The sequence below is a fragment of the Anas platyrhynchos genome, chromosome 7, assembly GCF_047663525.1.
Source record: "Anas platyrhynchos isolate ZD024472 breed Pekin duck chromosome 7, IASCAAS_PekinDuck_T2T, whole genome shotgun sequence".
NCBI classification, from domain to species: domain Eukaryota; kingdom Metazoa; phylum Chordata; class Aves; order Anseriformes; family Anatidae; genus Anas; species Anas platyrhynchos.
This window is the reverse complement of record NC_092593.1, coordinates 22257774-22362500: the sequence shown is the minus strand read 5'-3', so window position 1 is coordinate 22362500 and position 104727 is coordinate 22257774. Positions and strand designations below refer to the sequence as shown.

At 40.6% G+C, this 104727-nt stretch overlaps 1 protein-coding gene and 4 long non-coding RNA genes across 7 annotated transcripts; 4 read left to right on the top strand and 1 right to left on the bottom strand.

The window, feature by feature from the left end:
* Positions 1–3765: 3765 nt before the first annotated feature.
* Positions 3766–7387, top strand: LOC140002939 (uncharacterized). Its single transcript, XR_011810650.1, has 3 exons — positions 3766–4513; positions 4816–4964; positions 7278–7387. It is a non-coding gene; the product is annotated as an uncharacterized lncRNA (long non-coding RNA).
* A 6830-nt stretch (positions 7388–14217) lies between these two features.
* Positions 14218–15841, top strand: LOC140002937 (uncharacterized). Of its 2 annotated transcripts, XR_011810648.1 has the most exons (4): positions 14218–14431; positions 14526–14690; positions 14769–14825; positions 15601–15841. It is a non-coding gene; the product is annotated as an uncharacterized lncRNA (long non-coding RNA). The 2 variants fall into 2 exon arrangements; XR_011810647.1 differs by having other exon boundaries at positions 14218–14690.
* A 6522-nt stretch (positions 15842–22363) lies between these two features.
* Positions 22364–36506, bottom strand: LOC113844213 (uncharacterized). Its single transcript, XR_003498606.3, has 2 exons — positions 36290–36506; positions 22364–24957 (listed from the first exon to the last, which is right to left on the bottom strand). It is a non-coding gene; the product is annotated as an uncharacterized lncRNA (long non-coding RNA).
* Positions 25241–34311, top strand: LOC140002938 (uncharacterized). Its single transcript, XR_011810649.1, has 3 exons — positions 25241–25368; positions 28576–28631; positions 33921–34311. It is a non-coding gene; the product is annotated as an uncharacterized lncRNA (long non-coding RNA).
* Positions 35740–71565, top strand: SP3 (Sp3 transcription factor). 2 transcript variants are annotated; one of them, XM_038181777.2, is made up of 8 exons: positions 35740–36281; positions 36635–36759; positions 36962–37072; positions 48148–48238; positions 48344–49510; positions 60580–60772; positions 67596–67792; positions 69789–71565. In XM_038181777.2, exons 1-8 carry the CDS (start codon positions 36275–36277, stop codon positions 70103–70105), a joined length of 2208 nt encoding a protein of 735 aa, XP_038037705.1. In that variant the 5' UTR covers positions 35740–36274; the 3' UTR covers positions 70106–71565. The 2 variants fall into 2 exon arrangements, with proteins under 2 accessions (XP_038037705.1, XP_038037704.1); XM_038181776.2 differs by having other exon boundaries at positions 48148–49510.
* The last annotated feature ends 33162 nt before the right edge of the window (positions 71566–104727 follow it).

Genomic DNA, 104727 nt, shown 5'->3' with positions numbered 1-104727 from the left:
TGAAATTATTAAATTGTGGAGGCTGGAGCAGCGGTGCCTGATGTTGTGTGTTGTCCTCTCAGGTCAGGATTTCAGGCCAGTGGAGGGTGACACAGATAGTGTTGTGAGGGAAGAGGTCACGCTGTGCTGGCAGGTGTGTCATTCTGCTGAAATAAGGCTGCAGATATGAATACTTTTTTTTTTTTTTTTTCTTTCCCTTTTAACCATGAGGGAGAGCTAGTCTTTTTGGGTAACACAGGAGAGTAAGTTGTTGCCAAAAATAGAACCAAGTTTGTATTTTCAATGCAAGCAGTAGGATTGCCCTTGCTTGCAGTATGTTTAATGTATTTAAAATAGCCTGATTATTTTTGGAAGCGCCTGTGCCCGTGGTTTCAGCTACTGATTCCACGGGTCACGGCTGGTGGAGATGCGGGTGTTACCCATGGATTACTGGTGTGTCAGACCTCTTGCATCACTGTGATAAATTTGCTTGTTATAAACTTTGAAAAGGCAACGTCTCACTGGCTGGCCTCCCCTCCATATGAGATTTGGGGAGCGCTGCTCATGTCCTGTGCTGAGGCTTCCCTTGAGACACCGCTTTTGAGCTTCAGTGCTCGTCCTTGAAAGAGCAAAGCATGGGTCTTGTCATGGGTCATGGGTCAGTCAAAGCCAGGAGGCTTATTGTGGAAAAGTTGGCATCGTGCCTTTAATTGAACTGAGGAGAAAGAGGGAGGGCAGATGACTTCAATACATAGTTGTTGATTTTGTTTTAAAGAGCTTCTCCTTTTTCTTGGTGGCAGGAGGGGGGAGAGTATTTTAAGGCAGGGAAACTGGGACTTTGTGTGTTTTGCAGCCCTTGAAATTCTCTTTTGTATCGTTTCCCTGGTGCAGCTGGTGTTTGTTCTTGGCATTATTTTAATGTTGCATAATTGAGAAAAAAATAGGAGCACAAAATATTGTCTTAAAAGTCAAATCCAAAAGAAAGTAGAACCTGCCCGTTTCTCTTGGAAGTTGGCAAGGTGCTAGTCACAGAGAAAGGCTCGTGCTGGGCTACAGACACAGTGAAAGGTGAGAGAGAAGTAGAGTGTATGTGCTGGGAAAAGAGAAGTCACCTCTTTGCTGCGCTGGTACCAGCTAAACATGTTGTCTTGTCTATCTGAAATCCATTCTGGCTTTCAAAGTATTCCCATGCCCCCTAACTATTATATGTATAAATGAAGAAGTTGTTAAAAAGGACAGCACAATTAATGGATTCCTTTGTATTGTTGCTTCTCTGCATTGCATTAACAAGCCATATTTTTTGAATGTTTATACTTCACAATATGTCCCTGTTCTAAAAATACAAATAGTTAGAAATTGAAGTAAGTAGTACTAGATAGGCAGGTTTTTGAAGCTATTACAATATTCTGAAAATAGAATCTGAACTTAAAAACTTTGCAACATCTTCTTTAAAAATATATATACTATATATATGGTATATATTTCAGCTTTCTTTTTCTATTTCAGTGTTCTTTTTAACTACTGAAGCTAATAGATTATTCCAGAATAAAAGAAGTTTTATTAAAAGAAAGAAAAAAAAATCTGATAAGCTCTGTTACTCCCATCTCTGGTGACTTGTGGTAACTGCTGCATTAAATACATGCAGTCAGTGTTTCTCTTCAGTGGTTGTATACGCTTAAGAGGTACCACTCACATCTATCCTGTAGATAGATGTAACAAGTTTCAAATGCTCTGTTTTAAATAGAACTGTGATTTTAATTTAAGCCAAGCACATATCATTTATGCATTTCAGCCTGTGCAGGTGATTAGAGGTGCAATGTATCCATCTTGCTCACACTTTCTATTTAAAAATAAATATCTGCATGCTCTTACCAAAGTCTTGATGGCCCGTACAAGCTGAGGCAGAGGATGGTGAGCAGAAGGAGACATTGTATTCCCCCAAATGAAGGATAAGAAAGGATTTTAGGCACTGTTCTTCCAAAATATGGGAAGTAGGGGATTTTGCAGAGAAGGAGGAGTACCAACCCCTCCCATTCGCTTCTGTGGATTCACTTTGAAAGCACGTTCAAGTAACATTGCTGTAGACAACTCAGGGCTTTTTGTGATCTTCATTGACACCATCAATAACAATATTTAGGTTAACCACAACAGTGCTGCACTTGGATACTCCACTATGTGACATTTCAGGCTACTAAGAAGCATGGGGGTTTAACTTTTAATGACTACTTGTAGTCAAGGATACCTCTCATGTAGGATAAAATTTTCTGTCCTAATTGGCATTTCCCACAACAACACAAGGGGAGAAGGCTAGGGCTTTCTGTGGGATTCAAAATACTGAATATTATCACAATGTTGTTTCCACTGTATGCTACCTAAAGTAAAATAGCGGGCGTGCTCACACATGAACTCCTAACCACCTGGAAATTAGGTGTGTTTATCCTGCTAACTGAAAATTGAAGGAAATATCCTGGCAGGATAAGAGCCACTGGGATGTAGCTGGCCACCTCTTGGCTGTGCAGCTGAGCATCAGTGTGGTCAGAATATTCCTCAGAGAAATGAAGGAAATGTCTTCATAAACATAGGTGTTGGTGTCTTAAGTGTCTTGATAAACATGTTCGGGCTAGTGTGTGTGATAGGCTAAAACAAAGAAAAGGGTATTTATTTTCCATGGTTTCAGCTGTGCGCTTGCCACAAAAAGTTGGCGAGGGTTCAAAAATGCTTGGACGAAACGTTTGGGGTGGGGAGGGGAGAAGCAGTTGATGGGGTTAAAAAATAAATGTTAAAGGTATCACCTTTGCACTTGGAGTCCTTAAGTCACAAATTGCTGGAAGCTGGTGAAAAGCTGGTAAGCATATATTGTCTCTGGTTTTGCTCTCTGCTGTGGGGCGTTGGTTGGCCACCATCACAAACCAGGGTGCAGGATGGGATGGGACTGTGGTCTGACCTGCTGCAGCCATTCGTGTGTCCCCTGCAAAGCAACTTTTCTTCAAGGGCTGCCCGCAAACACCGGTGAAGAGCATGGCTTCTCTAATGTTCTTCCTGGTACTGCATTTTAATTAAAGCCTTTCTTAAAAAAATAAAAATAAAAATGGGGGGATTACTGGCTTAATGTCATGTTTATTTGGTTTGTCAATGACTTTGACCAGCTCCGTAGAGGTTGTAGCATGATCATAACTATTTTAAATTATTTACCTTTTCTGGAACATCGCTCTTACCTGCTGCAGGTTCCTACCCACATTCTTCCCTTCGTCACCCAGGTTCTCTCAGTTCTCTGCCCAGGGTCTGGCTGGTCAAGGAGTTTTCATGTCAGAGAACCTGCTTTGAAAATGTTGTATTATTTTCTTTCCTCCCCCTGGCTGAACAAGCCCCAGGTGAAGTGGCTGCACCGTAGCTGGGTAGCTCCTGGTGCTGGAGCAATGCTGCTGGTGGCTGCCACCTTGGAAAGCTGTCGGGAGCGTGCTCCTGCATGGTGAGCTGGCCAACAACCCTCGTCACGACACAGGTATCAGCCATGTGCCTTCTCATGCAGCCTCCTCTGCTCTTGTGGCTGCCAGCCTTCCTCAAACCGTCCTGGCAGAGCCTGGCCTCTCCTCGCCGTGTCAGCTGGCAGTGACACTGCGTGGCCCTTTTCACCAGGTGGATTGAACGCCGAGTGTCGCTCCTGCCAGCTGCAAGGTATGGCGGTAAAACTGCATTTTGAAGGAGCCAAGAATGCAAAAAAGTTGTCAGTTTAAAAAAAATTTGCTAAGTTTTAACATTTTTCTCCACTCATGAACTCAGCTCACAAAGGTTGGGGGGAGGATCATTAAAAGTTGGTAATTGTTTAAAATTAATAATCACTTGTTTTAATTTTTACTTTCCCAATACTAATTCCATATGTTTGATTATGCTAATCCTACCATTTCGCTTCAATTAAACCAGGAAAACCACTGGAGGCTTTGAAAAAAAAAAAAAAAAATCAAAGTAGTGGTATTCATCACAGTATCCCGGCAGAGTGGAAGAGCTGCGTGCTGGTTGGGCTTTGAAAGTTTTGAAGTCAATTCTGTGTTTCAAGGCTGACTTTGAAGCAGTTATTTCTTGGCTTCTATCTACAGGTAGTGCCAGTTCCCAATCTATGAGAACAGACACATATGGCAGCGTGTTGCATATTGTGAAATAGGTTACATGTGTGTACTTGCCGTCATAAACAGATGATTTGGTATGTGCCTGCTCATCAGAGCTCATTATAGCTCCGTGCATTTGCAGATTGCCTGTAGCATTTTATTTCCTACATGCAAAATGTATGTGTTCAGCACAGCTTTACAAGCCATACAGAAAATAAAATCTGCTGCTGCTCCACGAGCACGTGCGATGCAGAAGTTCCCAGAAGACATCCGACTGGGAACGCTGGGGCTGGCTTAGCAGAGGCACAGGCGTTTTCCTGCCCTCTGTGGCTCCAGTGCTGCTGCAGGAGGGGAAGGTCCTTGGCTTTGGGCCCCTGCGGGGCAGGAAATCTGCACAGCAGAAGGGATTCAGAAGGCTGAGATAGATATGGGTATGTCTGAGCGTGGATAAATAGCATGCCAAGGGCTATTTCCGCGGGGATGGTGTTGGAAGAAGTGCTGCTCTGCATTGACCAGGCTTTTATCCTCGGTGATCCAGACTCCAGCTCAGGTGGGGCCAAGTGCGATGTGCCCTGCCTCAGCTCTGTCAGACCTTCCTCCTCCTTTTCCTCCTCGTCTTCCTCCTCCTCCTTGCTGGCAGCAGCAGCAGCAGTTCCAATGTGATATCTAATCTCAGCCTGGACTTTGAAGTGCAGACTTAAATCACCTCCCTACTTGTATCTCTCATACCCAGGTAACTTGCTGTGTTTTGGTGAGCCCAATGGTCGTGGCAGCATGCAAGGAAGGTGAGAGGTTTGTGTGGGGGACTTGGGAGACCTGTTTGTAAGCACCTTCACTGCCTTCTGGCCACAGAGGAGCTGCACACCTGAGGTACAGCCCAAGGTAAGCATGGTGTGCCCCCAGGCTTGGTTCCTGCTCCTGAGTACAAAAAAAAAAAAAAAAAAAAAAAAAAGCAAGACTGCACAAAGGCATCCACAAATTTTGACTCATGGTAAACATGCAATAACTTCAAAGCCAATAATGTCTTCATTCAATAGTTAGGAAGGCTGTCGCCCATGTAAAAAGTTCCTAGGAGGGAGCCTGGGCACCACAAAGAAGGGCTCAGACAGGAATGCAGCAGCTCAGCGTGCGAATGGCTGAGCAGGAGTTTGCCTGTGCTTTGTGCTGGTTGTGGTAGGAACCCCCCACACCCTGTGCCGTGTGAGGGCAGGACCAGCTCCCAGCAGGGGCTCTGCTGCTGCTGAAGAGCCGTGTTCCACCTTGGGCAGCAAAAAACACAACGTTTGCTCTCCTTCAAAAATTGTCTGCAAACGCTTTTAGCTGCTGAAGAGTTAAACTTCTCTGAAATCTGAATTGTGTGTGAAGTACCTGAGTTTGGTTAGAAATCCTGCTTAAGTTTCAAAGCACAGCGTTATTGGAGGTAGCAGTAGTAGCATCAAACAGCCGTGATAAGATCAACAAATTACTATGTATAATTGTTTGTGCTGGGGTGTGTGCAAGGAGATAAATAGCTCATAAATTAAACACCAGTGCCTGAGGGTGAGTCATTCATGGATTCAGAGCTGTCCTAGCACTCTCTAGCAAAAAGTAATTTTCTCTTCGTTCAGTAATTATGCAATTGCAGATCTAAGATCAGCAATCAGTGCTAGGTGCGCTTGCAGAGTTGGAAGCATACTTCAGCTGGTGGAGCTCCCCATCCATTGAGTAACAGCGAAGTCTGCTGCTTGTCTCTGTAGTGGGGAATATTCTCACTGAGGTGCAATTCTTCACTAGGATAATGTAGACTTGCATAAAGCAAGACTGAAGACTTGCATAAAAAAGGGATTAGGTGTAGCCAAGGGTCAGTTTTTGCTGTCACAAATTGGCAGTGCTCTCAGCTTCAGTAGAGCAGTATTAGTTTATGCTAGCAGAAAATCTGGCCCAGGCTATTAAGAAAATCAGCAACCCCCCTGATAACAGCCGTAGGTCAGCCAGGCTCACGACTCTTTCCGAGCAGTGCCTGGCCCCTCGCTGGCTGTGCTGGGCTCCTGCACTCTCACACGGGGTGGCTGAGCCCCCTCCTGACTTATTCATGAGACCCTTGGTCTAATCAGGGCTTTTGCAAGGACAAAAAATAATAATGTAATCTGTTATTATAGCAACATCGTCTAGATCTGCTTTTGTTTACTAATGTTTTGCCAGTCACTGAATATTTTTTTGCTGAATTCAGATAGAGATCGCAGTGAGAAATCATATATTTTTTTGGAAAGGCAGTGTAAATCTCACTGCTGTTAAACAGCAGACACTACTGGCACAAGCTCCCAGACTGCAAGAGACAACTTGATGTAACCTGCAGCCTTGCAGCTGCAGGCTCTCGCAGGAGCTGCGCTGCGGCACCGAGACAGCTGCAAGCAGCGCTGCCCCCGGGCACAGCTTCTGCGGCCAGAGATTTGATGTGGTGGGGACGGCTTTCAGAAATGCAAGGATCTGGCAGTTTAGGCCATCTTTCTTCACAAGCTGCTGTGAAGTGTTTAAATTACAGAGCAGTTTAGATGAGAAATGTGCCCAAACCGCAGCATGGCCGGGGAAGCTGGACAGTTCCCCAGGCTGGTGAGCGGCTGTGGCTTGGTCCTGCTGCTGGCGCTTCCAGACATGTGCACAGCCCCACCACACCCTGTGAGCCTCTCTTTCTTTCTTTTTTACTTTTTTTTTCCCCCACACAAATGTGTAAAGTTTTAGGAGTTTCCTGTACAGACTGTTTGCATCCACTGACTCTAGGCTCCACGCTGATAAACTGGATGGTTGCAATATTCCAGTGATGCCGACAAGTACACCCTTTAGTAAGCAAGGATGAAGAGTCATTGAAAATAAACTTTGAATCATAGAATAATAGAACGGCTTGGGCTGGAAAGGACCTTACAGATCATTTAGTTTCACCTCCCTGACCCTGGGCAGGGATGCCACCCACTAAATCAGGTTGCCCGGGGCCCCATCCAACCTAACCTTGAACACTGCCGGGGATGGGGCATCCACATGGGGTTGGTCAGGTACGATTTGCCCTTGGTGGAGGTGTGCCGGCTGGCTGGCATCAGCTTAGTGTCTTGAATGTGCCCTAACATCGCAATGTGCAATTTTCTCTGTCATAGAATTGTAGAATGGTGTGGGTTAGAAGGGATTTTTAAAGACCATCTAATCCCTATTCACTTTTCATATTAGGGTGAAAAGTTTCTATGAAGATGTTTTACTTCCTGACAGCAACCTCGTGTCCAGTTCTGTCCTCGTGTCAACGATACCTTCTTCCTTGTGATGTCTCCATCCCTTCACCCGCAGCCTGGCTTTTGATGGCTTGCCTGAGTTTTCTGCAGTTCCTGCCATCCCTGCCCCTGGTCCCGGTGCTCAGGAGCTCATTCCCAGGTGAGGACTCTTCTCCTACCTTTTCATGTGGTGTTTCAGGCGGGCTGTCTGAGCTTCCCGCGGAGGTTCCTGCCTCAGCAGCCTGCTGGCTTGGGATGCAGGAAGTGCTCGAGGTCAGCTCTGGCAGATGCCATTCTGGGAACAGAAGAGAAATGTTTAATTTATATTTACTATTTAGGGGAAAAAAGCTGTGAGTGTGCTCTTTTATTCCAAAATAAAAATGCAGTAATGACTGGAGTGTTTAGCGCATTGGGGATGTCATTGTTTTCAATTATGTGCCATTCTGACGGGAGAGCACAGATTCTTAGGCTGAATGGAGATTTGTGCTGCAGCTATTTGTGCCTTTTAAAACATTTTCTTTACTACTTTAAGAGAAAACTGTAAAATGGCAATAATGACATATTATTACAAGTAAATTACACTGTAAAATAGCATTAATATTGCAGTTGAAACCTAGAATTTGAAATAAGATGGAAATATTCATTTGCACACAGCTTTTGTTCTTACCAAAAGCGATGTGGATTAGGAATGGGATTTACGCAGCGCTTGCAGGCGAGCTGATGGTCGGTCACCCGGCCGTGGCACCAAGTGCCTCTGGCAGGGCAGAGGGGCAGGAGAGGCAGCAAAACCCCTGGGCACACCGTGCTTGGGGCTGTGCTGCCTGCTGCCGTTGGGCTGGTGGAGGTGGGTTTGCGTGGTGGCACAGGACAGCCGCTGCTCCTCACCCTGCTAATGAAGAGAGGCTAACAGGAATTAAAAATCAATAAAACCAAAGTGAGTGCAGGACAGTTATCAGGGAACTTGCACTTAGGAAGAGCACCAAATAATTAATACTCCATTTCATAAAAATTGTCCCTGGCAGTGGAGAGGTCTGTTCTTTAAAGGTCACTTTTTTCCCTCCCTCCCCCACCCGTACATGGAGAGCTGTCAAACCCTTGAAGGGTCATTTCTGTACAGGGAGCTTGTGTGCTGGGAAGGTCTGCAGGAGATGTCCTTCAGAGGCATGTGTAGGAGGGCTGGGCATCTCAAACTGCTGTATTAGCACTATAGAACAAGGAATAAGAGAAAACGTGTTGTCATGATTTCAGTGTTTCTCCTTTAAGTAGATGACTCTGATAGTAGATCTCCGTTGCCAAAACCCTTTGCTTCCCTCTCTCGTGTGTTCTGCCACCAGTATTTGTTCACGTGTGTTAGCTGCCTTTCAAATACTTGGTGCTATTCTGCATGCAGGGAGAAATCCCAGGGATCCCGTCACCCTTCTGTCATGACTTCTGTTAATCAGCACAAAAAGAATAATAAGTGCAGAACTGATCATTCAGGCAACTTCTGCCCGACATTACATTTCTAGCACTTCTCATCTCTTACACGTTGAGTTATACACAGGTGCCACAAATTCTCTGTAAGTGGCACACAGCAGAAAGTCACCGATATTTCTGTGATCCTTCTTTGCCGTGGTGGAGTGTCTCCATTTTCTGTCTTTGCAGTAATTTTGGCGAATTAAGGATATTTATATTGTAAATGCTGGCCATCCTGATTAGTTAAACTGGGACCAAGGGAGCTGTTCTGGGTGAAAATCAGAATAAATTTACGTATCCTGATTATCTAAATATTTTTTTTTAAATCAATATTTACCAGTGCTCAAATGATGAGTGGGTATGTGGGAAATAGTGAAATACTGAAATGTTTACAACATATCCCTGCATATTTAAAGACTTAGGGATTTTTTTTTTTCATTGGCTGGGTTTATGAGCCTGCAATACCAACTGTGCATTTGTGCTTTCACTTCTTCTTAAATCCATGGAAACTTTTCAGAAAAGTTTTAACTACATCATGTCAGTGAACAAAGGGAAGGTTTATTTTGTATATACCCTCTTTACCTGAGGTCCATGGTTAGGTTCTGCATTAGAGCTTCTTGCTCTCATGTGCTCAGTTTGTGCTTTTGATCATACCACTCTTTGCACAAAGCCGAGAGAATTTCTGCTTCATAAAGAAGAAAATACAGACGCGTTTTGAAGTCTATAGAAATTTATGTTTGCTCTTATTTTTGAGGCAGGGGAACTTAGGGTTTAACATCTCTACAGTTCTTCCTAGTTCTCTGTGCAATCAAAGTTTCCAAGGAGGACTTAATGGGGAAGAGAAATCATTTGGTTGTGGTGGTGATGGTATACTTGATACGCTTTTCTTTAAAGGCTGTACATTGATAAAAATAGTAAGTAACCTAGTCTACTCACAACAGCTTCATCTTTAAGTTCATGCAAGTTTAGGGAGCTGTAAGTGACTAAAAGGATGAGTGGCTTAAGATTCACTGAGTGATACTGCAAATACAAGGACTGAAATACCAAAGGAGTAAAGGATATATAGACCTTTGCCCATTACATCAAGAAAATGAAAAAGTTAGGAAGGGGGAGGGGGGATTCCTGTGTTATATTTTTCAAGTCCTACTCCAAAAGGGGTAACCAGCCCATTAGTATAGGTGCCAGGAAGCTCGCTTTTGTGACATCTCACCAAACACACCTACTTTCACTGGACCACAGAAAGATCAATCCTGCCTGAAAACCACCCATTACCTAAGACACCTAATTTATATTAGAAGCTCTCTAAAAGGCACTGTCTGGCCCCCAACCTTCACTTCCAATGATAAAGAGGATGTTTTACACCGTGTGTGACACTTAATCAAAACCGATATTCTTTAACAAACCCTTAACCTCTAGCACACAGGAGTCATATGAGGCCAAGGGACAAGACACAGATCCAGCTCAGGGTGGCATATCCTTTGATTAAGATGATACAGATTTCCCATTTTTATCAGGGTTACGGATTCTGGATATATCCCTTTTTGATTTGTCAGCATTAAATTTCAGTAGAGGTTCAAGCCAAAGAGAGACCAAGACTAGTTCTGTCTTCAACTGCGTATTAGGAGATAATTTCTCAGAATCCTCTGCAGTAATGATCCTCAGATCTTCTGATCTTTCTGTAAGCAAGTTTTTTTCTGGGAACCTGGATTTAAACTATGGCACAAACCTTGCTTGCATCTGGGTCTTTTCTTAAGGAGGAGTATCTAAATACACTTATTCTGCGAGCCCTGAAATGGACCTTTCTTCCTTTCCTCAGGTCTTTTTCAAAGAGACAAACCTTCAAGTGAGTTCTTTCACCCTCCCTTGGATTTCTGGGGCAGGAGGTTTTACTTACAGAGTATACAGTACTTTAGACGAGCATTGCAAACTTCAGGGGGTTAGGCAGTTTTCACTACCTGCACTATATTGGATTCTCAGTGTAGTCTACTTTACTTCTGGGTGATTTTTTAAACCTTACTTTTTTAGGTAACCCCTTGTTCTAGGACTTGTATGTGTCTGCTTCAGGCAGGGGTAAGTCTCTTAAATTCCCTGATCCAGGGGAAAGTTTGTTGTTTTTTTTTTTCCCCTTTTCAGTCAAAGGTTTAAACTGAGGCTTTTGTATTTGGTTAGGAACACGGATCTATAGAAATAAGTGCTACTCAGTATTACTTCAAAATAACTTGCTGCTTGACCATTGGTGTGTGAAAAAGACCTAAAGAAGCCTGGGTTTCGGTTCTCAGTTGTATGTTTTTAAACAGTGAATTGGCACATCTGTTCCGCATGGCTCTGGTTGATGACAGAACTGGCTGATGCGGGCTCACTTCTTCCGAGTGAGTGATATCCTAATTCAGTGCCTGGAAATGGTTTTTATTCAGGTTGTTTTCATTTTTATGACAGTTACGAATACATTTATAAGAAAAGCTCTTTTTGTGAGAAACTGACTTTCTCCTGCAGAAGCAAGGAAGCCCCTCTCGCCTCACAGAGAAACCCAGATCATCTAGAAATTTCTCCAGGGAAAAAAAAAAAAAAAGGACAAGATTTCAGATGTCTTTAGGATATCGTAAAAGAGAGACAAGCAGGAAGCATCGGTTTTCAAAACTTTCAAGGCTTTTTCTAAAACAGGGGCAATGTATATAGGTTACTTTTAAGAGAGAACTTCAGTCTGAGAGAGAAACCTGTAATCATGTTAAATTATCTTTAAAGGCAACTTCTGTTTAGTAAATGCAAAGCCAACAAGCAAAAATCCGGAGGACTGGTTCTAGTTTATGGCATATCACATACATCAAAGGTCACCCTTTTATTCTCCTGTCCCCTGGTTTTTAAAAACTTCGTTAACGAGCAGAAGCATATTCAAGGAGAAAGACTAGGATCTCATCTGCTCTTTCCCAGCTTACCCATCTTGACTTCTTAATCAGAATATTAATTGGGCCTTGAAATCTTATTTTTTGCTAAATCTCTTCAGATTTAATCAGGGTGTTCTGCTGGAAGCAATCTTTCACTTAAGATTTCATAGAAATGTAGCTATAGAGAAGCCATGTCATTTCCTGCGTCAAATACATCAAAGTTTTGTTGTTTAAAACAACAACAGCAGCACAAATCACTTAAGTATGTCCTGTGCATCAGTTCTGGTCTCTGCTCTAAGGAAAGACAGTGCTGTATTTCTTCTTTCTGCTGGGGGGTGAATCAGATGTACAGCAATACAAATTAATAAATTACCAGGGGATGGGGGCAGAGTCCTCCTCCTGTGCCATGTGCTTGCTGGCAGCCGTGCAATGCGGAAGCTTTTTCAGGGATCCTGGCTACAACTGGCGCCTTCTGAGCTCACGTGTTGGGAAGGAGAGCCTCCCTGCATCGCCATCCCACAGCAAGACAGCTCTGCTGTCACCAGTAACTGGAGTGCTACTGCTAACAACAGCACTTCCCGGGTGCAAGTGCTTTATGGGAGAAAGGAACAGGTAGCTGGCAGGGAGCTTTTACTTGAAACGGAGAAAAGCAGAATTGGGCAACTCCATCGCAAAGCTGAGTGTGTCCAAAACAAGATACCAGCATGTGGGATTTTTCTTGTGATTGTTCAGCTTCCGCTAGGAGATCTATCTGTCCCTCTTGGATCAGCTTATGCTGACCCATAATTACCTAAATGTCATTTTTAAGTGTTTGAAACATCGAGTTTTTGTGATCTACCATATGAACAAAGTTCCTGTGTGAATAGCTTGCAGGAGGTGGTCCTGAACACAGCCTCCTTGCCCCAGTGGCTGCCAGGGCCAGGATTTAGGATTCACACTACTTTGCATTCCGCATTGTGCAGCAGCGAGACGCAAAGTCTGCCTTACCTGGAACTGGTGCATTTGGTAGGCTGTTCGTTATGTCCCGGCGAAGACTTTTGTTCTCTGACTACATGGGAGGGTAGTTAATGTTTCCAGATCTAAAGCTTGCTTTTGCAGAAATTTGGCTCCAGAGTTCACGGGAGAAACATGCCTCTAGGGGGCTGGAGGGCTGGATTAAAGTATTTAACAGCTCACTCAGGTTGATCTTACATATGGGGTCAGTTAAAAACAGTGCAGTCCCATGGCGAGGTGCCAGGTTTGTGTCTTATTTCAAACTGGTGCCTTTTAAAGAGGTTTATGAATGTTGGGATGGAGGGGTGGTTATTTCCTTTGTTTTCTTATTTTTTGGGCTTCATTTTAAACCCAAGATCTGGCCCCAATTGTAAGCACATTGCCATGTAAGGAGGGATGATGCCTTGCTTGGCATTGTCACACAGACCAAAAAAAAAAAAAAAAAAAAAAAAATCTCGGGTGACAAACAGGAGTGGGCAGCACTAGGGACACACAGCCAGGCTGCAGGGCTGGGGCCTGCTCTCCCCACACATATCCTTCCCTGCTGGCACCATCCCCACCCTGTTGAGATTACCATGCAGCTACCATCCCACACATCTATTCCCCAGGTATGGACCCTGGAGGTTGGAGCTCTGGGATGAGGGGTATTGCTGTGCTGCAGGCACCAGCGTTGTCCCAGCCGTCACCTTTTCTGTGCCTGGAAAATTGCTGGTACCAAGAAGCTGGAAATCAGCCCCTGCTTATTGGATATGGAGCTGCTGTAAGAATAGTTCTTTGCATTACCATCCCTTTTCTCTGCTCTTGCCCTCAGTAAGGCCTGGGAGAAGTGGCTTTGTATGGTTGGAAGCTCCCCTCATTGCCAGCCTTGCAAACTGCTATGTAGCTTCTTGCACATGGTCTGTGCTTTGTATGGCACAAATCAGGAAAGTAAAACACCACCTGTCTGCTCCAGCAATCACAATAGCATCCATCGAGCTTGGACTTGTGGTTGTGTTCACAAACATGAACACAAAAACAACTTTCATATTTGCCCAGAGAGCAAGCTGAAGCTCATTATAGCAGCTGCATGCTTTATGGGAGTTTTAAAGTGGTGAGTATGGAATACCTGTTAAAACCTTAACAATGTATAATTTGATCCAAGTTGGCTGTTTTCTGAAAACCATACTGCATTATCAGCTAGTTTCTGCCCTGTGATTAGGCTGTAATACAGAATGTTGAGAGTTTTGAGAAAATTCAGAGGTGAAAATACAAACCAGGTTGTCACTGACCAAAAAAAAAAAAAAAAAAAAAAAAAAAAAAAAAGTAACCTATTTTAAATGCTGGTGGCAGGCCAACGTCAGTACTCAGAAATGAAATCTTAAACCTGATGTTTGGACTACCAGCAGCTTGTCATGGCTGCTGCGGGTGCCCGGCCCACCACAGACTTTGCAGGTGCCTCTTTGGGCTGACACGACGCCAGTGCTGGCACGAGCCACGGTGCCTGGCACTCCTGACCTCACACACCTAAAGGGGAAAAACCTTCCTTCTGATGGAAATCCACACGAATGCCCTCACACTGTGGTAGGGATGCGGTTTCTCAGTGCTGACGGGCAGCGGCTGCCCAGGCCGTGAGCTTGCCCCTCAGCGCGACACCGCTGAGCATGGCTGCCTCAGGCCAGGCCCCACAGCCCCGCACACCTGCACGCCCTGAGGAGCTGGCTGCGAAGATCTCCGAATCCCCACCACGCACTTCCTTCCTCTTCCACCGCTAATTGGCACTTTTTACCCATTTTTGCATGTGGAGTGTGTTAGTACAGGATAGGGTTATTATCAAATTAATTAGGAGCTCCCTCCAATTATTCCTGCTGTGCCTGACGGGCTCTCCCCGCTCCCCCCGACAGGCTGAATGGCTGCTGTCAGCTCTCCGGTGCTAAACGAGTGAGCAGTGCCATCAGCTCCTTAGCGGAGGCTGCCTCGCCCGTCACCTCCCCTTGGTGCTGCCACTGCACCTCCCCAGGGCCCGCCGAGTCCTGGAGCCTGACAGGAGCCCTGGTATGGCCCGAAAAGTACGTGTGGCTTGGGGAGCTGCCTGGTTTTCTGAGGGTGTGCTCAGGGTGATGATTTTGGACCTTGTTGCCTTGCAGTGACACTGGCCCAGGCAAATGGCAGCTCCTGTGAGAGGAAGGGGATGGCAGCAGGAGGTGAGTGACCCCTCTCCTTCCACACATGTGAGGGTCTTCAGGGTGGTCCTGCACCCCGCCACAGCTGCTGGGGGCATGAGGCAGGAGGGGACAGCAGGGGACAAGTGGCTCAGAGGGGTTTATCCGGCATCAGCATCACCCGCAGTGAGAGAGAAGCTCGTGCCTTGTGTCAGGGACAGCCTGCTGAGGCTCTTGGAGGGGTACAGGGATTTACCCGCTGGATCTTGCACCACACAAACATGCAAAAACAGCCAGGCCTATCGCAGTGCAGAGATTTGCTTAATTGAGAAATGAGCATATAGCTGTGGGTCAGTGACTACACAGCTGATTGGCTGAGGCTATTTTATTTTGGACTAATTTACAGTTGTTAAATGGATTTGGAAAAGCCTTAATAGTGGTTATTAAACTATTGACTTAGTCTGACGTGTTTGGTGTAGTAATCCATGTTTGTGCTTCTTGCTCTGATGAGGCTGCTGGAGCTGGGAAAGGTGTTTGTGTGTTGGCAGCTCCAGCTGTGACTGTAGGGCTCGGTGTGCAGCCCTTGTCCTGCAAGCCTGGGTAGGACTTCAGCAAAATGTTTCAGATTTTATCTGGGTCAGAAGCTATGCTTTTCTTCCCCATTGTTACAAATTCATTATGTGCATCACCATCATCAGCTACTGAACCTAATTTAACTTCAAGAAACCCTCCCTTACAAAGTGAGTGGCTTTTTTGCACCTGTGCAGAAGCAGACTCGTTTTTAACTCATTTGTGCAATGAATAATTTCATGTGCAGGATTTGTCAAGTGCCCTTCTGGCCAGCAGTGCAGAAATGTTGTGTGTTTGCCGATACCATGGTGCAGGCTGTGCTGGCTATGGACCACGGAGCACATGTTTTACGACGCTTAGAAGAAATCCCTGTAACTGAATGAAACTAAATGTCTCCAGCTAGTCATATTTGCTGTCCACAGGTAATTTATAGACCAATTTGATTTGTTTGTTTTCTTTTGCAGTTAAAAAGGCAGTTACTTAAAAGACTTTTTTTGTGTGTGTGTGCTGTTTAACTTCTAAAATTTGCGTAGTGCTAAACATTGATACCTGAGTACCTGAAAAAATACTCAGTGGGCTGGCAGGTGTGTGTTTAGTGCCAGGATGAGCAAAGCTCTTGAACATTTCACAAAAGCCTTGTTTCTCCAAAATATAACTTTTTGACTAAACTTCAGTAGATGTTAACGAGGAAGGAGGAATGATAAGCAACCAGATTAAAAACAAAAATTTATTCTCTAGACTTTCACCCCCTTGACTCAGGCAATATTATTTTATGTCATTAGTTGTCCAGATAGTCAGAACCCCTTCCATGAGAGATGGGCCCTACATTTTGAGAGCAAAACATACAAACAAACAAACCACCGTGCAGAACCTCCCCCACTATTCCTGGTAGTTTTAAAAGAAAAAAAAAAAAAAAAAAAAAAAAGACAGCTTTAAAATATCATAAAAGGGCTGGGGAGGTCAGAGGCTCACGGGCTCCCTTTGTAGGTCACCTCTGAGGGCTGCTGCGCTGCAGCCGAGGGCTGTGATGCTTTTATTCCCAATCCTCTCGTCAGATCGCTGCTTTGGAAGCAGCCCTTCTGTGTGAATGACTTGCTGGACTGAAAGGGGATTTTTAGGTTGTAGAGGAGAGGAAAAAAGCCCTATTCAGTAACAATTACAGAAATGGCATTAAGTTCATTGTCAGGAGTGCTAGTTCCAAGTGTCCACATGCCATGTTTCCAGCTCTAGCAAATCCTGTCTGAAAACGGAAAACTCCCAGTTGTGGCCCACTTAAAGATGGGACTCCTCCACCGACCTGGGCTGCCTGTCATGCTTACTGGCATGCCAGCAATCATGTAATTGCAGTGCCAGCCACTGCACACAGGCCAGTCCAAAAGGCTCATTTTTCAGCAGTGTGCCCTAGGTTTTGTGCGTGCCTTAGCAATGCAAAACCATATAACAGCAGCAACAAAGCCTGCTTGTCCCGACACGCTCTGCAGAAGCAGGAATGCACCTGCCCCACCATGAAGAGGGCCATTCTGCTGTCCCAGGTGACTTGTGTCTTGGACAGATTCAGCATTTCTTAAGCGTAATGTTTCAGGTGTTCTCTGCTGGCCTCTGCTCACCACAGTGTCTGGCCTCACACCCTTTTCAGATGCTTTAGGCTTTCCTGGGCCTCATTCCTGAGTGTCTCTTTGTGTATAGCAATTCCCTGCGCAAGTCGGGCAATGTACACAAAGGCCCTCACACACCTTCCCTGCTCAGAGGTGATGGCCTCATCTCCATCGCTCAAGCACCCAGAGCAGATGCTTCTGGAAGCTCCCAGGGAGGATCTTTAGTGAGAAAAAACACTGAGGTCTGCTGTATTTTTCTGGCAACGTGCATCCAGGTAAGAGCAGCTTACCTACTGGAACATTAATGTTTCCTGGTCAGAAAAATGTAGGGGAATGGTGTTTGTTTTGAGTTAGCAGTGAATGTGCACATTTCCTCAGCCCGAGTCCCTTCTTCTCTTAGTCATATCCTGGTAGCTTGGATGAGAACTGAAACTGGATATTCGGAACAGTAACAGTAAAGCTTTGTTTTTATTTATTTTTCTAATGCATCTGGACGTTTTTTCTTTCTTTTGCTTTTCTGTCAATGGTTGTTAGTATTTCTACTTTAAAAGACTGTATTCTCACTTAAATTATACAACTATTGGTTTTCAGTCTTAATTTGAGAGATGTTTCTGTGTTTTATATTTAAATTGACTATATGTATATGAATACACTATAGAGTTTCTATATTTGAAAAAGCTATTAAATAGTAGAGAACAACATGACAGCTTTTTTTATCATGAAATGAAGAGCTCACGTGCAAATTTAGGTGCTCCATGTATCTCTGTGTAATATCACTGTATTCACCTCCAAGCACTCTGTGAAGTATCCTGTGTGAGGGCAGTGCTCTAGATAGTTTATGTAATGCTGTGGAAATTCAGTCCAAGAAATGAACCTTTGCATCTCTTGGAACAGCTGCAGAGGCTCAGGTCTACTCATCCAGCTCAGGGTGGACATGAGGCATTTGGATTAGATACAGATGGAGTAGGGATTTCATTAATGACAGAAGGAGAAGCAAACATTGAGCCATAACTGCCTGAATGCAAACGTATAATAACTGTGTACATATTTCTGACTTTAAACTATGAAAACCATAAATATGCTATCATGCAAGAGGTAAAGCATATGCAAACGTAATGATATCCCCCTACTTCCCCAGTAGAAAAGAATTTTCATAACTCATTCATAGTCCATTGAATAAACACTAAGATTCACTGCTGGCTGTTAATTATCCTCTACAAAGACCTGGTTATTGTGCTCAATCTTAGTAAAGGCGCAGTTGTTATTGTAGTGTACATAGAGAGAATGGTACCTAAGGGAGAGGGGAGGCAATATGCTTGTGCAGAATTTTAACAAGGGGAGCTGTGTTGCACAGAAGGGATTCATAGGGTGGGATTTTGATATAATGTGCTTCAGGAAATGAAGCTTTTTTGAAAGACAAAAACCTTGCCGCGACTCTCTGCATACATGATATCACTCAGTATTTGAAAGACACCAGACAGCAAAAAATTACTCGTTATTAACAGGAATTTCTAAGATGATTTTGAATGAAGGGGTAGAAGGGAGGAACTGGTCACTCCATAATCTTATCAAGGCAGGTGTATGCAAGAGGCCCATTCATCTCCCTGGGGTTTTTGAGGAGCACTTGGAGGCAACCAGTCAAAGGCTGCAACCCTCTTCCCCAACACCAGCACAGCAAGGCACAGGGACCTTACATGGGAGCTTTCCCTACAGGTCCCAGTACAATGGCACAGTAAGAGAGCACTGACTGGAATTGCCACCTGGACTGGGCACAATGCTGAGGCCACCAGGACTCATCAGACTTTGGAAGGGCTGGGAACAAAGGTGGCAAGTCCCAGGTAGCCACATACTTCTGTGCTGAACTGTTGGGAAGTGCTGCAGCTGGCATTTTGGCAGATCCAGGAGAGATCCACTGGAGGTGCTGTTTTGATGGGGTGAGTTCTTTCCCAGCTGTCTTCTGCTATCTGTCTGACAGGAGGAGGCTGAGCCATGTGATATTGGTGTTACTGAAGTTGTTGCTTTTGGTATGAAGTAGATCGGTGGCTCTAGGCTCTTGTGGGAGGACTAGTCTGGCAGAGAGGCAGCACAGCAGCTGAAAGAAGTCAGCTTCTGTCCCTATTGCTTTTCCTTATTGCTACTGTATGCCCCTCTTCTCCTTTGTTGTGCAGGGAGTGCAGATTGTGCTGTATCTGTGCTGCTTGTTCTAAATGTGCATGTCGAAAGAGAGAAAAAACATGTAGCTTTTGGTGGAAATACTGAGAATAAGAAAACAGAATAAACAAAGCTAAAAAAAGGAGAAGTAAAACTTCTATAAATATGAAGCGTAGCTAGGGATGAAGGGAACGGAACGAAGATGGTAAGGGAAGTGAAGCAAGAATTCTGGGGTGGGATGTAAGAAGCCACGAGACATCACGGCTCATTCCGGTCACTAGTAGCGTTCCCCAGGGCGTGGTACTGGGGCCGGTCCTTGTTAATGTCGTTATCGATGATCTGGATGAGGGGATCGAGTGCACCCTCAGTAAGTTCGCAGATGACACCAAGTTAGGTGCGTGTGTCGATTTGCTCGAGGGCAGGAAAGCTCTGCAGGAGGATCTGGATAGGCTGCACCGATGGGCTGAGGTCAACCGCATGAAGTTCAACAAGGCCAACTGCCAGGTCCTGCACCTGGGGCGCAATAACCCCAAGCAGAGCTACAGGCTGGGAGATGAGTGGTTGGAGAGCTGCCAGGCAGAGAAGGACCTGGGAGTGATGGTGGACAGTCGGCTGAATGTGAGCCAGCAGTGTGCTCAGGTGGCCAAGAAGGCCAACAGCATCCTGGCTTGTATAAGAAGCAGTGTGGCCAGCAGGGCTAGGGAAGTGATTGTCCCCCTGTACTCGGCTCTGGTGAGGCCGCACCTCGAGTACTGTGTTCAGTTTTGGGCCCCTCGCTACAAGAAGGACATCGAGGTGCTCGAGCGAGTCCAGAGAAGGGCGACGAAGCTGATGAGGGGCCTGGAGAACAAGTCCTACGAGGAGCGGCTGAGGGAGCTGGGCTTGTTCAGCCTGGAGAAAAGGAGGCTCAGGGGCGACCTTATTGCTCTCTACAGGTACCTTAAAGGAGGCTGTAGTGAGGTGAGGGTTGCTCTGTTCTCCCACATACCTGATGACAGGATGAGGGGGAACGGGTTAAAGTTGTGCCAGGGGAGTTTCAGGTTGGATATTAGGAAGAACTTCTTTACTGAGAGGGTTGTGAGGCATTGGAACGGGCTACCCAGGGAAGTGGTGGAGTCACCATCCCTGGAAGTCTTTAAAAGATGTTTAGATGTTGAACTTAGCGATATGTTTTAGTGGAGGACTTGTTAGTGTTAAGTCAGAGGTTGGTCTTGATGATCCTGAGGTCTCTTCCAACCTAGACAGTCCTGTGATTCTGTGATCACAGCTTGATCCACTAATGGGCTGGCTTCCTGAGACACTAGCTGGCAAAGACACAGCCCTCTTGAGCTGCCCTTCCCTGCACAACTACTTGAGTATGGCTGTGGTAGAGCAGGTGATTGATGGATTTCTGCGCTTGAACAAAATGGGGTGCTTTCTTCTGCAGTCTTTCATGGCTAACCTAAAATAGCAGTGTGATGGTTTTGGTTGGGATAGAGTTAGTTCTTTGTTGAAGCTTATATGATGTTATGCTTTAGATTTTTGATGAAAATAGTGGTGATACAAGTGATGTTTTTAGTTGTTGCAGAGCAGTGCTTACACAGAACGAGGACTTTTTTGCTTCTTGCCAGCAAGGGGGCTGGGGGTACACCAGGAGCTGGGAAGGGTCATGGCCAGGACAGGTGAGCCAGACTGGACCAAAGAGATACTCCATTTCATATGGCGTCATGCTTGGCACTAAAAGGTGGGGTAAAGGAGGAAGGGGGTGGGGGGTGCATTTGGAGTGATGGCACACATCTTCACAAGAAACCGTTAACGTGTGATGAGCCCTGTTTTCCTGCGAGTGGCTGAACACCTGCCTGCCAGTGGGAAGTGGTAAATGAATTCCTGGGTTTGCTTTTCCTGTGTGTGTGGCTTTTGCGTTACCTAGTAAACTGTCTTTGTCTCAACTCATGAGTTCTCACGCTTTTACCTTTCTAATTCTCTCCCCTATCCCACATGGGGAGAGTGAGTGAGCAGCAGGGTGGTGCTCAGCAGCCTGCCGGGGCTAAACCACAACAAGCAGGTAAGAAAGCAACACCAGAAGACCCTGTTCACTTGGGAGGTACTTGGATCCTGGACTTGTGTTGAAAGGGAAAGACCTACCTAGCCTTTCCCCCAAAATCCCAAACATGGTCTGTTGTAACAGTGGAATAGGTTAATTTTACCTTCTGCTCAATTGTTAGCACTACATTTAGCATTAAATCCTTGCTCACTTTTGAGAGAGAATGGTTTTCTTTGCATTCCTTGCAGTTGGTGAGACTAGTATTGGTTCAGGCTCAGAGGCTTCTAACTTAACGGCAGCTAGAAACAGTTCACTAGTAAAAGTCTAGACTTTTATTCACCCCTGGCTTAAAAGGAAAGTCTGTAAATATTTTTGGGATTTTAAGAGTGTTACTACAAGCTGCATACTATTCTAATAGTTGCTTGCAAAGTTCTTGTATATTTAGGAGCAATTTGTAAGTATCACATCTGCAAAACTTTTAATGTTTAATATTAAAATATCTTGAGAGGATTTTAAAGATTTTCTTCTCTGTTGTTTTTTGTGATTAGTCAGAAAATACTTTTCATGCTCCTTCTGCCTCTGATTTTCTTGACCCACAGCTGCTGTTCTCCGGTTTTAATAAATGCATAGTGCACCTCCAGGGAGCCTACTTGGAGCACAAGCGGAAAAATAACCGTTAGCAAAATTCCATGAGAGACGTGTTGTGCTCCATCTGTAAAGGGGAACAAAATGTAAACTAAGGTTATTCTTCAGCTCCTGCTGGGGAGTAAGACTTGCCTTGACTAGATTTGCCTTATTTGCCTTCTAGGAACAGTGTCAGTGTGGAAGAATGCTGGCTCTTCCCACTTCCTCAATTTTCTGATGGCATTTGTTAGCCTTATAGTGAAAGAATACTAAAATGAATACATAAAACTTGTAAAATGGGAATGATCAGCTGGCCAGCATTGAAAGGATAGATTTATATTAATGTCTCAGCATTGCAGTCATGGTAATGTTCAGGTGCTTGGGCAGAGCAATGAAATGGATTGAGGGTTGGGGCTGACCAGAGAAGAGGTGATAGCTTGCCTTCCCTCCTCCTCTCCATTTTTTCCTTCATGAGCACCTATTGCTGCAGAATCAGCCATGGGGAAAGTAGGCCAGAGACCAGATACAAGTGGAAAAGAAATGAAAGAGGGAGAGTTATCCCTCTTACTTTGACAGTACTGGGGTCTAAAACATCTATACGTTGTAAGTAATGAATAGTTTTTGTGTTTGTCTGTTTTTTGTTTGTTTGTTTGTTTTTGTTTTGTTTTTAAATTTGTGTGAAGTAAGCTAAGATGGCTTTTAGATGAAGAGCTGTCACAAAATGGCAGCCTACTTCCTGGAATGGGAAGGGGAGCTCACACTGTGCGTGTGTGTGTAAAACGTAGTGGGAGGGAGGACTTTAGCCTTCTCCTGTTCATCCTTAACACTTTCCTGGGAGCCTTTCCTGATGGAAGATATCACATAAGCCTTGAAAACTGTTTTCTTGTTGTGCTTCCCGGGTGAGGGAGCATGTGTGATGTCTGTGGCACGGCCTTGCAGTGGGGCCTGCTAGGAGCCAGATTAGGACAAGGCAGAACAGTGAGGGCCCAGAGACCCTTTATGGCTGTGTGTGGAGCCCTGATGGGAAGGGAAGGGGCAGGAGGAGAGCCAGCAGTGCTATTTTTTGCATCACAAAGAAATTAATACTGTGGGAAGCCATTTCTGTGACTGCCAGATATCACAGCAGCTGTAGCAGCAACTGGAAGAGTCTGGACAAGGGGATTTTATATTGTTGTTTTGGTCACTGTTAATATCTCCCTGTTATTTGTTAACAATGATTCTCTCAAGTGCCCCTTCCTTTAGGCAAATGGGCATGCAAGCAGCCCTGCCAGTGGTTGTGTGCGTGTGTGAGGATCTAGTTGTATCGTGTAAACCCACTCAGAGGAGAAAAGTGAGGGCATATATGGCCACCAAGTCAGGCTGTGGGGGAATTTTGATTTAATTGTGTGTCATATATGGTAACGGGTATCATTGTATTTTTCAGCTTTGCTTTTTCCAACAGTTTTAGATACCTCATGTGGGGAAAGTAGTATCTTTTAAAGAATGTGTTCTATATTTGGTACTCATTTAAGGCACAAATGTGTCTAAAGGAAAAAGGCTTTTCAAGTGGCATGCTGCTGGCTCAAAGGTTCCTCAACAAACTCTGCCGGGCTCTGCCTCTGAGCTGGGCTGCCCTCTCACCAGCCTGAGCCTTGAGGGATCAGTTTGGGAACTGCTTGACACTCTGCACGATATTCTTCAATGGCCTCTTTCTTCTCTGGAAGAAAGATACAGGGAAATGTCAGAGAGAATTAACAACTTGGATGGGCAAGGACTGAAAACTCTACGGCGATGACTGAGAGAGGAGCGCTGTCCCACAAGGAAACAATTATTAGTACTACACAGGTTGACTTAAAACAAAACACAACAACAAAAAAAATAAAATACAGCAAAACCTTTAATTAAAAAAAAAAAAAAAAAGAAAGAAAAAAAAAAGGTGGAGAAACAAGTTGTGAATGGGCTCTAGTCTCCAGCTGGTATTTTGGCAATAGCACTAATAGGCAAAATGTTGAGAATCGCTTCTCTTAAAATCGCAGCTGAAAAGCTTGTTTGAATATTATGCCCAGGGCTGTAATGATATACTTCCTATGCACAAGTGTGAGAGAAACAGCCCAAAACAGGGAGCGTGGGCTGGTGGTAGCTCTGTGGTGATCTTTGCAGGCTTCCCCCTTCAGATCACAGAATCACAGAATGGTTTGGATTGGAATGGACCTTAAAGACCATCTAATTTCAGCCCCCCTGGTATGGGCAGGGACACCTTGTGCTAGACCAAGTTGCTCAAAGCCCCATCTAGCCCTGGCCTTAAACACCTCCAGAGGTGAGGCATCCACACCTTCTCTGGGCAACTTGTTCCAGTGCCTCACCACCCAAGGGGACACTGAGTTGCTGCTGGATTTGGAGCTGCTCCCACACCACCTGTGAGCTGGAGGATCCACATTAATGCCTCAAGTTGTTTAGGATCTGCAGAGCTACAGGTGGGTGGTACAGGCAGAGCCTGGATCAGCAGCACAAATCTGCAAATTGTGAATGAGTGCGTATGTGGAAAATCTACAACAGGATGGAAAAATGTTTTCCAAAGAACAGAATGGAGCAGTGAATAAATAATTAGGCTCTTACTCAAACCAGAGGACAAGGAAAAACATGTTCTGTTTTTCTTCTTTGAGTTGCTAAGGTGGTCACCTGTTTCTGCCATGAGTCTCAGTGTATAGCCTCTGGCGAGGCTCTCAGTACTCCTGCACATTCAGATTCATGTCTGTGAAATGGGGATAGTTTCTCTCATGATTAACAGAGACTTCAGGTGGAGAACATCCTCAGTTGACTGAAGAGCTTATGGAGCAGTACTGGAGGCAATGCTCCCATTCCTGGAACAGGCATCAGTGAACTAGATAAGCCACAAGCAAGGATTTAAAACAGTTCGGGAACTGAATGGCATTTCTATCCAACAAAGACCAAATGTTTTCTATTGGGAGATAAGGATATTTTGTTTCTCACAGTGTAAACATGAAAATATTTGCCTTTGTAGATTAACCACAGTAATGAAAATATTTTCCATAGTCACCAGTTGGGAGTTCTCATACTCTGTTGATAGATCTGAAATGGTTTGATATAGACTGTGACTGGGAGTTTAATTGAATGCTAGATACGGGGCAGGCTGAGGCCTTTTCACTCAGGATACAGCAGGCAATGTTCTCAGTGAAGTCTCTTCTGTGCTTACAGTCATGACGTTGATGACCTGTGTATCAAATGAGGACAAACGGTAGATGAATCAATGAGGAAATGGGAAAAATGAGTATTTGCTCACATCTGCATTGGCTGACACTTGGTTTTGATGCCTGAGTGGCTGGCTTTCTGGCCCTGTGGGAAATCATTAACATATTTTAATTCCTATTGATTTCTACTTGGCAAAAGTAATATCTAACAGCTTTTACAGAAGCCAAACTGTGTGTCTTTATACTGACTTTGACGAATAAGTTACTTTTTTTTTTTTTTTTTTTCCCCATAGAAAGCCCAGAGGCAAATTACAAAGTTTTACAGAATGTTTGGAAGCGGCTTTTTTTTTTTTTTTTTTTTTTTTCTTCCCCCTCCCCCTATGGCCATTAGAGACCTGCTTCCCAGCATGCCACAAAAGTTGCCTGAAAATCACGTGAGTAAGAAAATGTTTCCTAATGAAAACACTTCCCAGCTAAAAGCATGCAGTGAATCACAGACCTGCAAGGGTCTGGGTCCCAGCTCAGAAATCAAGTGCATGTTTAACCTTTAGTCCAGGCAGAGCCATACTGCCCTGGGGCTTTAACTCCCTAGGGAACAGTGAATAAGACTAAGGCAGCCTTCTCATTCTTGCACAGAATTAACTTGCAGATTTAATCGACCTGTTTTATTGCACATATTTATGTTGAATTGTCCTGCTGTATGAATTATCATTCATCTGGGAATATAATGGTTACAATGACTAACTTCCATGTCACATAACACAAAAATAAGAATACTGCCGAATTTTTAAGACTTTGTGGTACTGTTCCCTTACAGTAGTTCCCTTTCTGTTAAAATGAAAGTCAATTTGTTAAATATTTACTTACTCAACAAACATGTTGTTCCAACTTTATATGTCTTTAAGTAATGAATGACAGAGCAGAAAAAGGCAGTTACTTGTCTCAGTTATTTTAGGTAAGTTTAGGAAAAACAAGAATTGACAACTATAACATACTGAAGAGAATGAATGTTTATTTTCCCATAAAATTGCAAAATGTAACTAGTTTATTAGACTGTAACTTAATTTTATTGCTCCAAGTCTTGGACATTCTTATTAAAGTCATTATTACTCTCTTAGCAACAAAAGGTTACAAAAAATAATTAAAAATATCTTGGGCTAACCTCACGCATGTGAAACAGCAATAATAATACAAACATCACACAAATCCCTTTGTCACCCTGTGATGAGAATGGGCACTTGTTTTTCTTGGAGTTAACCTTTTTGGGAAGAAGGAAGTAGCAGGATTTGGCTGCTGAATTCTTTCATTATCTCTCCTTCCTTTGTGTGGGGCATGAAGGACTGAATCAGAGCACTGCTAGATATGGCTACAGGCATCCAAGGGAGTCTATGCACATCGATTTCTTGAGCACCTATGAGCAAGATTGCTGATCTTGAGAGCCAGGTTTCCTTGCTACACAACATTAAGAAGAATAAAAAGTTCCTGGATGGTATTTTTAGAGATGTGAACGTGCCTAGCAAAGGAGGGACTGAAGTGTGCAGTGCAGAAGAGAGTTAGAGATGAAAGATGAGTTACGGTGACTAGAACATAAAAAGGAAGGCAGTCATCCAGAAAGGATTGTGAATGTTGGAGTAAAATAATTTGCCCCTGGATATATGGCTGATAGGTGATGAACATGCAACTCTGGAATAAAGTAAATAAGCTTTGCCAAACATGCTCCAGCTATGGATGAGGAGGAAATGTGTCCAAGACACAAACAATACGGTTACTAAGCATCATCTGGAAGACAGTGTGTTCATTGGTATGTTATGCAGTACAGTTTGGAACCTCTTTTGCTTTCAGTTTTCCCTTGGCATCCAAGTGAGAGATTTCAGATAGCTGATAGCAGTCCTGAGTGGAGCTGCCACCTGACTCATCACTGCAGTCAGCCCTGGACTCCAGGAATGCAAGAGCAAGTCCCTGCACTTCACTTAAATAACGGTGCTGGCATCCTCACCTCTCACCTTGAGAGTGGTTAGACAGTGGGACATCAGTGATGAGACAGGTTAAAATATGGGATAAAGGCGTTTTAACAGCATTGGCTCTTGCTGACTTAAGACCGAAGTCCTGGATGCCAGGGTTTGGAGCTTTTCTATATTCTCCAGGGTTTAAGAACCTGAAGATGTTGTTTTGTCTTTGTCTAGCGTGCTGCATGCAGATCACTGAGGCTCTGGTGAGAACATCCCATGATATCTTAGAAAAGAAAATGTGGTCCTTTTATCTTGTGATTCATTTAATCAGATTTCAGGAATTGGTATGATAAAAAGATATATTCTTCCCTAAAGTTTGAGCAGAAATGTGTATGTCATCTTCAGAGCTGGACAACAATGGATTAGAAATCCAACGTAAGCCAGTAGTCCTGTGAGCTACAGATCTGATGGGGCTTGGCTTCCCTTGGGTGATCTCTTACTTGGATTATCTTAGGTCTAGCAGGCTAGAAGCTCCGCTTGCAGCTTTTCCTGTGGGTGGGTATTCATTTCATCTTTCATCTTTGCAGCTTTCCTGGTGTTTAATAAGGGTTTAACTCAAGCTGCAGTGGGTCTTGTCTCCTTTACTTAGCAGCCTGTTTTCACAAAATGCGTAAGAATGTGCCATTTTAGAGCCTTTTATTGCTCTGTCAGATGTGGTTAAAATTGGCTACTGTTTGTTCTTGTTCCCCCTCTTTCTCTTGCATAACCTGCAAGTATGTACACGCACGTATGTGTGCACGCAGGCGCACACACAGAGATTTATTAAAGCTGTGAAGAGATAATAATCTCCAAAAAACTTTTAATTTCTGTAGGAATCCAGGCTAAGAGGAAAAAAAAAAAGTGCTGTAATATTTTTTTTTCTTTGAGAGAAGAAAAGCAGGAAGGTGGTTTGTTGTTTTTTGGCTTCAGATAAAATATTCAATTACCTCTCTGTTTAAATTGTGTGCATTGCTGAAAATCTGGCCCTACTGTAGCAAAGTAAAAGATGTACTGGAATTCTTGTCCTGGAATTGCACGCTGATGCTTATGCAGGACACACAGACGTAGCCTTCGGTGCTTGAGTGGTCCTGCTGAGACTGGAGGAATGCATAGGGAACTTAGGCTTGCAGTGCAATCCTGTCTCTGTTAAATCTTTTGGAGTTTTGCCATGGAAGGAAGGCATTTTACCCTTGTAAGTAATTAAGATGATAGTGGAGTTTCTGAATTTTCCAACTTTGTGAAAACAAACTAATAGCAATGATCCACTTCAATAATTCAAATATTAATTGACACACGAGAGAGAAACAATACAGTAAAAATAATTAACTTTTGTTAATTAATTTTTAGAAGTAGGAAGGACACCTGCGGCAAAGCACAGACGTTAGCAGGTGTCATTAGATAGGGAAGGCTGCGTAGTAATTCTGAAACAAAAATGGGTCAAGTAGGACCAACAGTGATTTGCAGCGTGGTCTAAGAAGTTGTGTGGAGTATGTGATTGTTAGTGAGCTGCAAAGAAGGCAGTGAAGATGCACATTTTTTAAGATGTCTATAGAAGCCGGAGGTTAATTAGCAGTCAAAAATATATACAATACTTTATATCAGCACCATCAGTCTGTTAATTATCGTTTTCAATCTCAAATGTCTCTCTTTCAGACTTACACTGAAATATTGACAGTTCTTTTACTATGGCATTTCTTGGATAAATTTTAGTAAGTATCTGTTTTTTTCCTGCAAAGTTTCTTCTGACTGGAACTGGATTTTCAAATCTCACCCAGGTTTCTCTACCTTGCTATTTGTGTTGTGATTCTCATTGTCTGTGGTATTGTGGGGAAAAAAGGGCGAACGTAACTGTTACCAGTGTCTTGTCCAACTTTTAAATATTGACTTTGCTGCAGTGTAAAAACAGAAAAACCTGCAGTGAACCTTGAAACTTTCCACCTACTCTTTATAAGTTATTAAGTTAAAGGCACAAACCTAATTTGATCCATTACTCTTGATGCTTAGGTCTACTTTTAATGAAATTACGCTTGTAGCAAAAACCTCAAAGGTTTTATATGCCACTGTGGACAGGCCAGAAAGAAAACTAAACCTGGGGGGGGGGTTCCTCACAGACAAGTGAGAGCAGATCAGGCACCCCGGGGAGCATCCAAGCCAAGCAGTCTGGTGATGGCATGGGCTGTCTCAGCACCAGCTAGAACAAAATGCTGGGAACTGCTGGGCGTTCAGGTCATTCCTGCCCCAGACCCTTCCTGGAGAAGGTTTTCCTGTCACACTGGCCCTGAGTCCTCTTCTGGAAGTAGCTGCCCGCGACTTTTCTTTCAAAGATCGTTTTGTTGTTATTGTTTTGTTGTTGTTGTTTTTTAAGAAACCAAAAACAAACCCTCCCTCACTGAAAGCTATGAAAGTGTTTAGAGCTGGTACCCAGGTTTATCAATCCCCTTTGCATACAAAATTTGCAGTCACTGTTCAGAACACCTTTTACCCCCTGGCCTTGAGGCTGCTGGAGCCAGGGGCTACTCTCCAACAGCCTTGAGACCTGCGGCTTGCCAGCGTGAGCCGGGCCGTGGCTGGGACTGGAGCCCCAAGCTTCTTTCTCCTAGGGGGAGCCACAGAGTCCTGCTTGATCTTGCTCTGGCAACTAGAATTCAGATTGAGATTCCTAAAAATGTCACTTCATCCTTCTAAAAATATTTCCTTTCAGAGCACATAATTCCTGCTATTAAGTTTTCAAATTTTCAGTAAACATATGTGCATATATATAATTTGCCAGTCTCTTTCGTTTCCACAATGGCCTAATTTTCTGCTATCAGTATTATTAAAAGTAAAATGCCAAATTGGAAGACAGACAGAATTATGCTAGACAAGAAGTACATAATACATTTTTTTCTTTCAGGTGAAAGATTTTTTTTTTTCCTTTTCATCTATGTATCTACTTATTTATTTCTGTTCCAACCTTGTGACAGGCTATGGAAAAAGATCCTTAGACACCATATTACCAATTCTGCAAGTCATGGTTATGGAATTTTCCTCTGAACAGTTTCTCTAACCTTACCTAAAGGATCCTATGTATTTATTTATTTAATTGAATTATTTATTTAATTCAATTATGTCTGTTGTGATGACCTTGGAGAATAAAAATTATGCACAAACAAACAGGATAATGGCAGGGCCCAAGTGTAGTAAGTTTTAGGAAACTTGAAAAATTAGATACATGTTTCTCATTTAAGTGAGGTGAATTTAAGAGAGTTCTTTCCTCTCTCCAGTGACATTACCTGCTAAATGACAAGTTTTCAGCATTGTGTGCCTATCTGCTTTTTCCTGCCACCTCTCTTCGAATGGGCAGATGAATTTGTTTCCTCTTTGAAAGAAACCAATTTTGTTAAAGATGTACTTACTGAGATGGACTAAGTTGCCAATTGAATAAAAACCACCCAAATTTTACAGAGGAGATATAACTAACATACTCTTTATTTACAGGTACACACAAATAAAAACAAGACAATACAATTAATGGGGAAAAAACACCACCACATGCATAGCACATTGGAATTCTTCTCCTGTCTTAGTCACACAGTTTAACACTAGAAATTAAAAACAGCAGGATTAGTTTTCGCTAGCATCTTATTAAGGACAGATCCTGTTTACTGGTCAAATATTATATGATATCCTCATGGAATTTGACAACTGGGAGAATGTACAAAAATAGTATCACCAGTGAGTTACAGCTATAATGAAGGAGGAAGAATTTCTGACTAAAAGGCAACATGGCTTTTTTCATTCTAATTGCTTAAAAAAATTTGTAAATAAAATGACTAGGCTAGAAACAATGTACTTGATGACTGTCCTCATACCCTGGCATGTGTAGAGCTTGGACAGACTTTCTGTTGGCCCCATTCTTTGAAGATCTGTCATCGGTGCTGGTGAAGAGTCACGGCCTTCAGATTTGTGTGTGGACTGGTTGTTAGGCTACTTATTCACAGGTTCTTCCTCTTCTGTGGCTAGGCTGTATGTCTCAGACCTGCAGTCCACTGCAGATAGAGTCTGGGCCTGGTGTATTAGTGCCATGAACTGCACCATTCACTAGTTGACTAGGCCTTTCTTTGTCCCATGAACTGCTCCCGCTGGATGTGAGCAGATCAGCAGAATCTAATGTCTCCCCTGCTGGACCCCAGGTACTGGAGGTTTCTTTCACCTTTTTTTAATGGAGCTGCTTAATGGAGACATTGAGGCAGAAACTAATATTTTTAGACTTGTCTTCACAATTTAAGACAGAAAAATTGCTCATCTAAAATCCAGTTCCATCTTTAATGAATATTATTTGTCCTTTATATGGTTACAGCTGGATACTATCACACTTGCACAGGGACTACACAGCCTTTGATATTCATGGCAGCCATACAGAACCATAGGGCTTTTCAAGTGCTCTTGAGTACTGTTTGTGCTCCTCCTCTAGAGGCTAGAAATCCTGGGCTACTGACAGACACTTCACACAAACCTAGCCAAAAGCAAGTTCCTCAGCAGTCTGGCAAGCTTGACACACTGAACTAATCTGTTTTTTTGCTGCTGAAGAGTCCTATCTCTACTCATTTGCTCCCACTCCATGGAGCCCTGTCCACTGCAGTTTGACTCAATATAGCTTGCAATGTGGGAAGCAGTATTTTTGCAGGGTTGATTTTTGTGGCCTATCTGTAAATTGATTAAATTATGGTGAGGTCAGTGAGCTGTTAGGTTGGCTCAGTTTGATCTGGTCAAACCACACCTACTGCTCAAGCCTGCTCTGGCTTTGCAAAATTTGTGCTCTTATAGCCACTCATCCCAGGATAGGGAGGTGCTTTCTGGGGGCTGATGATACAATTCCAGCCACCACCTTTCTCTGACCATTGCTGCTTCCTTGCTGATTGTACACCACACAAGGAATCATTTCTCTGTTGGTATCTGAAGGGCTGAACTCAGTCATGCAACTACCTCCCACTACCACGTGCTGACTCAAGAAACCTCTCAGGTCAACCTGCCAGTCCTTCCTGCTGCCTTAGGTAAAGATCTCCCAATCTTCTTAAGCAAATGGACCCATATGTGACAGGAATTTGGGGCAATGGCTAGGAATAGTAGCTAAATCTTTCTTCTGGGTTGATAAGGCTTCAAAAAAAATTTTTTTTTGAAGAGGAAAGCCAAAATTCTGGATGAAGTTGGATTCTATGAAATTTAATGAGTGAGTCAGAACCTTGTCAGTATTTTGCCTTTTTTTTTTTTCTTTTTTTTTTTCTCTGGAGTACCACATAAATGTGTGGTTTAAAAAGCAAAACGTGGTTCTACAGATTCTACTGCAATTTTTACCCTTTTACCCAAGTGACTGAATTTGAAGAAGGTACCTCACATTCAGAGGATACCTCCTCTGATTCATTGTTTTTTTTTGTGTGTGTGTCATAGTTGCTTTTTCAGGCATGCAATTTAGATATTCTGCTTGTTGCCCCTTCAGTAGCGGCTGTGTTTTTTTGAACGGAATCCCTAATGATTACTCAACCTCATTTTAAATCCCAGGCTTTCAAACTAAAACAACCTGAGCCCCAGTTTTCCCAGTGGTGCAGAATACACCACACCAACATGCATTCCTGCACATCTTGTCCAGTTGCATTCTAGGCTTCAGTATGACAAAAACACCACTTTACAGAGGAACAGAGCAACACGGATGTGAAAACTGATCTTGACCACATACCAGCAATTGTTAGATAATATGCTCCTTCAAAAAAATGCAGGGTCACTGGTAGAAGGGACTACTAAACCCAGAAATAATGTACTGTAGCTCAGCAGTTTCAAAGGAGCATACAGACAGAAAAGACATTTCCACTTGGTGGAAGTTGTGTTAGGTGGTGCACTTCCTTCTGAATTTGTACAACTCAAAGATTTAAACCAATGAGATCTAATTACAAGGTCAAATGCAACACTGAGCTTACAGGTGAATGACAGGAGAGGTGTTAGGATGCAAATTGGAAAGAACTCTACTTGATCTTTCAAAATCTTCCCTGAGGTTTCATCAGAATCGGGTGGGCATCGTTCCTCTCCTGAATTCTGCTGCTACTTACGGCAAGGGCTGCATCTCAGTTCTGAAACAGCTGCATTTTTGAACCTGTTGGTTATTCTCATTTCATATAGGCCAGTGTTGCTTTCTTTGGATCTACATGGCTCAAACTACAACGTTCCTTTTCAGCAAATAGATTGGGAAGTCATCACAGGGTCTGTAGTTTATCACTAGCAGCCTAGAAAGAGGTGGTGAGGGCTTGAAGAGGAAAGGCTCTTTAATAATAAACTGGTCGTGGTTAGTTTATTCAGATCACATACTGATACAGTACATCTGGTGGGTAATCTCAAGGAAGAAGAAACAATGGCTCCTCTAATTGGGCATGGAGCTCAGTCTCTGTGGGGATACCAGGTCAGTACTAATTCGGCAAGACCACCACCTAACAGAGCTTCCACACACTATGGATATGATCAGCTCCCTGATACATCCAGGATTTTCCTGGTAAATGTTTTGGTTCTTGTACATTGATAAACACAAAACTGCAAATAATGACTCTTGTATCCTTTTTCCTTTTTTTTTTTTGCTTGTGCTCTTTATCTCCACTGTAAAGTTGTGAATTAAAACTTTTTATCATTCTTCATTTAACATTTCTACTCCTTTTTGTAATAGTGTACCTACTTTTCTTTTTTAATAACATACCTCTTTAGTTTTTTTTTTCAAATGTATTGTGATTTATCTCTTTTTAATGCTTATAACTATTCTATTATGTTTCAGTGTTATTTTAATGTGCATTTAGTAATAGCATGACCATGTCCCCCTAATTTTAGGTACTGGACTAGAAAACATTGGTCTTCAACTGGTGTTGTGAAGCCTATTTACATCTGAGTTTTATTGTGCTAAAAACCCCTCTTAATAAATAGAAACAACCGCAATACAGGTATTTCAAATTCTTCTGTCCTAAAGCACTGCAATTATGCCACAGGTCTGCAATCAGATCCATACAGCTGAATTGCTAGATCAGCAACGTCTCATGGAAGAAGTTGCAGAGCTCTCCACGGACATCCAACTGCAGTAGAAATTGAAATCTATGTCCTAGACAACATACTCTTTCTAAAGCAAAACGCCATGCCAACATTCAGCAATTCCCTGCTGATTAGCAAGGCCCAGTTTTTTAATATCATTTCCAGCATATAAGCAGGAAATTACTTCTCTTACATATCAAACTTGAACTATTTCCTAGGTTATCAAAAGTCCAAAGCCATCTGTAATAGTTTTTGTTTCAGAATGACGGCGTATCACTAACAACGTCTGATACAAACAAGAATTTTTAGATACTACAATGGTCTTACGCAGCGTGTAATCTTCCATTTTCATCATGCCCTAACTTGCTCCTGTGTATATAGTGACTTATCCTTAAAGGTTGTGGATTCTAGCTTTTACTGGCTAGAAGTTATTTCTGACACTATATTACGTCAAAATAAATGTGATTGTGTTCTTAGTTAAAGCTTTTCATTCTTGGAGTTCTGATATTAAAATAAAAATTACGAATTGCAAAAAGCTTCCTCTCTTTTATGGATGTGCTATTTAACTCACCAAGAACTGATTCTGAAGTAGACTCACAAAGACTATGTAAACATACAGACATTTCAAAATGGAGTTTTTTGTGTTTTTTTTTTTTTTAATACCCTGGGAAAAAAAAAAGGAGTTTGACAAATAGTTTTGGGATTGATTTGCAATTTACTTGCAAAATACACATGCCAAAAATCAGACTGCACAGAAAGAACAATGTTATGCTGACGGGGCAGATGCTGCAGTCTTCCTCCATTCTAACTTCCTAATATTAAATTCACATTTTTCACAGTGCCTTCTTCCTGCTCTGTGACAGTTTCTGGGCTAAGTAAGGCTGGGCGGTTACTGCAAGGTCATAGTGATGGACTGGTTAAGAAGCAATGTTTATTCTCTGTTCAGAGAACACGCTGAAAATCTTGACCACGTTTCTTGGTGCCATAGTTACTGTCAGCAGGCCTTTCTGGGTAGCCCGTAGCTTCAGCTACAAAGCACAAATACAGCCAGATAAGAATATGCTCACTGCCATCTTCTAGGTGATTCTCAGGGATAATCACATTATTTTTTTAAGGAAAGCAGGCTTGAGTTCCTCAGTCTGATGCTTTTCAACCTCTTTCAGAGATTCCCTAGGAGTTTATGTGAAAGGCTGAGCTCATTTGTTGGTGTCTAAAAGCCTGGGGTCCCACCTGCAGCACAGCCCGCAGGGTGCTGCATCATGCTGCACCTGGGCACGCAGCAAGGCCACGCTGGGGCTGCTCAGCTTCACAGGAAGCCTTCGCGGGCAGTGGTGTAACAAACAGGCCCCGCGAACCAGCGTCATCCCTGCATCACCGTACACTTTGAACTTATTTCCTGCCACAGTTTAGCAACGCGGGTTCCTAGCTTCCTCTGTTGTGTAACACGAGCCGCCAACTGCTGCTGCCGAGGGGAATCTCTTCATTCCCCTTAAAACGCCTAAAAAAGGCCGGCCTGCCTAAACAAGGCCCGTCCGCCCCAGCACTCGCTGCTGCTGCCAGGGGCCGTGGCTGCCGGCCCGCTCCCAAGCGGCTGCGGGGCCCCGGCCCTCGGCGGCCAGCGCCTGACGCAACGGCGGCGGCTCGGCCGCGGCCCCGGCCCCGGGCTGCCGCTGCCCCGGGGGCCCCCCGCCGGGCTCCCCCCGCCGGGCTCCCCGGGGACGCGGCGCCGACATCTTAGGGCCGGGCCGGGCCGGGCCGGGCGGCAGCGAGAGGCCCCGCGCCGGCCGCCGGGGCTCTGGCCGGGTGCGGGCGCGGCGCGGCCGGGGCCCGTGGGGGCCCGTGTGGGCCCGTCGGGGCGGCGGGCGCCGCTCATTGTTCCCCGGCCGGGCCGCGGCAAACAGGAAGCCGCCTCGGCGCGCGGCGCCCCCCCCGCCCCCGGCGGGTGAGTGGCAGCCCGGGCGGCCGCTGCGAGCGGCGGCGGCGGCGGCGCGCAGCCAATGAGCGCGCGCGGCCGGGCGGAGGCGGGAGTTCCGGGCTGGCAGGCGGGCGGGCGGGCGGCGGTGTCGGCCGGGCCCCCTCTCCCGCTGCAAGCCCCACCTTTCGGCTTTCCCGCACCGTCAATCAAAATAGGAAAAAAAAGCCCGGAGTAAGGCTCGGGCCGCCGCCGCCGCTTCAGCCCGCGAGCACAATAAGCATGTCCCCGGCGGCGGCCGCCTAGCCCCGGCCGGCGGGGCCTGCGTGCGAGCCAGCCAGCCCGCCCGCCTCCCTCCCTCCCGCGCCGCCCGCCAGCCAGCCGGCCGCTCGCTCCCGCACCATGACCGGTACGTACGCGCCGCCCCGCGGGGCTCCCCGCCGCTGCTCCGGCCCTGCGCGTCCCCCGCTCCGGCCCCGGAGCCGTCCGTGCGGTGGCGAGGCGAGAGCGGCACTGAGAGCGGCAGCAGGAGGAGCAGGGGGAGGAGGGAGAAGAGGGGCAGGGGCAGCAGCACGGGGAGGAGGAGGAGGAGGAGGAGGAGGGCTCCGTGCGGGAGGGCGGGGGGAGCGCTGGGGTTAGGGGGGGGGAGAGGAGGGAGGGAGGGAGGGAGGGAAGGAGAGGAGGGAGGGAGGGAGGGAGGGAGGGAGGGGGTGATCGCTCCCGTCAGTGACTCTCCCCTCCCCCTCCCCGCTGCGCCCGCAGCTCCCGAGAAGCCCGTGAAACAAGAGGAAATGGCTGCCTTGGACGTGGACAGCAGCAGCCACGGCGAGTATCTCCAGCACGGCAACGGCGCCGCCTCGGCCTCCGCCGCCGCGGCCGCCCCCCAGGTAAGCGCAGGCCCGGCCGGGCCGCCCGCCCGCCCCCCCCCTCTCCCGGCTCCCCCCCCCGCCCCGGTGACACGTCGGGAGCGGGTGCGGGAGCCGGTGCCGCCGCCGCCGCTTCCTGTGTGCGCGCCTGCGAGGAGCCCGGCCGCCGTCCCGCACTAACCGCCACCCACTTTCTCTCCCTGAACCCGCCCCTTGTGGGTAGGACGCTCAGCCGTCACCGCTCGCTCTGCTGGCGGCCACCTGCAGCAAGATCGGCCCGCCGTCGCCGGAGGAGGATGAGGCCGCCGCCGCCGCCTCTCACTCTGCCGGAGCGGTGAGTGCCCGCCCCGCCGCTCTCGCACGGCCTGCCGGGGGGAGAGACAGCACAGCCAGCCAGCCCGCCCGCCCGGGGGGAGGGACGGGACACACGGCACTGCCCGCCCGGGGGGAGGGACGATAGCAGGGCCGACCTGCCAGGAGAGGGGTCCCCGGGCTCCCCTGCCTCTCCAGGAGGAGCCGGGCTCCCGGGAGGAGGCGGGAGCCTGGCTCCCCCCTCCCCCGCCGGCGGCGGCGGCGCCTCCGTTTACTTTCAAAACCGGGGCCGGGCGGGAAAGTCGCCCTCCCCCGGCCCTGGCACCGCAGCGGCTCGCCCGGCGGGGCCGGAGGCGCCTCACCTCCACCTGGGCGCACCCCCGGCGGCCGGCGGCCCGGGACGGCGCGGCCGGGCGGGAGCACAAAATGAAGGCTGCCTCGCCGGGGAGGATGTAGGGCGAAGTAAAATGGCTGTTAGACAACCAGCGGCGGCGGAAAGCTGCTTCCTGTGTCGACGCTGCGCTTTGCAGACGCAGTCGCCACGCGGTCTCGCCTACCGCGGGCCGAGTTTCTGCCCTTATCTCGCGGGTGCCGTCTGCTCCGAGAGGAGCCCCGATGACCTTGGGACCTTGCGTGATGAGATGGATCTCGCGCGCCAGAAATTTATTCCCGTGGAGGCTAGTTTAACCATCTCCATAACAAAAGCCTCCTATCTGCCTCGATCCGTTGACCTAATCTCTCCTTTTGGCTTACGCTCGTAAAGCCAGCAGAGATGGGGCGTTTAAAAATAAATGGTATCTAAAAATATGGGTATATGAAAAGGGCGGATCCAGAATGCCTTTAAAAATGATGTGACAAGGTCTTTTTGGCCTTACTACTTGGGAAATCACGTATACTACCTCTTCTGAACAAACAGGGCTTTAAGACAAGAAACAAAGCTCTCTTTTTTCATTTTTTTTAAGCAAGTCTTTTTTTTTAATTGCTGTACGGAAGCCTACGTTTTCATGGTTCTGGAAATTGGCGAAAAAATCTGCATGGCAGATTGGCACTGCCAGACCTTTTTGTTACAAATGTCAAAATGTTAGTGGTAACGTTAAGCTTACTAAACGCTCAAGTGCTAAACTTCAACATACTGTATATTCATCTGTATGTTTCAGCTTCCTTTTCCCTTCAGGTAAAGGAAGAATGTAAAAATAGTTGTCTGAGGTCATGTGGCATATTGCAGCCTAAGAACAGAACTTGAAAACATATTAAAATTCTTACCCCCCTTTCAAATGCACTTTCTGCCGAGCCTGTTTATGTTCTTAAGCTGTAGTCTTTTGAAGGCCTTTGTAGATGTTGTTAAGTGTCTACTGCCTCTAAAACTTGTTTCATAATACCAGATGCATATGGTGCTGAAAAGTGGGATGTTGGATCTGTCTCTTGCATAAACACACACATCAAAAAATGAATGATGCTTAAATGATGGTTTGCTTTCCTATATCCACCTCAAGGTGGTTCTCATTATAAAGCTAGAAATGTGCATCTTGAGAGTGGGTTGACTGTTCAGCATGAGCAGTGGTGCTGGAGTGCTAGTACAGGACAAGACAAATAGTTCCTAATAGTTCAAAACAGGAAAATAGGTCTTGAAATGTCACTTTTTCACTTCTCTTAGGTTGATGTATGAGGGGCTCTTCAGGGCAAGGCAGAAACAATTTATGAGAGGCCAGAACCTTAGTTACAACAAAATACTAATAGAGGTTTACTCACTAGTCTGCATACGTGCATATAGGCCTCTCCAACATAGCTGCCATGAGTTAGGTTATACAATTCTGGTAATTTTTTTCTGCTGTAACATTGCTCTTGAATGATTCAGAATATTTTGGATGGAATCTAAATATAAATTGGAGGAGTCTATGGTAGCTGAACCAGACACTGGAGTTAATTAAGATGACCTTGATTAAGGGAGGGGAGGGAGGGAAGTCCCTGAGATGTGTTCCTCGTGAAAAAGAATGACAAAAGAGTTGTGATGAAATACAGATTTTTTTCTGATCCCTGGAACGCATCTTGCTGGGGAGTGGGAGAAGGAAGGAGGAGCTAAAAAGGCTTGAATTGTAGATGCCTTGTAAGTCATAGGGAAAATGAAGTCTGTATGCGGGGACGCAGGCTTATTGTCTTCATGGGGTTTCTGGTGTTCCTCCCTTTCCAAGGCTTACAGATGGATCGGTTTGATACGTGCATATGGGTGGTGGTGCCTAGTTTAGCAACTGAGAGGTGATCCTTTCCCAAAGTTTTCCACACCTGGATTGTGGTCCAGACTGCTGAAGGTCCGTTAGGATTCTCAAGCCATGTAAATGGATAGTTGAAGATAAGCAAGTAGGCATTTGCTTTTAGAGGCACTCAAAGAGCTTTTATGTATGAGGATAGCAGTGCTGCGTTTTAGGGTTGTTTTGTTAATGCTTTACTGACGTTCGCTTGGTAGGAAATGGCAGGGCTGGAGCCAGTATGCTGGACTAGCCAGTTATTGCATGCTGCTTTCCTGGCTGAAATGGTATGCTGCAGCTGCTCCCCAAGAGACCAGGAGAATGATTTAAAAGCAACAGCAACAACAGAACTCCCATAGGAATGTGGGGAATATCGTGTGTCTGGGATTTGGGAAAGAGCCGGAGCAAATGTGGTCGTGTTTGCTGTGATCTAGTTGGCCCTGCCTTGAGCCTGGGGGTTGGACCAGATGACCTTCAGAGGTCCTCTCCAACTGAAATTATTCTCTGTTTGTGTCTGAATCCAGGCCTGCTGTTGGAGCAGACAACACTTTTATAGCACTGAAAGGATTAGCGTGGAAATACAGAGACTTACCAAAAGTGGCAACTGCTTGGTATGGAAAGCAAGTGAAGAAGATAGGAGAGGGCTTAGCTCCGTTGCCTACCTTCCATCCCTCTGGCAGGGAACTGACTGCAAAGGCTGTCTCTAGTGCACAAGGTTTTCGGCTTGGCCTAGGATTCTGATTAGGGTTATATTTGCTTTTGGATGGCAAAATATTAGCTAGCATTACTGTTGGTCCTGCCATTGTATGTTGATGGGGGCTGCAGTCTTTCAACTTAGGCTTTGCTGCTGTGATTGGTCCTGCCTACAACCATCTGACCCCGGTGCTTTGTGTTCTGCCCGCTTGGTTTTCATTTAAATGCAGATGGCCTTGAGTTTATGGCTTGCTTACCTGAGAATCGTTTCCTCCATTGCATACTGCTGTATCCATGGTTTGTTCAAACGCTCGCCATGGAAACTTCCCCTCAAATACTGCTGACCACTGGTGCGTACGAAAGTCTTGCTGGGATGGTGCGCCCTGCTGCCTGACCCAGAGTGACAGCTCATGTATCCTGACCTCTGTGGATGCTTCTCTTTCCCTTGGGAATTTGAAGTCTGAGAAGCTTTAATTTGCTTTTTCACTATTTATCGTTGACTAATAATTCTACTTAAACGTTCATATTTAGGATTATTTATAGCTAAACGAAAAAGAATCTAGTTTCATTCCAGTTTAAACATCTGCAAAGATTTTAGCATTAGGGGAAAAGGAGAAGCAACGTGGAAGACGGCAGAGCCGTGCATAGAGGAGAAAACGAAAGAGGAAACATTCTAAAATTGCAGTCTAACAAAGTCTTGGTCACCTGCAAAGCTGTATGGTAACCAGGTGTGTGTGCGCTCTAATTTCATTGCGACGCAAAGCACAAACTACTCCTTTCAGCTACCAGGCTCCCAGGGGTCACTGTTATGGTTGTGCCAGGTATGGCTGGGATAGGTGAGGATAGAGCCCAAGACCGATGGGAGCGTGGGGTGGGAGGCCTGGAAGGCCCAAGAATTAAGAACAGTGGCAGGCTGGCTGAGAAAGCTGTTGATTCTGACAGCTGCCAAAAAATGGGAGCTGTCAGAGTTGACTGCCCCAGTTGCGGTAGGTAGTTGCAAACAGTGCATTGTGGGCTGCACTTATTCCTCAGTTTTAAAAAGAAAAAAGGCTGTGGAGTGATTAGTATGTATTGCTGCTTACCAGCAAGATGTTAAAAACATTTGTAGAGGTTAATAATTAGCAATGTGGGGAAGATGAGTGTCATTTCTGGGCTGTAGACAAAGCATTTGTTTGCATATTTTACAAATAAAGGTTAGAGTGTTAGAAGAATGCTTTGGTGTATCTTCAGCTTGAGAATTGAGTATCTGTGATTCACAGAATTTAATGAAAATGTGCAAGTCCAGTTTATTGATGCCTCAGAACACTACTTTAACCATTTGAGAAGCAACTGGATTCTAGAATCTCGTTCTAGATGGAAATAGTGATAGTGCTGGTAGGACAGAGAAATATGAGGGTCTTGCAAATTTTGTGTTTTGTAGTAGTCAAAAATACAGATGAGCAGCATGCATGTTATCCATACCTCCCAGTTCTCTGGCCTGTATCATGGTTTTGAGGAAGCTCCAAGTTATCTTGATGTCCATTTTCTCCTTTATGGGTGATAATACAGCTTCCTGAAGCTGTGTTTCTAGAGGTGAACAGATGCACTAGAATGTATTTATCCACCATAGAAAAATCTATCTGGGATTGTCCAGCCTCTGTTTTATATTTTTGCAAAACAGAGAAGTTTCAGGTAGAAAGAGTGCCTAACCATTTTGGTCCTAACCGTTTTTCCCCCTTGCTGCTGCCTGGGAGCTCATCCTTTAAAATGTTCTTTAATCTTCCTCTTCCAGTTAAGTCTTCCTAGTCCTCCGTTAGAGCCAAGTGTAGGATTTTCTCTTCTAGTGCTTTGAGGATGTTTGTAAATTGGGTTTTATTCTTCCCTGTGGTATTAGAGAAAGTATAATTTGACTTAAAAAAATAAATAATCCATATTTAAAAACAAAATGAAACAAAAAGTTCTGACCCTTAGACTAATGCAGGAAGAGTGAGATTTCACAGAAATATTTCATAGAACAACTGAGGCTAGAAAGGACTTCTGGAGACCGTCTACTCTACCCCCTTGCTTAAAGCAGGTCAACGAGAGCAGGTTGCTCAGGACTATGTCCAATAGCTTTTGAATATCTCCAAGGATGGAGACTCCACAACCTCTCTGGGCAACCTTTGATAGTGTTTAAATCACCCTTAGTGTTAAAAAAAAAAAAAAAAAAAAGTCTTTGCATATTTACTCATATTCAGATTTCCTTGCATTCCAATTTCACCTGTCACCTCTTGTTCTGCCACTGGGTGTCACTGAGAAGAACGTGGCTCTCATCTTTTTTGTAGCCTCCCATCAGATATTTATAAACATTGCGAAGACCCCTTCCCAGAGTGTTCTCTTTGAAACACTAAGAGCCTCAGCTCTCTCATCCAGTCTTTGTACATCAGTTTCTTCATACGTCAGATACTCCAGTCTCTAAATCATCCTTAGGCCCCTTGGCCGGACTGGTACCAGTATGTCCATTCCTTTCTTGCACTGGGGAGTAAAGAACTGGACACAGCACTCCAGATGTGGCCTCAACAGTGTTGACAGATTACCTCCCACAGCCTGCTGGCCCGTGCTTACTAATGAAGGTGCTCTTGGCCTTCTTTGCTGCAAAGATACGTTGCTGCCTCGTGATGAACGTGCCCACCAGGATCCCCGTGTCTTTTCCTACAAAGCTGCTTTTCAGCCATTTGGCCCACAGCCTGTCCTGGTGCGTGTGTAAGTTATTCCTCCCCAGGTGCAGGACTTCACATTTCTGTATGTTGAAATGTTAGGTTCCTGCCAGCCCAATTTTCCATCCTGTTGAGGTCCCACTGAGTGGCAGCAGAACCATCACATGTATCAACCACCTGGTCAGTTTGGTATTAACTGCCAGCTTGCTGAAGGTGCACTCTGTCTACACCTAGGTAACTGACTGGTGAAGAAGTTAAACAGTCTTGGCCCCAGTATGGACCCACTGGGGTACAGTGACTGGCCCCCAGCTGGACTTTGTGCTGCTGCCTGCAACCTTTTGAGCCTGGCAATGCAGCAAATTTTCAGCGCACCCCACTGTACTGTTGTCAAGGCTGTGCTTCATCAGTTTGGTGTCACGGCAGGAGGCTGCGTCAAAAGTCTAGCTACGATAGCTGTAAAGGATATCCACTCGAAACCTCATCTACCAAGCCAGTCATCTCGCCGTAGAAAGTCTGTCAGGTTAGTTAATTAAGCATCATTTCCCCGCTGTAAGTCCAGGCTGACTGCTTCTGATCACCTTCTTGTTCTTTATGTGTTTGGAAGCGGTTTTCAATTTGCTCCATTGCCTTCCCAGAGGTCAAGTTGAGGCTGACTGGCCCCAGGTCCTCTTTCTTAACCATCTTGATGATCTGGTAGAGCTTTCAGCACCTAGGTGTGAAGGCATGAGGAAAATGAGTAGAAGTTTGCATGAAATTGTTCAAAATTTTAGTTTGGCATGCAGTTACATAGCATTTAATACATATATAGAGGTTAATAATTAATAAATGAAGTTACATGCAGTCTGATTAAAAATGCCTACTGCAGCTTTCTAGTTTTTACTTATGTCAAGGCCGTGGTATTGTCCTAATATAGACAGGTTCTGGACTCCTGGTGATTAAAAAGAATGTATTGGAGTTTTGGGCCCAATTGTCCATTCTGAGCAAAATGGTGTGGACCCTCCTTAAATGAGATGGAATTAATGTTAAATGTGTTTTGCCAGATTGGGATTGTTTTTTAAAATAATATTTTAAGCAGCCCGTGGTTAATACTTCTTCCCTGAAACACTCTTTTATTTTCTAAAATTTTGCTTTGGAAAAATGTATTTCTCTGAATTGAGTGCTTCTGAAACATGCATCAGAATTAATTTGCCTTAACAAGCTTTGTGTCATCTGAACCACAGTGACTAGTGTTAAGCACGTTTTTAACCTGTGGCAAATACAAGATAGAATGTGTTAGCTCATACCTTAATGAGGGAGTTGAAGCAGGTGCATTTTATCTTATATTTGTAATAACCCAAGAATGCACAGATAGTTTATTGTAGCTTGGTAAACACATGGTATTAAACTCCTGCATTAGCGCCCTAAGTCTTTCATAAAACAACAATTTGGATGAGGCACTGGCCAATCTTGTTCATTAGGTATGTGATTTTTAAGTGTTTAGGAGCTCCTGACTCATCTGTCCACCTCTGCTTGCTTGTTTGCTGATGCTTTTACTCCAGGACTGAAGGGGGGAAAATTGAGTTTCTGAGAAGTGCAGCCAAAGGCAAGCCACTGTAGACTAATGCAGAGAAACTTGTGGAGTTCTTTACGAGCAGAGAACTCATGGTTAATGACTTATGTCCAGCTGACCACGTTTGGCTTGTAGAAATGCAGATGCCTACACCATGTAGCCGTTACCACAGGGATGGTTTTGCTTTGATTGAAGGGCTTTTTTTTTTCCCCAACTCAAATCCCATCCCTCAACATGCTTTAGAGCACTTTGTAAGGGTATTTTATCTACCTTGTGTGTTTCTTGTCTCCTTCCACATTCAACTTAATGTTGCTTTGATATTCTCTTAAAAAACAAACAAGACCATGACTGCATTTCTATTTATCATGACCCCTCATTCTTCAGGCATGAGAGTCTTGGCTCAGGGACATCTCTTTATTTTACTGCCAGGAACTTACTCAAGGCTTGTTGAACCAACAGACAGGCTGAATAGCAATTGTTGCTCCCACTCTTCAGTGGCACTTGACCTTCCTTCAGGTGGACATACCACTTGATTTTAATTCTTCCTGTGCCCTGCTCCAGCTACTCTCTTTGCTCTGTTGCTGCCTCTTTCTCTTGCTTCCTGCTGCTGCTTCCAGCAAGCTCCCAGTTGCTTCCTGTTCCCTCCTCCTTGGCTAAGCGGCGCTGGTGCTGAGCTTTCCTCAGATCTTTGTCCCTTCCTCTTGACACACAGTTGGGATTGACACTGTCCAGCCTGTCCTTAAAGGAGCAGCTTCCACAGAACTGCTGCCTGCGTATCAGTCAATAAGGAGAAGAACTGTTGCTTTATCTATACTCTTGAAGTGTTTTTCATGGATGGCCGAGACACAGCAAACCAAGTATCTTATTTAGGACTGCGCTGTAAAGATGAGTGAGTGGGCTGTAGATGTTGCTGCTTATGCATCAGTGGTAGAAATCTGAGTTGCTACAATAATTCCTAATTGCTGAGGATGCAGTGAAAGATGACTACTCCTTTTAGCAGGAAAAGGAGTCCAGTAAGTGTCCTGCTATCTCCAGAGTCTTTGAGAAAGGGTATAGCAGTCAAGCTTGTTACAACAGGATGATGACCAGTTGAGGTTAGAAATCATCCTCAAACACTCTTTACCATCATACAGGGTTTTTTTTTTTCATGCTTTAATACTAGTAATTTTGGTAGCTGGCAGATAGCTTCTTGAAAACCTCGCCCTCTTTTTGCCCCTCCCTCCTCATGATTCATCTGGTATTCTCTGATACAGCCAGCTGTAAGGGCAATGTGTGGACAACTGGCGTTTCACCTATTATGCGTAGCGATAGCTTTGTATCCACATGTATGACCCTCCTAAACTTTTCCGTGAACTGGCAAGTACATCTGTTAAGAGAGTGCCTGTACTGAGCTAAAACCCTAATGGAGCAGGATTTGGGGGAAGATTTCACTGTGTCACAAATAGGTGAGGAGAGATGTGTGCCCAAGGTAAAAAGACCAAAGGTCATTGAATGGGATGTGGAAATCAATGTGCATTTAGGGAGGAGTGGAAGAACACGGTAGGTCATCTCTCTACCGTGAAGGAGGCAGGTTCCCTTTGAACAGTTTCTGTAGGGGATGCTCTTATGTACATACATGCTGTTGCTCATGAAGTCAGTCTAGTTGTAGAACCAAACGTTAGATGTTTAGGTTACATAATCTTAAATCAGCAAGGAGTAGTACTTGCAGTGGTTTCCATTAATCTTCCTTTCTCTCTTGTTCTAACAGTCACTATCAGCATGTTGCATTCCACGTTTATTTTATGATAGCATGCATTAAACATATAATGATCATATTTTTGCTTCTGGTATTTTCTGAATGCTGTTTACCTATGACTTTTATGGGTCTTTTGATACTTCATAAAACTTCCAGTTAACAAATGTTTCTATATTAGCAGATTGAGTAGTTAGGAACTTTCTTAGCAGTATTTCAGCAACCAGTACCTATTTGTAAGTAATAATTAAACACAAGATTATAAAGCTGAAGTGGTAGTAGAGGAAAATGGACTTTTTTTGCCTTTTTCTAGATAGGAAGGTGTGGTTTGGAATATTGACAAACATTTTGGTAATCACGTAAATTACAAGCGTATAAGACTAAAGGATTTAAAACCCTTCTTTAAGGCGAAGACTAATCAGTATAAGGAAAAGGAAATAGTAGGATGGATTACCAAGACCCCTTTTTCTCTTTCTGCTCTTGGAAGCATTAAGGCCATAAAATTAGTTTTGTTTTGGTAATGCTGTGTCTATTTACTAACAAACTACTTGAAGGATTCTGTATCTATAAGGGTAAAAGGAAGGCTTGCATTTTTTTCTTTATTGAAAGTTTTTATTTGTACAGCTCTTGAGAAGAATGTAGAATCAAGATGTGGGTTTCCTTATTGGAAAAGAAGCTTACCAAGAGCAGTAAAACTATTATAAAAGGAAAATACTTCTTAAGCTTGAGTGTTTTTTAATATGTAAACGTTTTGGTGTTGCTGCTCAGAATAGGATAAGAAAGTGAAACTAGAGACGTTCCAGCCTACGTCGTAGACTAAATTCACTCTGATGCGTGCCACAGAATTCATTCATGCTGGCTAAATCTCAATGCCATGCTAGAGGAGAATAAGCTGGGTGCTATATTTTGCATATCCAGGTTTTATTCTAAAGGAAGTTGGCATGCAGCAGTAGAAGGAAGCTGCGATATGCTCCGGTAACTTGTGTAACAAGAGCAGTCATGGGATCAGTGCAGAAGGACAAGCCAGAGCTTTTCTTTCTACGTACTGTGGACTCTGCCAAAGAGACAAAATTTGTTTCACAATTAAAGTTTTATGAATTGTAAGGCAAGTTACTTACTTTTTGCTAAATATTAAATTATTCCATTGGTTTACCGTGGTGCCATAAAACAGATGAGGAGAAAACCTATGTATATCTTTTGAAAAGTGATGGTTATTTACATTACCAAGTTGATTGACTACACACATCTAAGCATTGCAGGATGTTAAATCTAATTCTTAATACTCTATTCTGAAAAAGCTTGCTTTGGTAAAGAAAGGTAAGTGCAATTTACCTTTCCTTTACTGAATAAGAAACAAAAGCATACTACATCAATCCTTAGGTTCTTTAATGTTTAACCTTCTGGGGGTCTGTTCTGAAACACTGACCTTTTCTATTGTTCCAACTTAATGCAGATAGATTTTTTTTTTTTTTCCCAAACAGATGCATATGACTAATCCAACTGTGATCTCAGTGTAAAAATCCTTAGTTCTAGAGGCGTTTTTGCCTAGTGAAACAGTAACTCCTATAAGCTTATAAATACTAGGACTTTGTATTATGCGTAACTCAAACTGAGGCTATCTGGGCTTTCCGACCCGATGACTAAGTTACCTCTGAACGCTCTTCGTGTTGTTGAGAGTCACCATATGCACGTATATACCATATATAACACAGTCAAAAGTGGAACTCTAGGAGATGGAGGCGATGCTGGCTTCACAAGAATTCCTCCGTTGCTGTGCAGTAGGTGCAAGGCTCGGTAAGGCGTGTAGCTGAGTCCCAGGGTAACCTGGTGATGGCAACTTCATCAGCCCGTGCCAGCTCCCTTCTTCCCACAGCCAGGGGTTTGGATTACCCAGCAGCATCCCACCAGAATAACTCTGCTGCTGGTCACCTGATGTAGCCATGGCACAGGAGCTGCATTTGATCTACTTGTGAGCCACATGCAGCTCACGAACCACAGGTTGGTTACCCTGACTTAAAGCATTAGCTCACCTAACAAAAATCTGTACTTTGTAGTTCTAATTCAGTTGCTGTTGTTTACGTGGGCTGCACTGCATGTTTTTCAGTAGTGTATTGATCTCTAGTGTTGAATTGCATGACTGTTCTAGCGTGTAATCTGTATGTCTCTTGTTTTAATTTTTTCTTTTCTTTTCTTCTTTTTATTCAGACAGGGGATTTGGCTTCTGTGCAATTAGCAGGAACTCCAAATAGATGGGAGGTCTTGTCTGCAGCTCCTGCCACTATAAAGGATGAAGCTGGTAATATAGTACAGATTCCAGGTGCTGCCACAGTAACTTCAAGTGGGCAGTATGTCCTTCCTATTCAGAGTTTGCAAAATCAACAAATCTTTTCTGTTGCACCAGGATCAGATTCGTCGAATGGTACAGTGTCTAACGTACAATACCAAGTAATACCCCAGATCCAGACAGCGGATGGTCAGCAAGTTCAACTTGGCTTTGCAGCCTCTTCTGATAATAGCAGTATAAATCAAGAAACCGGTCAAATTCAGATCATTCCTGGCTCTAATCAAACCATCATTGCCTCTGGAACACCTTCAACTAATATTCAGAATATCTTATCACAGTCTGGTCAAGTCCAGGTTCAGGGAGTTGCAATTGGTGGTTCGTCTTTTCCTGGCCAAGCACAAGTGGTTGCTAACGTCCCTCTTGGACTGCCAGGAAATATTACTTTTGTACCCATCAATAGTGTTGATCTAGATTCTCTGGGACTTGGCAGTGGTTCTCAAACCATGACAGCAGGCATTAATGCAGATGGGCACTTGATAAATACTGGACAGGCCATGGATAGTTCAGATACTTCTGAAAGGACTGGTGAGCAAGTTTCTCCTGAAATTACAGAAACTGCCACTGATAATGACTTGTTTGTGCCAACATCATCTTCATCACAATTGCCCGTTACCATAGACAGTTCAAGTATATTGGAACAAAATGCAAACAACTTGACCACAACCAGTGGTCAGGTTCACAGTTCTGATCTTCAGGGAAATTACATTCAGACATCAGTCTCTGATGATACACAGGCTCAGAATATTCAGGTCTCCACAGCACAGCCAATTGTACAACACATACAGCTTCAAGAGTCTCAGCAGCCAACCAGTCAAGCCCAGATTGTACAAGGTATTGCGCAACAGACAATCCACGGTGTGCAAGCAAGTCAAAGTATATCTCAACAGGCTCTTCAGAACCTTCAACTGCAGCTGAACCCCGGAACTTTTTTAATTCAGGCACAAACAGTGACCCCTTCTGGGCAGATAACCTGGCAGACATTTCAAGTGCAAGGAGTTCAGAATTTGCAGAACTTGCAAATTCAGAATGCACCTGGTCAACAAATAACTCTAACCCCTGTGCAGACTCTCACTCTTGGTCAAGTTGCAGCAGGTGGGGCGTTGACGTCAACTCCAGTTAGTCTAAGCACTGCTCAATTGCCAAATCTACAGACAGTTACAGTAAACTCTATAGATTCTGCTGGTATTCAGCTGCATCAAGGAGAAAATGCTGGCAGTCCTGCAGGTATTTACTTTACTCTTTTTGCATTAATTTGTTTTTTATTATTATTGTGTGTACTTGGTTTGAATGATGATAATCATAACACTATTGTTTTTGCTGCAGAAGCCTTCAAAATACAGTGGGTTAAAGTAATGATAGATTTTATTTGAAAGTATTGTTGCATAAGAAACAACTGTAATGGTAGAACATGGTCCTACCCCACTTGTGTTATTATAAACTCCTGTAACTCTCAACTGGTCATATCAGTTAATTGCACTTCTAATACAATGTTTGTCAGTACTTACAAGTCTTACAGAAACCTGACAAGCAACTATGCTCGCAATAAAGCAGTGTCATTAGCATTACCTGTAACGAATAGATGAATTTTTTGTGGAAAATCCAAATACATGTTTACCATTGTTTTTCTTGAAAATCTGTGGATCCTCTGAGGTGCTGTTATTGACCCAATGTTTTTTTAAATTAATTTCCTGCTGATGTAATGTCAGTGTTACTAGGATGTACAACACCCATATAAGCAGAAGTGAAACAAGCATCTGAATATCAAAATGGAGGCTGTGCTTAACAACACGTATGAGATCAGTTTCCAGTAGTACATATTTGCATTATGTTTCAGAACGTACAATTTTTAATGATGAGCATCACAGCATGTTTTATCTCTATAAGCAGATAATAAATGTGATTTTCTTAAAATAGGAATTTCTTAATGTGAGGAAAATACACATGCATGTTTGTTTTTGGTAGATTTGATACACTGCATTCCCAATTTTAGGGCTTAGCTACTTGAAAGAAAGAATAGGAGAGGTTCAACAATAAGAGAGCCTCAAGATGTTCTGTTCTGCCAGAAGCCATTTAATCTAATCATTTTGGCGTTGTGCTCAGGCTAGTTACGAGGGGCAGAGTGGGTAGTAGAGATAATTTGGGAGGGAAATGCTGCACAAAGTAGCTTGGGAATTGCTATTTTACTGTAATCACATGATCCAAGGCTCTGCTTCATTAAGATACTGAAGCATACATATGTAATGCAAGGCATAAATGTTTTGTATTGTACGCCTATTTAAACACGTGAGCAGGACGCAATATTAAGTAAAAATGCCTAGAGGAGCTGCTGAGTTAAGGCCTACTAATTATAATACTTGCATAGTTGCTGCTGTTGATATCTCGTATGTCATAAGCTTACTTTTCCTTTGTGATCCAAAATTTGAATTTAAAATAGTAAGTGGGATGATTTTCTAGTTTTGTGTTTTGGAAATGTCTTTTATATTATGGATTTATTAAGGAGAAGTTACCCAGACCTAGATAAACCTGCTTTTCACTGGCTTGTAGGCAACAGCAGCAAATAAATGGGTGTGCTGCCAACAGCATTTGCTCTGATGGGTAATCTTCTTTCTTAGATTTTCTATTTCCAGTGAAAACAGAATGTCTTGGTTTGTCTCTGTCACACCTTATTACCTATGAGGGCAGTGGGTCGAGACAGCAATAACAAAAAGCATGTGATGGGTCTGACGGTGTCTTTCCAACCATTGGAAAAAGAGCCTTACGGCTAACTTGAAGTACAAGAAAGATGAGAATGTCTTTATTTCTGAGGTTTATATGGGCAGGATCATGTAGATGGTGGTTATTACTTGTGGGTTAACGTAGCATAAATTTGAGAGCAAATATTAAAAAAAAAAAAAAAAAAGCAAAGAAACAAAAGGCATGTGAAAAAGAAGTTGAGCCAGCTGTGTGTATGTTAGCTTGTCCATTGACACTCTTTAAGAGTGTTTTGATGCCAGTTCATAATCAAATGCAAGGGAATTCCATCAAGCATTCCTGAAGTGTTCTGCTGTAAGGAATTTCACATGTGAATGGAAGTGAATAAATGGGATATAAGAAATGTGATTAAACAGGCAGATTCAGCCAGGGAAGAGTAGAAACTATTGCCTGAAGTGACTAGCTATAAACACATGGTTATATTAAAGATAGGGCAGAGATTTATGGTGACATTTTTCCTACTTGTCTAGGAGTGATATATGGACTGGAAGGCATTAAAACTGCCATCCCCTAAATTTGGGGAGAATTTAATTGGTCCCTCCTTTATATTACAAGAAACTGACTTTTCCAAAGTAACGATCAATCTAGCGTTCAAACGGAATTATCTTGACTGACCTTCACTCCCTTTTCCATATGAATCTCTCATTTTGTCTATATCGAGGTTGTCTAAGATAATCTTGTTCAGTGATTTTCATCTTTTTTTTTTTTATAACACCCCGCAGTATGGTATGGCACCCTTTCTTCACTTTGAAGAATAAATGCAGAAGTAGAAATAGAAAGCTGAGCTCACATGCTGAAGCTGAGCTGGCATAAATGCTGGGTGGTTCCAGCACTGGTTGTTGGCTCTTTCAAAGTTCACTTTTCCTAAGTTAAATGAGTGGATTCTGTCCAACAAGTCCAGTGGATTCAGCGTGTCATGAGATAGAGCAGGGAAGGGTGTTGGTTTGTCATATCTGAAACCTTCTTTAGCAATGCTTTTCAGAACAAAGAGGTGGTATCAAATGCTATCAGTGTGTTACCAGTGGCAGAGAGAGAACACCTTTTCACAGGTGTTCTAGCTTCAGTCCTTTGGTCTTGAAAGGAAGCTAAGCCTGAGGAAACTCTTTAGTAGCCTACTCCTTTTATTGGCACTTGGTAATAAAATACTGCATTGTCTGTAACAAGAAGAGGCATTAGGCACACCGTTCACATTGCTTTTTAACAAGGTACCTGTTCAAGGAAGGTATTTGAAGAAGAAACCAATGAAGAAACAAATGCTTTATATGAAGTAACTTTCCTTTCAGAGTACAGTAATAAATAGTAATAGTGTCTAAGTTAAGTTATTAATATACTGAATCATGGGTTTGGACTGGTTATTACCTGAAAAAAGATAACTTTACTGGGTCTGATCTAGGTTACTTCACCTTCTGTAAAGCTGAATTGAATGTTTTTTAATAATCCTTTTGACTGTTCCAGTGGCATCTGAAGAAACTAGTGAGTGACCTGAGAAGAAGTAGCACTGGCTTAAGAAGGGGCTTTGTTGCTTATCAACCCAGGCATGCTCAGCTGGAAGATTAATTTATTTAAAAATAAAACCCCACAGTTTTCCATTTGGTCTATAGTTGAAATGAAGTCGGAGGGGTCCCTTTCAAGAGTTGACTTCGAGGTCTTTGTTTCTGCATCTTTCTTCCCAGCTCCTCCATTGCAGGAGTATGTACAGCTATTTAGGGACTCATCTGCCTGCTGCCACTGAAGCTTACAATCATGCCTGTTGATCAACTTACACCAGTTGATAGAGAGTGGGAGTGGTTGGCTATTTGTGGTGGGGACTTCATTCCATTCCTGCCAGAACCTGAAGTCTCTATCGTGCTGAAGTAATTGACCTATTCTAAATTTGGCCAAAAAAAAAGGGCAATTTTCTAGGTAAATACTTGCCTAAGTAACAATTTCTTGCTCATCTGCTGGTGTCTTGTGAGGCTGATGTCTGACATCCATTAGGTAAAACAGTTTAACTCCCCCACCCCGATAATTAAAAATGGAATATTTACAGTTGTATTTGCTGGAGTGGTTGCTTCAGTGTTCTAATGCTTCTGGTGAAGCACTGCAGAATGCTACTTAAAGCATAGCTTTCTTCTGGCATCTAGAACTTTATAAAAGGTTTTGGCTAGTTTTCACTGTTACACAGCTTAGTTTCTTCTTTTCAAGTTCCAGTTCAAAATTTTACTAATTTTAATTTTGGTTTTGCAGTTTGTCTTTCTAAGACATCCTTTCTTCCAAGCTTTTGCAAGAAGGGCATGGTATTCGTATGAAATTAAATCTGATAATTAAAAAAACAAGTCTTAGGAAATCCATCAAGTAAGCTGAAGCTATGATGTTAAATAATTATTTTCATCTGACATCTGTTTTGGGCTATCCCATTTAAATTTGAGGCGTTTAGTTTACATGTTGTAAAATCAATGTAGTTTAAAATGGTACTTCCACTGTTCTATTTTTGATATGAAAAACTTGAATTGGAAACTGACAGATTTAAGTTAGTGCAGGAATTAGAGCTATTTATGTAGCAATCTTATGTAAACAGTTTGCTTTCAGCATGCAAGAATTACATTCCCTATTTTCTCATCATTTTCAAAGGAAATTAATAAATTGTGGAAGAATTAGATGATCATAGTTGTGTTTCACAATCTTGCTTATAACAGCATATAGCAAATTAACTCACTTCAAGTGTAAGAAAGTTTGTATAACTTTAATTAGTCTTTTTTAATGCAGTATCTGCTGCTGTGGTATAGAATTGCATTTTTTTCTTTGAATTCTAGAAAAGATTGAATCTTAATATGCATCCTCAATGTCTGTGGTTGATGCACTTCTCTGCTCTCTGTATTCCAAAACAGCTCACAGCCTAATTCACTTCCGTGCAGCCCATGGTGGCAAGGTGCATGTATATTGCCCTTAAGTGAATATTTTGTCATGTAGGTTGAGTGTCTGGTGATGCAAATTTAAGGAGGTCAATCTGAGTTACTTTAGGCTCAGCCATCCTGAGGATGTTCATAAAATAATAGTTACCTGGTTTCAGGTACCCGTTCCTCACTTGTTTTTCAAAGATCCTTCTCACATGAAGCAAGAGGAAAACTCCCTCACGCCTGTAGGGATGGATGCATAGGAAGTATCTGTGAAGTCAGAGGCAAGGGATTTTATTTTCAGTACTGCTTTAACTTAAAAAGAAGGCTGGCAACCCATTTTCTGTTTTTGTGCAATCTCATGACTGTAAGTCCCTTGCTTCAGGTTCTGTATGGTTTTGTTGCCTTCTGACCTTCTTCACAGGATTGCATACTTTGGTTCTGATCTCTCAAGCTAACTCATTAGTGCATCTGGCTCATAAAAAGCATCTGAAGTTTCTAAGAAGGACACTGCCAGTCTTTTTGTAATGCCAGGAGTGCTCACCAAGAGCACTCATTACTGAATGAAAATTATCTTAATCTGTTGATTAGGATCTTTTGATCTGTTACTGAGTATTTATTTTAGTAGGTTTTTTGTTGTTGTTGTTTTTTTTACATTTTCCTGATTTATTGTCAGTGGAAAGCATTTCATTCTCATCTAGTGACAGAACTATTATTTCACTTTAAAGCCAAATATGTAACAGAAATTGTACAGTTCTGCCTTTCTTAATTGCTGATGACAGTTTTGTCACTTGATTCTAGTAGCATTCTAGTTCTCTTAGTTAGGAATATTTGACCCAGAATTCAGTGTCCTCCTGCTTTCCTTACCTATTTGTGCAGTTCCTGGCTTCTGTACTGAGTATGGTGAACTCTTCTTCCCCCTTGGTAGCAATCCCCTCTTAAATTTTCAACAACAGAAAATAAGGAAAAAAATAGGGGCATGCTATAGCAGATACTACCCTTCAAAACGAACCCAAAATCTTGAGACACTGTAGACAGTGTATCTTTGAAGAACTGAAGTTGCTGTAGGGTAAGTAAGTGTTCTTTGATGCATAATTTGTGCTACGATAGCACTGGTATAAGTTGGTGTAGAATAATGCATGGGATCACTTGGAAATACATATGCTATGTTGAATTTCTTGCAAGAGATCTGTAGCTCTGTTTTTAATCATTTTGCTGGTACTGCTTCAATATTCAGTACTGTGAGGTCCTGCTCTTAGGCTTGTATACAACTTGTACACAAGTTGTTTTCCTTAGAAGCTTAAAGTGTGATTTTGCTCTGTTGAAACTAGATGACAGTCTTTCTTCTGAGCTGAGCTTCACTAGTATTTCAAGATGACATTTCACAGTGTGTTTTCTATTCTCCTTTTAAGTTATGACATAGCTTAAATTCAAACAACTTTTGAGGGGCAAATCAAAATAGAAATCATTCACCTAGTTGAATTTCCTGTCTGAATGACTTGGACAGCTGTCCAATTAGATAGGGTTTAATCTAGATAGGAATTAGGCTAGAAGAAGGTTACTTTGGATGGGAATGAACAAAGGCAGTATCTAAGAAATCTTTATTGAAGCTTCCTCACATCCACAGATGAAAGCAAGATAAATCAAGACGTTGAGGGCATGAATGGTGGTTGCTCTGTAGAGAGAACAGTGAAAGCCAAATGAACAAGATGGAAAGAAAATGGGAATTCACATGTGTTTTCTTTTCTTGAGAAGAGGGGTGGGAAAGGAAGTATCTATGTGGAAAAATAAATGAATAGGCATGACTGATTACAAGACATTGAAACTGTAGACAGACAATTTGTGATGCTGTGAGGAAATTGGTGTGAAGGTATGTGCAACGCTGATACAGATCTGTTTTCAGTTGAACAACCATATTCCTGCTTCTCAGATCAGGAACTTGTAAATCTTAGTTGAGTTAAATGGCAGGGTGGTTTTCAGCGTCTAGGAAAAGAAGCTAAACTGGAAGCCCACAGTTTGGAGACAGTTACAGGTAATTCCAAGAGGACCTTGCTGTGACAGTCTGCAGAGGCAGATAGATCCCAAAATTGTGGTGGTGGTGGTGAAGTGTACAAATGAAGAGGTTTTGCACTGCATCTTCACCCCTTCTTGTTTTATATCTGTTTTTATGACTATTGGGTAAACCAATAACTTTTCTCAGAGATGAACAAAATGGTATTTTCTTAAAGTCCCACTTGAAACAGGCCAAGATAGAATATGAAGTTTTTCTTTGCTGTTTTGATTCAGTTTAAGTACTGCATTCATCTGATACCTGATGAGGTGAGTAAGTGACCTGGCTGTATCAGTGGGCAGCGGTAATTCTTTCCACGCTAAATTGTAGCTGAAATACATTCAAGAACAGTTCAGCTGCATTTTTACCTGCATAGTTTCATCCTATCAGTTAAACTTCTCTGAAGCACTGAAAATGAATCTTCTAGTTATTACTTTTATTCACCAAATACACTTAAACTTGGTCTGTGTTGAAGCCAGCTCTGGTATTTCTCTGATTAGGGAATGGTTGCTTTGGAACAATTATGCACCAGGATACCAGTTTGCATCCTTTTGAGAAAAGGAAATGCTAAACCAAATCTAGCTCATTAAGATAGCAAGAATTCATTTGAAATAGGAGCTTTGAATTTCCCTTTCATACTTAGGACTAGGTCTTGAACGTAATGAAGAAGTAAGGACATACAGAAACTTGGAAGCACGGAAATAAAATAGTACTAAAGCAAATGTGACCTTCATTTTGCCTGTGTTTAATTGGTAGAGAATGAAAGTTGCCTCAAATTTATCAGTGCTTGTCATGGCATTCGGGATTATGTTAAAAAGAAAAAAAAAGGTTTTAGTCCCAATTTTTTGCAGAGCATGTGTGAAACCTAGTACTGAATTAGAATGGAACACATCCAGAGGAACACCAAGGGAGAAACATGGTGTCGTTGCTATCTATATGAATTTGCGTAATCTGCAGTTGCATTGCATTTGAGAAGACTCTTAACTTTTGCTCTTCCCAATGCTTTCTCCCTTCTACCTCTTCGTTTCATTCCAATGTCTAAATTACACCCCCTTCTCCCACAAAATAGTGATGGGATTTACCCTTACCTCTTGCAATAATGTAGAATCTGCTCAGAGAGCAGCAGCCTCATTGCTGCTAAGGATCGTATTAAGGCTGTCTGATTCACTGCGGGATTTGATGAGATCCACTCTCACCTAGACTACACGATGAAATGGGAATTGGGAATAGTGATACTGATGGAAACAAAGTGGGTCATGAAGGGATTGTGAAGTCTGTGTACCTCCTCAGTTCTTGTCCAGCTCTGTCTGCAGTTGTCCACTGTCCACACAGGTCCCTCGCTCAGGAGCAGAGCAGTTCCATGTTGCATACGTAATGGAGAACTGACAGGCTTCGGAATGTTCAGTTTATTCCGAGCTTGACCATACCACCTGTGCGCTAGGTTTGGAGTGTTTTTGGTGTTTTGATCGTCTTTTTATCTAGAATATCGGTGCGCATGTTCAGATACCCCCCAAAAACCAGAGAAGTTGTTAGAAGTGAGGCCCATAGCTAGAAGGAGAATGCACAGACAGTTGTCTTCTTTGTCACTGGTTATTGCAGATGTGATTTGTCCATATAATGTGGGTATGGGGAAACAGAAATTGCGTTACATGGAATGTCTGACTTCAGTAGTGGTGTTAGCACAGTTCCATCCCTGATGTGATCCTTTCTACTTCACTGGGCTATGTTGGTATCTCTTCATAAGTATGTGTATGTAGTGCTAGCTGGATTCAATTACTGACTTTTGTATCTAATGTTAGTAAGATGATGATGAAATTACCTTCTTAATACAATGTTTTATTTGATTAGCATTACTTCAACTCTTACTTTAGATGAAAACCTTGTGGAACATTTGATCAGTCAAAGAATTTTAACCGTGGTACCTACCATAGCCAGCCCTAAAGAACTGCTTGGAGATTTTTTTTTTTTTTTTGATTTATTTTGATTTTTTTTTGTGGCACATCTACACAAGGCTGAATTGTCCTGTGCTGGCAGCTTTATCACTTTGCTGTGTTTGAATTCCTATTGAGTGCCCAGTTGCGTAAGAGTCAATGAGGCTTTTGCCTTTTTCTAAAGATGCTGTAAGTGAATATATTGATATGCTTAATAGTATATCTTCTTTCTTCTTCTGGTAGTTGGAGCCCTGAAAAAATGTGATGTTTCTGAGGTACGTATAGGCAGGTCTTTATTTTTTTCTGTTCATTTAATAGCAAAATTTATACCTTTCATGTGAAAGACGCTTAGGTCGCTGTCTGAAATTTTGAGCTTCTTACTGTAGCAGTAAAGCTCAATTAGTGTGCAGGTGACTTTGGACAGTGCAAAAGCTTACTGCAGTACTTCTGCTGATGTTACTATATGCATAGAATCAGCAAAAGTAAGCGTGCTAGTTTTTGGATTCCTACAGCTCAGACTAGCTTTTTTTTTTTTTTCCTTCAGTCTAGTTTCTAGCATTTCCTTTTGCATCTAAAACAGTTAATAATCTAGATTTCCTTGGTTCTGACCTGTAATTGTATCCCAAAAGGAGTGATTTCCTCAAGTTAAATAATTCTCAAGTTATGTCAGCAATGTCAGGACAATCCCATGAGTGGTTATAGATGTAGCCAAAAGGAAGGCAGACTATGGTGTTGGGAAAGAGTGGACTGACACCTTATTAGCACCAAGAGATTTTTAGTGTAGCTGCATCCTTTGTCTCTAAACGCATGCTGGGCATCATTTGGAAGGTAGACCAGGTACTTACTACTCTTTACATGTTTTACCATTAATTTATTTCCTGATCTTTACTGGGAGAAGTCGCCAATTGTGATCTGGCCCAGTAGAGTTTTTCATATGTTTTGCTATGCAATTTGTTTAGCTTCCTCTTCATTATAGAGGTAGTAGCTGAAGCACTAACTCCTTAAAAGAATTTAGAATTGCCACAGTGCTCACTTAAGGTTTCGGGGTTTGGGTGTTGTGCTGAGGATGAACACCTACATTTCAGAGAGTCAATTACGCAGAGAAATCAGTCGCTAAATGCATCCAGGAGGGACACAGTTTTTACTTTGAAGCTTCAAGGGAAAAAAAAAAAAAAAAAAAAAAAAACACTTTTGATGGCTTGTTTATTAGTTTGTGCCAGTGGCTAATCATTTTCTCTGAAAAAAAAAATATCCAAACTAGAGTGCTGAATCTAAGAGGGAGCTGGGGTTCAGCTTTCTAAAATGCTGTACAGAAACTGTCTTTTTTATAAATACTGATTTTCAGACTTCCAATTCATGGGGAATTCAGAGTAGTGTCTGGAGGGAAAAAACGTTCCCGTTAAAATGTGAAGTTGTTGAAATAGTTGTCTCACAGTGTACTGTGATACTATTGTTGGTTCTTGGATTAGACTGAATGAATGCTGTGTAGCTTTGTGTGGCTGCCCAGAAAGAGCGCTCAAAGCAACAGCTGATAGATGCTCATTACCTGCTGGTGGTATTGTGTGTAATATGCAGCACTTATTCTCTGAGTTTGGTCTAACTGCTTATTTCCACATGACTGTTTTAAAAGCTGTGTGATGTTTATGTTCAGTTTATGAGGACAGTGATGGTAGAAAATAGAGCTTTTACTTGAGGGTAGTCCTCTACCTTTTAGTTGGAGGTAGTACTTCCAACAGATGCTTAGCACTGAATGTTCACATTGGACACTAAGTTTTGCCTAATAGGTTTGCGGTTTGGACTTTGCTTTTCAACCTGTGCTTTAGGTGAGATGAAAGAGTGGTAGAAGATTCCATCTTCTTCCTAAAACGTGTACTGTTTAAGGGGCATGTAGACGCTTCTTTGGAAAGGGAGGTAGAGTACACATACTTGTGAATGCGTATCCTGTGAGTTGAGACTTGAGACGTTTATTCTGCTTTCATGAAAGTACAAGGACCTATTTGACTACCAGCTCAAAATAACCTTAAATTAGTTTGGGTTTTGTTTACTTCTTTCTAATACCGAACATTGTTCCCTGAATTTTTTCTTCTCTCTGAATAGTTTAAGGGAAAAAAAAAAGACAAATTTGAGATGAGAAGGGGAAGAGGGAACAAAGGAGTGAGTTTTTTTTTATTGTATTTCTTAGTCTGTCTTAGGTTGAAACCTTTAATTTATTATAGTATTTCATTTGTTATTGTGCATACTGAAAAAATCCTGAAGATCATCTAGAAAGGATGTTTCTACTATGTGTCACATTAATTGAGAAACCCTCTGGGAATATAAATGGATACTCAGGATCATTTGAAACATGTGTTTACATTTTTTTTTTTTTTCAACCTCTTGTTCCTCATTTTTTCCTATCTTTCAAGCAGCCAAAATCTTCCAGGTGACAGCATTCACTACCAAGAATGGTTCAAACTTGAAGTTTAATACTTTGTTACAGCATGTCTTCAACTTTGAATTGTGTAGTAAGATAAACTTTTTAAATACCATACAGGTTATAAGGGCACAGAAGCAATGTCAGTATGCACTAAAGTATGTTGACTTTTGACTGACACAGTGCTCTCAACAGTAAAAAAGATTTGATCATAATGGTTTCCTTCTCTGTATTTAATGGGCTACTTATGGATCTGTCTTTGTTCTTTTCCTCAGATATTAGGATTAAAGAAGAGGAGCCTGATCCAGAAGAGTGGCAGCTTAGTGGTGATTCTACACTGAATACCAATGATCTAACGCATTTGAGAGTACAGGTGGTAGATGAGGAAGGGGACCAACCACATCAAGAAGGAAAAAGACTGCGACGAGTAGCTTGTACATGCCCCAACTGCAAAGAAGGTGGTGGAAGGTATGTAACTTTCAGTGTCATATAATGCATGTAATAATGAAAACAAATAATGAGTGAGGAAAAAAGGAGCCTTAGTTAATAACAGTTGGCTATAAAAAGAGAAAACTATGGGCTTATGCAAAAGAGCTTATGTGCTAAAGGACAGCCACCTTTATTTCTGGGCTTGCAGATGGAAGGGGAAATTATTCCATCCTCTGTGAGTTACTCCATTAAGATTAATTGGAAAAATCTGGAGTTAGATGCCACCTAGTACAAGTGAGGGGAGTAGAACATTGCTCTAAATAATATGAAAATTAAATATTTTGGAATATGCGCATCTGTGATTGGCTTCCTATCATATGTCAAGGACTTGATTAAATGCTGTATTCCTGCATTTCCTCACTGATTGAGCTTTTTTTTCCAGTTTGATTGCTTTGGAGTGTTCTAAAAATACAGTTATCCTGGTTTTCCTTTTTGCTAGGTTCCTAAGAAAAACAAGGTTTGTATAATAACCCTAAATTTAAAATTTTTAATTGACTGATTGTTTTAGTCAAATTTAGTGTAAATATGGCAAATGCAAAGATACTAAGTTTCTATTCGTATAAGACGTCAGGGCTGCATACAAAGGTTTTATTTTATATTAAAACACTTCTGTAATTGTGATATTTGAAATGATAGAAGAGGGAAATGGGGATAATAGACTGAATATTTTCACTTGCAAAAGGCAGCCTAACTTTGTGTTAATATAACTACACAAAGACTTTATTACACAGAAATTTGCCCATTTTGATAATACTTTGTTCTCTGAAGTGGAAGTCTTATTTATGTGGGAACTATAGTGTAAATTACTGAGTTCTGTTTCAAGAACCTGTCGGTGTTCCATGGCTTTAAGAGTTGTAAACAAGTACTGGCTAAATTCATATATTGTCCAGCCTTTTGAGCTTTTTTTGCTCTAAGTTCCAGATACCTTCATTGTAAGCACAAGGAGATAATATTTTGGTCTGCTTAGGCAAATAAAAGCTTTTTTTTTTTTTTTTTTAAGACAAAAAAAAACACTTCATGTGTTTTCATCACAAATGAAGCTATTGATAATATCTGTTACAGTCATATAGCATCTTTGTAAGTCAGCTTTTTCTTAAATTCCTGCATGTAGTCCACTGAAAACCTGGCTCGGTAAGCCTTGGCTGTGCCATGATTTGCCCAAAGGACAGCCTGGATTGAGATTTGCTTCAGTCTAGGAGAAAACTCTTAGAATGTTACAGGCAATGACTGTACTCTTATAAAGTTCCTCTTCTTCGTGCTCTATTCCAGCCTGCAGTGGCTTTAATTTAAAGGCATCTTTACTCTAAACTTTACTCTTACTCCGAAGTGAAGTTGCTATAACACCAAATCGTAAGGTTGAAGCCCAAGAAAGAGAGTCTTACTGAGTGACGGTTTTGAGAAAGTGTGGAGAATGGTGTACATAATCTGACTGAAACTCTGTTTGGAACTGAGGAAGGAGTTGAGGTCAGAGCTAGGGTAGAGGTGAGATGGGTGTGAATCTGAACTCCACAGTTAAGGGAAGGACTGGGATACATCAAACATGCAAAGTAAGGAGAAAAGTAGGACAGGAAGTCAGGATGTGAGAATTAGGACTGGAATAGAAACAGGATAGCGAAGGAGACAATGGTAGGAATGGTAGTGAAACTGAAAAAGAGTGAAAGTGCCTACAGTTGCTAGAGCAACGTTTCCACCAGAATGTAAAATGCCTTCAGAGTCTAGCAAAAAGCAATAAACCCACCATAGGAATGTTTTCCTTCTCACTCTGATACGCATGGATAATGTTCTGTAGCTGTTCCATTGGCTCATTTATCTCTAGTGCTGTAATGCAGAGTTTTATTTTGTCTTTCAACTCTGCTGATGACTTTAAGTTTCAGTCAATAGGACGTTTGCTTCCATAAATTTCTTCATATAGCAATCAGAATTTTTTAAATGTTAAGGTTACAAAACTGAAAAATTGAAAGTTGGAAAGTGCCAAAGGTAAGATATCCTTTGTGACATTAATTGCACATATGCATTATGATCTTGTTTCTAAAAAATAGAAACCAAATTCTAATTTGGTCATTCTAATTTATTAGAATTTACAATCACTTAAATTTATAAATTTAATTTATGAATGTATTAATAAATTTAATTTATTCCAAATATATACATTATTCTAAATTTACATAATTGTTCTAAATTTTTATTTATTCTAAATTCTTTTTATTGTGCATTTAAAAAAACATCATACAACCCCAGTACTATTCAGTGGATGGGATGGGTGATGCTCAGGGTTTGAATCAGGACAGTATAATGGTTGGCACGTGCTTTGCTTACTGCAGAAATTGGAAGGCATATAGGGACTTAAATAGGAGATTGGAGTAAAGGGTCTCTGAAGTTTTGGAGGTATTAGTACTATGCGCCCCACTTTTTTCACTGCAGAAGTAGTGAGTTCATTGCTGTAAAGAGTCAATTGGGCTGAACTATGAACGTCTACAGTATTTAAAAAATAATAATAAAAAAATCAAGCTTTTGCTACATTGAGCTTGATTCCTTTGATTGATGGTTGTTTGACAATTTCAATCATTTTCTGCCTCAAGTTTGGATGTATGAAATGATTGTATTAGTTCAAGCTTAATACACAAGTATGTTGCACGATGATAAACTATTTTTTTCTGAAAAGCTTAGATGCTGATGTGAATGTTCTTGATGAGGACAAAACACATAGGAAATGAATAATTCTGTTAAGATAGTATTTAACTAATATGTAACTAGTAAGATTAGGAAAACACAATAAATCAATATGAGAAAGCTGAATGGTAGTTTACTCAATGAATGCTATCCCTCCTGTGTGCTAAATGAGGTAGGAAAATATAGTATATATGGCCTCACATATGCAGACTTCATCATAATTTCATCTTTTATTTAGTCTTAATTTTGGCATTTCTTTTGTATCCTCTTTTTTGAGGGGGCAAAGGAGGGCTGAGGGTTGGTTTTCTTGTTGTTTGTTTGTTTTTTGATTCTCAATGCAGAATTAGGACACATTGCAGTCTTCAAAGAATTTATATTTTTAACAGTTCTGTGAAGTAGGGAGAGAGTACTAGATGTGTAAATTAAAGCCTTACAGCCTCAAGCTTACATGGTAAATGGTGAATAAAAGAGAAGAGAGATATGTGCCTCAGAGGATGACTCTGATCCCAACTGGATAGTATTAAGGTTACTGTTAGGGTGTCAGAAGTTAGGGGAATGTTTCACTGTCCTCTCAATTATATCTGCAATTATATTGGGATGTAACTACTACCCTCTGGATCTACGGAGGAACAGTGTTGCTGAGTACCACTTCAGATACTTAACCCTAAAATATACATTCTTAAAATAACTAAAAAGCCTTTGTTTCACCCCTAAAATAATTAATGTTTTTCCTGGAAGTACTGCTGGACTGAAAGTCTGGTTTCTTTGTAGATGAAGGTATCTCATGTTGAAACCATTGCACTCTGTATGGCTACTGAGAAGTGTGGCTTCCTGTCTTTATAAAGCTCAAACGTGCTATGAAAATACTTAAGGTATTAATTGATTTGAAGACTCCAGTTGAGGTGTGAGTCATATCCTTTTACTCAGTGGCAATGGTTATTGGCCAGTGCAGCAAGAAAGGCCTCCTAGCGTGACGTGTTAGGGCACGGTGCCAGTCTGTCACAGCTGCAAAGCGTCCAGACAGAACTTGGCTCATATCCAGTCACTTCAGAGCACGCATGAAGCAAACGTGCAGATGCCTGTATGAAGCTGTGTACAGTAAATACACTCAGTTACTCATTCACAGTAGTCCTGCAGATCTCATTCTGCAAATTCCTAACTTTCTCTTCTCTTTGGACTGCGGAGTCCACTGAGGAATTCCCTCGGCAATCAGGTGACGTGCTCAGGATTATGTACACTACCTCTGAAGCACAATACGCTGACCGTGAATTGAACCATGACTTCCTTCAGTCTAGACTAAAGGTGCAGTTAAGCAACTCCAAATGATTGACTTAGGAATCTTAGTTACTTTAACAAAATTGGATGTGATTTCATGTGATTTGTGTCACACTTGTGTACTGTGTCACGCAAAGTTCCAGAGTATTTGGACTGGTTATTGCGGGGGGGGGGAGGAGGGGGAGATCGTAGCATATTTGGAGACCATATGAGGATGAAATACCAAATAATAATAATAAAAAAAATCTGTATACAAAAATGTATACAGATTTTAAAATGCAGAAATATATTTTGTTATAAGCATAGATTGAGAACTTCGTAGGGTTACATGGAGTAGGACAGGCAATTAAGGATACAGGATAGCAGAATCCTAATGGGGAATTCCGTTGGTTACCAAGACTATATAATGCGGAAGAGACGTGGGTGTTCCTTTGTCTGTATTACCAATAAAGCTGTCAGCACAATTGTTGGATGCCTTGAGCTACCAAACAAGAAGACCTGAAGGACTTCTTCCCCTCTAGATGGTGAAGGGCCAAGAGGGGAAGATGTATGAGGAGCAGCTGAGGTCACTTGTCCTGTTCAGCCTGGAGAAGAGGAGGCTGAGGGGAGACCTCATGGAGGCCTACAGCTTCTTCACGAGGGGGAGCGGAGGGGCAGGTGCCGATCTGTTCTCTTTAGTGCCCAGTGACAGGACCTGAGGGAATGGTGTCAGGCTCCAACAGGGGAGGTTCAGGCTGGCTGTCAGGAAGAGGTTCTTCACCAAGAGGATGGTTGTGCACTGGAACAGGCTCCCCAGGGACGTGGTCACAGCACCAAGCCTCTTGGAGTTTAAGAAGCGTTTGGACTGTGCTCTTAGTTATATGGTCTGGATTGTTGGGCAGAGCTGTGTGGTGCCGGGGGTTGGACTCAATGATCCTTATGGGTCCCATCCAACTCGGGATATTCTATGATTCTGAGTGCCTAGAACTGAAACATTAGGTGAAGGTGAACTGAGCCTGAGAACTGGGGAACTGGTTGCAGTGACACAGAAGGGAAAACGAAGAAAATTTATTCCTTGGAGTCTTGAGAATTGGGTGTTCAGGGCTGATGGATGAATGCTACTGAATCTGTTAGTGGTAGACTGAATTGTGTTATGGAGATTTCTTTGGCCTAGCCTTTTGTGGATGCTGAGTAATTAGAAAAGAAAGGGGGCACTCTGAAGACATTTTCCTAAATGGAAATTAGGCAAAAAAGACAATTTCCTAAATCACCTTTGTGATTGGCTGAATGTTCAAAACTTGTGAATATTGAGATTTTTTTTGTAAGTGGCTCAGTACAAAGATAAAAATTAGATTTTATTTTTGTCTCTTAATATTGGCTTGAGGGGAGGCCATGTACGAGTGTGAACATGACAGTTCAGATGCAGCAAAGGGCATTTCAGTTGGGGTGGATGTTTAAAAAATAAGTCAGTATTCATCTGGGCCAAAGAAACAATCTACTTTTGGGACATTGGAAAAAAAAAGTAAAAAATATTTTTGCCAGTACTGATAATGATGAAAAGAGTTCAAGGTGTCAGGTCAGATGTTAGGGTACTCTTTGCAAGGAATTTATAGACGAGCTGGAAAAGACAGATGAACTTTCCATGAGGCTATGGATTTGAGGGGTAGCAGTAACAACAAAAAAATGAGACAAGCAGAATCTCTTCTGTCACCTTTAGATTACATCGAATGTGAAACAGCAATGTTCTGAATGCAGGGATGAGAATCTAGGTTTAATAGTTGTTTGGAAAATCGTTCACTGGACTGTTGAGAGGAAGTGGAGAACCCTAATTTAAGGAAAGAAAAAATTGTCCTGATGAGGCAACTAAAAATTCTCTACCTAGTCATCAAGGACGGAGTGCTGATGACTGTGATTTCAGAATCTATTGAAGCTGCTCTAAGTTAACGGTACTGTTGTATAAGGTGTCCTAATGCTTGGCTGCATTTTTCAGTCTCCTACCTTGTACTGTTCATATAACTACACTGACATAACAGCAGCAGCTGTGCAGTGCCCAGACTGATCTTTCTTTGAGTACTCATAAGTTCTTATCTCTGTGGTGGTTTTTGTTTGTTTACTTTTTAAATTAAAAAAAAAAAAAAAGCTATGCTTTTTGTGTTAGGTGCTTAACACTGAATGTAATCAATTACCATTTCAGTGAGGTAGCATCTTGAAAATAGGCATCAAGCTCAAGTGTCTAGATTACACTTCCTAGGAATTATGTGTTTGTATTTGATGAATTTTGTTTCTGAAATATCAAGGAATTAATTGAAATGCCAGCAAGATCAGCTATTTCACTGTCATTCATTTTAGTGGAAATCTGCAGGTTAGTATGCTTATCCTCCAACCTGAAACTGTTTCTCAAGTTTCCCCAAGATGCCAAAAGTCCCATCTGTTCTCTTCCCAGTTGCCAAAATCTCTAGTTTCCCTATTGGCAATTGTAACGATTTGTGTTTCTTTGCCAAAACTGTCTTTGGCATGATAAAAACTGAAATTGGGAGAAATTTAAGATACAGGCACATCAATATCAAAATAATACTGCTGTAGTTATTGTATTTCTAACTTTATATACATGTGTGTTTGCTAAAGATTATACGTCTGTCATTTAAATTTCACATGCTTTTGAATTTATAATTTGCTGCAGAATTGAGATACCATTATAGTTTTTATTTCCAGCTTTTTGCAGAGTGTACCAGGCTCTGAATATATTTGAAACAAAAATGGGCAACCGCTCAGATTTTTTTTTTCATTGATCTGTTGGTATATTTTAATCCCAGTTCTATGTATGACCACTGTTTAGGAAGAATGTTTTACAATGAATAACTTCACTTTTATTTAACAGAGGCTCAAACTTGGGAAAAAAGAAGCAACACATTTGTCACATACCGGGATGTGGCAAAGTATATGGGAAGACTTCGCATTTGAGAGCTCATCTCCGCTGGCACTCTGGAGAGCGTCCATTTGTTTGTACTTGGATGTTCTGTGGCAAAAGGTTCACTCGCAGCGATGAGCTTCAGCGACACCGAAGAACACACACAGGTTTTCAATTTTTGATTCCGGTGCCTTTTACTAGAGTGACATGGGGAGGGCTTGGATAAATAACTTTGGAAAACATCTTTGTATTAGGTTGATTTTACTGTTTTGTGGCTTTTCTAAAATCAGCTAATATTTAAAGGTATATGTATGTTTTAGTTCCTTCAGTAGATCTGAAAAGGACAAAATGCAACCTTTCTGAGTCAAAACTGACATTAAAATTAATATTTAAATTAGCTTAATCAGAAAACTTTGATTCAAGTTCAGTGATGAGTTTGATTTGTTTGAACCAGATTAGAACTGTTTTTAAACATCTTAACTTTAATAATTTTCTCCCTTTTTATAAAAGCAAAAAAGAAAAAAGAAAAATGGAGGGCTAGATGTCCAAGGGATTAGATGTCATTCACAAAATCAAGGAAGAGCATTTGATGGTGCATCATTCTACATCTTCTAGTTTTGTGGTTAGACTACTTGTTAGAGATACTGGAACCCGAAGTTCACATTTCTCCTTTTGTCTAATACAAGGAATAGAAATTAGTTTAGCTCTTCATCTTTTTAAGAAGAGGTTTGTTTCAAGTCTGTTGTCTGTATTACTGTTTTCCTACAAACGGAACCCATGATAATATTCTAGAATGTTCAAACTACAGCATGCTTACCTTTAAAATTAGATTGTTTGAAAAACCCAATGACAGTAGATAATTTGTGCTTCTGCATATGCATTGCTTAGAAAACTGCAGTGTCTATGAAAATTATTTCATCTTCTGTATGCAGTGGTGTGCTTTTGTTCGACATGTTGGATGGTTGAATCTAATTGGGAATGTTATGGTCTGTCTGGCTGGACAGCCAGATGTTTTTTTGGTTTGTTTAAAAATTAAAAAGAAGACTGGTTAAATGATCCAGCTCAGAGGGAATGGTTAATGGTTCCTAGCCATAAATGAAAAGTCCTTCACTTGGGATGAAATAAACCATTGCATCAATGCAGGTGAAGTGCTGACTGGTTGGGAAGTATCTCTGCTGAAAAGGATCTAGAGAAGTCTTGATAAACAATGTGATCCAGCAGCCAAGGTGGACAGGGCTGTGTCAACAGAAGCACAGATGCTAGATTTAGGGGAGTGTTTATGACCTTTTCAGTACTGGTTAGACTGCATCTAGAATATTTCAGCCCCCAGCATAAGAAAGACATTAATCAACAGGATTGAGTTCAGCAGAGGGCAACCAAGATGACTGGGAAGCAGGGAGCTGTAGGAACTGAGCTTGTTCAGCTAGGCAAAGAGTAATGGCAGGGAGTGGGCAATTCAAGTGCAGCTTTGTAGAACCTGCAAGGACAACATTAAGAAGAAAAAGCCAGACATTTCATGGTGGTGTGTTGGTGTGAGGACAAGAGGCAGCAGACACAAGTTTAAACGATATGTTCAGACCAGATGCAAAGAAAAATATTTCCATTGTGAGGACTGCTAGGCATTGGAGCAGGATGCCCAGAGAGCTTGTGCAGTCTTCATCCTTACAGGCTTTCAAGACCAGGCTGGATAAATTTCTGAGCAACCTGGACGGACCTCATTGCTGACCCTGTTCTGAGAGATCAGTCTAGAGACCTCCAGAGTTCCCTTCCAACCTGAATTGCCCTATGGTCCTGTCTGTCAGTCTCAAGTGGGATTCTGCAGTTCATGTTATCTTTCCTGTCCATTGTTCTGCAGGGTTTGTACTCCTCTGAGAAGTTACTTATTGGTAATAACTGCAGCTGAGCATATTAGATTGTGATATTCTTTATCTTGCCTGAAAGATTTCCCTAAGCTCAGTGAGAGACAGAAAAATAATTTGGTTCTTTTAAATGATTTGTATGAATATCTAGAAATTTAAATGACAATTTAAGTTTATCATCTTGGATAGCGGTTTTCTTAAGATGCTGTTAGAATTCTGACTCTTAGAAGCACTCAGTTTTTGGTGTATATGTGATTTTTTTCTAATGTTCTTGAAAACATTTTTTTCTTATCTTATATGACAGGTGAGAAGAAATTCGTCTGTCCAGAATGTTCAAAACGCTTTATGAGAAGTGACCACCTTGCCAAACACATTAAAACACATCAGAATAAAAAAGGCATTCACTCCAGCAGTACAGTGCTGGCATCAGTAGAAGCAACGCCTGATGATACTTTGATTACTGCAGGAGGAACAACACTTATCCTTGCAAATATTCAACAAGGTTCTGTTTCAGGAATAGGAACTGTTAATACATCTGGCACCAGCAATCAAGATATTCTTACCAACACTGAAATACCTTTACAGCTTGTCACAGTTTCGGGAAACGAGACAATGGAGTAAATATTACACAAGATACCTATTAATTGTGGTTATTTTTATACAGTAGTGAGAAGAATATTGTTCCTAAGTTCTTAGATATCTTTTTATTGATGTGCAAAAATTTTTGGATTGACAGTAACTTGGTTATACATGACACTGAAATGCCTTACTTTGTATGATATTCCATAGTATATTAAAATGGTAAAATTGCATGGGTTTTGTAGGTACTTTTGGAATCTAGAAGAGATGAAATTTTACCAAGTTATATTAAAAAAAAAGAATTTAACGATGGAAATGGTAGTCTAACCAAATGCATCAATCCTGTGTGGTTTAGTGTAAAAAAAAATGAGAACATGTTGGTATTTATCTATTGTAAGATAAAGAAGTTGATGGGTGAAAAGAAATCATGTTATGATAAAAGAAATTTTGTAATTTTCTTGATGACTGGAATTTTTATTATGCATAACTGACAAATCAAGTTTCCAAGCAAATGTTACATAGTGTAGGCTTTACTTAGCTCATCAACTTGTCATTTTGAAGCTAATTATTTTAATTAGGTTAACTATGTACAATATTTTAAGCATTACTCTTGTAAGATTTTGAAAACTACATTTTAACATGGAACTCTAGGGATAGTCACCTTTTAAATCCTATTGAAAAGCCATGTTTAAGATTTAATTTGCCAAAATGATGTCTTGTTAATATTCTTTCAATAACCAAGGTGGGCAATATAACCAATGTTTAAAAAACTTAAAATGTTAAAAAAAATAAATAAAAAAAAAAATAAATATGTATAGGTTGAGGCATTTGGGTGGTAAGGCAAATGTTATAGTGAAGTATATCCCTTCTCTTGAACATTGGAGGACCAAAAATAAGGTGTATTGCGTCGCAGCAGTGATTTTTATCAAATCTTTTTTCCAAAAACATCTGTCTGCCAGGGCCTTAAAAGCCATCATGTAAATTACCAGTAAAATATAACATATGCAAATACAACAGAAAAATCACTTCCATATTGACAGTACTCCCAAACATATGGATATAGTCATAGTGAACTAGGGGTTTTATGAGGTTTTTATTTGTTTGTTGTTTAGTTTTTGGTTAGTCAATCTGCATTTAAATATCAGCCATCTTTCCTTTTTTGCTTCTTCCCTTAAAAATTGTATGTATCCAGTACATTTAACTGATAAACATATATGTTTTTTATTATGCTGAATTTTCTTTTTATTTTTTAATTACTGTTTATATTTTCAATTATAGAAAAATGTACAAAATGAAGTTATATAGCCAGTCTGTAAGTGCTATACCGTTTTCCAAAAATGTACAACAATAATTACTGCAGTTCACCTATTTACAAACATTTGGAAATCTGTTCATTTGTTATTCTTAAAACCACCTCAAATTTAAAGGCTACCTTATTGTACGTTTAAAGTGTATTATAACAGTGTGGTAGTTAATAAAACACTATTTTTTTTTTCTTTTGACTTGAGTTTACTGTAATTCTTGTTAACTAATAAGGCGTAATTTCATAATATATATTAATTGCCTGAGATGCTTTCTTATTTTTCTTTAGATGCTGGGAAACATAAATAGTGTTTCCTTTCCTTGTGGGCACAGAGACGGTGAGATAGCACCTCTTTCTCCCTCCATTCCAAAATCTCTGTATGCCCAGGCATGCATGTACTATACTGTGGAGGTGCTGTAGTAATGTTTTTAACCTTACGCTGAGTAAAGCGTGAAGAAAACATAGGCCCTATCCTATTGAATATGAGAATAAAATTGCATTTAAATCCCCCTACACTTAAATGCCATAATACACACAGACTTGACAGTGAACTGTGTCTAAAAATTATAATAGCCTTTTGCTTAAAGCATAGGAAGAAATAATAAGGACAAGGGGGGGAAAAATGAGTTCAGAAGACGGAGGTGAAAATTTGAGATGGTATAAGAAGGGCCAGTGAGAACTGAGATCAGAGACGCTAATGGTTGCATTTGGTACTAAAATGAAATTGAAAAGTTTGTATTTGTGATAAAAGAAGCCTAAAGTCTTGGAGTATCAAACAGCTAGAAGACAGACCACGATAATTTAAGATAAACTGGGTAGGGCTCAGCTTAGAAGAGAGAGAACTGGAAGAAGTCATGAAAAGAAGATTTTCTGCATTTGCAGTTAAATGGAAGAAAAAATTAATGCAAATCTTTCAAGATTCAGAGAAACAGGAATCGACAGGTACAAAGAAAAGGGAGTTAATTCACCATCAGTTTAATCTATTTAATAAAAGAGAGTGCAATTGGTTGGGAGGGCTAAAAGGCAGCAGCTTAAGAGAAAAGGAAGTTCTGCTTAAACTTGAACCATTCCATGGATGCTGTCAATATTTTAACATAATCTGAATCCACCTCATTTTGACAGGTGAATGGGTTTGATTTCCAATAGCTGTTTTAGTTCACAGAGCATTTTAGTGTGATTTACATGCATTCTAATCTCTCCCTTTATTTGTAGCTGTATTAGTGCTTTACTTAAGACGGAGGGAAGAGGGTTAATTTCTTAATGACACTGCTATTCAATGCAGAATTTTTATGGAATTAAACTTTCACTGATGTACCTCCATAGATTAAAGTGTTTCAGTGCCAAGGGTTTTGATGCCTCCTTACTGCAAACCATGTTTCGTTTCTCAGAACTTTCAATACTCAGTATATCAACAGGTTAATATAATTGATGTTTAGTTGGCAAAATTTTTAAAGGATATTTTCTTCGGAAATGTCAGAAGGTGTAAGTTTTGGAAGAAAGTAAGTGGAAATGTGTAGGTAAGAGTTTGATGGAAAGCCTACAGTCTAAGGGCTGTCTGTCTAATGGCTCACAGCCATGGTGTTTGTATTTGAGAATGCTACTGCATGTGTTCACATGTTGCACGGTAATGATTTTTTGAAAGATCTCTGCTCACCCCTAGCACAAAGGTTCACTAGCTTTGGTATAAAAATTTTGGTGTATTCTAAGATTGTTGCCATATTATGGCTTTCTTCTGTGTCTGCATTAGGCAGTCATATGATACCAAGACTAAGTTGTGCACTCTATAGAAGGCTTTCAGAGCTTATCTGTGAATCACAGTTCTTCATGGGTTCCTGGTGATGCTTGCTTAGTGTGTGTCTTGCTGCTTATTTGTGCAATCTTTATCATTTTTCATACTTATTTTCATATGAGGCTTTCTTACTTGAATTCGTTCTTGGTATGGTAGCCTTTAGATCATTGGATGATTTGTCTCTCTTGCAGCTTAGTGTAATCAGTAATTAAGGAGACCTTAAAACTGGTTCTGCAAGCAAGCATGAGCTTGAGAGGACCATGTTTTCAATTTCAACACTCAGGGTACTTATTTTCAGTAAGTACAAGGCTGGGATGTACATTTGCTGTAATCTAAATTCCTGGTCTCATTCCTGACTGAACTCATGGTTTGATTCTTGCAAGTTACAAACTAGTACCAGTTCTTGCAGAGGAGAAGAGCTTTTCTTCATTACTGCTTACTAAACCAAGGGGCAACGTGATTGTAAGGAGAATGATGCAATCACAGAAACACTTGTGAAGAGCAAGATTTCTGGTTTCAAAATGCAGATTTTCCTCTGGGAAGGGACTTTGCTGAGCTCTTTCAGCTTGTCTGAACAAGAAATAACAGGCTTTGGTTTGAGGTATTTTCAGATTCTGGAATCAGTAACATAAACCTTCCCAATGGCTTCAGGAAAGCTCTGATATGTTCTCTAACAAGTTGTTCAGGGTGTCAGGGAATGAGGTGAAGGGACCTAATAGTCAGTCACCTGTCAAATGGTTCTTCGTTTCTTTACGAACTAATGAGTGTAAGGCTCTCTTTCCTCCAGCTTTTTACCACCACCAGAAGCGCAGTGTGCACTGCAGAACAGGGCAGAAGAGACTGACGTGGCTGACCATGATCTTATATAGCAGACGATATTTTTTTATAAAAAGACCACCTCATTATGATGCTCCAGAATTGCTGTTCATTATTACTATTCTTGCACATCTTTCCTATAATCCATGTCTGTAGGTTGTCTGCTAGCATCTTAGTCAGATGTGTAAGTGCTTTATGCATCCTCAAGAATTGCTCCAAATGGGATCAGTAATTAATCACAAAAATTTGTGACCACACCTTCCTGATAGTAAACAGTGGTCTGTGGAAGCCTTCCAACTCTCTAGTCCAGCTATAATGATCCTTTCCAATTCCCGAGATGGCCAGGAGGCCAGGAAAAAAATAAGTAAAAACACCTTGAATGTTTTCAATGACTACCCCCCGCCCCAATAGTCCAAAAATGTAAGCTGTCCCTTTGCTTAGAACTGTGCTGTACGATTTTTTGGATAGTGTCTCAGCCTTTGTGCTTGGAAAATAAGTACTTATAGAATGCATATGTAATTTATTTTTTAGGTACAAAATATATAATGTATGTACATTTTACACACATTTCTCTTTGCATATATGTGGGGCAGCAGGTAAAATGTTATTTGAAGATTTTTTGTTTTCACCCAGAAACCAGAAATATCCTTGCCAGTGAAAACCTATTAGCACCTCCTGTGTTAAGAAATGACAGTATGGTAGAGGTTTGTAGGGAAATTCACTGTGATTCTGCACATGTGTTCACCCCAGGGTGAGACATCATGATGTTTCTGGTAAGATGGTTCTAAGTTTGCTGGATAAGTTGATTCCTTATTTCTATTTTCTCTGTCTAGGCCCCTGCATGAGTCATTAACAGTACGTAGGGGAGATAGCTGAATACAAAAACAAACAAAACTATTGCTTTCATGCACTGTGGGTGTTTTTCTTTCTTTCTTTCTTTCTTTCTTTCTTTCTTTCTTTCTTTCTTTCTTTCTTTCTTTCTTTTTCTTTTTCTTTTTCTTTTTTCTTTTCTTTTCTTTTCTTTTCTTTTCTTTTCTTTTCTTTTCTTTTCTTTTCTTTTCTTTTCTTTTCTTTTCTTTTCTTTTCTTTCTTTTCTTTCTCTCTTTCTTTTCTTTCTTTTCTTTCTTTCTCTCTTTTCTTTCTTTTCTTTTCTTTCTTTTCTTTCTCTCTCATATATATATTCTATCAACCATTCTTTTTTTCCCCAGTACTAGAGTATGGTTCTAGTGCTGTGAATGGTGGTAATGGAAGGTTTATCAGTGAAAACTACAGCTTCTGAAAGGTAAGAAGCCATTTCTTGTATTGTTAGTGTGGCCATGATCTGCTCTGGGGCCTTCCTCCAGTCCTTCCACTCCTCCAAGTTTCTACAGTTTATGGGTCACATTGTTCATCTCTATCAAAAGTGTTCAGCACAAGCGGATTTGACATGGTCTGTATCTCTTACTGTGTAAGCCTTGGATCCCAGCTGGGACCTCTGCCTTATATAAATAAGCATTTATTGTTTTACTGTGGCTGGAGCAGGGCTAATAGCGTGGCTATTACAGCACTAAATTTGTGCGTAAATTTGTATAAAGCTTTCCTATATTCATGATGCTTTCATAGCAGGCCTTACTTCCTTTTGATTCTTCACACCTTTGTGTACTGTTCTTCCCCTGCTTGCTAGGCTGAGGTCTAGACATTGATATGCGTTATTGGTTGAGGACTTATAAAGCTTTTATCCAGCAATATGCAATACTGATGGCTATTTACGATGGAAATAAACATATATGCATTAATGACTCAACTGTAGACTGTTACTTGAGCGGTATCTTGGCTGAATCCTGTCATTTCATTTTATATGTAGAGATACCAGGGTTTAGGAACTGGATTAGAAATTAAGCACCAGATAGAGGATTAGTCCTGTGGCAAAATTTGTTCACCTCTTTACCAGCATGTCTCTTTTTTGCATATTGCCTTTACGTATTGCCTGAGAGAAGGTTATTTCTCAGCTCCCCTTGGCCCCCGTTAGCCGTGTCTGCCTGCTGTGGTCAGAGTTGGTTTCCACACAAGAAGGCTGCAGTTGGCCTGTGATGGCGGTGCGGGCTGCAGTACCTCAGAGCGGGCAAGCTTCCTGCCCCCAGACTCATGGCTCCCCAGCCACAGGTCTGCTATGCCTGCCTCCATGGGTGCGTGCACACATGCAGAGCACATATCTAGGCTTTTTATTTATTCTGGAGATGAACCCACCACACACCGCTCCTCCAGCAGCCGCCTCAGGGCAGCCTGGGTCCTGCTGCCATGGCTGGGTGAGGCCTCCCTGTGGTGGGGACCTCACAAACCTGCTGGGAGGGCATTATGCCCCCCGTTCACCATCCCCTACATCTTCCCAAGGCACACAAGCTCTGTGTAGAATGGTATGTAGAAATGAGAAACAGCAAGCAGGCCCTGCAGGGCCTGAGGGCAGTGGGGGTTAGGGTGGGCTGTGGGTTGGGATGGGAGCACGTGGTGTCCAGCTTCGTTTTGAGGTAATGTTTCAGCTCTGCTGGTGAGGAGTGCTACAAATGTGAACACCGTCACACGCAGGCCAATGCCATGCATGTATGTTATTAGCTGAAATCCAAGGGGAAAAAAAAAGCCCATAATTTTGTGGTGATTCATGCCAAAGCTGCTTTCTGAGATAACAGGATTTAGTAGTGATTTTGCTGTGTAAACTCATAGATGTTTTTACTAAATATGTGTCCTAAATGCATAATTATTAAACAGCTTGAAATGCTTCCTGAGGAGCTACTCAGGTATTTTCTGTAAATAACACACCTTTTAAAATTATATGAATATTTAGTTGTGCCATTACTTCTCTCACACTTCCTTTAAAAAAGAAAGAAAAGCATAATCTCACCCCAAGTGGGATCCCAAATCAATTAAAATAGTACAATTTTCAGTTGTGCTAATTAGATTTTTAAAATGTCCAATTAGATACTTACTCATCTGAGCTTCAGAACAGGTGTGTTTTCTAGCTTCCTCTGAAGTCTCTCAGAGCAAGTAGTAGGTAGCTGTGAGAAATATTTCCAGTGCGGGAAGACGGCAGATCTGGTGTATTTTACGGTTTTAACTCTGTGCATGATACAAAACATAAATACAGAGGATTCCTAGATGAGCTCTGGCTTCAGGAGGTGAACTGTCACGTCCCAGCCTCTCACTACCTTTGTTTTCAGCATCATTTAACAACTTCCACAACTCTCCAAATTTCTTAGAAGCCTCGTCGCTCCTCCTGCCTTTTTGAGCAAGAACAGCAGATGTTTCCTGTACAAAATCTTGTTTATCTGTGGTAGATAAAAAGCGTATGGATAGAAATGGTCAAAACTTTGTTCTGGCCTGTGTATAAGAGATGCAGCGTGAAAACAGACAGCTCTTGAATGCTGAACACATAAAGAAGGAGCAAGGAGTTAACTGCGGCCTGATGTTACTGTGAGGAGCCTTCACCTCTGTGAATGTTAACTAAGGTAGAAGAGCTATTTGTGTCTTGTCCTGTCACTGCATAGATTTTAAAATCTGCATTAGCCAATCTACATAAGTTTATACAAGTAAGGCTATACAGATTTTTTTTTTTAACAAATTGTAATTAAATATGCACATTTATAAATAATTTATTGATTGCAAAAATGTGTTTTGCCTTTGTTAAGGAGGTAAGATCTGTCCCAGATCTCCATATTGATAAACACTTTTTGGAACCACTCTGTTGGGAGAGTAACAGTGGCTGAAAAAGTTCTGGATTAAGGCAGTGTGACTTAACACATAACACTAGGAACATTTTCAAAGAACTTTAAAAGTGAGGTGGCCCCAGAGTATGTAATTCCTAAACAAGGTGGCTTATGAGGAGGAAGTTCTATGGTGCACAGCATATCCTAAGCCACGGTTGGGATCTCAAGCTGTCATCTCAGCTTGACTGGCTCACAAAGTTGGAAGGATGAAGACAAATGTTAAACAATGCGTTCCACACTTTTTCCCTGATGTCTAATCTGCTGTGGTTTGCAAAGGAGTTTTTGCACTGGCAGGAATACATTAAAGTACTTTTGGGGCAATGCAATATATTTTTGGAAATTGTCTTGCCATTTTATACATCTGCAACCTCCTCCCTTCATCTAGAGGAGACATTATGAAGGTTGAAGTTACAAATCTCTTACGCAGATTATAAGCCCCACAAAGTAAAGGTAGGTGTTCATCCTGGACGGGGTACATTTAAATCCCAAACTTATCTTTAGGACAGAAGCAAGACAGTAAGCTCTTTATGTTAATAGAAACATGAGTTTTTTCTGTGTGGAACACAATTCAACAGAGCAGTCAACCATTCCTTTAGCTTTGAAGATGCTGAAATGGGCCCTGGGTTAAAAAGAACCAGTTCTCAGACTGTCTCTAAAAATAGTTGCTTAGGGCTAAAATCTGAGTTTCCTTTCTTGAAGGATCCTGGGGGATTCTTTCTGTGAACCGATCTGTTACATGAAGACCCAGAGACTCATTCTCCCTTCTCAGTTGAGTTTGGTGTTGCCTAGTCTTAAGAGTTTCAGTACTCAGTAACGTATCCTAGACTCTCCTATTTTGAGAGGGATTGCACTCCCTTTAAATAATATGGGATTCCCATTTTTCTGTCTCAATGGTGAATGGAGTAAGGCACTTATAAATCATTGCAGATTGTGGTTGTTGTCAATTGCCATGTAAAGTAAGGCCATGCAAGTACCTTCTACTGTTTCATTTTCCATTTCATTTGTTGTCTGGTTACTACTAAATATTACATATTTGGTGAAATACATTACTAAAAACATTACTTTTTAACAACTTTTTTTTTTTTTTTCCTAAGTCTGCCAGTAGCTGACAAAGTAGAAAGATATGCTTTTCTCTTCAGTTGTTAGGGCTTGAATTCTCACTAAAACCAAAGGCAGGTATCTTAGTGACTTGAAGAAAGAGGCTTTAATCTCTCCTGGTTTGTTTACTAATGAAGGAGCATGAAAGAGACGCGTGTCCTTCTATCTGAAGAGAAGGTGAAGGAACAGCTAGTGCAAGGAAAACAAAAATCAGTTGCACCAGGCTAATATGTGGTTGTATCTGAGCTTGGAGACTGCAACCACCTTCAAACTTCCAGATCTAGAGAAACACTTTGGTTGCAGCCTAAAAGCCATGCCTACATAAGCTCCCCCAAGCCAGCCAATCTTCTGACCTGCCAGAAAATAGCAATGTAGGCATGTAACCAAATTAAAGCCAAAACTTTCAACCAAGTCCTTGACCTGAATAGTGAGTGAGGATCTGGATCCTGGTATTTATACATGATAGTTTATACACAGCCAAAGTAAATAGTGTAGTCAGAGGTCTTTGGGGCTAGATTTTGAGAAGCCCTGCATAAAGAATAGATCTCAGAAAAACAAATTTAAATAACATTAATGTCAAGAAAAGTAATTCTGATTGCTATATTCTTTATCTGTTGTAACTAGACAGATGAAAATCAGTGATAGCAATTTTGCTGTTAATTTTATTTTGTTTATTTGTATTTATTTGTATTTATTTTGACAGGGTCTGTACTAATTTTCCTCACAGGATGACTAACAGAAATATGACCCTTGTGCACCTTTTGTAGTTAATTAATTAGGTCATCTCTAACCACTAAGCCCCTTGTCAGGTTATTTCTATTAGTGATAAGGAACAATTGGCCTTAAAACATTGAAGCCAGGTGGATGAGCCTGATCCACAAGGTCTCTTGGTTCCACCCTTGTTAAGTGAAAACTGCCAGGTGTGGATCATTTGACCTTTGCTATATAGGAAGTGTGAGGATTGATGAAGGGTGGATGGAAACTGGCTCCTCAAGGGAGTTTGAGGCTCAGGTTATTGAGGGTGTTTTTCTATCATGATGAAATGGACTACGTGTTCCCCAGGAGGCTGCTTTTTCTTCATTTTTTTTTTTTCACCTTCAGATGTTTTCTTCCATCTCTGTGAAATACGTGTAGTTTTAGAGACTCTATGAGCTTGTTACGCTGGTGGTACGTTGGACCTTTTGTCCTGGACTGGTACAAGTAAGGTTTACATCTACATTTATAACAATAGTAATGTATTTCCACGGTAAAGCTTAGTTCAGTGTTACACTACAAAATGAGTAAGTGAAACACCTTTATAATTTTGAGCAAGGGCTGTAAGTTGTCTCCTAGCGTTCATGACTTTTTCCATAGTTTAGAAACAGGCTAGTTTTGAAATTCAGCACCGGATACTGTAAAAATCATAGATTTCAGAGTTAGAGCGTGTAAATAGGTGTAAAATATTACAATAAATTTTAAAAATAATAATAAAATCATGTAATTATAAAAAACCCACGCACGTTTGACACTTCAAACGTAAACAGTTTGTAGCTTGAATGCTTAAAGACTGGTGTGTGCATGCATAATGTGATTTGTTTTTCAAGTGCACTGTTAGGTATGTATTAGTGATCCCTGCAATTTAAAATGACATTTCCTTTCGAGTATACTTTAACCTGTGCTTAATCTAACAAACAGTTGAAGCAGCAAAGACTGGAAAAGACCACAGAGACCAAAAGTTTTCTAGCGTTTTTTTTTTTGTTTGTTTGTTTCTATGTTTGTCAGCAGTTTGTGATCTGTCAATTCAGTGCATGCAGATTGTGTGTAGCAGACAAGCAAAATGTGGTCCTGTCAGCCCAAGACTTCAAAAACAGTCTGAGATACAGGTACAGCATTTGATTCTCATTGAGTAATGTGAGTTTGTGAAAGAGATCTTGTATCCTTTGATTTATGGCCTTTGTATATGCAAACTTATAAAGGCAATGAAATATTACTGCTTGTTATCTTAGATTCCCACTTCTTGAAACATGAAAATTTTATAGGTTCTTAGGAAGACAAAGGTAGTGAAAGGGTCCAAGACTGGTTATAAGCAAGCAAGTGAGCTGGGAGAACATACCCTCTTCACCTCGGCCAGGTAAGCTTTCATATTTGCATGAAATAATTAAAGTTGCATTTAACTTCTTACTTCCATGCTTCTCTCTCTCCATTTCAAGAAAGACTACAGAAAATATTCTAATGGCAGTCTTAAACACCTATCCAGTTGTTTGGTTTTATCCTAAAGATTGTGATTTTTTTCAAGGAGTTTCATCCTCCTTGATGTTCAGTGGATACAGAATTTAATTCAAGGTGTTAATTTGAGACAGCTGCTTTAATAGGGAACATCTGCCAGACTTCGGTCAGAAGACATTCATTCATTTTTCTGTCCATTTTAACATTTTATTTGTCTGTCCCCAGTTTTTTCTCTTTCTTTTTATCTCTGGAGTCCATTCCTTTGTCTCCTGTCCCTGTTACGTAAAGTACAAAGTATACATTTTTATCTTTTACGTGCACATTTTAGTACTCAGACATTACAAATGTTGTGCAATAATTTGTTGACTTTTGCTACACTCCTCTTGAGATAGTTTCTGCTATTATTATCCTGAACCTCACCAGATCCTGTGAGAGGTGTGGTTTCCATTTTTAAAAGCTCTTGAACATCGGAATAATGATAAGACCATGAAAGCCTACAAGAGTAGATTCAAAGTTTGTAGTTAACACTACTGAAAACCTGAATATCACCTGTGAGAGTTCAGAATCTACTTCAGACAGAGCTTGGCTCTTGGAGTACTCAGCCATATGAAATAGTCATTGATCTGAATGTTTTGATCATCTATGATGGCCACAAACTTTATGGTTGAATTTTTTTATTATTAAAAGAAAGCATAAAAAATAAGTTGCATAGAGGAATAGAAGACTACTAGCTACAAAGGGCAAACTGTGAGCTACCAGCTTAGAAATCTGCTAATTACTGTGGCAGAATGGCACTATTCCTGAAACACTGGAAGCACAATTATAAGTACGGCAGGCAAATAATAGATTTAGTACTGCTCATGGAAATAATATATTGCTGAAGTGGAGGCTTCTGTACCTACACAGAAGAAAATTTAAAAAATCAGGAAATTGCACTATGATAGCAGAAGCCTTTATTCGCTTTAGAGGAAATCACAGAAGAATCCCAGTCTTCCCTGATTTTACCTCAGCTCCTTATACAAGGAACTGATTTTCAGTTCCTTGTATAAGAGTTTTTTTCCATACGGTCTCTATGTCAGATTCAATTATGTTTTGACTAACTTACACTCAGTTTGTCCTTGCTGAAAAGAGGTTAAGTAGCATGGTCAGCCCACACATCTTCTATGGAGGTTCAGCTAGATCGGAGTGGAGACAAAATCTTTTGACTAAATGTTTTTTAGGACATACCAGAACAGACTTGGAAAGAAAAGGTGAGAAAAGGTGGAGATACCTGCAAAATAGTGGTTCTTCAGAGAACACTGTTGGGGGGATGCTTATAGAATATAATGAGGAAAAAAAATGTAACCACTTTGTCTCTGATGAGGAAAATGGGGAAAAGAAGCTCATGGAAACAAATTGTTAAATGAAATAATAATAATAATAAAAAAATATTTGGCAAAGCAGCAGAGGAACACAGATTCTAAAAGAACCCTCAAGCAGCTTACTATCCTTAGAGGCCAATTAAACCTGAATCAGTCAGGAAAGACAGAAAGAGCCCTCCTCAGGCTTAATGAAAATTTATATCAGGCAAAATAAAACCCTGAGATTATTGGCATATAAGGCGTAGAATGCTAAGAGAAACAAGCTAGCTTAGCTGTTAATGATACCAGTGTGGTATTTACATTTAAAACAAAATATATTTATAAGGTCTTTGAAGGTTTTCTGTGTCCATCTGTATATTAACAAAAAATCAGCTCCAGATGACAAAATAACATATGTAATGAAGCAAATATGCCCTCAGGTTCCAGCTGCCCGAATCACAATTTGAAGCCATCTGAGTAGGAAAACAAACTAGAAAATATCTTCAGAAAAATGCCAGTTAACCCAGAGAGGAGGTCTTTTGAGTACTTCTAGATACTTTACGTAGAACTTGTAATAGCAATCACTATGTTTTTATGGACGAAACAGATTCTGCTTTTTTAAGTTGAAATACCGTTTTTCACGAACTTCCTGAAACATCTCTGTTAAACTTCATTGTTCATATAATCATAAAATCACAGAATCACTGAGGTTGGAAAGACCTCCAAGGTCATCTGATCCAACCATGAATAATATACTGTACATGCTATACAGTATATTAGAAGGGCATAATCATCACTACAAGCCAGGCTTATACTAAGGGCAACAGTTGCTCAAAATGATAAAGAGAAGATAGATAGTAGATACGGTCATGCCTCTTGCCCTAAGTCCCCATACTTTCAACTTCTTGTAGCCATTTTAAGAATCTGGCAACTGAAGGCTACTTTACTAGCATACCGATTTCCGTAAGAAGATGAAGTTTGAGTAGGAAGTGCATGATTTCAGTGTTTCTATAAATCTCTCTAAAGAGTCAAATGGAAAAATGAAATGGAGAGATTTGTAACCCAGGGTTAAAATCAATACTTCTCAAATTTCCATATAGACACTTTTTTTTTTTTTTTTTTTTTTTTTTTTTTTTTTTTTTCAAATAAAGCATATACCAAAAACCCATGCAGCTGTCATCTTAGCTGTATTGAATGTCAGTTATCATCTGGGTTGGTAGGCAGTACAAACCTTCCTTTCACAATGTGCTCATATCGTAGGGAAAAGTTTCAAAGGGTCTCACAATATAGAAAGCTTAAGAGGCAGGATCTAAATATCCCAAATTACAGAAGGTAAAAGGAACCCAGGATAAATTTATACTTGATCTAAAAATAAATATCCAAATCAGATCCTATATCTCATTGATTAGCTTCATTATGGGCGGGGAAGAGCCTGTGGATTTGGGCTCTGTAGAGAATATTTCTCATCCGCTGGATTCTTTTGTGATTGGCATAGGATTACCCGTAGTTTTCATTGCTTCTTTCTAAATTCAATTGCAGAATTCTGAATTATATTTGAAACAATTCCTGCATTAAGGGTAATCCATCGTATGCCTGTTTTTCTATATCTATCTATCAAAATGCTTTCTGTGGATATGTTGTGCTCTAATTACTTTCAATGCTGTCAGCTCCTGATGCCCTTTGAAGTAATAAAACTTAAAAACTATTTGTAAAGATCAAGCATGTAGATATATATCACTTTATACAAGTAACATTCAAAATGTGAATGAATTTCACATGTAGTCCCAGTTGTGCTTTATTCTCCTTGTTAGTATGTTTAGTGACCACCATTCATACTTATTCACAAGTATCTTACTTTCAGCCCTCAGTATTTCTGTGTGTAGGAATTTGACAGTCTTGCAATAAGGTATATCAGCTAATGACTTTGTAATATGTACTGCATGTGTCCTGTCATAAAACAGACAGAACAGAGAGAATATCAACAAACTTGTCAAATGTGAACAGTTGCAATGTGAGGCGGGTGTTAAATGTGTGTTATCATGTTATCTTGGTCTCTGTGTGCTCATTGTAGACCTCTTATTGTGAGAGATTCCTTCTGGAAGTGCATTCTCCCCCTGCCAGCTCTCAGTTTCACATTTGAGAACCTCAATTATTTCCCTGCATATGACTTATTGATAGATGCTACTGATGTTCTTTCCAGCCCAAACAGTTATGATGGCTGGCCACCAGCAGTGTCTGAGGATGTGAAAAAGTATATTGCAAAGCTGTAAAGTAAACTTCTTGAGAAGTTCATGGCAGCAAATACTGATTTATCCTTCCTCTTATAGGTGGGAACAATGGACAGAGCTGAAGGGTAAGTACTCACAGTCTGCATAAACCACGGTGTCTGGGGTCAGAAGCAGTTGACAAGATGCATATGAAATTCTCATGATACTTTTTTGTTTGGGTTAGTAAAAGAAGTTTTTTCTTCTTTTCATGACAAAAAACTGTAGAGTTTTTTTCTTGACTTTGTTCTCATGATGACCAGTAACAAATGGCAACAGTACTAAGGTTGCATCTGCTACAAAATCATATTGTAAATATACCAAGGTGCAATTTTCCTATCAAACAAGGCTAGGGAAATGTGTATATATATATATGTGTACAAATAAAATTGGTGTTTTAGGACTTAAAAACTAATTGTTCTCTAAGGTATAAAACAGAGAAGACAGTGCTAAAGACACATTTTTCATGTTAGAATTAGGATTAAAATATGAAATCATTGCAAAATACTCAAATTCAGAACAGATCATTTGTTTCTTTACAGTCTGTTTTTCTTTGCAATCTAAACAGATCAACTTTCTTTTAGGCCTCCTCACAGAGCTGCAAGAAAAGCATGACACGAAGTTGTGTGGGGAAAAGGGATGGTGCAGAGGAAGACAGTAAGTCCTTTAGCTCTGTAAGGGGAGGCAAGGGTTAAGGCCTGGGACCACAGAACAGCTGGAATATGTTAGGTTTACAGGAAGGCAGCCCTGAGAGGGAGTGTGAACTGCCAGCAGGTGGCTGGGAATGGCTGAATAACTCAGTGGTGGGACTGGAAGAGTGCTCTGCCTCTTACTGTGATGACTCGACCAATTTCAGCAAAAGCCTGTTTTTCTTTATAACAGCGGACTTTTGTCAAAGCCCATTAAAGTAAATTTAGCATTTCCTTTAAATATAAAAGGCTCTGGATCTGGCCCATGCTTGTTTTGACACTGTTTTTGTTTGCTGGATCTCTTAAAGGTTTACCTTATTATTTCTCTGATGAGGGAAAAGAGCGGGTTGAGTGTTTGACAGACTACAAAGTGTGAGACAGTGATGTATCCCTTGGAGCGCCTGCCTCCAAGTCAAGCAGACAGTGTTTTGTTAAGAGAAGCTGCAAGCAGACACACGTGGGAAGAAAGGTCTGATGGGGTTTTTCTCCCTGATGCAGTAAGGATAGCTGTGCTGAGAGAGGCAGCTGCTCTTACCACAGTGATGCTTTGCTGTTCTCTGCTCTGCAGAAATCCTAGTGGTGCAGCGGGCTTTGCTGTGGTTGGTGCTGTACAAACACATGAGGCCATCCCTGGTCCCAAGACCTTGCAGTGTAGTTGTGAGATGAGAGGTGACGGATGGGCATCGAGATAGGGAAGCAGAAGGACCCAGTGACAGTGTCAGTCAGGTAGCACAGCAGTTTTCTGTGCATTTAATTGGCACACTGCTAAAAGAGAGTTTGAAGGAAGAATTTGAAGATAGCAGGGCCCTGAACAGATGATGTCCCAGTTCTGTTTGAGTGATGGGCAGGATGGCAATATTATCCACTGTGGTTATGACAGGAGATCTAATGCAAGATGAATTCGGAGTGAGAAAAGGGTGGGGAGAGTAACAGCTCTATTTCAGCCATACTGACAATCAGCTATTGCCTTGGGATTTATTTTTTTTGCCCAGGGAAGTGGTGGAGTCACTGTGCCTGGCAGTGTTTAAGGAAATGTTGGACCTGGCGCTTAGGGACATGATTTAGTGGGTGACATTGGTAGCAGGGTAATGGTTGGACCAGATGATCATGGAGGTCTTTTCCAATCTTAATGATTCTATGATTCTATCACTCTGTGATCCAGAGGGAGCTGTCAGAGAGTGGGTGAGGGTATACATACAGAAAGAATCAAGTATTGGGAAACTGAAGAAGTTCTTGGGTTTGCACATGTGCGCTGGAAGAATTTGTGTTTGAAGGTAAGAGAGATACTGCTTAGAGCAGGGAGAGACTACTCAAGGAAGTTGTAGCATAGGCTTAATATTGGAGACTTCATATGTGGATAAGGGAGCACAAGGAAACAAAATACCTGGTAGACCTTGAAGAGCTGCCAAGCTGAAGGCCACAGGCACATTGTTGAGGCAGGCTGAGCAACTCAGTGGCTGGTGTGCCTCAGAAAAGTTTTGCACAGAAAAGATGAAAACAATTTTAGAAACCATCTATCAGCATTACATGATGGTGGATAATGTTAAGAGTTAGGTGGTAGGAAAACAACAGAGATTGAGAGGTTTTTTTCAAGACAGATCTTTTAATTTGAAGGAATGCACTGCAGCCAGAAATCCAATTCCCTCATAACTGAAGAGCAGGGCCCTACTGCATGTAGCTTTCTGTATTTCTTTACATGGCTGTATTCCTATTGTTATATTTTGTTCTGTCTTTGTTACTTGTCCACAATAGTGTGTAAAATGTTCAGATTTGTACTGAGACTCAGCATTTATAAGCCTCCTTATTTTGTTGATAATAAAACCACATTTAATCAGCTTTCTTTTCTTGTAAGGGAACAAAAGAACCACCACCTGAGAATTTATAAAACAAATTTGTAGAAAACACAGTTAAGAATTGATACTTGTCTTCATTATAACTAGCCAAGTTTTTTTCTTCCGGGATACATTCCACTGAAACAATGGCACTGTACTCTAACAGAACCATATTTATCCACTAGATATCTAATATTTTAGGAAACGATTCAGCACAGATTGCATTCTAAAAGAAAAAAAAAAGAAAACAAACAAAAACCCACCACAGCAGTGACCTATTACAAGATAATTTTGGCAAATACAAAATGATAAGTTGCTTGGCATTTTTGATAAAGCAAAGCACTGCTTTAAACTTGTGTATAGATAATGAACTGGCAGCCTGCATGGGAGCTTTCATGACAGTAAGATAATAAACACTGACATGGATAAATTGTCATGAGTTGAACAAAAAAACCCTGTCAAATTATCATCTTGATGAGGATGGTGCATTTGGTTATAACGAAAACAAATGTTCGGGTGGCTCCTTCCAACAGTAATTTTGCTGTCCAAGATGACAGAGTTAGTTCTGAGAAACTTTTAAATTGTTTTATCCACATAGTGGTATACAGATCACTTTTATGTCACTGGACAAAGAAATAATCTTAACAACACAAGCTAGATTTCATACCAGAAGTACCACTTTTATCTTCAATTATTTATTTGTGGCAGCACAATGTGTAGCATGATGATTGGCACAGTGGGATCCATATTACCCATGTGTTTGTGCTGGATAGGATCCAGTACAAAGATTATGTACATATACATGACTTAGGTTTAATACAGAAATGTTTCCAGGAGTCCTGATAGCAAGGATCTCAAACAGTTCTGAGGGTCTGCAAAAGATAATTGCTTTCTCTATAGTTCAGCTGGATTTCCCCCAATGTCTCAGCAGATGCTTGTTGCATTATTAACTGCCTCCTATGTCCCTGAATGCTACGGATGCAGTTGTATGAGTCAAGGAGCTTCATTCTCAAATTCATCAATCTCCTTGAATCACGTGGATGGGGAGTCAAAGTGGCTGGATGATAGAGTCACATCAACTTTCGGTGTGGTGTTGGCAAGAAAAGCAGATCTGCTTTAATTACTTTTTGATAGTTTGATTAAATCTGGTTAAATCTTTAGGGTTTCACTGTACATCCTCAGTACATGAAAAAACATATAGTGTCTGCTTATCTCAGGTTTTTGTGAGCAGCATTACATGAAATAAAGAGCAGGGACTTGAAGTGCATAGCCTGTTGACCATACACCTGAACTGAATCTATCATTCGTGTTTTTATCATAGTTAAAAAGTTGAAAGCTATGGAAGGACATAGAGATCATAAAAATAGTAAGAATCACGTTACCCCAATTTCAAAAACTTATGTTAAAAATTAGGGAAGGTAGGAATGATTTTTTTATCCACAATATATTCACTTGGAAAACACAGTAAATTATTTTTGATTATACCTTAAGATAATTTTTCCATTTTTCTAGTAAATATTTCAGATCTTTTTCTCAGAAACACAGGTGATTATATTTATTGGTTTTAATCTAGAAAAATGTTTTTTTTTTTTAATGCCATACCTTTCTTTGTCTTTAGCAATATTATAAGCTCAAGATACTGACCAATTTCTTTGTCCTTTAAATGTTACATTGCTACTGAAACTTTTCAACACTGAATATTTCACTGATCCCTTTTTCTCTGCCATCTGTCTGATCTGGCCTCTTTCCAAATAATACTGCTTTCCCAATAGATATGGTTGTCCTGGTACAAGAGTTTGCAGTCAGGGTAAAGACAACCCACGTTATGTTCAGTTGTTTCTTTGATAATGGATATAAACACTGAATAGCCATGTACGCTTACCGTTTGTAGATTTTAAGATGCAAACCAAAAAACACTGTCAGAAACTCTGGCTTGTGCTCTGCTTTGTTGAAAAACTGACATTTATTTTCTGTCATGATGTTCTGTGTTAGTTTGTTTATTTTGACAATTAATTTACAGTATCTGTGTACTGTTGCAGAATGGGTGTTTTGAAATTTGGTTGGCTGGTTAAAAAATGTCAAGTTCCAGATTATACGCAGTATTGCAGAAGTATTAATTCATCATTTAGGAAATAGATGTCTTATCTTAGGAGTTCAACTTGAAGTGTCTTAGGAAAGATAATCTATTTTAGAAGCTGAGCAGTTAGCCATGACATTTAATGGACTGTTAAGTTGCACACAAAATCACTAATATCTTCTTGACCAGTATCTTAACAATTTTAGATTTATTTCAATTATATATTGTCATTGTATATTGCTTTGGATATGGCATCATATCTAAGGGGATCAACATAGAAAATATATCCCATAGATCTAAGAAAATGCAATGCATCATTAAAAATACACATGAAAAAGCATTGTATTTTTATGTGCACAAGTGCATTAACTGTTAAAAAGGTGGAGAGGTCTCATTTCCCCTTCTTCCTTTATGCTAGAATCACTTTCATGCCAGTAATTAAATAGTGCGTTTTATAGTGAGCAATTGTAATAAAAACCCATCAGACACTGACAACTTCCTTTAAAAGCAGCATATTACATTATAGCCTCAACTACGTAGATCATTTCTGAACAGTGATAGAATTTCTTGTTGAACAATTAACTCTCTGTATCCCAGAATATCCTCACAGAATATTTTGCTTTTTGTTTGCTATTGTATGCACTCCCATGCTTAAGGGAGAACACTGCTCTTTCTTTCTTTCTTTGGGCAATTAATGTTTTATGTTACCGTGGTCCTAGTTTTGAGAAGCGATTGTCGTCCATTCAGCTGGAAGAGTGAACCTTTGTTTCTTGGGATCTGTTTCTATGTCAGTCACTTCCAGATTCTTGCCTAGGAGTTTGGAACAACTGTCCTCTCAGGCAGCCAGCAGCAGAGTTAACTCTGGATCCTGTGAGTGGTGGGACAAGATGCTGGGAGTTCGGTCAGTAGTTTGATGATACACATGGAGGGTAACTCAGAGGCATTTGCACTGTTTACGTCTTCCTTAGGCCATAACTTCAAGACCTGTGTTTCATTTATACAAAGGCCCTTGTCTGGTGCCCTGGCAGTATAAATATGTTGCATTTGCTTAGCCTGTTCTCAATTGCAGGAGTCATGCATGCAGCCTATGTTCATCTTTTGAACTGTGCTGATAATCTGAAAGAATGGTTGGGAAGTGGTAAAAGGAGAGCCATGAGTGGCTGAAATCAAGGCAGCTGAGGACAATTTCACTCCAAAAGCAGGTATGATTGATACAACTTCTACCTTAAATGGCATCCTACAGAGCCCCTACCTTGATAATTTAAAGAGCTCTCCCAGGAAAAAGAGAAAATACCATTTATTTTCTGCCTTCCAGCTGGAATTCTGGAAGGTGTATTTCCTGCACCAGAGTAAAATTCTGTAACAGGAAAGTTCTTCCTCTTCTTTTGGACATCAGTGTGTTCAGTATGAAAAGCAGTATACAGTTCATTATTTTTTCCAGCGTTCCAGTTAGTGGGTTACTAATACACTATTTGAAAGACTTTATTTTTCCCAATGATCAGCATGCTGTGTAACCTGCTGGAATTGTATCCAGGTTCCATTTTGTTCAATTATAACATTTGGTTACTGTACTTTCTTTGTTAAACAGACACTCAAAACCTATTTGTAGTGCAGGGTATAGCTTTACAATCAGATGATGTTTATTACTCAGGAAAGCTGTTTGGAAAACACCTCACAACATAACTTACATGGAAATGAACATATTCTCATGTAAATTGCATAAGAGGAAGCTGGCAGAATTAGCAAGTGTAAACCAGAGTGTACTTCACCAAAGTTTGCCCAAAGGCTGGGAAGCTGCTCAATTTCTGGGTAGTATTAATATCTTATTTTTACTGTGAAACAGATGTACTTTACCAGATCTTTTTCTATGGGGAGGGGGGATGACACAGAAGGGGGGAAGAAGCCTTAACATGTTGTGTGTGTTAGATATAAATAGAAGTGTGACCAATTCCAAACTTCAGCTAGCAACTTTGCTGTCAATTCCTGTGAGATGAGAACTCTTGTATTTATGAGATTCGATATTAATTACACAAATGTGGTCAGAAAACTGTCTTACTGACCAAATGTGGAAATGAAATAGACTTGGATTGTGACATTAGGTTTTGTGTTTTTTTGAGAAGCAGTATTTTTTGGATAAGCACTGTTGACCTTGATTCATGTTTTTGTAGATGTGTAACTTGATTCCTAAAAGCATGGAACTTGTTAAAAATGTTTTGGATGTTTTGAGGAGATTTGAGTAACGACGTTTGGAGAGGGGAAAGTGTTCTTCATTTTTAGGCTCTTAGTTTCCAAATTAATCTGAGAATTGATTAGCCTGTAGCATTGGATTTATCTTTTTTTTTTTTTTTTTTTTTTTTTTTTAATGGCAATGCTCAGACCATCATGTCAAATTCCAGGAGGAAATCCTGGCTGGAATACAGTTACTGACAGTGATCCACATCTTCGCCTCTGCAGACCTGGGTAAATAATGCTTGATCCGTGACAAGTCTGACTACTTTTTGAGGAACTGCCCTTTGCATGTAGGATGTTCTTGTACTGGAAGATACACTACATGGTAGCTACAATAATAGCTGTTGTCCAAGAGTGCATCCCCAATGGAAATTTAGTCTGGTCTTGTTTCCCTGTTCTTTTCCTTTCCCTGAAAGCATCACTAGTGTTGAAGCTCTGTAGAGCATGGCTGCTGCATGACCCCGCAGCACCTCTGCTTCCTGTGTTCGTTGTCGTTCCTCCATGGCTGAGCTCAGTACAGGTTCATGAGTCTGAGTTGCCTCAGAAAAGCTCAGCTGTACCTCCTAAAATCAAGCCATAAAATTGAGCCCATACCAGATGCTGTGCCTTTCACATCTGAATGAAGAAGGGACTTCAGAGTTACTAGGACCACTCCAAAATGCTAAAGCTCAGCATATGGGGTCAGCGTTTTTAGTATTTCCCCCTTTTGAAAATGTCTATGCTGATTTATGTTTTGAAACACTGTGAAAAAGAAGCTCCCCCCACACCCAGAGCCATACACCAAAATATTTTGAATAGCAAGGGCAGCAGAACAAGTCAGTCATGCTACCCTTGCACTACACAGACATCTGTGAAAATTTCACGCTTCCATGAGCAGATTCTCCAAAGGGCTGAATTTGGCTGTAAGTCTCTCAGCGAATGATTCCATTCCTCCTGTGCTTTTTTGGAGGTATGTTTTTAATTGTCCTTGGCATAAAAATATTGAAAGACACAAATTAAATAAAATGTCTAAACAACAGGAGGGGGCAGGCTTAAACTGACAAAAAGCAAGAAAATCAGACTAGCTGCAAACCTGGAAATGCTGTTCTCAACTCCTAGCATGTGCAGGAAATGCAGCGCATATGGCAAATGGAATCACCTGGAGCTAGGTCTCTTTGTTGCACCTTGGCACATGAGAGCAGGAACAAAGCAGAGATGCAGATTTTAACCCTCAGTTTTCTGTTGTCTGATAAAAATCAGTTTAATCCTATCCTTATATGTGATTTCAAGATCACAAATACCAGATGTTAAAAATAGACTCATTGTTAAATATCCCTGCTGTACTTAAATGTGGATAACAGTGCCTTTTTGCTGATTAAAAACTTTCAGCGTTATTCTTTCTAATGTTTAAGAAGAGATACATATGAAAGTAATTGTACCTTCTGGAAAAGTTGAATTTGATTATAACAGCGCTTCACTTAGGATGCTCTTTGCAAAAGCTGTTTCTGGTATTCTGCTAAGTAAGCCTCTCGGTGTGTCTTAAAGTCACTAATGAATCAGATTTTAGATGAAGACAGTGCAGGTGTGGCAGAATATCATCATACAGGGGAGGAGAGTGAAGTGTGAGGATGTAAATATTTACTACATCTTACATGATGTTGAGGAAAAGAAAGTTCTTAGGATAGAGCATTATAGGATGCACTAATGTCAGTAGTAAAAGAAATATTGACGTGAAAGTTTATACTACTGTGGACAAGATCTTTTGAACAATTCTAATTTATTTCTAATTTATTTCATCTCTGACTATTCACAAGTAGGGATTGGCAGATAAATTCTAGTAATTCACTTTCACAGACAGCAACTTTTTAGTTCTTTTGCAGAGAAGTTAAGGGGAGACGGCTATATTTTACTGTCTGCTCTCAACAATCTTTGAAGTATTTCATTGTAAGTGTCTTGTTTGAGAGTTTTGTAAAACAGAGAAATATTTTCTAAAAACTAGAATTGTTTCGCAAGAAGGCGACTGGTGCAGTTTTCTAATATTGTCCCATTTGGCACATTTCTTCTGACTATCTCAGTGTAAGGTGACATACAAGAAGAAATGACGGAAGTGATGGGTAAAACATCCAGACTTTTCTGTTCTTATACAGATTGTCTGTCTGGAGTAATTCAAGCTTGCTTATATATGCATGTGCATACCGTTCTTAATAGTAGTTATAAGATTAGAAGTACAGTGCTTTGCTTAGCTTTTTCTGAAAGATGAAAAGAAATATTTTGTTTTTTATTTATATTTTTTGTAACAACAAGACTGGTTTTCTCAATGTGGTTAACTTATATGTGACACCTGAGTCATCCCTGTACCGTCACTTTATCTCTTTGTTCCAGAGAATCTTTTCACTAATTTTTAGCAAGGCTAGTTTCAATGCTTGATCATATGTGAATTGACACAACAGCCTGCAGCCTATTTTGATTTCTGTAGATTTTTGTCTGTGCAACTTGTAATAATTCCTATGAAGCTGTCACAGTCTGTTCTATCAAAATTACTTACAGATCCTGTTGTTCAGGAATCATTGAAATGATAGATTGCTACAGTCTCTCTTGCTAATGTGTGCTTAGGGAGTCCTTCATTTACACGATAGACTTACTCAATTTTTGGTGAAATGTGGTTATTACTCTTGTACAGAAGACACATGCTTAACCTAGATATGGCTTGCTTATTTTTTAAACAAATTGTATAAAAATACTTACCCTTTTGAGAGTGATGACATGGATTACAAAGTCAATTCGCAAAACTTTTCAATTAACCTTACAAATTGCCTTTACATTGCCATTTGAAGGACTGAGTGTACTTCAAGGAACTGGACTGTAAGGAGGGCTGGCAAAGAGTCCAGCTGCCATTGAGGCAGGTGAAGGCATGACTTTGCAGCTCAGGGTGACTAGAAATCATGGGAAGTTCACTGGGAAGTAACTCTTGGTCTGCACAAGTGAATTGCCCTCTTCACCAGCTCAGCCATGCTAGTTCCATTTGTGGCTGTATGTCAGGAGTGTAGTTAGAATGAACCAGTACCAGCTGTGGAATTGTGCATGAGAAGATTTTAAGCACATAAATATTTGAAGATACTGGTCATATTGGAAAAATGTAGTCAGAATCTAGCTAGTTTATATTCATAGCATATTTATTCAGCCTTTTGTAAGAAGAATGGTGATATGCTAGTTTCTTGGTTATAATGCCTTTTCTTGTTAAGTCATCTGGGCTGTGACTGAATAGTGGCACGGTGAAGATGTAAAACTGAGGCAGAATAATAGAGAAGAGAATTCTAGGTGTGATCCTGCAAATGTTTATTTATATCTCACTCTGTAAAGGAACTGCTCATGGTAGTAGGGTCTGTCTGCTTAAGTAATAGTTAAGCAGGTTGAGCCGTATGCTTCAGTCAGGAGCCTCTTAAACACTATAAGCATGTTGGAAAACATGAACTGCTTTTTTCATAAACTCAGCAACTGGTATCAGGGCTGCTGACTGCACCTTATGCAGTATCTGTTATTTAGGGTCTTACACTTTCAGTTGTACTTTTAGTTTCAGCCAGGCATGTGTAAGCACATACCTAAGAGAAAGAAACTAATTGGATTGTATCATTCAATTTCAGGAGATTTATCCACCCTATCTTGTAATTTTTACTTACATGAGTAATCTTTATTTACACATCCTTAATTTGAATGGGATTACTTGCATTAGTGTTAATGTGAGCAACAGGTACAGGATTAATTCCTGTATGTGTCAGTGGTGCCAAAATTGACAGAGTATGCAATAATTTGGTTACACTTTAAATTATAATCTGAAATTAAAGAGCTTTAATTTGGAGCTGTTGCTCTGAATAGCAAGTATTGATATTTCTAATTGAATTCTGAGGTAGAACTTTCCATACGTTTGTAATGTGGGAATCTCTCTATGTGAGATTCACTTGGCAGGTGAATGATCACCACTTAGGAACAATATTAAATCCTGCATTTCAGGAGTCGGAAGGATTGGAATCCGATTTTAAGGTAAAACATTTAATCTATTTTGTATCTTAAAATTCGATAGTCTGAGAGTTGCTAACCTAATTACTAGGTTAAGAAACATTTGATAAATATTTGAGTACATGCTGTGATTAATTTGTATTAGAATTGTGCTTTGAACTAATGTAATTCATATTGGTAGGACCACCTGATGAGTCAGGCCCCGATCCTGAAAACTGCTCCAGGCAAACCTCCAATAAAAACTTAGCTCCCTGGAGCAATTTTCAGGATTGGATGCTAACATTCAACATAGCATGAATAAGGGTTGCAGAATGAAAATAAATTATGCTGCAGCCAACATCTTTCCACACCTGCAGTCCTGCATTTTTTTTCCCCCCTTTTTTTTTTCTACCTGTATAGCTTTTGTTTGTTGTTATATTTGGTGTATATGCAACTTTTAGCCTTCATGGAATTGAACATAAAATGTTGGGAAATGCATAATTTTGGCAAATATTCCTTCTTCAGTGCCCAAGTCTTTTGCTGCTGCATAATATTCTCAACTTTTACAGTAAAGCTTTCTTGCACATGGAGTAAATTTCTCGGAGTGAAGGAACGTTGTGAAGTGGTAAAAGAAAAACAGCAGAATATGGACTAAATGAGATATATCCCCTCATTCTCAATGAAAATCAATGTGAATAGCTGAAAATCTGTTTATACAACAATATTGCAGTATTTTAAAGACATGTATTATATCAGTCATTGTGGTTGAAAGTTGCTTTATATATAGGGACCCTGACTCCGGTATCACAGTTTTTTTGTCTAAGAAGCAATGGTAGATAGTGGATATAATTCTGTTTGCTCACAATGAGAGAAACTGTTTGGGTCACCTCTCTGATACAGGAGATGCAAAATCATTTGTGCATCCAAGTGCCTGGAACTTTCTGGAATCTGAATTCTTTCTTCATGGCCAGTTTCATCACTGCTCCTGGATAGGTGACTCAGGGCCCTGCCAACACCTTGGTCTTTTGTTCTCAGCATCCTATACTATGATGTAAAATCCTTTCATTATTTTTTTCTGTTGAAATCATATAAAGGATAATCACAGTCCGGCCTTGAATAAAGACATCAAGTTCCCATTTGTGCTAGGTATTTCGAATGTTCATATGTTGTAAACTGCTGGGCAGCAAAACACTGTTGTCTGCAATCACGCTAGCGCTTGCCGCTATGTGAGAAATGGTTTGATTTCTGGAAAGAAACATAGGTACAAAAATACTCAGGTTTGGAGAAACTGCTTTTGGAGATGCAGGAATAAAGTGGAAGAAAAAGACATTTTTAGGTGGCCAAAGTCTGCTAGTAGATTGTAGTCTTGTTGGAAATAATACAGCATTAACCTACAGATAAAGGGATTAAACCTAAAGGCTCACCTGTTGTTCTTAGTTATATCAGATGATCTATTAGAAAATATTGCTTTCTCAGACAAAGTCTCCTTGTCCTTTATCTGTACACACCAAGGATACTACTTAGATACACAAATTCTGTGGAAGAATAAGGAACTGATATGTGAAAATTACAGAAATAGTTTGACATTCCAGAAAAAATAGGAGTTTCTGCTGAATGAACAATAGGCAGTCTGGTAGACTTTGATAATTGTCTTAGCATCATTAATAGCTCAAGTTAGAAGAGAGGATTTCGGAAATTGAAATTGATATGTCCAAATATTGAAATGAAGAACAAGATTTGCATATTTTTGATGGCAGAGTCATTCATTATTCAAGACGTGTGCTCATCTGCCATAGAAGACCACTATAGACTGCAATGATAAAAAGCAAGGGTAAAATTTGGCCATGACTCAAGGGGAAGTTACTAATCTTTCTTAATTTGTTCTGAACGTGGATGTGCAGAACTCAAAGACTAACTTCCAAGAAAATGTCTTCTTTTGTCCCTCAGCTATTAAAAGTCAGAGTAATGTCAGATCACAAAACCAGAAAAAAGCTTTAAAAGGGTTATTCTTTTTTTTAAAAAAAAGGGATTCTAAACTCCTGTTGAAAGTACAAAGTATAAATGATAGCCATCAGGCCCTGTGTTTTCTGAGTTGCCGGGGATTTGGCCACAAAACTCACATAAATGTCAGTGGGAGTTATTAAAATCAGTGGGAGTTGTGTACCTTGATCTCAAATAAACCCTGGAAATCTTGAAGAAAATGGCAATCAAAATAGTGGGCAAAAATATAAAGTAGTGGAGTAGATAATACATGAGTAAATGAGCCAACTATCTAGCAAAATGAAAAAGATGATGGAAAACAAGTTGGATGGAAAAGAGATGGTTGAATACATTGAGTTATGTAAGGGGGAATTCACAGGGTTTCAGAAAATACAATTTCATGAGAAGCTGAAGGGAAAATGGAAAGGAAGTCATCAGGTATAATTGCTGTAAGGAGCAGCCTCCTGCTGAGACAGAACAGGTTTACCATCAACACTGTAGAAATACATCCCAAGAAGTACAACAAACATAAAAGCAGATGTATCATAAAATCAAGAGGTAGGAGAAGGAGTTTGTATACGCATACAAACGTATCACATGTGACGTAGAAGAGATGGAACAAAGGGGGAACTGTGGTGGGGAAAAAAATCACATAGAAAATGGACAGTGTTCTGAGGTTGAGGAAGAAAGTTGATGATAGAATATGGCTGACAGGAACATGGGAAGCACTCTCTCCATGTTAGAAGGGTGATTCTGAGGAAAGTGATCAGCATACTTTCAGAAGGTCGTGAGTTTTACCAGCACAAGGAGAAGCTAGTTCTATTTTATCCAGCATGTAAGTTTGGCAAAATAACTCACTAGTCCCATAAAATGAAGAACAACGAAACATAGGACTTTATCTGATATGTGATGCAGTTTCAAGGTCCAATTCACTTCTGATACTTAAGATTTTAAACATAGTAGGAAACTTCAGAAGAAACATAGGGCCATTACCACCCACATTGCTTTTGCTTTTACACAACTCAGGTGCTTATGACCCTTATAAAATCTCATCCAAACAGAAGTGGGTAAAAGCTCTTTTCTCGATAAGTTACTGTTTGGAAATTGCCTTCCAGAGAGGCAAGCAACTAAACAAGAAGTTGTTGATAAAAATCTCTTCAGAAACATTAAAAAGGAAGACAAAGTTTTGCAATGGATATGAAGAATGACAGAATTAAATTTCACCAAATGAAGCTCAATAATCATTCACATCTGCGCAACCATTGAAGTGAATGAAAGTATGTTATTTTATTTCTGTGGTGAGATTGGTCTGTGACCTCAGACTCTAGAGGTAAACCAAACTTAACTGAAGACTTTTTGACTTAAAGTACTTACTTCTAGGAGCTATGCAATAGGATATGTTGCCAAATGAAGGCATTAATTGTTAAAGCTTTTAAGATCTAGGAAGAAAGTCCTCCTTCAAAGAAATTCAGGAACAAGTTCATGTAGCTGTTACATCATGGAGCAAACTTAGATATCCCATGAAAAGTTCCAGTTTTTATGGATGCTATCTTATCAGAACCTGTGACGAGACATAAAAATAGACAAGATGTGAAATTCTCATGAACAGCAAATAGACAATGCACAACCAGTTGAATTGTGAATTGGTTATAGTCAACGTACACATTTACTGTGATATTTCACTTAAAATTAAGCTGTCTTTATACTATAAAGAGCATATTTACAAACAGTGTTTCACAGGTTGTCAAAACTGGTAATTGAATGCACAGGCTATATTTGCAGCTGTCGAGAAATTCAGAAGCACAATTTGGTGTCATTGAGAGTCTTCATAAGCTCTCTAAACTAATGAACTTTGTAGCATATTAAAGAGCGAGCTATTGCTCTGTGTAGAAAGCAAAAAATAAAATAAAAAAATACAGAAGAAACAGAACAGTTTACCAGAAGGACAAACAGCAGGAGAACACAGGTAAAGGTTTTGAATAGATGCCAAAAACTTGAAGGCACAACAGAGATAAATAAAACAGACAGTAAAGATGCAATATAATAAAATGCTGTAATTTGGGCTGTCAGCGGGGCTACGGTGAGTTCAGAATAGAAGAGGTGAGTTACCTTTTATGGGATATTTAGCCACAAACTCTCAGAAACAGAGGCCACTGCGTGTAATACATATTCAAATACAGCAAATATTATTGGGAAAAAATATGTAAAATCACTCTGTAAAATTTGTGGTTGCATTTCCTGAGTTTGTCCATGAAGCATCTGCAGTTTGTCTGTTGCAGAGTGGGTTTACGGGCATCTGAAGAAGTGGTTGCATGAGTGCCATTTCTCACAGTATCAAGAGAATAGCAACAACATGTGCCAAGTAAGAAGACTTTTTATGGCCTGTGAGTACTCCTGTGTGACAAACTGGATTGTCACAGGCTCAATAGGAAGGTGCAGAACAGTTAAGTATTTCCTCCTGATAGCATTTTACTAAGTGATCTTAACTGAAGGGTGCAACCAGATCAGAGAAAGAATGATTTTTCTTGTCTCAGTCCATCAAGATCTGTGAGACTATTTGGGTATGTGGAAAAACTATGACTATACAGTGCTTTAGTACAGATGTCCTCCTCTTTTCTGCCAGAATAGTCTCCTCAGAGCTTTTTGCCACTGGCTTCTTTGCCCACTGTTGTAGCAAAACAGCTAGTGAAGATAATGCCTAAAAAAGCATCTATCCCTGCTTGTGGGGCCACAGCACTGCCTAACAATGCAGTGTTTCCTCACATATACTACTAGTCTTCATGTATACAAAACACTAGTCCAGTGTTTTGCAGTTTGGAATAGGTCTACAATGGTTTGTGCAAATTCTTCTGTATTCATTTTTTTAGTCACGCTAAAAGTAGCTAGATTTTTCGATTATTTTTGTATTCCTATATTGTATTTTAATAGCTTTTTTATTAGCTTTATTATCATTCCCATCATTTGGTTCTTAGTAATCTCTTCCCCACCCTTCATACCGTAGCATTTCACACAATCCATTGATCTAACTGTAAAATAAGATTCCATGTGAGGAAAAAAATTCCAAAAAAGAAAAGGAAAAAAAAAAAAAAAAAAAACACAACAATTAAAAAGATAGTAAGTAATTTTAACAAAATATTATTTGTAAAGCAATCTCCATGGGAAAAAAAAAATCAGGTTTTAGAGTAATATGGTTTATAATTAAGTAGCAGTTCTTTTTGTTATTGCTCAAAGAATTTTCTACAGATTTGCATATATTTAGTAATTTGCTGGAGAGGCTTGCCATCGGTTCCAGCTTTTACCCCAATTTTGCTGTTCTTCCGTCAGTGTTTGAAGCAGAAATTACCTGCTATGAAGTGAATCAAAGACAAAAAATAGGGAGAATATCCTCTCTTTTATTAATTTTATTTCAATTATTATTTTTATTTTATTAACAATTTGTTTTATTTTAATTTTACCATTTATTAATTTTAGTACTATCTTTTCTTATTAATTAATACAATTTATTACCACTTATGAGTTATGTTTTATTTGAATTTGTGTTTGACAAAAGTTTTAAGTAATTAATTAGGTATTTTCCATTCTATATTTTTATGTCTTCTCTACAGTTTTATATACAGTCTCTGGAGCATAGTAATTTTCTTTGCCTGTTTTCTGGATTATACCTACCGATTTTCTCTGTTATATGCCATATTTTCAAAGGAGTCTAGTTCCAAGGGCTTCTTTTGTTTTATGCTGTGCAGTGTTTTTAGTAGTATTACTGTTCTGCAGGTACATACTTGTACCTATTAGGATATTTATTATGTATGTATTTATTATTTATTATGTGTTTTATTATTTATTATATAACAAGAGGAGCAAAGTTTTCTCCTTGAAAGAAACATAAAAAAAAAAAAAAGAACAGTGTCTTCAATTGCAAGCCAGCAATTGTTAAGGTAAAAAATGAAATTTTGTCTGGCTATTAACTCTTTATCTAAAGTAATCAGAAAGTCAGGCAACATATTCCCCCCGATAATGAAATTAGCAAAATTGATAAAATTGAACAGAATTCAGTATAAACTTCCAGTGGATTTTTGCTGATCTTCTTGAAATGCTGAACTGGCTTTTGTAACATGGCTCATTTTCATGCATTGTCAGGTTTGGTACTTCTTGCTTCAAAACAAAACCAAAATCAGAATTCTTCAAAGGTCCTGAAAGAGAGGCAGGTTTTCATGGTATTCCTAGCTTGATTACAAGCACATTTAATGAGAATTTCATGATCTAGCTGATTTGGAAGAGATTTACTGTGGCATTTTGCCAGTTCTTCTGGACAATACGTAGGATTTGGAAGTTGAATGTTTTAAATTCTCTCTCCACTGATCAAGTTTCTAGTGATACCTATTGCCTATGTGGAAATAAGACATTAGTACTTTTGAGTGTGGCAGATTAATTCTCCCTGCATTAGGATTTGGAAAGGAAATGCTATAATAAGGAACGTGACAGAGTAGCAATAGTAGCAGAAAACAGGGAGATTTTAAAAGGCAGATGCTCTTGTGAACCAAAACACAAATTCTGTAGGCTGTTGAAATGTTCATGAGAAATTTAAAAATACTTGAAATCTGAACACTTTCTCATTTTATTTCATTGAAATTCAAATTATGTTAAACCTCCACTTTAAAATGAGTATGCAGATGCTCAGAATTCTTAATTTTTTTCACAACCAAATTACCTTCTGATGAAATTCAGTGAAAGCAAAACACTTAAAGGATAAATGGAATTATACAAAAATTTGATAGGCCGTATCCAGTTCGTTAGAATCCCAATGGAAAATAATTACAGCAGAGATTGCCTAGACATAAAAGAAAGCTGATGTATCCAGCTACACTTTGGCTCTATTTCCTGTCTCTAAAAATTCAGATCTGCAGATCTTTATATAAGCAATTACAGGTATATTTTGACATGAGTGACAAATGTGGAAATGTGCTCATAAAGTTCTCATAGGATGCTTCTTTATTTTTATAAACTGCTCCATGAGCATGAATCACAAATGTGAAGATGCATGTTCTCTGTAAGAAAAATCTAAAAGAAGAGTAATTTGTTATCTTGGTAATTACAACAGAAACTAGGTTCCAGGGTGATCTTAAAGAGTCACAGAGCTGCAAGGTGACAAAACAAATGAGGTCTCACAGGCATCTCCTCTTCAGGGACCTTGTGACTACGCAACAGTGTCCTTATTTGTGTTTGCAGCCCCCTCTGTTTTAGTGTCATCCATGCATTGTTCCTTGCAGTTTCACCCAAGGAATACCCTGCAACTCTCCAGGCTTCAGAAATGTGTTTTCCTTTCTGGGGCCTGTCAGAAAAGCCACTGGGGTTTTTCTGCAATAACTGGACTTGCCTGCAGCCAGCAGAAGGCCTCATTCTTTCTAGAGTGATGGATGTTTCACAGAGGGGAGAAATGAAAGCCTATCCCTGGAGCACCTGAAACTCCTCTGCCACCCAGTTTAATGTTCTATGGAGTCTCTAGGAATTTTGCCTGGAGCCAGTGTTTTGGATCTGAAGCTGCTTACTCGTTTAGTCACAAAGAGCAAATTTGGTTTTATGTGCAGCTTATACAATGGTAAAGCTGGCAGTCTATCACCATAAATGTTTCTGTTTATTTAAGGAAGAGATGTGATGCACTTCATAAAAAACATGCCAGTGACTGCAGGCAGTTTAAAATAGTCTCACGAGTTACGAGAGGCTTCTCAGGCACAGAACACAGTTTAAGCACATCAATCATCTATAAGTATTACTGTAAAACATTGTACAATGGGGCTTAAAACACTTCAGGCACTTTCTGAAGTTATAGCTGTACTGTGTACTTAAAATGACATTGAGGTGAAATCTCTTTTGTCTCTGTAGAACACTGCAGATAGTGGAAACAAATCCTATTTTGCAAAATGTGAGAGAGCAGTGGGATGGATGGATTGATATGATGAAGAAATGTACCTCTGCTAGACACAGTATATATACTTCTAAAGATCACAAAATATACTTCTCTATACATTTGACCTCTATGTAATCATTCTCTGGCATTTGGACTGTATGAAGTAATTTTAATCATAAAGTAACACATTAGTAAATATCACTATGATATTATGGATTTATTTTAATTATTTTAGCAATTATCTTTTTTTTATGTTAAAAGTTCTCTTTTTCTGTAGAGATAAATGCAAGTTATGTATCATTTTTCATATGTTTTTACTTCAGGGTGCAAAAAAAATGTTACAGGATCATGTATTTGTACTACAATACCTGTTCCCTGAGAAACATTAGAGGCTGTGGGACCTAAAGGAAGTGAGTAGAACTGAAGCATACTGATGGTAAAGACTTGAAGCTCTTGCTTTTGGGAGGCTGATGAAAATTCTGCTTCAGTAAATACTGTAAGATTTACTCATGATATAATAACTTGAACAAGCTTTGTAGTGTCTGATTGCCTTTTTCTGAATAACAACATTTTTGTGATTCTGCAGCTTTCTGCAAGAGGTGAAATATCTTGAGATTTTAAAACATCTTTCTAACACAAAGCGGTTGCAGTGCTCTTGTATTCCAAGAGGCACTTTACAAGGTAAATAAGGAAGATTCTTTTTGACAGATGTATGTGAATATAAATACATACTAGAAAACTGACGTAACCATAATAATCTCTTCAAATCTTCAGCTACGCTAAACCAAAACCAAACTGTGTTCAACTATTTTTCCAATTATCTTATCCTCTGTATGGTTGTTACTCTGTAGTTTGTAGTTAGTCATACATTGTAGTCTTATTGAGTGTATGTATGTTTTTCTTTGAATACAGAAGGGTGACTCCTAATGCATTAATTTGTAAATGCAGGGACAGAACTAATTCTTCCCATCAGGAACTTTATGAAATCAAGCATAAGTGCTTTACAAGACTAGTAACAGATGATGAAACTTCTCTTAGTAGGCCAAACAGAATGGTTTTCAGGGACTGGAATAAAGTCTGTTGGTGATTTTAGTCCAGTTCCCAGAGATGTATGCTGACAAAACTATGGTCATTACTGTAGTGAGTACTGACTGGGAGTGCTGCATCCTCTACTGTAAAAATAAAGAAAGCAATTTCCTGATTGGATGACTTCTTGTCAATGAAAACAGCATCTCAGGAACCCTGCAGATACATGTTGGATTTTTCTGTAAAGGTTGTAAGTTCCTTTTTAATCAAAGATATTCTGTTGGATTGATTTTAGGTAAGATAGTTCTGGTCTGCATATACACAGCCAATAAAATACACTTTTTTGGGGTCTAAACAGGCTGTTAGATAATAGGAGCAAACTGGTATTATCCTATTTTAAAACAG

What these genes read in the sequence shown, in the direction of transcription:
- SP3 (XM_038181776.2), top strand. An exon ending in AAATGCTGGCAGTCCTGCAG is followed by an intron (nt 49,511 to 60,579) that starts GTATTTACTTTA and finishes TCTTTTCCTCAG; the next exon opens with ATATTAGGATTAAAGAAGAG. An exon ending in TGCAAAGAAGGTGGTGGAAG is followed by an intron (nt 60,773 to 67,595) that starts GTATGTAACTTT and finishes TTTATTTAACAG; the next exon opens with AGGCTCAAACTTGGGAAAAA.